The 144,179-nt window shown below is 39.9% G+C and overlaps 2 protein-coding genes and 1 long non-coding RNA gene across 7 annotated transcripts; 2 read left to right on the top strand and 1 right to left on the bottom strand.

Annotated features, from left to right (window-relative positions):
- The first annotated feature begins 21,391 nt into the window (after nucleotides 1–21,391).
- RIPK2 (receptor interacting serine/threonine kinase 2) lies at nucleotides 21,392–61,613 on the top strand. 2 transcript variants are annotated; one of them, XM_027561603.1, is made up of 11 exons: nucleotides 21,392–21,822; nucleotides 33,886–34,039; nucleotides 38,004–38,159; nucleotides 43,663–43,816; nucleotides 45,126–45,179; nucleotides 45,977–46,138; nucleotides 51,693–51,778; nucleotides 55,433–55,522; nucleotides 56,559–56,652; nucleotides 59,155–59,310; nucleotides 59,866–61,613. In XM_027561603.1, exons 1-11 carry the CDS (start codon nucleotides 21,650–21,652, stop codon nucleotides 60,207–60,209), a joined length of 1,623 nt encoding a protein of 540 aa, XP_027417404.1. In that variant the 5' UTR covers nucleotides 21,392–21,649; the 3' UTR covers nucleotides 60,210–61,613. The 2 variants fall into 2 exon arrangements, with proteins under 2 accessions (XP_027417404.1, XP_027417407.1); XM_027561606.1 differs by lacking the exon at nucleotides 55,433–55,522.
- Nucleotides 61,614–73,730: 12,117 nt separating this feature from the next.
- On the bottom strand, nucleotides 73,731–86,932 carry LOC113904440. Of its 2 annotated transcripts, XR_003514513.1 has the most exons (4): nucleotides 86,032–86,932; nucleotides 83,761–83,904; nucleotides 78,197–78,418; nucleotides 73,731–73,856 (listed from the first exon to the last, which is right to left on the bottom strand). It is a non-coding gene; the product is annotated as an uncharacterized LOC113904440 (long non-coding RNA). The 2 variants fall into 2 exon arrangements; XR_003514512.1 differs by lacking the exon at nucleotides 86,032–86,932 and having other exon boundaries at nucleotides 83,761–84,222.
- Nucleotides 86,933–113,475: 26,543 nt separating this feature from the next.
- OSGIN2 (oxidative stress induced growth inhibitor family member 2) lies at nucleotides 113,476–142,870 on the top strand. Of its 3 annotated transcripts, none has more exons than XM_027561600.1 (6): nucleotides 113,476–113,586; nucleotides 124,335–124,489; nucleotides 132,959–133,095; nucleotides 133,657–133,848; nucleotides 136,026–136,117; nucleotides 140,983–142,870. In XM_027561600.1, the coding sequence occupies exons 1-6, from the start codon at nucleotides 113,543–113,545 to the stop codon at nucleotides 142,013–142,015; spliced, it is 1,653 nt and encodes a 550-aa protein (XP_027417401.1). In that variant the 5' UTR covers nucleotides 113,476–113,542; the 3' UTR covers nucleotides 142,016–142,870. The 3 variants fall into 3 exon arrangements, with proteins under 3 accessions (XP_027417401.1, XP_027417402.1, XP_027417403.1); XM_027561601.1 differs by lacking the exon at nucleotides 113,476–113,586 and adding an exon at nucleotides 113,730–113,825; XM_027561602.1 differs by lacking the exon at nucleotides 113,476–113,586 and adding an exon at nucleotides 120,457–120,487.
- The last annotated feature ends 1,309 nt before the right edge of the window (nucleotides 142,871–144,179 follow it).

Raw genomic sequence — 144,179 nt, 5'->3', positions numbered from 1 at the left:
ATGCTTATATTTTCTTTATATAACTTACTGTCATCTGAAATTATATTGTGCCTTTCAAGTATTTTATTTTCTGCCTTGACTGAGGGCAAGCACATAATCTTGTTCATGACTGTATTATACAGCTTTGAAAAGGGCCTAAGTGTTTGTTGACGGAATGGATTAATGACATTTTCACATTGATGTTCTAATTCACACAGACCTAGGCTGAAATTCTAGGTCTGTGTGAATTAGCAATTTCCATCTCCAGATTTGTAGTGGAAATGTGTTTTCTTTCTCCCCAGCACATTTTGGAGAACCTTCCATCCCTAATCACAATCCAAGTGGCCCAGGAGACTGGACTCATGTTCCAGCTCCCAGGCGGCAACAATTACCCATCAGAGAACCCAATTACCTTGGCCTTGATGGTTTGTCCATGGATTGACATGGAATCTAAATTAAGTCAGTTCAGACTCATTCCCAGGGCTTTTTCTGGAACTACCCGGTACATATACTCTCTGGGATCTCTTGCGATTAAAATAAGCTTGGAGCCACCAGCAACACTTTGTGTTACTGCACGGAAGCAGCTACCAGAAAATAAATCCCACGCGGAGGGAAATCCACGAGATGCGGAAAAAGAGACAAATTTCTGATGACGTGGTTTGAATCCCTGGATTTAATGATGCTCACAGCTTTCCAAGAATGTGAGACAATCAAAACCTCTGTTTAAGATAATTTGAGCTGGATTTCTCTCACTTGCAATAGAGAGAGTCCTCACTGGTGAAAGTTGTGAGAATTTGGGAGAGTCTCAATTTCATTATTGGAAAAGCAGGGATAATAACACATATGGGTGCTGGAGAAAAATCAGTAACCGTTTAAATTATAAAAATTAAAATAAAATACTTCACACAGAGTAGATACTTAGGAAATGGTAAAAAGTGGCACCTGAATTGTTTATAAAAATATACTAGCAAGAGCAATAGCAGCAGAGTTCACAGTCTGTGGGACATAATTGCTAGCATTCAGAATAAGCAATAGAAAGACATTTTAATGTCAGATCTGTCCATAAGAGAGAGGTCTTATGTGAGGCAAATTTGGACACAAAATGTAAAACAACAGAAGAGAGAAAATAGATTCAAGACAGATATGGACAGGAGGGGAAAATAAAACAGTAAAGCAAAGTAGGTCAGCAAGTTCGGGACACGAGTTGATAAGAGATGATAGAGAAGTGAGGTTTTAAATACTAGAGACAAAAAATACATATACAGATGGGTAGGGACAGCTGAGATGGTATTGTCATCATATGCACTCATCCTATCACAGAGGCGCTGAGCTGATTCACTACAACAAAAGACACATCTTTGAAATGTCAGAAACTTTGCCTAATGTAGTATATCTAGAATCAATTTACCCCCATCAATCAAAGCTAGATACAGACATCCTCTTGAAATATGTACTGTTTTCTTTCTCAAGCAAAAAACAAAGCTTTAAACAATCTTCCTCACTCTGAAAGAGAAAATGAATATCTGTACATGACTTGAGAAGAGATAGTCCTGGAACCAGCTGGATCAAGCAGTGTGCAATCCTCTACACTATTTAACATCAAAAGGGCAGCTGGTCACAGTGTCTGTAATTCTTTAATCAACCAATCATTGAGCATTACTGTATCAAGCAATTATGCAAGCAGTTCCCAGTGAGAAGACTAATGTATTTCCCTATCAGGGTTCAAAGTTAAATAAATATAAATGTATATATGAGCAAAAAGAAGAAATGTCACTCAGTTGTGTCTGACTCTTTGTGACCCCATGAACTACACAGTCCATGGAATTCTCCAGGCCACAATACTGGAGTGAGTAGCCATTCCCTTCTCCAGGGTATCTTCCCCACCCAGGGGTTGAACTCAGGTCTCCCACATTTCAGGCCAATTCTTTACCAGATGAGCCACCAGGGAAGTCCATATATGAGCAAATATGATTCATTTATCAACAAGCATTGTCTGACGTGGAGAAGGAAATGGCAACCCACTCCAGTATTCTTGCCTAGAGAATCCTCTGGACAGAGGAGCCTGGTGGGCTGCTGTCCGTAGGGTCGCACAGAGTCGGACACGACTGAAGCAACTTAGCAGCAGCAGCAGCATTGTCTGATGAGTAATTTGAGAAGAAATATCAGAGAAGACTAACAACAGCAACTTAAGAGAGACTTCACAAAACTTTGTGCCAAAGAAATATAGAGAGTTTTCCAGTGAATCCAGATTAAAGTCAAAACCTCACTCATCCTCTAAAATCTAATCCAAATGTCACTTCCTCTAAGAGGCCTTTTTGGTACCATTACCTTCCCTTAAAAGAGCTGATTCCTTTTTCAACCATGTTTTATCCATAACCCTGTTAGGACATTCTTCACTATAAAGTACTCTTTCTTTACTTTTGTTTTCCCATTCACCTCCATTAACTCAGTCCCAAAAGTGTGACCTCCTTAAAAGCACATGCTTGTAGACCTAGAACTTAATACAAAACCAGGCAGGTGGTTAACCAGGCACCAGGCAGGTGAACAATAAGAGAATGACAACTGAATGAATGAGCACGGCAAACCTGAACTGCTTTACATTGTTACTCAAAGGAATCTGTTTTGGCTAAACCTTGTCATTATCCTGACAGCTGCCCATGAATTAAGATCCCATGAGTTTAAAACGATGAGTGAATTGATTGTTTTAGCATTTGCTAATCTCAAAATTTCTAATAACTTAGAAAATACCATCATCTAGGAGCTTCAAAGATATTTACTCCTTATTACTTACACATACAAGCTAATTCATGGATGAATGAATGAAAAATATTCTTGTGTCTTTATCATCTCTTCATATCTTTAGTGGAAGTTAATTTCAGACCTGTATGCTTAGCTGAAGATAGCAAAGCTATTCTACTGCTATAATATTGAAGAAGTCACTCCTAAAATGCAAGTTCACTGTCTGTTAATATTCTCAGCATTTTCCTGTTCTCCATTGTTACCTCACTGAGTCAACCAAGGGGTCAGAGTGTTTTCCAAAATATGAAATGCTATTAAGATTCATCTGAAGGAATAACCTAAGAGCTCTAAGTTCATTACAATATTATAAAAGCAATTCCTGTGATATTGCATATACTGAGAATTCAGAGTCAAATGTTACAGACAACTTAAAGGGAAAATGTGACCCAAGGTTAACATGCAGAATTGTTAATGTGGAATAATGAGTGGTTAAGAGCACACACTTAAAGCTAGTGTGTCTGAGCTTGAATCCACCACTTATAGCTATGGAATTTAAACAAGTTACTTCATCCCTCTAAATATCTTTATCATCTATTAAATGAGAATACCAATAATAATGCCTACCTACAGATTAGATATTCCACGTGAAATAAAACTTTCAGTACATTTTTAGCTATTACTATTATTATTATTATTGCCCTATGATTATGAAGATATTTTAGGCCACAGGCTTAACTGAGTCTTTCTAAAGCTTCCTGACATATACAGTGAAATAACGATTATACCTCTTTCCCACAATAAGGCAAAGTGGTTGTCTGAGGAGGCTTTACAAGTATCTGAGAAAAGAAGAAAAGTGAAAGGGGAAAAAGGGAAAGATATGCCCAGCTGAATTCACCAATGTTCTAGAGAATAGCAAGGAGAGATAAGAAAGCATTGCATTATTCTTAAGTGAACAGTACAAAGAAATAGAGGAAAACAACAGAATGGGAAAGACCAGAGATCTCTTCAAGAAAATTGGAAATGTCAAGGGAACATTTTATGCAAGGATGGGCACAATAAAAGAGAAAAGGTAAGGACCTAACAGAAATAGAAGATATTTAGAAGAGGTGGCAAGGATACACAGAACTATACAAAAAGAGATCTCAATGACCTGGATAACCATGGTGGTATAGTCACATAGCAAGAGCCAGACATCTTGGAGTGTGAAGTTAAATGGGCCTTAGGAAGCATTACTATGATTTGTTCATAGTGGAGGTGATGAATTCCAACTGAGCTATTTCAAATCCTAAAAGATAATGCTGTTAAAGTGCTACACTCAATATCAGGAAATTAGGAAAAATCAGCAGTGGTCACAAGACTGGAAAAGGTCAGTTTTCATTCCAGTCCCAAAGAAGGGCAATGTCCAAGAATGTTCAAACTAACATACTGTTGAGCAATTTCACATGCTAGCAAGGTAATGCTTAAAATCCTTCAAGCTAGGATTCAGCAGCATGTGAACCAAGAACTTCCGATGTATAAGCTGGATTTAGGAAAGAAAGAGGAACTAGAGATCAAACGGCCAACATTCATTGGACCATGGAGAATGCAAGAGAATTATATATATATACACACACATACTTCTGCTTCATCGACTATGCTAAAGTCTTTGGCTGTGTGGATCACAACAAACTCTAGAAAATTATTAAAAGTTATGGGACTATCAGACTACTTGTCTCCTGAGAAACCTGTATGCAAGTCAAGAAGCAATAGTCCTGGACATGGAACAACATACTGGTTCAGAATTGGGAAAGGAGTATGTCAAGGCTGTATATTGTCACCCTGCTTATTTAACTTATATGCAGAGTACATCATGTGAAATGCCAGCTGGATGAAGCATAAGCTGGGATCAAGACTGCTGGGAGAAATAACAACCTCAGATATGCAGATGATACCACTCTAATGGCAGAAAGGGAAAAGGAACTAAAGAGCCTCTTGATGAGGGTGAAAGAGAAGAATGAAAAAGCTGGCTTAAAGCTTAGCATTAAAAAGATAAGATCATGGCATCTGATCCCATCACTTCATGACACATAGTAGAGGGGAAAGTGGAAACAGTGACAGATTTTATTTTCTTGAGCTCCAAAATCACTGTGAATGGTGACTGCAGCGATAATATTAAAAGATGCTTGCTTCTTGGAAGAAAAGCTATGACCAACCTAGACAGCATATTAAAAAGCAAAGATATCACTTTGTCAACAAAGGTATGGATAGTCAAAGCTATGTTTTTTCCAATAGTCATATGCGGATATGAGAGTTGGAACATTGAGAAGGCTGAGTGTCAAAGAATTGAGGTTTTCAAATTGTGGTGCTGGAGAAAACTCTTGAGAGTCTCTTGGACAGCAAAGAGATTAAACAAGGCAATCCTAAAGGAAATCTACCCTAAATATTCACTGCAGCTGAAGCTCCAATACTTTGGCCACCTGATGCAAAGAGCAAATTCATTGGAAAAGACCCTGATGCTGGGAAAGATTGAAGGCAGAAGGAGAAGGGGACGACAGAGGATGAAATGGATGAATAGCATCACTGACTCAATGGACATGAGTTTGAACAAAATCCAGGAGATAGCGAAGGACAGGGAAGCCTGCCATGCTCTAGTTCATGGGCATGCAAAGAGTCAGACACTGCTTAGTGACTGAACAGCAAACAGCAACTCCTTCACACTCAGCAAACTCCACACTAATAAAGTAGACATATAACTCCTGAGTCAATAAGAATAAATGATTTAGAATTGGATAATATTAACCTTTGAAAGGACACTGCCATCTATACAGAGAAGGAAAAAAAGAGGTTTTCCAGAAGGCTGGAGAACCATCTGGTAAATTGTTCTTCACCACAGAAATGCAGAACACAACACTGAGTGATGCTCAGTCCAAACATTGCCCTAAAACTTACTTCCTGATTTATTTATTTTAATTGGAGGACAATAGCTTTACAATACAGTGTAGATTTCTGCTGTAGAACAAAGCAAATCAATCCAAACTATATATATATATATATATATATATACCTCCCTTCTGAGTCTCCCTCCCACTCACAACCATCCCGCCCTTCTAGATCATCACAGAACAGCAGGCTGGACTCTCTCTGGTATAGAGCAGCTCCCCACTAGTTATCTATTTTACACATGGTGGTGTTTATATGGGGCTGCCCTGCTGGCTCAGCAGTAAAGATCCACCTACCATTGCAGGAGACACAGTTTTCATCCATGGGTCGAGAAGATCCTCTGGAGAAGGAATGGCAATCCACTTCAGTATTCTTACCTGGGAAATCCCATGGACAGAGAGATATGTCTGACTTTTTGTGACCCTATGGACAGCAGCATCCCAGGCCTCCCTGTCCTTCACCATCTCCTGGAGTTTGCCAAGTTCATGTCCACTGAATTGGAGATGCTACACAAACATATCATCTTCTGCCACCCTCTTCTCCTCCTGCCCTCAATCTTTCCCAGCATCAGGGTCTTTTCCAATGAGTCGGCTCTTCGCATCAGGTGGTCCAAGTATTGAAACTTCAGCTTTAGCATCATTCCTTTCAATGAGTATTCAGGGTTGATTTCCTTTAGGATTGATTGGTTTGATCTCCTAGCTGTCCATGAGACTCTCAAGAGTCTTCTCCAGCACAACAACTTGAAAGCATCAATTCTTCAGCATTCAGCCTTCTTTACGGTCCAACTCTCACATCCATACATGACTACTGGAAAAACCATAACTTAGACTATATGGGCCTTTGCTGGCAAAGTGATATCTTTGCTTTTTAATACACTGTCTGTTTTTTCATAGCCTTCCTTCCAAGAAGCAAGACTCTGCTAATTTCATGGCTGCAGTCACTATTCACAATGATTTTGGAACCCAAGAAGAAAAAATCTGCCACTGCTTCCATGTTTTCCCCTTCTATTTGCCATGAAGTAATGGGATCAGATGTCATCATCTTAGCTTTTTTAATGTTGAGGTTTAAACCAGCTTTTTCACTCTCCTCCTTAACACTCATCGCAAGGTTCTTTAGTTCCTCTTCACTTTCTGCCATTAGAGTAGTATCATCTGCATATCTGAGGTTGTTGATATTTCTCCCGGCAGTCTTGATTCCAGCTTATGATTCATCTGGTTGGGCATTTCGCATGGTGTACTCTGCATATAAGTTAAATAAGCAGGGTGACAATATGCATACAGCTTTGTCATACTCCTTTCCCACTTTTGAACCAGTCAGTTGTTCCATGTAAGGTTCTAACAGTCTACAGCTGAGGACAACTTAGCAACTAAACAATAACTGGTGACCCAATGGTAAAGAATCTGCCTGCCAGTGCAGGAGACACAAGAGACGTTAATTCCACCCCTGAATCAGGAAGATCCCCTGGGTAAGAAACGGCAACTCACTCCCGTACTCTCACCTGGACAGAGGAGCCAGGCAGGCTACAGTCCATGGGGTCACAAAGAGTCAGACGTGAGTGCGTATGTGTTAATGCTACTTTCTCAGTTCTTCCTGTGCTCTCCTTGCCCCACTGTGTCCACAAGTTAGTTCTCAGGGTCTGTGTCACCATTCCTCCTCTGCAAATAGGTGCATGAATACCATTTTCCTATATTCCATATATATCTGTTAGTATATGATATTTGTTTTGCTCTTTTTGACTTACTTCACTCTGTATAACAAATTCTAGGTTCATACACCTCATTACAAATGACTCAAGTTCGTTCCTTTTATGGCTGGGTAATATTCCATTGTATATATGTACCACAACTTCTTTACCAGTTTATCTATCGATGGGCATCTAGGTTTGCTTCCATGTCCTGGCTATTATAAACAGTGCTGCAATGAACATTGCGGTACATGTGTCTTTTTGAATTGTGATTTTCTCAGAGTATGTGACAAGTAGTGGGGATTGATGAGTCATATTGCAGTTTTATTTCTAGTTTTTAAAGGAATCTCCACACAGTTCTCCATAGTGGCTGTATAAATGTATATTCCCACTAACAGTGCAAGAGTGTTCCATTTTCTCCATATCCTCTCCATCCTCTGTATTTGTAGGTATTTGTCGATGGCCATTCTGATTGGTGCGAGGTGACACCTCACTGCGGTTCTGATTTTCATTTCTCTATTAATGAGTGATGTTGAAAATCTTTTCATGTGTTTATTGGCCATCCGAGTGTCTTCTTTGGATAAATTTCTGTTTTAGGTCTTCTGCCCACTTTTTGTTTGGGTTGTTTATTTTTCTGGTATTGAGCTACATGAGCTACTTGTATATTTTGGAGATTAATTCTTTGTCCATTGTTTCCTTTGCTATTATTTTCTCCCATTCTGAAGGTTGTCTTCTCACCTTCCTTATAGTTTCCTTCACTGTGCAAAAGCTATCAGCAGATGAATGGATAAAGAACATACTTTGATACATACACACAATGGAATATTACTCAGCTATAAAAAGGAATATATTTGAGTCAGTTCTAATGAGGTGGATGAACCCAGAGCTTATTATACATAGTGAAATAAGTCAGAAAGAGAAAGACAAATATCGTACATTAACACATGCATATGGAATCTATAAAGATAGTCCAGATGATCCTACATGCAGGGCAGCAAAAGAGACCCAGACATAAAGAACAGACTTTGAACCCTGGTGGGAGAAGGAGAGGGTGGGACAATTTGAAAGAGGAGCATTGAAATGTAATCATTACCTTATGTAAAGTAGGTGACCAGTGAAAGTTTGATATATGACACAGGGCACCCAAAACCAGTGCTCTGCAATAATCTGGAGGGATGGGGTGGGGAGGGAGGTGGGAGGGGGGTTCAGGATGGAGGGGACACATGTGTGCCTATGACTGATTCATACTGATGTATGGCAAAAACCATCACAATATTGTGAAGTAATTATCCTTCAATTAAATAATTTTTTAAAAAAGAAAACAATTCCTTAATCATATGGTGACTTTATTAAAACCATAGTGTCTAGCTCTTGTAAACAATTTAGAAGTATCCATGAAGATTACATAAATAAACACAAGTTACAACAGGCAGAGGAGAGATAATAAATCAAATCTGACTAGCATAGCTAGATCCTAAAAGCCAGTTTGGTTACTCTTCACATTTTGCCAATTTCCATGTGTGAGATAACATGCTACATTGTGTGAATTTAAGTGTTACATTTAATTACTTGATCTGCCTGTCTTATGTTAGTCAGTGGAGAAATATTTATTGCACTCCCCAGATGAGTAAGTTCAGAAACCATGTTTGCAGGAAACCATCCAAGGGTGGAATAAATGCTAAGCCTCTAAAAATTCCTCTCTCTTCTCTTAAAACTCCTGGAAGGCAGGAAATAACTTGTGTTTTTCTGTATGTGCCCTGTCCAGTGTTCACCCTCAAATGACATTAAACTAGAATAAATAAAACCTTAGAATAGAGCTATCCTCCAAAATGAAAATTAATTAATATGTCGCAGTTCATAGGGCACTTCTTTTATGAGTGAGGAAAGCTAGTTTCAGTAAGGATACGCGTTGCAGGTACTGAAATACGGAACCTGACTCTTAAAACGCTTTATTGTACAGAGTGTAGTTAGGCAGATCCAGACTTCGTTTGCCACTCAACTGCTCTTTTGCAGCATGCAGACCCACCAATTGTCCTGAAAGATGTGATTTTCATTCTTGGATATTGCAGCCCTCTACAAAATGTACCAAAAAGTCTCTGAAAGCAACTAAAGTGATTCTTTCCTTTGAACTGACTTTCAGATCATCCTTTCCCATAAATTTTTGCCAGTCATTCACAGTCTACAAAATAATAGTGATTCAATTCCTCATTCACTAACTCTCTGGTAACTTCCATATTTCAGCATGAATATAACTGAATCTTTTTACGGTATTTTTGTTAAATATTTGTATGTAAAGTCATATGTACACTCTGCTATCTCTCCAGTGATAGCTTCTTAATGACTGAAGTATTTCAGGCATTTAATTCAGTGTTATGCACAGTGTGAGTACTCACCAAATATATACAATGCCTTTATTCTAATAAGCTACCTGTTGAGCCACAAGGGAAGCAATAAGTTCATCACCTCATCACAAAGCAAATATAAAGAAAGCTGCAAATTTATGATATTTGGCTTTGACTTTTATAAGTCCTAGTTATATTGTAACTCTAGGATACTGTATCATGGACCTCATTAACAAGGGTTCCCTGATGTAATAAACCTGAAATAAACTATCTGGTTTACTCCCAGTTCTATCACTTGTTACTTTTAATACTTGAGGCTAGTCAATCTACTCTGAGACTCAGTTTTCCCATCTTTGAAATGGAAATTGTTGGGGAGAACACTTACCACCATCCACTCATTCCAGATATTCTCTTCCAGGAGGAATTCTTTCCTTGGAATAATATACCCAGCCAATGGCTGCACCATCCATGCCCCCTCTCTCATCAGGCCTGTCCTCCTTTTAGGAGAAAAGGAGTATTTTACCTGACTGATAACATAGTAGCTCATCCTTTTTTCTTCCCTTTCTCTTTGGAATCTTCCTGCCTTCGTATTATTTATTCAGTTCAGTTCAGTTCAGTTTAGTCGCTCAGTCGTGTCGTACTCTTTGCGACCTCATGAGTCGCAGCACACCAAGCCTCTCTGTCCATCACCAACTCCCGTAGTTCACTCAGACTCACATCCATCAAGTCAGTGATGCCATCCAGCCATCTCATCCTCTGTCATCCCCTTCTCCTCCTGCCCCCAATCCCTCCCAGCATCAGAGTCTTTTCCAATGAGTCAACTCTTTGCATGAGGTGGCCAAAGTACTGGAGTTTCAGCTTTAGCATCGTTCCTTCCAAAGAAATCCCAGGGCTGATCTCCTTCAGAATGGACTGGTTGGATCTCCTTGCAGTCCAAGGGACTCTCAAGAGTCTTCTCCAACACCACAGTTCAAAAGCATCAGTTCTCCAGTGCTCAGCCTTCTTCCCCCATCAAATATCTATAGGGAAAATATTACAACACAAGCTTGTCTTATGATATTATATTTGGTAGAACATAAAACATTTTTATGTGTGAGGAGTTAGTATTTGATTTTAATAATTCTATCATTTATTTCATAGTAAGTTTTTAAAGGAAGATTGATTTACTCATTCAATCAGATGCTAAATCTACTAAAGAATAAACTTAAGTGAATATTTGCAACTATGCTGGAAATAAAACATCTTCCATCCAACAGATTCAGTTATACATGGTTTATTTAGTAATAATTTAAACTTCTAAATAGCTGAAAGAAAATGCTGGATACAGTCTAAGAGTTTAGAGATCCAGTTTAGATTCAGAGAGTGATCCGAATATTGGCTGCAAAGGTTTTTAAAAGTCTGGCACTGTCATAACTTTACCTCTGTGAACTCTAACGATTTTTAAACATGATCTTGTAACTCTGAAAAAACAAAAACTTGAAATGAGCACACCAGATAACTCCGCATGCTTTTCAGCCAAGAACTGTAGTCTTCTGCTGGCCATAAGATCCTTCCACAGCCTAAAGTAACAATAGGTAGATTATCATGACTTTCATTCATTGTCCTAAGTAATGCTGAACAACACAGATACAGCCCACGTTTTCATAGAGATCACATTTGAAACAAGAGCATGGCTACACAGTTAAGCCATTTTCAGTAATGCATAAGCCAACCTTGACAATCATCTTATAAAGTTGATAATTCTCACTTAAACTAAAATTGTTGTTTTAGTTGCTAAGTCATCTCTGACTCTTGCAACTCCGTGGACTGTAGCCCACCAAGCCTTCTCTTCATGGGATTTCCCAGACAAGAATTCTGCAGTGGGTTGCTATTTCCTTCTCCAGGGGATATTCCTGACCTAAAGTCGAACCCATATCTCCTGCATTGGCAGGCGGATTCTTTACCATCAGGCCAACTGGGAAGCCCAAACTAAAATTGGCAAGATTCAAACACTGTATTTTCTAAATAAAGTAATTTTTGAAAGAAAAGTAATATTTATTGGGTATAATCTTATTGCACATTATCCTATTTAATTCTCCTAAAACACTTAAGAAAAAATATTGTTTTCACTCTTTAATATATGAAAGAAATGAGACTCACTGAGATTACAAAATACGAAAGAGGTCATACACATTGGTTAATGAAGAAGGAAACATTTCACTCCATTAGATATCAAAGCCTCATATATTTCTGCTAGAATTAGATAAGTTAGTGCCAATTATACCCCATGGACTTTCCAGGTGTCTCAGTGGTAAAGAATCCATCATCTCAATGCAGAAGCTGCAAGAGATGCTGGTTTGATCTCTGAGTTGGGAAGATTCCCTAGAGGAGGAAATGGCAACCCTCTCCAGTACTCTTGTTGCTGGATAATCCATGAACAGAGGATCCTGGCGGGCTACATTCCATGGAGGTGCAAAGAGCTGGACATGACTGAGCACACACACACACACACACACACACACACACACACTCTAGGGTTCAAATTCCTAAAGAGAGACTTTCTACAGCATTTGCCTTAATCTGGTCATATCCCAATTCTAAGTTGCTATTCCAATAAGAAAGATTTCTAAGGATAAAAATGATGTATATAAAGACTTTAGTCATAACTTTTGTAGATAGCAATGTAGAGCTTATTTGTGGGTCCCAGTCTATGTACAAAGAGCCTGTGTGTCCCAGTTTATGTACAAAGAGCCATTCACACCATAGACAGTCAATAAGTGCCAAATTAAAATGTTAATACATAAAAAATAAAGCAAATTATAGCCAACAGGATTGGTTCCATAAGGTTTAAATCCTTCCTAACAGATACCATTATCAAAGAGACATATCAACACTTTAAGATTACTAGACTGAACTTCTTTAAAACATATCCTTGCTCACATATAACATAACTCTTCATATAAAAGTGTGCTGAAAGTGTTAGTCAATCAGTAATGTCTGACTCTTTGCAGCCCCCTGGACTGTAGCCTGCCAGGCTTCATATCCAAGGAATTCTCCAGGCAAATACACTAAATATACAAATTCTCCAGGCCATTTCCTATCCCAGGAGATCTTCCCAACCCAGGTATCAAACCCGGGAATCTGCATCGCAGGCACATTCTTTACCTTCTGAGTTACCAGGAAGCCCTAAAATTGTGTTGAGTGGGGCCAATTCAGTCATGCTCCATCTCTCAGTACTCTATATGTGAGAACAGTTGAACTGATTCAGAATACAGCAATATAATTTCTTATGTTCAGTTGCTGGCTGGCTCTGCTTCTTAATAGCTGTGGGACTTGACACAAGTAATAAACGTCTCTGTGCCTTGATTTCTACATCTGCAAAGTGAGAATGACAATGGTATCTACTCTATAGTGTTGCTGTATTAAATTAATTACTCTATGGAAATTGCTTACCTGACACATAGCGAGCATTATATGTGTTAGCTGTTATTGCTGTTGCTATATTGTTGCTGCCATTTTAGAAATTCAGTACCTCGTGTCCATAACCCCATAATCCACAAAGGGCTTGAAAGATGAGATTATGGCCAGCCAGAATCTCTTCCTCAGGAGTTCTGTGTTGTGAAACAGAATCAACACCATAGACGTGTCCCTACAGAAGTCAGAAGAGCTGAGATGCAGGTAGTGAGGGCTCCAGGCTGGGCAATAACTGCTCTATGAACCTGTCAATGTCCTCTAGTCAAAGACCATCAGCAGCACATCCGCAGTTCTATGAACTGGATTTACTGACTCACTGCAAGCAGGAGTTCTGTAACACTAGGAATCACAGGACATTTCAGTAAGATATTAGAAATAATTTGTTATAGGATTTGGGCTTATTTTAGGTGATTTTGAGGAGCATTCAAGAAAAACAGGTATCTTCCCTATGTTGGATACCATCTGGAAGAGGAGTGATTCTCTGATTGGATATCTTAATTTGTATCTAGACAATGAAAACAATGAGATCAAGTTAAAGCTAAAATTGTTAAAGAAGCAGTAGGTACTCACTATTAGCCAAGAAAGGGAGATGTTTGTTCATTTTTGTGGTTTGAACAATGCTTTTACCTCTGTTCAAACGTGATCATGAAGTGGTCTTATTTTGTCTTGCTCTACAGTGGCAAAGGAGCCTTGTCTGAGGTTGGTGTTCTATGAAAGTTATTTATATTGAACAGGAGAATGCCACAGATTCACTGAGAATGCCAAGCCAGCTCCCAGCTAATAGCGGCTGCTTTGCTCTTTCTCAGACTAGGTAAGAATGTTTTGCTTTAAGGGCAAAACTTGTAAAGTATTATTATATTATTTACATAGATTGACAGGTTTATAATTTATAGGTCTTTTATGTTCGTTGTATAACTTGAGTCTCTGAGAACAATTCTGGGAGAGAGGTAAGCCGTAGGGCCTCCACATTGTGTAACACTAGGGGGCCCATTTACACTTTTTTCACACTGGCACCTCCCCAGCGGGAATAGTGTCCCCTGGAGTTGTACAACAGGGTTTCCCTGGCAGGGCAGACATTTCTATTCCTTTTTACAACTGGGAAAATTAAGAAACTTCCTGCGTGTTCCTTAGTTCTCAATAAACTTTAGAGTTCTCTCTGGAAACCTGTTCAGCTGCTGCTGCTGGATCCCTGCTTCAGTCATAGTTTCTGGATCCCTCTCTGGATCCCTGCTTCAGTCATAGTTTCTGATTACACAAGCCTGTGCTCTTATGACCTAGACTATACTGGCTACTACAATAAGAAAGGTTCTGCCTTCTTCCATAATTTTGTTTGTGTCTGCCCAAAAAAAGGACACTAAAAAGGGTACTAAATTTACAATCTCTTTCATACAGTCACTGCCTAAAGCAAAAAAAAAAAAAAGTGTGTGTGTGTGTGTGTGTGTGTGTGCATTGTCTAAAAAATATACCTTAGTATATTTTGCATACAAGATAAGAGTGACAGATGGAGAAAATGATTTTGAGTTCTGAAGTCATTTTGGAAAACAAAATATCCTGCTAAATTCAGAGGCTAAAAATTTTAAATGCAGACAGAGCTACTAGTAACATGGCTTTCCACTCTTGGAAACCTGCCAAGTAAAATGTCCAAAGCAAATGGAATTTCCCATGAAGTATCCATTAATAGTTAGTTTTGGTCCATCATTGTCTTTTTATAGCTGGGAAATTCCCTCTTGCTACTAAATTCCTCTCCTGGGACATCACATAATGTGAAACTGAAAATGGAATACTCTAGCAGTTCCCGGAAAGAATGTGAGCTTTAATTCAAATAGATTTGTGCAGAAATCATGTCCCTGTAATTTAAAACTCTGTTGACTTTGGGGAGTTGCTTTACCTCTCTTCATTAAATTACCATCCATGCTTCTTTCGCCTAGTATCCAAGTGTGCTCTGGACTTCACTATCATATGCTGGACTTCCCTATCAGAACATGTATCACACTCTACTGTAATTGTATGCTCAGGTTCTATCTCCCTTAGAATACTAAAAGTATTTTAAGGATAGAGATCACATGTCTTTGGTTATCCTTGTAGCACCTACATTATGGCACATAATATTTGCTAAATTTGTCTGTTGCCTTAAGGAGTTGGATTAGAGATCTGAAGAATCAAGGAAAGCTTACCTCTCATTTACACGTGTGCTTGCTCAGTTGCTCAGTTGTGTCCAACTCTTTGTGACCATGCGGACTGTAGCCCACCAGGCTCCTCTGTTCATGGGATTCTCCAGGCAAGGATACTGGAGTGGGTTGCAATGCCCTTCTCCAGGGGATCTTCCTGGCCTAGGGATAGAACCCAGGTCTCCTGCATTGCTGGCAGATTCTTTCCTGCTGAGCCCCCAGGGAAGCCCAACTCATTTACATACCTTTCTTATAATTCTTGTGATTCTGTTATGGTAGTCCCAGGAAACTAATACATCGAAGTTCAACTTTTTAACACCTTCTATTTGGAGCTGATAATCGACTCACAGGAAATTGCAAAAATAATACAGAGAGGTCCCTCATATCCTTCACCCAGTTTCCCTCAATGGTTACCAGATGCATTTAGACCAAACAATAGAAAAAAAAATAGAATATGAAATGTTTTTAAATCTTTTATTTGTACTTTTAATAAGTGGTTTATTTTTCCACTTTTCTGTCTTGTTTCTAATTTAAGAGACTATGAGAGATTTCAAGCATATCACTTCGAGCAACTATGTCCCCAAAATAGCACATACAGCATAAATAATTTTTATTCTCAGTAAATGGAAAAATGTGTCTTAATATGATTTTACAGAATTCTGAATAGATGAATTCAACATATACATATCATGCTTCTTTTTAACCTAATTTCCATAAATATTCTCATTTTTTGTTTCTCATTTAGTTGATATAGTTTAGCATCAGTATTCTTTAGGTTTTCTGCCTTTAGCCATTCTTTATGGCCATTAATTAAACACTATACCCTCCACAAAGACTCATTTGAAAAGACCCTGACGCTGAGAAATACTGAAGGCAAAAGGAGAGGGGGACGGCAGAGGATGAGATGGTTAGACAGCATCACCAACTCAATGGACATGAATTTGAGCAAACTCTGGGAGCCAGTGAAGGACAGAAAAGCCTGGTGTGCTGCAGTCCATGGTGTCGCAAAGAGTCAGACATGACGGAGCACATACACACACAAACACACACATACACCCAAGAGACATGATATATATATATGTATGTCCACATATATTATTTATTTCGTATTTAAATCTATTAACTTTTTATTGAAGTGTAACCATACATATATATATGAAAAGTGCACATTGTATAACCTCAAAGAATTTTCACAACTGAGCATACCCATGTAACTGGCACCAAGAGTCTAGGTCCTAGATCAAGAAATAATATTTCTATCACCCCAAAATCCTCATCATGTCCCTTCTAGTCACTATGGCCACCCTACAAGAGTAGCTATTATCCTGATTTCTGAAAGCATAGGCTATTTTGTTTATTTTTGTACTTAACAGAAATTGACTCATAAAATGTATACTTTTCTGTGTTCAGCTTTTTTCATCTGATATTATATTTGTGATTCATCAATATTGTAGCCTATTCAATACCATTGCTGTTTCATATTCCATTATGTTAAATGTGCCACAAATTATCTACCCATTCTACTGGTTATGGATATTTGGGTAATTTCCAGTTTGAAGCTATTATAAATAGCATTACTGTGAGGATTCTAGTATAAGCTGTGATTAATCACTCAGACGTGTCTGACTCTTTGCGACCCCATGAACTATAGCTCGGCAGGCTCCTCTGTCCTTGTAGGTTTTCCAAGCAAGAGTACTGAAGTGGATTGCCATGCCCTCCTCCAGGAATCTACCCAACCCAGGGATCAAACGCAGGTCTCCTGCATTACAGGCGCACAGATTCTTTACTGTCTGAGCCAGCAGGGAATATCAGTATACCTAGACAATAGAATGGGAAAGAGTAGAGATCTCAAGAAAATTAGAGATTACAAGGGAACATTTCATGCAAAGATGGGCTCAAAAAAGGACAGAAGTGGTGTGGACTGAACAGAGCAGAATATATTAAGAAGAGGTGGCAAGAATACACAGAAGAACTATACAAAAAAGATTTTAGTGATCTGGATAACTATGATGTTGTGATCACTCACCTGGAGAAGACATCCTGGAGTGAGAAGTCAAGTGGGCCTTAGGAAGCATCATTATGAACAAAACTAGTGCAGGTGATGGAATTCCAACTGAGCTATTTCAAATCCTGAAAAATGATGTTGTTAAAGTGCTGCACTCAATATGTTAGCATATATGGAAAACTCAGCAGTGGCCACAGGCCTGGTAAAAATCAGTTTTCATTGAATGCCAAAGAAGGGCAATGCCAAAGAATGTTTAAACTACTGCACGTGCACGCGTGCCAAGTCATTTCAGTCGTGTCCGACTCTTTGCCACCCCATGAACTATAGCCCACCAGGCTCCTCTGTCCATGGGATTCTCCTGGCAAGGGTTGCCATTTCCTTCTCAAGCTACTGCACAATTGCAGTCATTTTACATGCTAGTAAAGTAATCAAAATTCTTCAAACTAGGCTTCAACAGTATGCAAACCAAGAACTTCCAAAGTTCCAAGAACTTCCAAGCTGGATTTAGAAAAGGCAGAGGAACTAAGTCAAATTGCCAATATCTGTTGGATCATAGAAAAATCTAGAGAATTCCAGAAAGACATATATTTCTGCTTCATTGACTGCGCTAAAGCTTTTGACGGAGCAGACCAAAGCAAACTGTGGAAAATTCTTAAAGAAGTGGGAATACCAGATGACCAGACCTGCCTCCTGAGAAACTTGTATTCAGGTCAAGAAGAAATAGAACCAGACATGGAACAAAAGACTAGTTCAAAATTGGGAAAGGAGTACATCAAGGTTGTATATTGTCACCATGCTTATTTAACTTACATGGAGAGTACATCATGCGAAATGCGAGGCTGGATGAAGCACAAGCTGGAATCAAGATTGCAGAGAGAAATATCAATAACCTCAGATACGCAGACGACACCACCCTTATGGCAGAAAGCAAAGAAGAATTAAAGAGACTCTTGATGAGATAAAAGAGGAGAGTTAAAAAGTTGGCTTAAAACTCAACATTCAAAAAACAAAGATCATTGCATCCAGTCCCATCACTTCACAGCAAACAGACGGGGGAAAAGTGGAAACAGTGACAGACTATTTTCTTAGGCTCCAAAATCACTACAGATGGTAATTGCAGCCATAAAATTAAAAGACACTTGTTCCTTGGAAGCAAAGCGATGACAAACCTAGACAGCATATTAAGAAACAGAGACATTACTTTGCCAACAAAGGTCCATATAGTCTATCATCAAAGCTATGGTTTTTCTAGTAGTCACATATGGCTGTAAGAGCTGGACAATAACAAAGACAGAGAGTCGAAGAATTGATGCCTTCAAACTTGGTGCTAGAGAAGACTCTTGAGAATCCCTTGGACAGCAAGGAGATCAAACAAGTCAATCCTAAAGGAAATCAACCCTGAATATTCAATGGAAGCACTGATGCTGAAGCTGAAACTCCAATACTTTGGCCACCTGATGCGAAGAGCCAACTCATTGGAAAAGTCCCTGATGCTGGGAAAGATTGAAGGCAGGGGAAGAAGGGGATGACAGAGGAAGAGACGGTTGGATGGCATCACTGACTCAACGGACATGAGTTTGAGCAAACTCCAAAGAGATGGTGAAGGACAGAAAGCCTGGCTTGTGGCAGTCCATGGGGTCGCAAAGAGTCGGGACACAACTGAGTGACTGAACAACATACCTAGACAAGGAATTACTGAGGATGCGCATATCTGTAATTTTAATAGATTCTGCCACAGGGTTTGAATAGTTGGTTATACCAAATGGCACTCTTATCAGCAATGTACAAGAGTTCCAATTGCTACAGAACCTCATCCACACTTGGTATATTCTGTCTTTTTCATTTCAGTTATTCTTGTATTTGTGTAGTGTTATTTCATTGTGGTTTTAACTTGTAGTTCTCTAATAACTAAAGATATAGAATACCTTTTCACATTCATTTGCTATTTACTGTTTAGATATCTCCTCTTGTGAAGTATCTATGTCCACTCCTTAATTTCCTATTGGATTATTGGAGCTTTTAAATTTAAAAATTTTTGAACCACGTGACTATAATACTATTTTTTAATTTAAAAGAAATGCAATTAAAATATAAATTTTATAGACTTCTATGCTGCATGTTCTCTCCTTCTTAGAGATTTATAATATACTAGTATTTCAGAAGCTCTAAAAAGTCTTAAACTTTTCAACCACAGAACAGTTTGGAGAAATGCTGCTTCCATTCTTATATAATCTTTAGTTTCATGGAATTAATAATTTTTTTTCGCTTTCCTATAGTTTTAAATCTCCTGCTCAAATTTTATCACATATTTCTTTAGATCTATCAAACATCTAGCTATATAACTACACACAAATACTCAAAATTAATCATCTAAATAAATAATTTTTATCAGTCTTTCTTCTTGGAATCTGCCATCTCCTTGCTCCAGTGAAAGCAATTGCTCTCTGATCCGGCCACATATCTTTCACCTGGCATTTCCCTTCACATCCTTCTGGTCCTGTTTTCTGGGCCCCATGTCTTTCTTGTTTTGCTGTCATGTTCTATTGCAGTACATCCTCTAGTAGTTTTCTTTTTTAAAAAAGTATATAGATGGAAAATAAATGTTTTTGCATCCTTTATGTATGTGAAATGTTTTTATTCTGCTCTTATACTTTATGAATAGTTTGACTACAGAATTCTAGATTGGAAGCTATTGTAATACAAAATTTGAAATTTCACTGCAGTGTTTTAGCATAAAAGCATGATCACTGAGAAATCAGATGCCATTCTAATACCCACCCGTTTGTTCTTGTTTCTTCCCTCTGAATTCTTAGAATCTTCTATTTGCTTTTAGTGTCTTGATCTTTTTAATGATGTACTTTAATATAGGTCTTTCTTATTCACTGTGCTGTGTATGTGTGTGTGCGTGCGCACGCGCTCAGCTGTGTTGGACTCTTTGTGACCCCATGGACTGTAGCCTGCCAGGCTCCTCAGTCCATGGGGTTTCCCAGGCAAGAATACTCCAGTGGGCTGCCATTTCCTCCTCCTCTTCCCACCCCAGGCATCAAACCGGCGTCTCTCGAGTCTCCTGCATTGGCAGGTGGATTCTTTACCACTGCGGCCACCTTAGCTGGTAGACCCTTTCAATATGAAGACCTTTGACCTTTGATCCTGGCAAAAATTCTTGAGTTATTATTTTGATAATTTCCTCCCTACTTTTTGTTCTCTTTCTCTAGAGCTCTTAGTTTGTAAACTGAATGAATGAATGAATACGAAAAGTTTTCTAAGCACTTTTTGTAGCAAAAAGCTTATTTAGAAATAAACCACAGATTATCAGACCATAGCTTTAAAGCTAAGCAATTTAAGTTACCAGATTTCAAAACAATCTTTATTACAGCTTCCATTAATTGAAAAATGTAGCATTGCTACTCACATTTCCGGCAATAAAGAAATAAAGGAAGAGTTGAATTTCCCTAGGCAGAAATCCCTGATTCAACTCAAGCATTTCCTATTAATTACGTTTTAGAACTCATTAAATGCCTAGCACGAACTTGCTATTGTGTACAATGTCTGCACCACACGTTGCGAAACAGCCATTTCAGGTGTAGACAGGTGTTTAAGGTAAAAAAAAGACGAAAAGATGCTTCCATCGTTTTTCAGTTGGCATTAAATACTGCGTTCTTCCCAGATCTATGAGAAAGAAACGTTTGCAGTCTTACCTGAAATCAGAGAGAAGGAATCTCTCAAGGCTATTTTTCAATCTCTGGCTGTAATTATGGGCGTCAGGAGAAAACATAGGTGAGGGGAAGAAAACTATGTTGCTAGTAGACGGGACCAGAGGAGAGTCTTCCAGGCGGGAGGGCCTGCGGACCAAGTGTGAGGCGGCTGAGGGGAAATTTCCTCATAGGAAACCCTTCCAAACCCTGGCTGGTGGAGGGCGCGGAGAGAAGACGCACTGAGCGCCCCGGGCTCCTTTCCCACTCTCTGGCCGTCGCCCGCGCCGCGCCGGCCTGGGACACGCGGTCGGAACTCCCGGCGGCGGCGACCTCGGGCGGACGCGCGGGAAAGCCCCCGGCTCGGCGTCCGCCCGCTGACGTCGCTGGAGCGTCTGTGGAGGCGGAGCTCCGAGCGGCCGGCTGCCGCGCCCTGGAGGGCCGGGTCGGCGAGAGGAAGCCCGTCTCCGGAGCGCCCCGTCTCCTCGGCCTTAACCTGTCTCCAGAGAGAGTTCGCCCGGGCCCTGGATAAGGAGCGTGGCCGCGGGCCGCCTGGGGGATGAACGGCCTCGCGACCTAGTGTGCGGCCCCGCGCCGGGCGGAGCTGCGGCCGCGGCGGGCACTTCCGGGAGCGGCCGGCGGCCGGAGGGCCGGCGCGGCCCGCCGCCATGAGCGCGGAGCCCGTCTACAGCGCCTTGCCCGCCATCCCGTACCACAAGCTCGCCGACCTGCGATACCTGAGCCGCGGCGCGTCCGGCACCGTGTCGTCCGCCCGCCACGCCGACTGGCGCGTTCAGGTGGCCGTGAAGCACCTGCACATCCACAGCCCGCTGCTCGACAGGTAGGGCCGCGGTCCTGCCCCTCTCACTGGCTCTCACCCCGGGCACCTGGGCTCCGGAGCCCCGACGGCGGTGACCGCTTCCCCTCGAAGCGGCCCTTCGAGGCTTAGGCTCACCTGGGGGAAAGGCCGGCTTCTCTGGAGATGCCACAGTCTCGCTTCTTGTCACTGCTTTGTTATTTTTTTCCTAGGCTTCCTTTCTCCAGACACCAGAGCCAACAATCACAGCCCAACTCTAAACGTCCTCTCTACTGAAATTCAGTTGTGTTGACTTCGTTTTTTTCTTTTGAAGTCTAACTCTAGGGTCGCATCGCCCAATGGGTAGCGTTTAGCCACACATAGCTGTTGAGTGCTGAAAATATGGCTGTCTGAACTGAAATGTGTTCTTAGTGGGAAATACACGTTCGATTTCTAGCACTTACTATCAAAACTTGTAATATCTCATGTATAATTTTATATGATACGCTTAGATGGTATCTTTTGATATGTTGTGATAAATATATTGGTAAAGTTCACTTTGCATATTTCTTTCTACCTTTTTTTTTTAAGTGGCTACATGAAAATTTCAAATTGTATATGTGGGTCACGTGTTTTTATTGACCAGCACTGCTGTAGAATCTGGGACGTTTTGCTTTGGGCTTTTTGTTGTGGTTTTGGTTTACTACGTGTAGTCAGAGAAGTTTAGACATCAAACTCAACTCAATTTAGTTTCTCCTCACTCTCACGGGAAAGGAAGTCTGTCTCTGGAGGAAACTTGTGTAATTTTTACTAACAATAAACTGGAATCAGAAGACTGTTAAATGACAAAACTTTTGAATGCCTCTCCCATTGAACAATTTTAGTGCACTATCTAGATTTCATGGGAGGGCTAGCATTAGTTTCTGTTTCCAGAAAAACCTTTCAACTATGTGTATTGGTCAGTGTGTTTAGTCAGTGCGTTTTCCTTCCGGTAGAAATCTAACTAGGCTCTGCATTCAATTCTTAGCAAGTTAACACCCATGATTGCAAACATTCTCCTCTCCCACCTCCCCCAATGAAAGTGAAAGTTGCTCAGTCCTGTCTGACTCTTTTCTACCCCCATGGACTATGCAGTCCATGGGATTCTCCAGGGCAGAATACTGGAGTGGGTAGCCGTTCCTTTCTCCCCGGTATCTTCCCAACCCAGGAATCGAACCCAGGTCTTCCCCCTATATCATGTAAGTGAAAATACATCATGCTAGATGCCTGATTTATGGCAGAAAGTGAAGAGGAACTAAAAAGCCTCTTGATGAAAGTGAAAGTGGAGAGTGAAAAAGTTGGTTTAAAGCTCAACATTCAGAAAACAAGATCATGGCATCTGGTCCCATCACTTCATGGGAAATAGATGGGCAAACAGTGGAAACAGTGTCAGACTTTCTTTTTTGGGGCTCCAAAATCACTGCAGATGGTGACTGCAGCCATGAAATTAAAAGACGCTTACTCCTTGGAAGAAAAGTTATGACCAACCTAGATAGCATATTGAAAAGCAGAGACGTTACTTTACCAACAAAGGTCCGTCTAGTCAAGGCTATGGTTTTTCCTGTGGTCGTGTATGGATGTGAGAGTTGGACTGTGAAGAAGGCTGAGCGCCAAAGAATTGATGCTTTTGAACTGTGGTGTTGGAGAAGACTCTTGAGAGTCCCTTGGACTGCAAGGAGATCCAACCAGTCCATTCTGAAGGAGATCAGCCCTGGGATTTCTTTGGAAGGAATGATGCTAAAGCTGAAACTCCAGTACTTCGGCCACCTCATGCGAAGAGTTGACTCATTGGAAAAGACTCTTGATGCTGGGAGGGATTGGGGGCAAGAGGAGAAGGGGACGACAGAGGATGAGATGGCTGGATGGCATCACTGGCTGGATGGCATCACTGACTCGATGGACGTGAGTCTGAGTGAACTCCGGGAGTTGGTGATGGGGAGGGAGGCCTAGTGTGCTGCGATTCACAGGGTCGCAAAGAGTCGGACACGACTGAGCGACTGAACTGAACTGAACTGAGATGCCTGATTAGTTGTCAGTATCCAACAGCAGTTAAATTCCTCAGTTTCAGCCCTGCTAATGCTACTGACTTTCATCTGCCTGTGGTTTCTTTTCGTTCTCTTGCTATCAGGCTTGGATGGGCAAGGTCCCACAGTAAGTTTGAGATACCTCTAGGGATTGCTTCCATTTTTTGTGTACCATAATTCAGATTGAGTGATACACAGGGTATGTTTACCCTAGGTCTTGAATTCTGTGTAGCAAGTATGGGGCAATTACATATATATGTATGTGTATGTAGTCAACTTTGAAGGGTGGTAATTGACTAGAGAGGGTGGATGTATTTGAGAATCAACTTAAAATATATGGAAATCGAGCAGTTACGGACTCATTAGGTATTTTAAAGCAGATTGATCCTCCCATTTTGGATGCTGCTTCTCAAGATTTTAATTTATCTAAGTTTTGTGCCATTTGGAGCCAAGAAATGAAGCGGGAGTTCACTTTCCATGTTCATTAACAATTTTCATAATCCAAAATTCCTACCAAATTGGGTAGGAAATTAATTCTGCCTTCAAAGAAGCCTTAAGGACCAACACAACACTCTGGCATTACTGCACCGTGTATTTCCTCCTGCTCGTTACCTAGAATGTTAACATTATCTGTGTTTATGACATCTCAGCATAGCACTGGATATGCAGTTGACTCAAAGGATGGCTGTGTCCTCACTTATGAAGTAGGAATAACAAATACATGTACTTCTTGGGCTCTCGTGTGGATAATGTTTGCATTGTTCTTTGAGAGGAAAGAAAAATAAGTTTATGTGCTATTACATTTTCTTATTTTAGTGATTGATGAGTCATTCTCTATAACCTGACTTCTGCCCAATGAATGGACCTTCCCCAGCAATCTCCCAGCTCCTATGAGTACATGAGTTTGACTGGTTGTTCAAACACCTTGTGTAAACAATTTAACTGTTTTGTGACTGAAAATTTATTTTTTGCCAATATGTCTATAGAAGCTGTGTTTTACGTTTCTGGGTTTTTGTTTTGTTTTGTTTTTTAATATATTGGGTTGGCCAACAAGTTCATTCATATTTTCTGCAAGATGGCATGGAAAAACCCAAATGAACTTTTTGGCCAACTCAATAAAAACCTATTTTTAAATTGTTGTAGCTTATTCTGTTTTCCCACTCTCTCCTTCTTTTCAAAATATAACTTCAGGAATTTTCTTTCTCTGATTAAGCAGTAATAGGAAAAAACAAAGGTGTTAGAACCCACAATTGCAATTCAAATCTGACTCCAAACCTGCCACTTATTATTAACATGACCATTAGAAAATTATTCATTTATCTAAGCCCAGTGTGGCAACCCACTCCAGTACTCTTGTCTGGAGAATCCTAGGGACGGGGGAGCCTGGTGGGGTCGCACAGAGCCGGACACGACTGAAGCGACTTAGCAGCAGCAGCAGCAGTGCTCTCATAGGGATAATAAAACCAACTTTGGTAAAGTGACATAGTAGGATCACAAGAGAAGGGAGAATGCCTCATACTCCTAATGGGAGGAGGAATTAGTATGTTAAGTATCACCAAGATTTCCCCTAGCATGCCCTCTCTATAATTCTCAGGGTATCTAGGAACCTTCAGGTCAATCCTGGGTTTTCCCTGCAAAGGTGCTACTCTGTAACTGTCTTGTTGATCTACCTTTCTTAAGGCAAACACACACCTCTTTCAATTTAGGGAACAAATTTAATTAAAGCTGGTCTCACAGACCGGTATAATTGGTTGTCTCACAGTTGGGGTACTAAGTGTCTAAAGAACAGGAAGGATAGAGGCTCTTGATGTATTTTTGTAACTCTTGAATTTAGAAACATGTAAATATATTACCTGTTCAAAACATGGATGGCTAAGATATTTTTTCTTTATTTTGTTTATTGTTTGTTTTTAAAAGGAAGCCTCATAGTCTGGTCTGGAATGTGTTTTTCAGCAGCCATTCGTCAAGATCTTGGGTGGTTTAAACAAAAGCATCCAGAAAAATTTTACATTATATGCAAGATGACAGTTATATGAATTTCTTTTAAATAAGCTTTTTAATGGAAGCATAACATGTGTATCAGTTCAGTTCAGTTCAGTCGCTCAGTCGTGTCCGACTCATTGCATGTGTATAGAAAAACACAAATATAATTGTTCAGCATGACATCACAAAGTAAAGATAACTACAGTCACCACCCACATAAATAACTATATCACTTCTTAGTCATTACTCGTCATCCTTCCCAAGGGTGAATACTATCCTGAATTCTAAAACCAAAGATTAGGCTTGATAGTGGTTAACCTTTACATAAATTGAATACATAATGTATCTTTAATTTCTGGCTTCTCTTATCTAACATTGTAAGATTTATCCATGTTGTTACCTGGAGCAGGTAACCTTCATTTTCATTGCTATAAAGTATTCAGTATTCTACTTTATAACACATTTATTTATCCATTCTGTTGTTGATAGAGATGTTTCCATTCTTTGGCTATTAGGATGAGAGCTTCTATGAACATTGTTGTGTATGTCTTTTGATGTACACACGTACGCTTTTGCATTGTATTCTCTTACTATGCCTAGTAAGAGAATTTGAGGAATTTTTTGGTCCCTGAAGCCTCAGTCTTAGTGGTTTTGGAGGTTTTAGTACTTAAGGGAGGTATGTTTCCTAGGAAACATGGTTTCAGTGAATTAGAAGTGGACATGGCTTGCTGGCAAGATTTTTTTCCTGTCATTAACCAATGTGGGTGGGGGAAACATTATTGACAGAGGAGAAAGATTCCTTTTAAGAGGGGGAACTTGGATTGCTGTTGTACAGTGGAGTAAGTCCCTGGAGATGGAAATGGCAACCCTCTCCAGTATTCTTGCCAAGAAAATCCCATGGATAGAGGAGCTGGTTGGATGAGCCACAGTCCATGGGGTCACAAAAGAGTCTGACACAACTGAGTGACTAAATGACAGTCATCAGTTCAGTTCAGTTCAGTCGCTCAGTTTTGTCCAACTCTTTGCGATCCCATGAATCGCAGCACCCCAGGCCTCCCTGCCCATCACCAACTCCCTGAGTTCACTCAGACTCACGTCCATCGAGTCAGTGATGCCATCCAGCCATCTCATCCTCTGTCGTCCCCTTCTCCTCTTGCCCCCAATCCCTCCCAGCATTAGCATCTTTTCCAGTGAGTCAGCTCTTCGCATGAGGTGGCCAAAGTACTGGAGTTTCAGCTTTGGTATCATTCCTTCCAAAGAAATCCCAGGGCTGATCTCCTTCAGAATGGACTGGTTGGATCTCCGTGCAGTCCAAGGGACTCTCAAGAGTCTTCTCCAACACCACAGTTCAAAAGCATCAATTCTTTGGCACTCAGCCTTCTTCACAGTCCAACTCTCACATCCATCATGACCACTGGAAAAACCATAGCCTTGACTAGACAGACCTTTGTTGGCAAAGTAATGTCTCTGCTTTTCAATATGCTATCTAGGTTGGTCATAACTTTCCTTCCAAGGAGTAAGCGTCTTTTAATTTCATGGCTGCAGTCACCATCTGCAGTGATTTTGGAGCCCAAAAAAGAAAGTCTGACACTGTTTCCACTGTTTGCCCATCTATTTCCCATGAAATGATGGGACCAGATGCCATGATCTTCGTTTTCTGAATGTTTAGTTTTAAGCCAACTTTTTCACTCTCCACTTTCACTTTCATCAAGAGGCTTTTTAGTTCCTCTTCACTTTCTGCCATAAGGGTGGTGTCATTTGCATATCTGAGGTTATTGATATTTCTCCCGGCAATCTTGATTCCAGCTTGTGCTTCTTCCAGTCCAGTGTTTCTCATAATGTACTCTGCATAGAAGTTAAATAAGCAGGATGACAATATACAGCCTTGATGTACTCCTTTTCCTATTTGGAGCCAGTCTGTTGTTCCATGTCCAGTTCTGACTGTTGCTTCCTGACCTGCATACAAATTTCTCAAGAGGCAGGTCAGGTGGTCTGGTATTCCCATCTCTTTCAGAATTTTCCACAGTTTATTGTGATCCACACAGTCAAAGGCTTTGGCATAGTCAATAAAGCAGAAATAGATGTTTTTCTGGTACTCTCTTGCTTTTTCGATGATCCACCAGATGTTGGCAATTTGATCTCTGGTTCCTCTGCCTTTTCTAAAACCAGTTTGAACAACTGGAAGTTCATGGTTCACATATTGCTGAAGCCTGGCTTGGAGAATTTTGAGCATTACTTTACTAGCATGTGAGATGAGTGCAATTGTGTGGTAGTTTGAGCATTCTTTGGTATTGCCTTTCTTTGGGATTAGAATAAAAACTGATCTTTTCCAGTCCTGTGGCTACTGTTGAGTTTTCCAAATTTGCTGGCATATTGAGTGCAGTACTTTCACAGCATCATCTTTCAGGATTTGAAGTAGCTCAACTGGAATTCCATCACCTCCACTAGCCAAATAGCTTCTACTAGAGAGTGAAAGTGAAAGTCGCTCAGTCGTGTCCGATTCTTTGCAACCCCATGGTCTCTACAGTATATGGAATTCTCCAGGCCAGAATACTAGAGTGGGTAGCCTTTAGTGCAGTATGTTATACTTCCTTAATAAGGTATATTATACTCCCTTAATCAATAAAGTCAGTCAGTCATCACAGCCTGGGCATTCTATTCAGCTAATGTTTTTCTTCCCATTTCCACTGCAACCTTTATAGCTTCAGACCGTCATTGCTTCACATTTTTTGTAGTTTTGCTTTTTTTTTTTTTTTTAATTTTATTTTTAAACTTTACAATATTGTATTGGTTTTGCCAAATATCGAAATGAATCCTCAACAGGTATACATGTGTTCCCCATCCTGAACCCTCCTCCCTCCCCATACCATCCCTCTGGGTCGTCCCAGTGCACCAGCCCCAAGCATCCAGTATCGTGCATCGAACCTGGACTGGCAACTCGTTTCATACATGATAGTATACATGTTTCAATGCCATTCTCCCAAATCTTCCCACCCTCTCCCTCTCCCACAAAGTCCATAAGACTGATCTATACATCAGTGTCTCTTTTGCTGTCTCGTATATAGGGTTATTGTTACCATCTTTCTAAATTCCATATATATGTGTTAGTATACTGTATTGGTGTTTTTCTTTCTGGCTTACTTCACTCTATATAATAGGCTCCAGTTTCATCCACCTCATTAGAACTGATTCAAATGAATTCTTTTTAATGGCTGAGTAATACTCCATTGTGTATATGTACCATAGCTTTCTTATCCATTCATCTGCTGATGGACATCTAGGTTGCTTCCATGTCCTGGCTATTATAAACAGTGCTGCAGTGAACATTGGGGTACACGTGTCTCCTTCCCTTCTGATTTCCTTAGTGTGTATGCCCAGCAGTGGGATTGCTGGATCATAAGGCAGTTCTATTTCCAGTTTTTTAAGGAATCTCCACACTGTTCTCCATAGTGGCTGTACTAGTTTGCATTCCCACCAACAGTGTAAGAGGGTTCCCTTTTCTCCATACCCTCTCCAGCATTTATTGCTTGTAGACTTTTGGATCGCAGCCATTCTGACTGGCGTGAAATGGTACCTCATAGCGGTTTTGATTTGCATTTCTCTGATAATGAGTGATGTTGAGCATCTTTTCATGTGTTTGTTAGCCATCTGTATGTCTTCTTTGGAGAAATGTCTATTTAGTTCTTTGGCCCATTTTTTGATTGGGTCATTTGTTTTTCTGGAGTTGAGCTTTAGGAGTTGCTTGTATATTTTTGAGATTAGTTGTTTGTCAGTTTCTTCATTTGCTATTATTTTCTCCCATTCTGAAGGCTGTCTTTTCACCTTGCTAATAGTTTCCTTTGTTGTGCAGAAGCTTTTAAGTTTAATTAGGTCCCATTTGTTTATTTTTGCTTTTATTTCCAATATTCTGGGAGGTTTTATTGGAGTAATAGTTGCTTTACAATGTTGTATTTCTTCTGTACTACAGACTGAATCATCTATATATGTATATGTGTGTGTGTATGTGTATATATGTATATATATATATATATATATATATATGTATGTATGTATGTCTCCCTTCTTTTTTGGATTTCCTTCCCATTTAGGTTACCACAGAGCACTGAGTAGAGTTCCCTAAAGTATACAGTAGGTTCTCGTTAGTTATCTACTTTACCCATAGTATCAATAGTGTATATATGTCAGTCCTTATCTTCTAGTTCATTCCACCACCCCCTTTCCCGCCTTGGTGTCCAATGTTTGTTGTCTGTGTCTCCATTTCTGTTTTGCAAATAAAATCATCTATACTATTATTCTAGAATCCACATATATGCGTTAAAATATGCTATTTGTTTTTTTCTTTCTGACTTTTAACTTCACTCTGTAGGATAGTCTCTAGGTCCATCCACATCTCTGCAAATGATCCAATTTAGTTCTTTTTTATGGCTGAGTAACAATGTTCCATTGTACATATGTACCACATCTTCCTTATCCATTCATCTGTAGATGGATATCTGGGTTGCTTCCATGTTCTGGCTCTTGTAAATAGTGCTGCTGTGAACATTGGGGTGCATTTATCTTTTGGAATTATAGCCTTTCTCTGGGTATATGCCCAGTAGTAGGATTCCTGGGTCATACAGTAGTTCTATTTTTAATTTTTGAAGGAATCTCCATAGTGTTCTTCATAGGGCTTTATCAGTTTATATTCCCATCAACAGTTCAAGAGTTCCCATTCTCCACACCCTCTCCAGCATTTATTGTTCGTAGATTTTTTTTTTTAATGATGGTCATTCTGATGGGTGTGAATGATATCTCATTACAGTTTTGATTTTCACATCTCTAATAATTAATGATGCTGAGCATCTTTTCAGGTGTTTGTTGGCCCTGTGTATGCCTTCTTTGGAGAAGTGTCTATTTAGGTCTTCCACCCATTTTTTGATTGGGTTTTTGTGTTTTGGTTTTTTTTTTACTTGAACTGTTTGTATGTTTTGGAGGTTAATTCCTTGACAGTTACTTCATTTGCCAGTATTTTTTCCCATTCTGAGGGAGAAAATATTGGCAGATATTTCCTTGTTTGTCTTGTTTATGGTGTCCTTTGCTGTGCAAAAACTTTTAAGTTCAATTGTGGCTCAGCAGTAAAGAATTCACCTCCAATACAGGAGATGTGGGTTTGATCCCTGGGTCGAGAAGATCCCCTGGAGGAGGAAATGGCAACCCACTCCACTATTCTAGCCAGGAAAATCCCATGGACAGAGGAGCCTGGTGGGTTGCAGTCCATAGGGTGGCAAAGAAACAGACACGACTGAGCGAATGAGCTCATGTGCACATAATAAGCACAGATCCCATTTGTTAATTTTGGTTTTTATTGACATTACTCTAGGAGGTGGGTCAGCAAAGATCCTACTATGATTTATGTCAAAGAATGTTATGCCTATATTTTCCTCCAAGAATTTTTCAGTGTCTGGCCTTCATTCAGGTCTTTAATTCATTTTGAGTTTATTTTTGTGTATGGCATTAGAGTTCTAATTTCATTCTTTCACAAGTAGCCGTCCAGTTTTCCCAGCACTACGTATTGAAGAGGATGTCTTCATTGTATATTCTTGCCTCTTTAGTCATAAATTAGTTGACTGTATATGCACTGATTTGTTTTGGGGCTTTCTATCCTATTCCATTGGTCTGTATTTCCATTTTTGTACCAGTACCATACTGTCTCGATGACAGTAGCTTTGTAGTATAATCTGAGGTCAGAGAGCCTGATTTCTCCAGCTCCCATTTTTCTTTCTCAAGGTTGTTTTGGGATATTTAGGATCTTTTGTATTTTCTACGAATTGTAAAATTTTCTGTTCTAGTTCAATGAAAAATGCCATTGATAATTTGATAAGGATTACATTGAATCTGTAGATTGCTCTGGGTAGTATAGTCATTTTCACAATATTGATGCTTCCAATCTAAGAATCTCTCCATATGTTTGTATCTTTGATGTCTCCTGAATGTCTTTCAGTTTTCTGTGTACAGATCTTTTGCTTCCTTAGGTAGGTTTATATCTAGGTATTTTATACTTTGTGTTGCAATAGTAAATGGGATTGTTTCCTTAATTTCTCTTTCTGATCTTTCTTTGTTAGTGTATCAGAATGCAAGAAATTTCTGTTTTAATTTTGTATCCTGCAACTTTAGTAAATTCACTGATGAGCTCTAGTAGTTTTCTGGTGGCATCTTTAGGATTTTCTATGTAAAGTATCATTGTCATCTGCAAACAGTGACAGTTTTACATCTTCTTTTCCAATTTGGATTCCTTTTATTTCTTTTCCTTTTCTGATTGCTGTGGCTAGGACTTCTGAAACTATGCTGAATAATAATGTTGAGAGTGGACACCCTTGTCTTGTTCCTGATCTGAGGGGAAATTCTTTTAGGTTTTTCACCGTTGAGAATATTTGCTGTAGGTTGTCATATATGGCCTTTATAATGTTGAGGTAGGTTCCCTCTATGCTCACTTTCTGGAGAGTTTATATCATAAATGGGTGTTGAATTTTGTCCAAAGTTTTTTCTGCATCTATTGAGATGATCATGTGATTTTTATTCAGTTTGTTAATATGGTTTGTCATATTCACTGATTTGCATATATTGAAGAATCCTCGCATCCCAGGGATAGATCCCACTTGATCATGGTGTATGAAGCTTTCAGTGTGTTGTTGTATTTGATTTGCTAATATTTGGTTGAGGATTTTTGCGTCTGTGTTCATCAGTAATATGGGCAAGAATACTGGAGTGTGTTGCCATTTCTTCCTCCAGGGGATCTTCCTGACCCAGGGTTTGAACTGAGTCTCTTTTGTCTCCTGCATTGGCAGGCAGGTTGTTTACTGCTAGCGCCACCTGGGAAGCCCACTAGTCATTGGAAATGTACCAGTCAAGATCACGATGAGTATGTATGTTTCTTAAAAAGGTTTCTGGACAGCTTGAGATCACAGACTGTATTTTTTTATCTAATTTTTTATTTACTTGACATGTACACACTGCTTTATTTATCTTCGGGTGGGCTAGGTCTTTGTTGCTGCACATGGACTTTCTCTATTTGCAGAGAGTGGGGGCTACTCTAGTTGTGGCACGTGGGCTTCTCATTGCGGTGGCCTCTCTCGTGGAGCACAGACTCTAGGTGCCCTGGCGTAAGTAGTCGTGGCCCAGGGGCTCGTTAGTTGTGTCTGCAGGGCCCTGGAGCATGCAGGCTTCAGTAGTTGGGGTGAGTGGACTCAGTCATTGTGGCCCATGGGCTTAGTTGCTCCATGGCGTGTGAAATTGTCCCAGACCAGGGAGTGAATGCATGTCCCCGGCCTTGGCAGGCAGATTCTTATCCACTGCACCACCAGGGAACTCACCAAACTATGTTTTGGGGTTTTTTTTTTTTAACTTAATTGTCTCCATAAGGCTGAGCACTGTGGTTTATTCATAATGAAAGTTCAACACTTATTTCTTTTATGAATGAATAAGGAAATAAATCTGGAATCCAGAGTTAGCCCAGGAATGTTATAAGCATTTATCTCTTCTCAGTGTTCTTTTCCTGAGTTCCAGCCTATAATTTCTGAGTAGTATTGACCCTTATGCGACTATTATCATCTAGTCATTAAAATCTACAACATTTAAGTGTTTTAATATTCAGGATATTTAGAAAATTTTTACATGATATGCAACCGTAAAATTTAATGTAACAGTCTAATAAAATTTTATCATTTTAATACAACAGAAACTTATGTAATTGGTTCAAGCACCTATCGTTTTAATACAAATAGACTTTATAAACAAACATTGTGTTCTTTGCCTTTCCTAGGAAAAGTACAGTTTTGATCTATGTGTAGCACTTCTTTCTGTCAGTGGTTTATATGTTATTTTGGTCTCTAAACAGACCTATGGAATATGTAAGGTAGAGATTATCCCTCCTTTAAATATGAAGAAACTAAGAAAAGTTGCCTAATTTACATGAGATCAAAAGCTAATGAATGAATGGAAAAATCCAGAATTAATTAATATTATGGGCATGATAATTGTGTATTTTTCATTATTTTGAAATAATTATGCTTTTTTTTTTCTTTAGTGAAAGAAATGATGTCTTAAGAGAAGCTGAAATTTTACACAAAGCTCGATTTAGTTACATTCTTCCAATTTTGGGAATTTGCAATGAGCCTGAATTTTTAGGAATAGTTACCGAATACATGCCAAATGGATCATTAAATGAGCTCCTACATAGGGTAAGTACTATACATTTTCAGTGGCTAGAATTCTGTTAGTTAACCTATACAGTGCTTTGGTTTTACATGTGAGCCAAAATAAGAATAATGACAAACAGTTGCAGTGGTAAAATTTCACCATTTCTGGCTTCTTTTGTGTTGTTAAAAATACTGTGCAGCCAGACCCTGCATTCTAGTCACCTCGATTATGCTGCTTAGGTTCCTGAGGCTTACACTGAATTCCAGTATCCACAGGTATATATATGTGGGAGAGGAGCGGGAGAGAAAAAAGACAGACTCTGTACACTGTACAGTTTATTGTTGGCTTAAGCCAGCTTTTATTTTATGTTAAAGATAATTTAGTATTCTAATTAAATGTTAGTAGTATCAATTCACAAAGTTCTGAATTAATAGACCAAATTATCTATCTCTGAGTATCAAATACCTGAGTTTTTCCAATAATAGGCAATGGCATGAGCCGTATTACCTTTTGCTCAAGGTACCAATTACTCTGTCTTTAACTATGAAAACCATTAGTAAACAACTTTGAGGGGGCGAGGTCCTCATTCTCAAAATGTGTGTATTCATCTACTGTTGTTTGCTTGACCTTATTAAGATTATCTCTAGCCCACAGGTTCCCTCAAGAGATATTTTTAAATACCTGGGTCTGTTTTGTTAAGGTTGCTTTAGTTAAAACTGAGTAGTAACATAATCTGTAAAATCCAGTCACTGAACACTCCTAAATTCTGGTGCATCACAATGTTCTATAAGCAAATGAGGGAGCGTGGGTGCCCCTATCACCACTCATGGAGTGACTTCCTCTTTATTTTAGGATGCAACACATTGTCTGTGACGGCACAATCGAAAACAAGGGCAGAGTAAAGAGACTAGTGTCAGTGAGTAAGATTTGTGTAACCAACATAGCAATTAAGATACAAAACACAATTTCCTTTTTTTGACTGAATGTAAGCATAGACACTAATGTTTTCCTCTCATACCCCAGCACCCCAGTAGATACTGTGGTACCCAAATTTGGAGCCCATTAGAAATTCTAGAGCCTCCTAAGGGGCATTGCTAATTTCTGGAAGGAATCATAAAATACAGGTTGAGCACTCATCTACCTTCTTCCCCAATGATTATCTACTTTTTCTGAGTATGTTCCTCTTCCTGGGAAGCTGTAATAATGTTTAAGTTAGGAAAACATTTAAGAAAATTCAGATGACTATTACTTGTAAGTACCAGGAAATAAAGGCATTACATTTGTAATGTTTCTATATTATACATGGAATGCAAGAGTAGGAAGTCAAGAGATACCCAGAATAACAGGCAAGGTTGGCCTTGGAATACAAAATGAAGCAAGGCAAAGGCTAAGAGAGTTTTGTCAAAAGAACATGCTGGTCATAGCAAACAGCCTTTTCCAACAACCCAAGAGATGACTCTACACATGGACATTACCAGATGGTCGATATCAAAAAAAGATTATGTTCTTTGCAGCCAACGATGGAGAAGCTCTATACAGTTAGCCAAACAAGACCTGGAACTGACTGTGGCACGGATCACGAGCTCCTTATTGCAAGATTCAGACTTAAATTGAAGCAAGTAGGGAAAACCACTAGGCTATTCAGATATAACCTAAATCAGATCCCTTATGTTTATACAGTGGAGGTGATGAACAGATTCAAGGGATTAGGTCTGGTAGACAGAGTGCCTGAAGAACTATAAATAGAGGTTCATTACATTGTACAGGAGGCAATAACAAAACCATCTCAAAAAGGATGCAGGAAGGCAAAGTGGTTGTCCAAGGAGGCTTTACAAAAAGCTGAGGAAAGAAGAGAAATGAAAGGCAAGGAAGAAAGAGAAAGATACCCAACTGAATGTAGAGTTCCAGAGAAGAGCAAGGAGAGATAAGAAGGCCTTCTTAAATGAACAATAGAATGGGAAAGACTAGAAATCTCTTCAAGAAAATTGGAAATATCAAGGGAAACATTTCATGCAAGGATGGGCACAATAAAGGACAGAAATGGCAAGGAGCTAACAGAAGCAGAAGAGATTAAGAAGAGGTAGCCAGAGTATACAGAAGAACTACACAAAAAAAGGTCTTAATGACCTGGATAACCATGGTCACTCACCTAGAGCCAGACATCTTGGAGTGTGAAGTCAAGTGGGCCTTAAGAAGCATTACTGTGAACAAACCTAGTGGAGGTGATGGAATACCAGCTGAGCTATTTAGAATCCTAAAAGATGATGCTGTTAAAGTGCTGCACTCAATATGTCAGCAAATTTGGAAAATGCATAGTGTCCACAAGACTGGAAGACATCAGTTTTCATTCCAGTGTCAAAGACGGGCAATGCCAAAGAATGTTCAAACTACCATACGGTTGTGCTCATTTCACATGCTAGCAAGGATATGCTGAAAATCCTTCAAGCTAGGTTTTAGCAGTACATGAACCAAGAGCTTATAAATGCGCAAGCTGTATTTAGTAAAGGAAGAAGAACCAGAGATCAAATTACCAACATTCATTGGATCATGCAGAAAGCAAGGGAATTCCAGAAAAACATATTCTGTTTCATTGACTATGCTAAAGCCTTTCAGTGTGTGGATCACAACAAACTGGAAAATTCATAAAGAGATGGGAGTCATCAGACCACCTTACCTGTTTCCTGAGAAACCCGCATGTGGGTCAAGAGGCAACATTTGGAACCAATCATGGAATAACTGACTGGTTCCAAATTGGGAAAGGAGTACAACAAAGCTGTATATTGTCACCCTGCTTATTTAACTTCTATGCAAAGTACATCATGTGAAGTGCTAAGCTGGATAAATCACAAGCTGGAATCAAGATTGCTGGGAGAAAAATCAACAACGTCAGACGTACAGATGATATCACCCTAATGGCAGAAAGTGAAGAGGAACTAAAGAGCCTCTTGATGAGGGTTGAAAAGGTGAGTGAAAAAGCTGGCTTGGAACTCACTATTGTAAAAACTAAGATCATGGCATCCGGTCCAATCACTTCATAGCAAATACAAGGGGAAAAAGTAGAAGCAGTGATGAATTTTATTTTCTTGGATTCCAAAACTCACTGTGGACTGTAACTGCAACCATGAAATTGAAAGACACTTACTCCTTGGAAGGAAGGCTATGACAAACTTAGCGTATTAAAAAGCAGAGACATCACTTTGCTACAAAGGTCCATGTAATCAAAGCTATAGTTTTTCCAGTAGTCACATAGGGATGTGAGAGTTGAACTATAAGAAGGGTGGATGCCGAAGAATTGATGCTTTTGAACTGTGGTGCTGGAGAAGACTCTTGAGAGCCCTTTGGACAGCAAGAAGATCAATTCAGTAAATCCTAAAAAGAAATCAACCCTGAATACTCATTGCAAGAACCAATGCTGAAGCTGAAGCTCAAATACTTTGACCATCTTATGGGAAGAGCCGACTCGTAGGCAAAGACCCTGATACTGGGAAAGATTGAAGGCAAAAAAAGGGGGTGGCAGAAAATGAGATGATTAGATAGTATCAACAACTCAATGGCCATGAATTTGAGCACAAACTCCAGGAGACAGTAGAAAACAGAGGCACCTGGCATGCTGCAGTCCATGGGATCACAAGTAGTGGGATGTGACTTAGCAACTGAACAACCTAGAATGAGAAGATATGTCGAGTATAAATGTATGTGTCTGGGTATTATATAGATAAAAATAAACTACTCAACTGAAGAGAGACCCCATACCATGTAGTGCATTGCCAGTAAATACTAAAAGGAAATATTAGTACTGTAAAGTCATTATTTTCTCTATAAGGAAAATAAGATCCAAGGATGTTAAAGAATGTCAGATAGATACTATGTAATAAAATAAGTATATTTTGCCCTATACTTAGTTATACTAGATATTTAGTTTATACTATTCTCATGGAATATTTCATTTTCAAAGTGGAAATAAATTTGGCCACTAATTTTGGTTTTATTTATTTTCATATAAAGAAAATCGAATATCCTGATGTTCCTTGGCCATTGAGATTTCGTATTCTGCATGAAATTGCTCTAGGTGTAAATTACCTGCACAATATGAATCCTCCTCTACTTCATCATGACCTGAAGACTCAAAACATCTTATTGGATAATGAATTTCATGTTAAGGTAATTACTGTTTTTCAAAAAAGCTTATCTGCATCCTTGTGTTTAATAGTTTTAAAGACTTCTTAGTTAATTTTTCTACCTTGCCAATTTAATGTCTCTGCCTTTTCCATGGCCCCTAATTCAGTGCCACTTCTTCCTGCTGCAGTGGGTTAGTTATTCCTAGACTACAGATATTCATAAAAGTATGGTTCAGATACAAAGTCATTATATTCTTAATTTAAATTGTTAAGTATACCTTTATTTACTTTTTATTTTGAAATTATTAGAGATTCTTAGGTGGTTGCAGAGTAAAGAAGTCTCATGTACCCTTCACGCAGTTTCTACCAGTGGTTACGTCACATATAACTATAGTACCATTTCAAAGCCAGGAATTTGACATTGGTACAGTACACATATGTAGTTTGTAGTTCTGTTTCACTTTATCTTGTGTAAATTTCTGTGGCTATGATAGCAGTCAAGATACAGCACTATTCTATCACAACAAAGATACCACTTATACTATCCCTGTATAGTCATGTTCACCTTCCCTCCATCGTCCCTAACCGCTGTCAACCAGTAATCTGTTTTTCTTTTCTATAATTTTGTTGTTTTGACAATGGACTCATACAATGTATGATATTTTGAGATTGGCTTTGTTCATTTAGCATAAGGCCTTTGAGATCCATTTGAGTCTTTGCTTGTGTCAAGAATTGTTTTCTTTTTCGTTGGTGAATAATATTCCATGGTGTGGGTGTACTAGAGTTGTTTAACCATAGTTACTTTTAGCCTTTGGCAGTTAAAATAAAACTCCATTGAATAGTCCTGTACAACTTTTTGAACAAACGTAAGTTTTTATTCCTCTGAGATAAATGCCCAGGAGTTTAACTGTGTGGTCATATGGTAAAGTATGTTTAGGTCTTTAAGAAGCTGCCTGTTTTCTACAGTAGCTGCACCATTGTACATTTCACCAGCAGCGTATGAAAGACCCAGCTTTTCTGCACCCTCACCAGCATTTGGTTTTATCACCGTTTTTTATTCTGGTATTCTAATGGATGTATAGTGATATATACCATGATCTTAATTTTCACTTTCCAATGATGTTGAATAGTGTTATTTATTTATTTGCCATCTCTATATCCTTTTCAGTGATGTGTGTCTTCAGATCTTAAGACCATTTTCTACTTGGACTCTTTGCTTTTTTACTATTGAGTTTTAAAAGTTCTGTGTATTTTTAGATGTAAGTCCTTCATCAGATACATACTGATAGTTGGGAGACCTTTTCTGCCAGTCCAAGGTTTGTTCTTTTCATACTTTTCAGCAAGGTCTTTCACAGAGCAAAAGTTTTAATTTTTTTCTTTTATGATCATGCTTTTGCTGTCATGACCTTTTTCTTCTGTAGTCCAAGGATTTTTAATTTTGTCTTCTAGCTTAGTGTCATCCTTAAATTTAATTAGCTACTTTTTGTGTCTTCAAGTCATGATTACCTATTAACCATTACAGTGCTCAAATCAGAGCTACACAACATGGTGCTAAAAACCTCCCTTCAGGTCAAGTTCAGGCCTTTTATTAATTAGGACTTTTGGAGAATAAGCATTCATTTTGTTTGGCATACTCCTAAAAGAACTGTTAGCCCATGTTTCTCCTTTTTTTTTCATACAAATGTTACAAAAGTCCTTCTTTGACTGCTTTCCCAAGTGTCCTTGTTACCAGGTCCAACTTTATACTCCTTACCATGCAACAGAGCCAATAAATCAACAAATGAGGTGTTGGGGCAAGGAACAGCAACCTTACTTGGAAAGCCAGTAGACCAAGAAGATGGTGGATTAGTGTCCCAAAGAACCAGCACATCCAAGATAGAATTCAGGCTTTTGCTTTTATACTAAAAGGCGAGAGGGTGTGGATGGTGGTGGCAAGGTTCTTGGACCTTTTGGGTTTGCAGCTGTCCTTAGGGGTCAGGTCATGATGTTCGTACAGACCTTCAACAAAACAAATACTATTTATTCTCTGTTCTGCACTGTGGAGGTATTTGCTAGTGTTCTAACTAAACCTGAAATATATGTAAAATGAACTGAGACTTGTACTATATAAATTTTTCAACCTCCTTGGACCTTATTTCCTTCATCTCAGTCCAGAAACCATTCTTGATAGAGAAGACCCAAGCAAAGTAATAGGTGATGACGATCCCTACTTTCTCTTTTTCATTGATGAGTAGGGTATTTATTTGACATGAATAGAATTTAAAATAGTTTGGCTTTGTGTGTTTTTTTAATTTTTGTTATTTTTAGAACATTCAAAACTGTGACCTTTCTAATACAGTTCTTATAAATTAGTGACACTCTTTTATATGTGTCCTGTGTGTCTCTACTTGTTATTTTGTAAATGTCCCTTAAAAGTAAGAGTTTCAGTGACTCATAAATAATTAAGTTATCCTTTCTACCTGTCTTCTTGAAAGGGCCATTTAAATGAAATACAAAACAAAATCTCTTGAAGTACTTAATGAGAGTAAATGGAACCTCACACCTTGTTAGTTTTTTTTTTTTAAGTAAATTTTCTCACTGTAATGTTAATCAGAAACATATTAATAGTATCTAAAATAAAAATCTTTACCACTAGTTAAGATCAATCTACTTCTACTTTAAAAAGAATACGTCCAACCTGATGGTCTGCTGGGCAGCATCTGTTAGTGCACCTTAAATACAAATGAGCCCGTGACAGGCTTGTCTGAAGTAAACATTTATATGCACCGTGTCTGGTTTCTCTCCTGTTGTCAGTCCAGTGTGGAAACCAGAATGCTTGGAAGTTCTTCCTCATAGCTTCTTACTGATGATAACTTCATAGTTTTAAAGAGACAGACATTATTATGTAAATGAAAATAGCTATTCTGGTAGGGTGGTAGGATTAGGGATGATTTTTATGAGCAAAGTGTTTTAATCTCTGATTTTAAAATTTTTCTTAATTGAAGTATAGTTGATTTACAGTATTATGTTAGTTTTAGTTATACAGCAAAGTGATTCAATTTTATGTTTTTCAGATTATTTTCCTTTATAGGTTATTATAAGATACTGAATATAGTTTTCTGTGCTATACAATAAATTCTTGGTGCATTATCATCTGTTTTTAACTAAACAGATCCTTTACCTTTAAAATGTGTGTTAAGATCTTGTGTAGAAATAAAAAGTTCCTATTCTCTGTCTTCATTGTTGAATGCCAAATATTTCCGGATCCTCAAGAAACCATAGAACTTGCATCCCTCTCATATTCTTCACTTTTTCTCTTCTCTGGAAGATCCAGATTTAATGAATCATGTCTTTTGTATATGGTGTTTGTGACAGAGAAGGGGAAGAAATGTAGTTCCATGTGAACACCAAACTAAATTGACTGATAAAGGGAGTTCTGATTAATTTTTCTAGATAAGGTTTCAAAACACAAATGTGAAGTAAACGGAGCACATAAGCAAACTAAGAATACATTTTCTGCAGCACTGTACTCATACCAGTGCTTAGCCCAGTAGCTTGCAGTTTATGGTTTAGGTGTAAGAACCTGTTGCTGTTCAGTCGCTAATTTGTGTTGGACTCTCTGCGACCCCATGGACTGTAGCACGCCAGGCCTCTCTGTCCTCCACTAACTGCCAGAGTTTGCTCAAATTCATGGCCACTGAGTAGGCCATGCTATCTATTTCCTTCTCCTTTGGCCTTCAGTCTTTCCCAACATCAAAGTCTTTTCCAGTGAGTCAGCTCTTCGCATCTTCAGCCTCAGCATCAGTCCTTCCAGTGAATATTGAGGGTTGAGTTCTTTTAGGATTGATTGATTTGACTTCCTTGCAATCCAAGGGACTCTCAAGTGTCTTCTCCAGCACCACAATTCGAAAACATCAATTCTTTGGCACTCAGCCTTCTTTGCCTTCTCATAGTAATGCTTATTATCCTAGCCAATGTGTAACTGGAGCACTGTTTTTGCTTTTAGAGGATGAGTGAGAGGAATAAGAGTTTGTAGTGGCAAGTAAGAGTAACTGGGATACAGTTGCGCAGAGTTTAGATTAAAGTTTAAAGACCCTTAGATTAAAGACCCTCAAACTGCATTCTGTGTTGTTGGTATTGTATGAATAAGAGCAAGCTTTAGAGGTTTATTCTTGTGTATAAAACATTAATAATACTAACACACATGGTTCACCCATTATGTGTCAAATACGGTCCTGAGTGGAGCTTCCCTGGTGGCTCAGTGGTAAAGAATCTGCCTCTAATGCAGAAGACTTGGGTTTACTCCCTGGGTTGGGAAGATCCCCTGGAGAAGAAAATGGTAACCCACTCCAGTATTCTTGCTGGGAAGTCCCCTGGACAGAGGAGCCTGGCGGGCTGCAGTCCATGGGGTTGTAAAAGAGTTGGACGACTTCGTGACTAAATAACATCTTGCATTGCCTTCAGAAATCAGTCCAGTTTAGCTCTTCATGTCGTGGCACCATTTTTTCTCCTGGTCTTTTCTAATTTTTTTCTTAAGTTTACCCTTTCATTATGGTAATATATGAAAGATTTGTATAGTCTTCCGTCCCTTTTTGGAGTGGGGCTATAATTTTTTAATCTCAAATTCATCTAAACACTAAAGAAATTATTTCTTCTGTTAAAGCTTGTAAGTATCTTAAGAGTTAAACGATTGAAACACAAATGGTATGGTGGATGGAGCTCATTCCACTCTGTCAACTCCTAAATGGCACAGTGTAAGGTCTAAGTAATTTAAATTAAATGTCTTCAAAGCTTTCCTTATACTTTTTTGTTCATTAAATATTGTTTCTGTTCTTACATTTTTGTCTCCCTTTTTAAAAATATTACAACATTTTAGATAGTCACAAAATATTGTGTAGTATCTGCACAAAATTTTCAAGTGAAGTAAACTACAAAGGACATGTCAGAAGTACAGAATGTCTGTCACTGACAATTCTTTAGGTACCACTTGGCATGGACATAACTATGTTATATTGCTAACTACACTATTGTCAACAGATATTCTTTTAGTGGTAAGCAAAACTCATATAATAATGAGTTATACTTTAATGGAATTTTACTTATTTCAAAATATGAAAGTACTGTTTTAAGCACATATAAAGAAGAACATGTACACAGTGATGGTCATATCAGACGTGAGTAGTTCATCAGTCTTGTGAGGTATAGGTAAATTCTGAAAGCATATGATATAAAGCTACTTGTCACAAAAAGTAAAGTGGATATACTCATTCTGTTCTTTTATTCTAAATGCAAAAAATACTCCTGTTTAATTTTTGAAATCTTAGTTTCTTTTAAAACTTGTGATATTATTCTGAACTCTCAGTCAGTTTGTGTTGCTTCTAAGGATGTTGCGGGGGGGGGTTCAGCACTATGGAATCCAATTTGTTAAGAGACTGGTGGAATATATAGAAATAAAATACTAATATATATGTGTATATATAGTATTTATTCTGGTCTCATATCTAAACACAGTAAATATAAAGAAAGGCAAACAATTCCTGGATTTAAATTACTCTTTTCCCTTCCAGATTGCAGATTTCGGTTTATCAAAATGGCGCATGATGTCCCTCTCACAATCACGAAGTAGTAAGTCTGCACCTGAAGGAGGGACAATTGTCTATATGCCACCTGAAAACTATGAACCCGGACAGAAAGCAAGGGCTTCTGTCAAGCATGATATATAGGTACAGTATGTTACTTTTGCTCAGAGTTAACTTTGCCTAAAGTGAAGTGACTCTTGAGAGTCCCTTGGTCTGCAAGGAGATCCAACCAGTCCATTCTGAAGGAGATCAGCCCTGGGTGTTCTTTGGAAGGAATGATGCTAAAGCTGAAACTCCAGTACTTTGGCCACCTCATGCAAAGAGTTGACTCATTGGAAAAGACTCTGATGTTGGGAGGGATTGGGGGCAGGAGGAGAAGGGGATGACAGAGGATGAGATGGCTGGATGGCATCACTGACTTGATGGACATGAGTCTCAGTGAACTCCGGGAGTTGGTGATGGACAGGGAGGCCTGGCGTGCTGCGATTTATGGGGTCGCAAAGAGTTGGACACGACTGAGCAACTGAACTGAACTGAAAGTGAAGTGAACTCGCTCAGTCGTGTCCGACTCTTTGTGACCCTGTGGACCATAGCCCACCAGGCTCCTCTGTCCATGGGATTTTCCAGGCAAGAGTACTGGAGTGGGGTGCCATTTCCTTCTCCACAAGATTAATCAATCAGAGTTTTGAAGCTACAGTTTTTTTTTTTTTTTTTTTGAAGCTACAGTTTAAAAGTATGATTCTTATGCTTCTCTCATAGGTGTAGTGAAAATAAATTAGAGACAGTGGTTAATATTTTTTCAAACTAAAAATACCTTGCTTTAAGGAATTCCCTGGCACCTTAGTGATTAAGATTCCAGGCTTTTGCTGCCATGAACCAGGTTTAATCCCTGGTCGGGAAACGGATCTCGCAAGTTGTGCAGAGCAGCCAAAAAATAAAAATAAAAACATATAAAAATAAAGGTGCCTCGCTTTAAGCTACTTTTACATTCTATTAATTTGTAATATTCAAGGGCTTTTATCATATGTGACCTTGAGAGAGGGAGGGAAAAGTGTGAATAACATTTAACTTTACCAAAAGAGACAGTACTCACACCAGAAAAAAGTCAGTAGAATAGGGCTACATGAGACAGTCTTTTTTATTACTCTTTATTTTGTGTGAATGATAGAATCATGTAATTAAAGGACATAGTATTAATGAATCATCCACAAGTTATCCTTGCCTATTACTTTGTTTTTATTGTACCAATTTCCTAATTTTTCAAATTGAATTATTTTCCTTTCAAAGTAAAACTGTATACAAATATTCAGCATCTTGGTTCTATATAGCGATTCTTTAAGCAGCATTTCACTACATTATTATTTTCAAAAATGGTATCTCAACTGTCAGCTTTTTAAATCGGTACTATGTAGTTTATTATGCATAGTTACTATATGTATATTTTATCTTAAACAGCTATGCAATTATTATATGGGAAGTCTTATCCAGAAAACAGCCTTTTGAAGGTAAGTGTACTTTGACTTCCTTGTTATGACATCATGTTGGTAAATCACATTCAGAGCTATCTAAATAAAGATCACCTATTTTAAATCTGTCTACCATTCATTTTGTGGAAAGCACACTTGAATCCCGTGTATATTGGAAAATACTGAATTAAGGATCAGAAAAATATAGATTTGTTCTGATAATAATTAATTCCATTATTAAGCCACTGAATCTCTTAAGTCCTCATTTTTTTCATCTGCAAAATAAGAATTTTGAATTCTTATTTCTAAGGTTCATTCCAACTATAAAATTCTTTATATGAAAATTTAATTAGTGCTCCTTTAAAGACCAGCAGACATTGAAGAATAATTTTCACGTTTTCTGATAATGTTGTCTATTTCTTTGAGGTTCGTTTAGGTCAGTTTGCTGTGTAACAACTTCAAAATCTCAGTAGCTAACAAACTAAACACTTATTTCTTATTCACACTAGATGATTAGTTGCTGTGACTCTTCTCGGCTCTGCTAGTTCTACTCAGCTCTGCTGAGCTCTGCTTTGCTCTGCTGTCTTCATATTCCATTGGCCAAATCAAATCACGTGGCCAAGCCCAGAATTAAAGAGGTGAAGCTATAAACTCCTCCTGTAAGTCTGGGAATAGCTGGGATATAAATATTCCTTTGACAGAAAGGGAGGTAATGAATTATACCTAAGGTTTTTAAGATTCTCTGATTTTCATCTGGTTGAGTTTAGAATGTAATTAATATGTTAGATCATAATATATTTCTAATGAATGAAATATATTTTCATTTGTTTTGACAGACGTCACCAATCCTTTGCAGATTATGTATAGTGTGTCACAAGGACATCGACCTGACACTAATGAAGAAAGTTTGCCATTTGATATACCTCATCGAGCACTTATGATCTCTCTAATAGAAAGTGGGTGGGCGCAAAATCCAGATGAAAGACCGTCTTTCTTAAGTAAGTGTACAGTTTTAATCTGGACCTTTTGAATTGCAAAAATAGCGAATATGCTGTAAATAAAGTATTCCTTGAACAGTCACACAAGTTAGATGATAAAGTCAAAAGTTCGTTATTTTTTTTTTTGATTCAGTTGTTATATGAGATGATGAGATTGAAGTGGTAAGGAGAGACTGTTGGCTATCATAAAAAGATTAGAAGATTATTCCAAATACAAGTTTTCAGAGAAAGAACATGATAAATTTAAGTTTAGGAGCTATTTGTTGCTGTGTAAAAAAATTGATTGGAGAAGGGCAAGAGTAGAATCTCTAGACCAATCCTGGAAATCAAAAAATCAGATAGAATTAAAATATATTTCAGAGGTAGAATGGATCATCACCTAAATGTAAACATAGAAGAAAATCTTCATGACCTCGGATTGAGCCAAGAGCTCTTATATATAACATCAAAAACAAGATCTATTAAAAATTTTTGATAACTGATTTTCAAAAAAATTGAAAAATTTGCACTTCAAAAGATGCTACAGAAAATTAAAAGACAAGCTGTAGACTGGGAATCTTCTTTCCAGCTAGAAAAAAAAATGAAATATATTTTGCATTCAAAACTTATGTCTAGTGCTTATCTGCATTGTACTTAAAAAAAATCAAAATATGCTGTAATAATGGATTAGCATTTTCTCTCTTATTTCCAAGCACCATTTAATAGGAGATATATATATATCTCCTTTGTCCCCGGTGCCATTTTCAAACTGTAATTTTTTCTCCATTTCCTAAAGATTCTAGCTCTTCTGAAGATCATGCCATTAGTCAAAACTTACTTTAGTTCTCTCCAGCAAGAATACTGGAGTGGGTAACGATTCCCTTCTCCAGGGGATCTTCCCCACCCAGGGATCAAACCCTGGTCTCCTGCATTGCAGGATGATTCTTTGGGTCAGGAAGATCCCCTGGAGAAGGGAATGGCTACCCACTCCCGTATTCTGGCCTTCAGAATTCCATGGACACAGGAGCCTGGTGGGCTACATGGGGTGGAGTCCATGGGGTCGCAAAGACACTCTGGACACAGTTGAGCAACTAATAGTTTTTTCTCTTCTCTAATACTAAGACTAAGACTAATACTCACTTAACTTCTCTACAGACTTCCTAGCTTTTCCCTATTGTTCATCGAAAACACTGGCTTTTGGCTTAATGACTTCTACGTCCTGCATTGGTCAGTGCTGCTGAATATTTGAGAGGAATGTTCTGCAGATCTCTGGAGTTCTCTCTATGTGTTCTCCTCTTTCCTACAGTGTCCCATGAACTCTGTCTGCTGTGCTGTGGTCTACCCTAACTCCAAGCCCGGTGTCTTCAGCTTGAGGTTCCACCAGGCCTCACCTTTATTTGCCTATCCCTGTAGTATAGCTGGAAACTCTCAAGGCAGGATGCTTGGGCAGTCAGGCTGTGGTAGGGCTCACCTCAGTCACTCAGAGATCACTGTCCCTTTTTGTTGCCTGATACCTAGTGTCTTAATAACCACTGTTTCATGCATTTTGTCTGACTGTTAGGTATTTAAGACAGGAGAATGCATTGGTCGTTGTTGCTTCATCTTGTCCAGAAATGGAATTCATTGGTTTTTCTTTAATAGCTAAAACTGAACTCTAAACACTACTAGCATTCTGTTATGTTTTCAAATACATTCTCATAGATCACCTATTCTTAAGTGGTGGTACAGGGACCCCTGAAGGTGGGTTGGTCCCTGAGACTTATAAAGGATTCACAAAATCAAAACTTTTTCAAACTAATAAATATTAAGGTATTATTTTCCCTTTTCACTCTCATCCTCTGGAAAAATAGTTTCCGGAGACTAAATGAGGTGTAATGATATCATTGGGATAATGTACTGTATTTTCATATACTCTGATGTTTTAAAATGTTCTCAGTTTTAATTTCTAATATAGTAAATGTCAATAGATATGATCAACATACACAAAAGCTCTTTGGGATAATTTTGAAGTTCTGAGACCCAAAAGTTTGAACATTACTGTCCTAGATGGTCATCTTGAACTAGTGCAGGAGATGCATAAGTCCCATACTTTATGTTCCCAAAGTGGAGATGAAATCCCATTTCAATCTCCAAGAAGAGAAGCATGGGAGGAACATTTCCAGCTTCTGTCTGCCCCTCAACAGTCCTGCTCATCCTTTAATTTTGGAGAAAAACTAACCATACTTAGCTAATCCATTCTCAATTTTCTCCTACTTTTGGAAGCAAGCTTGTCTAAAAGATGCATACATTTTTCTGCTTCTCCATATGGAAGCAGGTGAGGCCTGTAGCTGAGTGAGTAAAACTCAGTTGAAGGGGCAAAATATTACTAGTAAGCCTATATGCTACAGATCTGAAAAGGGACATAATTCCATTTAGTTTTATCTGTAATAAAGGTGATATTTTGATCAACATCTGTCATAATTTTGTAGTTTTTCTTAATAGATTCTGAACTCAGAGAAGACAGAGGTAATCCATATTGTACCTTATCTTCCCTTCTTAAGTTTCCTACACCCCATGTTCCATGTTTCTTTTGAGCACTGAGGAAATAGAAACCATGAGAGAGAACTCCCTCATAGTTCTACCACCAGATCCATCAACTTAGTTGTACTTGACCTGTCTTACTGCTTCTCTCTTTTACAGTGGAAAGAAAAGTGTTCTTATACAACTCTCAGCAGTGTTTCTTTGTCTCTGGATGCCATTTTCTTCCTCTGCAGCATTCTGTTCCTTAACATTCTCTCTCCGCTCTTGCATTGCCAGTCTCTACCTGTGTACTGGATCCTTCCTTTGTCATACAGATCTATTATACTATTAGATCCTATCTTTATATAAGACAAAAATTCTTGACCCCACATCATCCTTCAGATCAGATCAGTCGCTTAGTCATGTCCGACTCTTTGTGACCCCATTAATCGCAGCACGCCAGGCTTCCCTGTCCATCACCATCTCCTGGAGTTCACTCAAACTCAAGTCCATCGAGTCAGTGATGCCATCCAGCCATCTCATCTGTCGTCTCCTTTTCCTCCTGCTCCCAATCTCTCCCAGCATCAGAGTCTTTTCCAGTGAGTCAACTCTTCGCATGAGGTGGCCAAAGTACTGGAGTTTCAGCTTTAACATCAATCCTTCCAAAGAACACCCAGGGCTGATCTCCTTTAGAATGGACTGGTTGGATCTCCTTACAGTCCAAGGGACTCTCAAGAGTCTTCTCCAGCACCACAGTTCAAAAGCATCAATTATTTGACACTCAGCTTTCTTCACAGTCCAATTCTCACATCCATACATAACCACTGGAAAAACCATAGCCTTGACTAGACAGAACTTTGTTGGCAAAGTAATGTCTCTGCTTTTCAATATGCTATCTAGGTTGGTCATAACTTTTCTTCCAAGGAGTAAGCATCTTTTAAATGGCTGCAGTCACCATCTGCAGTGATTTTGGAGCCCCAAAAATAAAGTCTGATACTATTTCCCCATCTATTTCCCATGAAGTGATGGGACCAGATGCCATGAGGTTTGTTTTCTGAATGTTGAGCTTTAAGCCAACTTTTCCACTCTCCTCTTTCACTCTCATCAAGAGGCTTTTTAGTTCCTCTTCACCTTCTGCCGTAAGGGTGGTGTCATCTGCATATCTGAGGTTATTGATATTTCTCCCGGCAATCTTGATTCCAGCTGGGCTTCTTCCAGCCCAGCGTTTCTCATGATGTAGTCTGCATAGAAGTTAAATAAGCAGGGTGACAATATACAGCCTTGACATACTCCTTTTTGGAACCAGTCTGTTGTTCCATGTCCAGTTCTAACTGTTGCTTCCTGACCTGCATATAGGTTTCTCAAGAGGCAGGTCAGGTGGTCTGGTATCATTTTTCCACTTGCATTTGGATCTAAACACTTGGTAAGAATTGCCCATACTTGTTGTCTCTACTTCTTCCCTTCTAATTTATTTATTAACAGACGTACAACAGTCTTCTGTTTCATATTGCCACTAAAGCTGTGTTTGTTCAAGTTACCGAGGAAAGCAGTGTTGAAATACTGATTATCTCACTTAGCCTCTCAGTAGAAGAGTTTTGGCTGACTCTTTCCCTCCTTGAAACTTTCCCCCTGATAGCTTCAAAGGCACAAGAGACTATGCGTCCCTCCCTGTTATCATCTCTTCCTCTCTTTTTTTCTTCCTCTGCTCAGTTTCTAACTGTTGAAAATGGCTTAGAGCTAAATATGGCTTCTTTACTGTTTTCCACCTGCACTTTCTCCCTAGACGATCCAGGCCAAACCATGGCTTTTGTACCATCTCTACCTTCTTGATGCCCAGTTTTATTTCTGGAGCCCTGACCTCTCCCTTGAGCAGCTTGTCTATGTATTACTGTAGTAATAGCAGAATTATGACTTGTTTCTCCTTGTTGGCTATTATTAATCATACTTCTATGACTGTTCATATGCACGTGTGTATGTGAACATATGTTTTCATTTCTCTGACCTATGAGTGCAGTTGGTTGTGTGGTAAATTTATCCTTCATTTTAAAGAAATCGCCAAGCTGTTTTCCAAAGCGGCTGCACTGTGATACGTTCCTACCAGCAATGTGTGAGGTTTTCCTTTTCTCTGCATCATTGTCAGTACTTGTTATTTTGTCTTTTTAATTATAGCTGTTTTAGTGAGTATGGAATGATACCTCACTGTAGTTTTAATTTGCATCTCCTAATGTCTAATGGTGTTTAAGCATATTTTCATGTGCTTTTTAGCTATTTGTGTGTCTCCTTTGCTGAAATTCAATCCTTTTCTCATTTTTAAATTGGGTTATTTGTCTTAAGTTGTTAGAGTTCTTTTTATATTCTAGATATAAGTTCTTTACCAGATCCATGATAGGTAAAAATGTTCTCCTAGTCTGGGGCTTGTCTTTTCATTTTTCTTAATTGCACTGTTTTTCTTAATGCATCATTTTTCTTAATGTAAGTGTTTCAACTTTTTTGAAGTCCAGTTATCAAAGATATTTTATGGATCCTATTTCTGATACCATATCCTGGGAATTATTTGCCTAACTCAAGGCAATGAAGATTTCTTATATTTACATTTAGGTGCATAGTCTGTGTATGCATGCTAAGTCACTTCAGTTATGTCCCACTCTTTGCAACCCCATGGTATGTAGCCCACCAGGCTCCTCTGTCCATGGTGCATAGTCCATTTCAAGTTAATTCTATGTATGTTGTGAGGTAAGAGTCTAAAATCTGTTTTCGTGTGGGTATCCAACATTTGTTGAAAAGACTGTCCTTTCCTCGTTGAATTATCTTAGCAACTTTGTCAAAAAATAATTGACCATACTTGCAAAGGCTTATTTTTAGACTCTAAATTATATTCCATTGATCTGTCTTTATTTAGATATATCTATCTTTATGCCTATAATAAGCATTCTTATTTTGGCAGTAAACATTCTAATGATTTTGAATGTCATCAGTTTGGGAAAAAATTGACTTAAGGCCTTATCACTTAATATTAGCATTTATGTTTTTCATTTTAATGGTTATAAGCAACCTGAACTCTTTTTTTCTTATTTAGAATGTTTAATAGAACTTGAACCAGTTTTGAGAACATTTGAAGAGATAACTTTTCTTGAAGCTGTTATTCAGCTAAAGAAAACAAAGGTAAATTGTCATATGAAATGTTAGAAATTTAAAACTTTAAATTGTGGAGACTTGTAGTTTAATTCTTTTTTCTTTTTTCCTTTAGTTTTATACCTTCCACAGATATAGGCTACAGTACTGAGGCAGTAGAATTTATTAGAGAGTATGAATGCAGTCTTAAATCTGTCACCAAAGAACTTCTCCATTTTATTCAAACAGCCACCTCCAGATTTCCAAGACATTTTCAGACCTCCCATATATCAAATGTAAATTTGAAATGTGCAATGAGTGCCTGAATTGTGTATAATTTTACCCTAAATTACCACAGTTGTTGTTGTTTAATCTATGTTTATTTCCCAAAAGTTTTGATACATACAGAGTAAAAGATGCCTGGATGATTGTGCTTATCTTTTTTCAGGTTTCTTGGGTTTTTCAGAGGTTTATTGCCAAATTAAGCTATAGAATTTTTATTAATAATTGAGACCAAAATGTGAATGTTTTATTGCTTATTTGTGTATTTATTTTGTTTTCCCACTCAGACACTCCATGTTGCATGGACCAAAGCAGCAGTTGATATGAATTACCTAGAATGGTTGTCTCATTTACTCATTCTGGCTCTTGTAAATCAGAAGAACAACTGAAGGGACCTATTACTGCAGGGTTTTCTTGCTGTTATTAAAAATTGTTTAAAAAGCAACTACAGTCATTTAGGGACAAAGTCAGCTTAGTTTAACACTTGCTGGGTTTCACGAAATAGCATTTGGGATATGATAATAAAAACTGTCATTTATTAGCTGAATTCTTGGGCTGTGACAGGCATAATCTACCATTGATTTATCACTAAATGACATTGCTTGCCTCTTGCAGTTTGTGGATCTGTTAACTTTATTTTGGTTTAAAAGGGAAGTGCATAAAGGATAACCATAAAATTTTGGTTTAAAGGGAAGTATATAAAGGAAACAATTGCCCTCACTCAAACTTAAAAAAATGTTGGCAATATCAGTGCCTGAATGTTTTGAGGAACTGTGTTTTAATATTTTGATAAATTTTCATTTACTTCCCTGGTTCTGAGTAGGTAGTCTTTTCCAGAACATTCCAGTCTCTCCACTTCTCAGTAGAAACAAACTTCTGATAATATTTCTTTTTGCTTTGTCTTTTCAGTTCCCTTTTCTCTCCTTACAACTTGCTGCTCTTCTGCCAAGCAAAGATGGATAGAAGGATCTGTTTTCTTGTACCTTTCCTACAACCTTGATTATAAGAAACTGAACTGGAAGAGAAGCAGTTCAGTTCCTTTTTTTATCCCCAGCCAACTTAAATACTAGGATCTATATTTAAAACTGTTAATTTTGGGGAGAAATTTTTGCTTCTTAAAGTAATTTAAAGTATGTATTTTCAAATACATGAATATCATATAATAATAACATTACTGTCTTTAGTCAGTGTTTTTAAGTTGCAGTATTATTTTCACTCAGAGTTGTTTTAGTTACATTTTTATTTTTTTGGAATCTTTGTATCAATTCTGTAAAACTCTTAGGGAAAGAATATCATCTCCATTTCATAGACGAAATAACTGAGGTATAAGGAAGTAAGTCACATAACACTACACAGCTAGCTAATGGCAGGGCCAAGAATGGAATACAAATTTAATAAGATAATAAGATTTTTCACAAAGAAATTCCTGAAAATAAAGATCACCATTTGGGGTAGTTGTTTTGTTTGAATTCCACACATTTTTTTCATTTTTTCTTTGAAACTGGCTCCTATAATACGTGTTTTCATGGATAGCATCTGTTATATCTTCAATAGTAAAAACTGAATCAAAGTTTTTTCTTCATATTTCATTGTATTTCTTTCTAGGGTCTGACTCATAAATTATTTGAATTAACTGATGAGTTATGAAAAATGGTGTTTGTAATTAATGATAATGCATAATCAGAAATATTTTAATAAATTTAAAAGCACAGAAAAGATTTATATAACAGAAATGGATCTAAAGATGAATTTAAAAGGTTCATATAAAAATCTGTTTAACAAATTTTCATTGGACTGCTGTGTGCAAAATACTGTCAGATAGATTATGTACACAGATGAATAGTAATTTTTTTTCTCTTAAAAGTTCTTAGACATGTTACAGAGCAGACAGTTGTTAAGTGTGAATAATGAAGTGTTGGGTATGGATCCCACCAATTTCTAAAGTTCTGTAGAGCAGCTGATATTATGTTGGTTTGAGGAAGAAAACCAGACTGATGAGTTTGTTTTTAAATCACTCAATAGTGATGGCAGTTAATCCAAACCTGGCTTAAAGAGACAGGAGTGAATCACTAAATGATTTTAGTACAAAGGCATAGCATTTAAATAAATCATCTATTTAGTAATGGATATCATATATTGAATGCTTAGAAAGTAATCTTAGGGCCTCTGCATATATTACTTCTAATCCTTGTTGCAGTAATCCACAAAAATAGATACTCTTATCTCCAGTTTACAGATAAGGAAACTAAGATTAAGTCTCATGCCCCAAATCAGACAGGGTTCCTGCATTCTGATCAGATCTGCTTGGCCCCCATCATTCTGTTAGGTCACTCTGCCTCCTTTACTTAGTCCAGCCCTCAACTTCTTATCATTAAAATAGAAATAATAATATTACTTAGAATCATGGTGCCTAAAATATAGTAAATGCTTAATAATTATGGATAGATAGAGGTACACACAAATTAAAATATATAAAGTACTTAGTTTGAACTAGGTACTTTATTATCTCAATCTTTGGAATGACCCTGCATGTAAATATCATTCCATTTTAAAAGATGAATTTGTTCAAGGTAACCAGTTAATATGAGACAGAATTCAAAGCATATATCTCTAAAGTTATTTCCCCTATTCTACGCTATCTCTACCTTTAAGTTAGGTATTATATTCTCAACTGATTGAGCTTTTCTTTCCATTGATTTTGCATAACTATATAAAATTATGTTAAGTAGATTGTATTTTACTCATATAACTTTCTGCTGCTGCTGCTGCTAAGTCGCTTCAGTCGTGTCCGACTCTGTGGGACCCCATAGACGGCAGCCCACCAGGCTCCCCCGTCCCTGGGATTCTCCAGGCGAGAACACTGGAGTGGGTTGCCATTTCCTTCCCCAGCGCATGAAAGTGGAAAGTGAAAAGTGAAAGTGAAGTTGCTCAGTCGTGTCCGACCCCTAGCAACCCCATGGACTGCAGCCCACCAGGCTCCTCCGTCCATGGGACTTTCCAGACGAGTACTGGGGTGGGGTGCCATTGCCTTCTCCGCATATAACTTTGTAATCACCTCTAATTCTTTTTTTTTTTAATATAAATTTATTTATTTTAATTGGAGGCTAATTACTTTACAATATTGTATTGGTTTTGCCATACATCAACATGAATCCACCATGGGTGTACATGTGTTCCCCATCCTGAACCCCCCTCCCACCTCCCTCACCATACCATCCCTCTGGGTCATCCCAGTGCACCAGCCCTGAGCATCCTGTATCATGCTTCGAACCTGGACTGGCGATTCGTTTCACATATGATATTATCCATGTTTCAGTGCCATTCTCCCAAATCATCCCACTCTCACCCTCCCCCACAGAGTCCAAAAGACTGTTCTATACATCACCTCTAATTCAAACACATGTATGTATGTATGTATTTCAGTTACAGAATGCATCAAGAACTGTTCACTTAAGTGACAAGAAGAAAAGGGAGTTATCTCCGAACATACCTGTAAATTCTGGTCCACGGGAGGTAAAAAAAAAAAAAATTATGCTAATTAAACTCAAAATGTGAGAAGAATATGAAAAATCATTTAGTCTGTCTTGCTCTTTTATAGATGGGAAGCTCAAGTCCAGGGAGGTTTTAAGATTTTAAGATGGCCATCTCCAGTTTGGTTCATCTCATCAAATCACAGTCCTCGCTTCTTTCTGGGGCATTGAATTCTGTCCCTGTCATCATTTTATGTGAAGACTGGTGTCCCAGGGCAGTACATAGGCAAATCACTGATACACTTTGGCCACTATAAGCTGCACTACCTGCCTTGTTCTTAACTTCTTACAATGACTGGATAAAGGAAAATGCTATTTATGTGGCTATTCAAATAGATTTCTTTGGTAGCATTTATTCAGAATTATTTCATATTAATCATTTCTTTTAGCAACATATAAAATATGTTCTCTTTACAGATTCAGAAATGTAATAATACCTTCAAAATGAACCATAAAACACAGTGTGTAGTCTTTACATATGCTGTCTCTTGGATCTTTGAGCCCATACATGCACGTTTTTAGATAGGTGTACAGAAAGAACCTGAGAACCAGATTATTTAAATGCCTTGTCAAAGGTTAGGCAGTAATTCCATGACACAGCTGGGATTGGAGCTAAGTTCAGTATTACTTCTTCCATGAATTTCTGCTCCTCCATGTTGAAGGAACCTGAGGCTTGAGAATAGGCATTTGATCTGAATCAATATTAGGTAGTCAGAGCTACAGATGTTAAGTTTTTCATCAGCTGGACAGTCTGTGAGATTATGTACAAAATATTGAAAAAATAATGATTTCTAGTGTATTTAACTATTGCCCCACTCACCCAATTGACCTGATAAATCAAGTTCACCTTGCTTTTTGTTATTTCATATATGTGTTTAATTTTGTAAAGTATAATTTGTGTTAGTCTTGATTCTTTGTTTATAATAAGCCAAAAGCAAGACCTGTTTAGAAATTAAAGCTGTATAACTTTTTAAATAATTTTGCATTAACATAAACAATTTATCTTCTATTTATTTTAGGAGTCATGTGGATCCTCTCAGCTCCATAAAACTAGTGGTTCTCCTGGAACCTCAAGGTCCCTGTCAGCTCCTCAAGACAAGGACTTTTTATCTGGTGTGTATATTTTTCAGCCAGTTATTACTTACAAGTTTTCAATTTTCTTTCAAGATTATATTCTTGCAGGTAGTCATGGTTCGTATGGAACGTGTCTTTCGTTTGCATTCATAACTTATTTTTTAAAAGTGACAGTCTAAAGATGTGAAAATAGTAATGGGATGTTAAACAAATACATTTAAGTATAAAAAGCATTCTGTTAGACACTAAGGAAAGATATTTTTAAAAATATCTTGTAAGAAAGAAGAAAAATATTTCTAAGTCACCATGCTGCTGCTAAGTCGCTTCAGTCGTGTCCGACTCTATGCAACCCCATAGATGGCAGCCCACCAGGCTCCTCCGTCCCTGGGATTCTCCAGGCAACAACACTGGAGTGGGTTGCCATTTCCTTCTCCAATGCATGAAAGTGAAAGTGAAGTCGCTCAGTTGTGTCCAACTCCTAGGGACCCCATGGACTACAGCCCACCAGGCTCCTCCGTCCATGGGATTTTCCAGGCAAGAGTACTGGAGTGGGTTGCCATTGCCTTCTCCACTAAGTCACCACAGTATTAGATAAAAAGTAATATACTGTACGAGATATAGGGATGTAGAGCTATGGTAGTATAGTGGAAAAGTAAATTTTTACAAAGTACTTTCACAACAACCTTGTGAGGGAGATATTCCTCATTTTACAGATTCTTAAGATCAAGACTGCTGGATCACATAGTTAGTAACTGGCAAATCCAAGATTTGAACCCAGGTCTTTTTGATAAATATTTTCATGTCACTCTACTACACCATGTTGTCATCATGAAGAAATTATTTCTGGCTGAAAGTTGGACCTATAGTTATAAAGGATGGGCATTCCAGGCAAAAGGAACTACATAGAGGCAAAGAAGCAAGAAAACCCAGAGAACAGTGAGTAGTTGGGTCTAGCTGGCGAAGACGGTGAATGGAAAGGTCATCAAAGATGAGGAGGGTGGAGTCATCAGGATGAATTCTAATACTAGGCTAAGCCATTTGGACTCATTTGCTTGGGTAGGAAGCAACTATTGCAAATTTTTGAGCAAGGGTGTGTGTGACATGATAAACTTTTTTGCTTTAGAAAGATTCATCCTGGCTGGAATATATAGGATATTTTGGAAGGGAAAGGAGATTCAAGGTGGGGAGCCCAGTTAGGAGACTACTGCTGCTGCTAAGTCGCTTCAGTCGTGTCCAACTCTGTGCAACCCCATAGGCTCTGTGCAGCCCACTAGGCTCCCCCGTCCCTGGGATTCTCCAGGCAAGAACACTGGACTGGGTTGCTATTTCCTTCTTCAGTGCATGAAAGTGAAAAGTGAAAGGGAAGTCGCTCAGTTGTGTCTGACTCTTAGCGCCCCAGTGGACTGCAGCCTACCAGGCTCCTCCGTCCATGGGATTTTCCAGGCAAGAGTACTGGAGTGGGATGCCATTGCCTTCTCCGGGTTAGGAGACTATTGGTCTATTAATGTACTCCATGAGAAATTATGAAACCTGCTCCAGAGGATACGAAGCGGAGAATGGTGTGAGAAATGTTACAGAGGACACACTGATAGGACTACAACTTTTCACTTGTAGGAGGGAATAGAGAAAAAAAGATGAAGATAAAGCTTTGAACAAGTTTAGTTGGAAGAACATTGGTGATATTAACAGAAATAGGAGTTGAAATGGGTTTTAGAGCTAAGATGAATAATTTTTTTTAACTTTTTACAATTTGAGGTGCTTAGCATATATGAGGGTTATATCCTGTTGAAAATGTAAGACTTAAGGTTCAGTGAAGACAGAAAATTCAATTTCATGGATTTGGGAAGGGAGGTGACCATTGAGACGTTGATGTTTAATAAGAATGCCAAAGGAAACTGTGGAAAGACATATAAATTCACAGGACACATTTGAAGTGCAGAAGGGGGAAGATGACACAGAAGAAAAAATATGATATAAAGAAGTAAAATTCTATGATTTATAATTTATATAGGACAGACAAGCACAGACAGAAATATGGTTTAATAACCCAGTGTACGAGATAGCAAAAGAGACACTGATGTATAGAACAGTCTTATGGACTCTGTGGGAGAGGGAGAGGGTGGGAAGATTTGGGAGAATGGCATTGAAACATGTAAAATATCATGTATGAAACGAGATGCCAGTCCAAGTTCGATGCACGATACTGGATGCTTGGGGCTAGTGCACTGGGACGACCCAGAGGGATGGTATGGGGAGGGAGGAGGGTTCAGGATGGGGAACACATGTATACCTGTGGTGGATTCATTTTGATATTTGGCAAAAGTAATACAATTATGTAAAGTTTAAAAATAAAATTAAATTTAAAAAAATTCATCATAAACCTTTTTGATCTAAACACTATTTTCTTGTGAGTTAGGTTTATGAATGAGCTTATACAATGAAAATTAAAAGTCATTAAATACCACCCTCTGTGTGATCCAGATGTTCATATTTTAGCTAATAGGAATATTCTACCCCTAATGGAGATGTTGTGTTTTATAGCAAAAACTCAAGATTTCTCTGCGCTCCATCAATGTTCAGTGAATCACAGTCGGAACAGTGACTTCTGTGTGGATTGTCAGGTAGCGTTCTGTGACCACAGGACTGCCCCATGCTCTTTAGCAATAGTGAATCCTCTCTCAGCTGAGGGAAACTCAGGTAAATATGTGCTGTGAAATGCTTTGTAAATGATGCCATTTACCTCACAACTGTATATTCAGTAGATATGCTATTTAATGTTTTATGTTCTTCAGTATGGTATATACATACTGTGAGTAGGAAAGCACTGCCAATCCCTGAAGAGTGTTAACATGTAAACACAGGCCTAAGTGGTATTCCATGAACATCTGTCTAGGGAAGGAGTGCTCAGAGAAGGTGTGACTTAATATGTCACTAAAGTAAATACATTTTTATTTATCAAATATTCAAGTATCCTTTATGTTTAAAAAAAAAATATGAAAAAAAGTGACATTTGCCTCCACGATTTACAGAGAGTAAAAATGCAGTGCATTTTCTTGGAGGGGAAGGGAAGAGATAACCCAAATATCTGAATTTTTCCTGAAAATTAATAGCATCCTTCAAAATAGTGCTGTTCCATATTAGCTTAATTACAGAAAAATTAGATTTTATGTCTTATTATTTTGTTTTTCATCTGATTTTACTCATAACTGTGTATCTGTCCCCACTTCTTTACCTGTCATTGCTTTTCTGCAGGGCGATTTCAGCCTGGTATAGCCCAACAGTGGATCCAGAGTAAAAGGGAAGACATTGTGAGCCAGATGACTGAAGCCTGCCTTAACCAATCTCTAGACGCCCTCCTGTCCAGAGATTTGATAATGAAGGAGGACTATGAACTCATTAGTACCAAACCTACAAGGACCTCAAAAGTCAGACAGTTATTGGATACCACTGACATTCAAGGAGAAGAATTTGCCAGAGTTATAGTACAAAAGTTGAAAGATAATAAGCAAATGGGTCTTCAGCCTTACCCAGAAATACTTGTGCTTTCTCAATCACCATCTTTAAATTTCTTTCACAATAAAAGCCATAAAAAATAACTCTTTCCAAGAAAAGAAGTCAGTGTATAAGAGTATTTTATATTTCTTTTGCCTGATAATGTTGTTTTTATGAGATTCATATGAGTATTTAAAACTTCAATGCAGTTTCTTCTTCAGATAAATATTAGTCTCCTTCCATGATATTATAGTATTTTTTAAATTAAAACCATAGAAAGTTTGTATTTTGCTGCATAGTTCAATTTTTGTCTTCTTTGGTTAATTAAAACTTTTTTCAATTAATAATTATATGTTTATTATACAAAGCAATGTTTTCAGGTTCCACATGTTTCTCGTGGAAACCATTTTCACATATGCTTTCTTTGTGGATTATTTATTACTTGTTTGAGATGCTTGGCTTTTTGAGGTGTACCCCTTAGACTTAAATCAGGGGTAGTATAGCATTCCTACCCTACAGTCTCAGGTTCCAGTCCTCTTCAGAGTTGTTCATTAAGCTCTGTTATCCACATTACACATTTAAATGTTATTTATTGACCTCCTTAAAATGTTTCAAAGATAAAGGAGTACAGCATATAAAGAAAAAAAATCCTTCAACATGTGTTTGTACTCCTGTTTCTAGCCTGAACTGTCAACCAAGGTAACAACCAAAATTAACAGATTAATATGTATCATTCTATCGCTTTCTTCCTACTTATATTTAAAATATATGCTCTTTTGGGGAAGGATTGTTTCTTAATATTATCGTTGTTATAACACATCATACTTCAACCTGATTTTTGCACTTAGTACATCATGTGAAGCCTTCCAGATCACATTCAAGCTTAATTCATAAGTTTTGATTGCTGTATAATATTATTAGAGCTATTTTTTTTCATTTTCTTGTTCAAACCAATGGTATATATAGTGTGAGTTTTTTGTTTTTTGTTTTTGGTTAATGGGTTATGTCACTAAGGTGAAAACTAATAAGAAATAATAGCCCTTTTCTGAAGAGGTGTATTAGCAATGTCAGCAAAAAGTGTGATATAAGATAAATTTGAAAGGACAAACTTTGAAGTTGGGCTATACAGTATGACCCACAGTTTGAAAAAAAAGAGTAAAATCAATAGATGTCACTGAGGCAATTAAATGTTTTATTAAAATAGATATTTTAGTCTCCATTTTGGAGTTGGGCCTCTGGTGCCTCTTCACTGTCTCTGAGAAATATGGCCATTACTAGGGAAAGGTGGAAACCTAGTATATGAGTTATCTTTTATTATATTTTATTTTTAAAGTGTTTGGATAAAGACTTAATTTGGGAAATGAGGGAGAAAATTATTTGGAGGTTTTCCCCTTTATACAGTTGTTGTTGTTTTTTTTTTTTTAATTGGATCTTGACGGTTTCAGATTAACTTTTATATCAGTTTAATGATGTGGTACCTGGATTGATAAAGTGAACTTTGCCCTGGTTTTTTGTTTTTTGTTTTTCATTTTCTGCCCAGATCTAAAAACTCGAGGTTTCCAGTCTGTATGCATATGACTGCGTGCACATCAACCACTTTCTTCCCTAGCTTACATATGCACAGCACAGATGCAGCCGTCCGTTTCAGCTCTGCAGCCTTCTTCTGCATAATAACAACGTATTGACAAAGATGGTGATGACGAGGATCAAGACGAATCTACAATGAGCTCTTAGCCCCTGATAGAATCGTTGCAGTCTCAGCAGCCAGTTTCCATTACACTAATACCTGATAATGCAGTGATGTTTAGGGGAAGGTGCCACAGAGTATTCTGAGTCTGACCTGTCAGTATAGCACAGGGCCTGGCAGAGACACTGAAGATCTCCTTAATGAATGTCACTGGAATGAAAGCTGAGAAGAGAGAAGGAAGAGGTTTCCTTGAAATCACACTTCCCAAGATGTAATTCGAATACAGCTGGTAGTGGATGAGATTGTTTTAGGTAGTATGTAGACAGGCAGCACTAAATTAACATTTTGTCACATAGGAAGTTCTTTTTAATCAAGTCTTCTAATTAAGTAAAGGAGAACATTAAAGTTGTGCTATCATCCTTTATCCTCTTTATCATCCTTTATTAAAAAGAAACGACTTCAGGAACAGTGTTTAGCAGGAATTTTGTAACTTTTTGAATTGTATTTCATTTGAAGATGACCTACATATGTGTCACCATTTTTCTATTTATAATGTATACTATGTAAAGTGTTTTATAATATTCAAAAGCAATTTGAAGTACTAAATTATAGGTAGTATATGTGAATGTGAACAATAGAATAAAATGACACTGATTCAGTCACTCTAAGGAGGGACCTAAAATTTTATAATAATATATTTTTTAACTAGGTAGTAATAGGTAATGCTTATGCATTCTTTGCACTATATGTTAAGGCAGTGCTACCCAGAAGATTGGTCCACAGAGCAGCTGCATGAAAATCAGCCAGAACTTGTGAGATGTACAAACTCATGGTCCCTAACTCACTCAGATCTTTCCAATCACTCAGACTCAATCTCTGATGTTTGAGACCTTTTGTTTTAAGAAACAGAAGGGGATCAAGATGGCAGAGTAGAGAGGTATGCAACTCACCTCCTACCACAAATATTAATACATAAAAAATACATCTACATGTGAAGCAATCCTTGCAGAAGACCTACTGAAAGTCTGCAGGAAATCTCATACAACCTAGGCTACAACTGAGACCCCCAGATAACCAGGTAAGATAAAGGGGAGAGGAATCTGGACAGGATCTACTGCCCTGGGAGAGAACTGGGGAAAATGTTTCCTCATTCTGGGAACTTCCCTTCACTGGTGGGGAGGTCTGCCAGGACAGAGGAGCTTCAGAGCAAGTGCAGAAGCTGCCCTATACACCGAAGGATGAAAAGAGCCCAGCACTGTCGGTCTTTGATGCGTCTCCACACTTCCCCGCCCCAGAGGCACACCTGTTGGCGTGCCCAGCTACTCGGCTCTGAGACCTGGGCTTCGGCAGACAGACCAGGGGAGGGAACTCTCAGCCAGCCTGAGGGCCCGGGGTGTGCACGGGGCCATGTGGGTCTGCTACAGGAGCCACGCTGTCGACAGAAGGCAGGGCCGGGGTGTGGGTCCACCGGAACAGCGCCATTATCAGCTTGCTCACGGTGGGGTAGGGTGCCAGGTGCAGCAAGTTTTGCAGACTTTATGGGTGTGAACACCTGGAGGCGGGGCTGGTCCAAATTACTAGCATTCCCAAGCTGGGCACAGGAACCAGCTTCTGCAGGTTTTCATGCCAGTGGCTTTGTGAGGACACACGCAGGCCTAAGGGACCTCCAAGCCAATGACGGCACCCCACCCCCCGCCATGGAAGCGGGCACAGACGACAGGCCAGCAATGGTGGTCTTTGTTGGCATGCACACCCAATGGCAGGTGGCATCACAGAACCGCATTTACTAGCAAAACAGCTTTTGGGGAGAAAATGCAGTCGCTTCTTTCCCAGAGAGAGCCCTCCCGTCCCGTCCATCTCACAGCTCAGCTTAAAACTGCTTGAAACTTCTACAACAACTGGGCAAAAGATCCTGCCCCCAGCAGGTGGTGACAACCACGAAGAAGAGCTCCTGCCCAACATTCATTGCAAGCACCGGTCACCATGACCCTGGCCATACCCCCGAACAAGGGAACAAGGGCCAGTGCACCCTGAGGAATATGTGGCAAGCATCCACACTGAAAACAGCGCTTGCACCAAAAGTCGGCACATACAGTCTACACAGGGTCAACAACAACAACAAAAAAGCCTTTCCTCACAGGGGATTGAAACACAAAGTTAGGAAGTCAAGAGATGCCCAGAGTAACAGGCAAGTTTGGCCTCGGAGAACAAACTGAAGCTGGGCAAAGGCTAAAGGAATTTGTCAAGAGAATACGCTGGTCATAGCAAACACTCTTTCCCAACAATACAAGAGATAACTGTACAAGTGGACGTCACCAGATGGTCAATACCGAAATCAGACTGATTATGTTCTTTGTAGCCAAAGATGGAGAAGCTCTATACAGCCACTGAAAACAAGACCGGGAGCTGACTGTGGCTCATACCACTCAAGAAGGCAAAGTAGTTGTCTGAGGAGGCCTTACAAATAGTGGAGAAAAGAAGAGAAGCGAAAGGCAAGGGACAAAGGGAAAGATATGATCAACTGAATACAGAGTTCCAGAGAGTAACCAGGAAAGATAAGAAAGTCTTCGTAAGTGAACAGTCCAAAGAAATAGAGGAAAACTATAGAATGAGAAAGAACAGTGATCTCGTCAAGAAAATTGGAGATACCAAGGGAGTATTTCATGGAAATATGGGCACAATAAAGGACAGAAATGGCAAGGATCTAAGAGAAGCAGAAGAAATTAAGAAGTGGAAAGAATACACAGAAGAACTGTACAAAAAAGCTCTTAATGACCAGATAACCACGATAGTGTGATCACTCACCTAGAGCCAGACATCCTGGAATGTGAAGTCAAGTGGACCTTATGAACAAAGCTAGTGGAGGTGATGGAATTCCAGCAGAAAAGGAAATTTTCTGATTTCCTTTAGGATTGACTGGTTTGATTTCCTTGCAGTCCAAGGGACTCTCAAGAGTCTTCTCCAACACCACAGTTCAAAAGCATCAGTTCTTCAGTGCTCAGCCTTCTTTATGGTCCAACTCTCACATCCATACATGACTTCTGGAAAAACCATAGCTTTGACTAGACAGACTTTTGTCAGTAAAGTAATGTCTCTGCTTTTTAATACACTGGCTAGATTTGTTAAAGCTTTTCTTCCAAGGAGCAAGCGTCTATTTGCCATGACGTGATGGGACTGGATACCATGCCTGTGACTTTTACATCTAAACAAACTCAAGCTTAATGACCACAACAGGGAAAAATAATAAATAACTTCTATATGCCTATTCATAGGGCTTAGTTGTTGTTCAGTCACTAAATTATGTCCATCTCTTTGTGACCCCATGGACTGCAGCACTCCAGGCTCCTCTGTCCTTCATTGTCTCCTGGAATTTGCTCCAATTCATGGCCATTGAGTCAGTGATGCTATTTAACTATCTCATCCTCTGTCCCCCCAGCTTCTTCTTTTGGCTTCAGCCTTTCCCAGCATCAGGATCTTTTCCAATGAGTAGGATCTTTGCATCAGGTGGCCAAAGAATTGCAGCTTCACCTTCAGCATAAGTCCTTTCAACAAATATTCAGGATCGAGTTCCTTTAGGATTGACTGGTTGGATCTTCTTACAGTCCAAGAAACTCTCAAGAGTCTTCTCCAACACCACAGTTCAAAGGCATCAATTCTTTGGCTCTCAGCCTTCTTTATGGTTCGATCCATACATGAGTACTGAAAACACCGCGTGCATGCTTGCTAAGTCACTTCAGTTGTATCCAACTCCTTGCAACCTCATGGACTGTGGCCCCCTAGGCTCTTCTGTCCATGGGATTCTCCAGGCAAAGATCCTGGAGTGGGTTGCCATTTCCTCCTCCAGCAGATCTTCCTGACCCAGGGATCAAACCTGTGTCTCTTATGTCTCTGCCATAGCTTTGACTATACGGAACTTAGTTGACAAAATGATGTCTCTGCTTTTTAATACATTGTCTAGGTTTGTCATAGCTTTCCTTCCAAGGAGCAAGTGTCTTTTAATTTCATGGCTGCAGTCACCATCCCCAGTGATTCTGGAGCTTAAGAAAATAAAATCTGTCACTGCTTCCAATTTTTCCCCTTCTATTTGCCATGAAGTGACAGAAATGGATGCCATGATTCTAGTTTTCATAGGATTAATCATTTATTATTTTGCTATCTACTGTTAGTCTTATTTTGAATGTCAATATTAAATATAGGGAAGTAAGAGATAAACCTTACATTCAGAGTGAAAATATGACACTTACATGTATTTCAAATGATAAACCATAGTTTATTACTTAAAATAAGAAAATAGTTTAATGTTTTTTAAGGGCAGGTAGTTGTCTTGAATATGGCTCAGGAATGTGTTCTCTTCATTGTTCTTCCTTTAAAGATAATCTTAAATATTTATAAAAGGTGATAACCTGATTCTTTCTGCTTCCAAACAGAAGGGAGAAAATTATGCCATATAAGATGGGAGATGGAAGAAGTTTTGTACAATAAGGCTTCTATGATAATTGATTTTTTTTCCCCAAAGGTAAATAATGAAATTTTTTCCTTGGAATTTTTAATAAGAGGTCTGCCATATCTTAAAGTATGCTGGGGAAAACCTCTATTGAGGGACTTCCCTGGTAGTCCAGTGGCTAGGACTCTGAGCTCCCAGTGCACAGGGCCCAGGTTCGATCCCTGGTCAGGGAGCTAGACCCCACATGCTACAACTAAGACCCAGAGCAGCCAAATAAATAAATAAAATTAAAAAAAAAAAAAAAGAAAACCTCTATTGAAATGCCTCTGGGAGTCATACTTAGCAATATTTAGAGTAAATATTTCCCCAAATTGTGTTTCATTATTCTGATTTCCAATGTTTTGTTTCCCTGTATATGCTGTAGCTCCAATAACAAAATAACGTTCAGTTACTGTGCTAGTGTTACCTGAAGAATTTGGATGGTGAACAAGAGGAAAAGAGAGGAAAAATCTAAGTACAACTCATTGGATGTTTACAATCGTCATTTTCTAAAATGACTTGAACTTGTCTGTAACCTAGTTTCTTTATCAGTTTCTTTATATGTGTGTATATATATTTATATACTGTGAATACCCTTTCTCTGCTGGAGAGGGCTTATTTTACTGGTGGAATTTTAAAAATACTTGACTACATAGTTATACTTCTTTTTCTTTATTTTTCCACAAAAATTCACCCAATATCTATAATTTGGGCAGGAGGGTATCCTATATCAAGGGCATATATTTATGATCTTAGTTCATTAACAAAAAGTTAAGTTGCATTACGATCATAAAAGTGAATAGTGAATGAAACTACAGCCCTAAACTCTTAAGTAGTTATTGCTCTTATTAGCTCACAGTAAACCAACATCAGTTTCTTCTGCTAATGTTTTCTCAATACTAACAATAATTACGTTGTGCCATTGGTCTTTCACTTCACTGATCTAGTCATGATTTATAGTAACTGTGACCCTTTTCCACTTAGGTTACCTATTTCAATAGAGCCTGTTTCTGTACAGACAGTAGGAAATGAAGAATTTGCATGTATATATGTAGGCAGAAAGAGAAAGATGAGGAAATAAAAGCCTTTCAGGAAAGTGGAAATTTTTATGAAAATCCCTAGGGCATTTAAAAAAAATATTGTAAACGACCATTGTGAATCATCCAACTTCAATGTTAGCTGTTTTTCAAGAAATATTTTAAGATAAGGGTCCTGAACATTTAGAGAGAATCAAATGACACATGCTTTATCATTTTTCCTCACTCCTCTGAGTAAACCAAGAGTATTTCAAGGCTACTGCTCTTCAGTTAGGCTTCACGCCCACGGCATTATGAGTCAGAGGAAGGAGCACTATAACTGGAGTTTGGATTCTAGCCCTGACTTGGTCCAGCAGCGTGACCTTGGACATGTCCCTAATTCATATACTTTATTTAACTCTCTGAAGTTGCCTAAAATTTCTACCACTAGGCATTACAGAATATTGCATTTAACATGAATTCATAAGTCCAAAATTATCATCTAGAAGGAAAAGGAAAAAAAATTGCCTGCTCTGGGCTCTCGTGTATCGTTTGGGTTGCCTTATTGGATGAGAAATTGAAATATCAGTAACATCAGATATGCAGATGACACCATCCTAATGGCAGAAAGCAAAGAGGAACTAAAGAGCCTCTTGATGAAGGTGAAAGAGGACAGTGAAAAAGCTGGCTTAAAACTCAACATTCAAAAAACAAAAATCACGGCCTCTGATCCCATCACTTCATGGCAAATAAATGGGGAAAGAGAGGAAACAGTGAGAGACTTTATTTTCTTGGGCTCCAAAATCAGTGTAAATGATGACTGCAGCCATGAAATTAAAAGACACTTGCTCCTTAGAAGAAAAGCCATGATTAACCTAGACAGTGTATTAAAAAGCCGAGACATTATTTTGTCAACAAAGGTTTGTCTCGTCAAAGCAATGGTTTTTCCAGTAGTCAGGTATGGATGTGAGAGTCAGACTACAAAGAAAGCTGAGCGTGGAAGAATTGATGCTTTTGAACCGTGGTGTTGGAGAAGACTCTTGAGAGTCCCTTGGACAGCACGGAGATCAAACCAGTCAATCCTAAACGAAATCAGTCTCGAATGTTCACTGGAAGGACTGATACTGAAGCTGAAACTCCAATATTTTGGCCACCTGGTGTGAAGAGCTGACTCATTGGAAAAAGATCCTGAATGGGAAAGATTGAAGGCAAGAGGAGAAGGGGACGACAGAGGATGAGGTGGTTGGATGGCATCACTGACTCGATGGACGTGAGTTTGAGTAAGCACCAGGAGTTGGTGATGGACAGGGAGGCCTGGTGTGCTGCAGTCCATGGGGTCTCAAAGAGTTAGACACGACTGAGCAACTAAACAACAACAAATTGGGTGAGAAAGCATACAAAGCTCCACTGTGAGGTGTGAAAACAAAGACACAGTTGATTGAGGTTGAGTGTATCAATGAAAGGAGAAATGACACAGTTTATCCTGGTGTTCCGTGCTTGCCTCTTTACCCCAAGGCCAGAGTTGACAGAAAACTGGGAGCAACATGACTTGAGGACAGGTGACTGAGGGATGGAAAAGAACAATTGTTCAAAAGTGCCACCAAGAAACTAGGAGAAAGACGCTGCCCTGATACTACCAGTAATGTTCTGGAGTGAGTATTGCATAGGTTGCATAGGAAAAAAAGGAAGGTTAAATATGAAAGTACGGAAAACATAAGAATTATACCTTTATTTTTTTTTTTTTTCTCTAATTTTATTTTATTTTTTAAACTTTACATAATTGTATTAGTTTTGCCAAATATCAAAATGAATCCGCCACAGGTATACATGTGCTCCCCACATTGACATTGTGGAAAAAGTGCAGATGTCTGCAAAATAAGCTCACTGTAGGTAAGCATATCATTTGAGGTTAAATGATTTTAAACTTTTAAAATCTGGCTTAGGCAAAAGTGCCATTAACATTTAAATTTTGTAGAAATGGCATTATGTTTTTGAAAGTTTCATTTGTTTCTCAAGATGTATACCAATGGCGTTTAAATTTGGGAATTTCTGTGTCATTCAAATGTGTACTTCTGCAGTTGTGAAAAGTATCGATTTTACAATCTGCGGGTTGTACTTGCTAGATAAATCTTAAACTGCATGTTTTTAAAATCAGTGTTGCATTGCAGACAGATTCTTTCCCATCTGAGCCACCAGGGAAGCCCCAAGAATACTGGAGTGGGTAGCCTATCCCTTCTCCAGGGGAACTTCCCAACCAAGGAATCAACCCGGGGTTTCCGGCATTGCAGGCAGATGCTTTACCAGCTGAGCTACCAGGAAAGCCCCTGCTGATGGCTGTTCAACAGCTAATTGTGATTTTCGTGCTCTCACAGGAGGAGATGAGCACACAACCTTCTACTCCACTATCTTGAACCAGAAGTCTATTTCATTCTGTTTTTAATGGCTGAGTAAGATTCCATTTTATATATATACACCATTTCTTTATCCATTAATCTGTCAGTGGACATTTATGTTGTCCCCATGTCTTGGCTACTGTAAACAGTGCTGCAATGAACATTGGGGTGCATGTATATTTTCCGGCCATGTATTTTTCTGGCTATATGCCCAGGACTGGGATTGCAGGGTCATGTGGTAGCTCTATTTTTGGTTGAAGGAACCTCTGTACTGTTTTCCAGAGTGGCTGTACCAGTTTCCATGCCCATCAACAGTGCAGGAGGGTTCCCTTCTCTCCACACCCTCTCCAGCATTTGTTGTTTGTGGACTTTTTGATGATAGCCATTCTGACCGGTGTGAGGTGATATCTCATTGTAGTTATAATTTGCATTTCTCTAATAACTAGTGGTTTTGAGCATATTTTCATGTGCCTATTGGCCATCTTGTTTGTCCTCTTTAGAGAAATATCTATTCAGATCTTCTGCTCAATTTTTGAGTGGGTTGTTTGTTTTGATGCTATTATGTGTCATAAGCTGTTTGTAAATTTTGGAGTCTAATCCCTTATCAGTCACATCATTTGCAAATGTTTTCCCCCTATCTGTAGGTTGTCTTTTTGTTTTGTTTATTGTTTCCTTTGCTGTGCAAAAGCTTTTGACTTTAAGGGGGTCTCATTGTTTTTGTGTGTGTTTTTTTGTTTGTTTGTTTGTTTTATTTCCATTATTCTGGGAGATGGATTATAAAAGATGTTGCTGTGATTGGTTTTTCCAGGTGTGTTTTCTTTCCTTCCTATTTTCTTCTCTTCTCTTTTGATAACTATCTTTAGAGCTGTGTTTGGTTTGCTGTGTGTGTGTGTGAGGGTATCTATTGTGGATTTTTGGTTTGCAGTTACCATGAGGTTTTGATATAGTAGTATATAAGCAAGATTGTATTATAATTTGTTGGTCTCAATTTCAAATAATTTCTAATAACCTGCAGTTTCTAATACTCTCCTTTTCTAATGATTTCTGGTTTTGATACCATATTTGTGTGGGTGATTTTCTACATTTACTGTATCTTTGCCTTTCCCATTCATGATTTCTTCATCCAGTTGTGCCTTTTCTTTTCTACTTAGATAAATTCCCTTAGCATTTTTTGTAAAGCTTTAGTTTTTGTAAAAGTCTGGTTTAGTGGTGCTGAATTCTCTTAGCTTTTGTTTATCTGTAAAACCTTTGATTTTTCCATTGAATCTGAATGACAGCCTTGATGGGCAATGTTTATTATAGATTTTCCCTTTAACCACTTTAAATATATTGTGTCACTCCCTTTAGGCCTGCAGAGTTTTGCTGAAAAAGCAACTGATAATCTTATGGGGATTCCCTCGTTTGCTATTTGTTGCTTTTCCCTGTTGGTCTTAATATTTTTATTTTGACTCTAATTTTTGTCAATGTGATTAATATGTGTCTGGGCACATTCCTCTGTGGATTTACCCTGCAGGGAACTCTGTGCACTTTCTGAACTTGAGTGAGCATTTCCATGCTCATTTTGGCAAGTTACTGGCGATTATCTCTTCAAATATTAATGGTTTCCTGGGTCCTTTCTCTTTTCCTTCTGAGACACCTATAATGTGGATGTTGGTACATTTAACGTTGTCCCAGAGGTCTCATAACTGTCCTTATTTCTTTTCATTCTTTCTCTTTACCCTGTTCTGCAATAGTGATTTCCACCATTCTGTCTTCCTGCTCACCTTGGTTCTTCTGCCTCAGTTATTCTGCTACTGATTCCTTCTAGTGTGTTTCTTATTTATTGTATTGTTCATCTCTGTTGTTCTTTAAATCTTTTAGTTCTTGTTAAACAGTTTTTGTATCTTCTTGGTCCATGTTTCCATTTGTTTCCTGAGACCTTATATCATCTTTATTATCATTACTCTGAGTTCATTTCCAGGGAGACTGCCTATCTCCACTTCACTTAGGTTTTCTTCAGGGGTTTTATCTTTTTCTTCATCTGGAATGTATTTCTCTATTATCTCTCTTTGTCTAACTTTCTGGGTTTGCGGTCTCCATTTCTAAGGCTGTAGGCTTACGGCTCTTGCTCTGGTGTCTGTCTCCTGGTGGGTTAGGCTGCTCTAGGGGCTTTTGCAGGCTTCCTGGTGGGAGAGACTGATGCCTGCCCGCTGGTGGGTGGAGCTAGGTGTGTCCCTCTGTGGGTATGGCCATGTCAGTGGGTGTGTGGAGAGGGAGCTGTGCACTCAGGGTGACTTTGGACAGCCTGTTGCTGAGAGGTGGGTCTGTGTTCCCACTCTGTTGGTTGTCTGCCTGAGGCAGCCCAGCACTGGAGGCTGTAGGCTCCTGGGTAGGGTCAGACCTCAGTGCCAAAATGGTGGCCTCTGAGAGAGCTCACGCTGATGGATATTCCCCGGAGCCTCTACCACTTCTGTCCTCACCCCCACACTGAGCAGCAGCTGACCCTGCCTCCCCAGGAGACCCTCCACAACCCACAAATATGTCTGGCCCAGATTCCTGTGGAGTCACTGCTTTGCCTGGGTCCCAGTGCACGTGAAACCTCCTGGGCACTCTCCAAGAGTGGAGTCTCTCTTCCCCTAGTCCTTGCAGCTCCTGCACTCGAGCCCCGCTGGCCTTTGAAGCCGAAAGCTCCGGCGCCTCCTCCTCTCAACGTCAGACCCCCAGGCTTGAGAGCCTGCCATGGGACTCAGCACTCAGTCTTAGAGAGAAACTCTATAATATAGTATTTTCCAGTTTGTGGGTTGCCCACCCAGCAGGTATAGGATTTGAGTATATCACAAAACTTCCCCTCCTACCATCTCGTTGCGGCTTCTTCATCATCTGTGGATGTAGAATATTTCTTTGGTAGGTTCCAGTGTTTTATGTCACTGACTGTTCAGCAGGCACTCGTGATTTCAGTGTTTTGGTTGGAGGAGGTAAGCCTCCATCATTCTCCTCTACCATCTGGTCTCCTGTCGGCACATTTTAAATGAATGAGTCAAAGTGACAGAGTATTTCTGCCATTTGTTAAGAAATCACCTTTATTTTCAAGCTAAGGACAGTCTCAGAACATTTTTTAACCCTTCCAGAGTTTTGGTTGCTTTTGTTCCCTTTCCAGTTGAGTTCCTTTTGAATAATCTGCAAGTAATTCTCACACGGCAAAAATAATGTTCTGAGTTAAGTTTCATTTAAAACATGACATTTTGGCTATATCAAAAGCATTTTGCCTTTTCAAAAGGATTTCCATTTGTGATGAATTAAAAAAAAAAGGGGGGAGTCAGCAAAGGGGACTGTGATGGGCCTGAAAGGCAAAAGGAAAATCAAGAGAGTGTACTACTGATGAAGCCAAGGACAGGGTTTCAAGGAGTAGAGAGAGTAGTTATAGACAGCAAAGAACCGAGAAGGAGGTCACTTGCAGCCCATTCTCACCAGACTACTTCACCTCCCTCTCTCATCTCTTCTTCTGGGCCTGAAAATACAGTCCGCTCTCCCCTAGCTACCAGTCCCCTCTTTCCTTTCAAAGGAGTGTTATCAAAATAGAAAGGAACTGAACTGCAATAGCATACACGACAGACACGGGGTACACGGTGAAGCCTCTTGGTCTAGATGACTCATTCTTGTCAGTAGAACAGAGTTATTACGACACAAGTCAGAGGTGACGGGTGGGACCCAGCGCCTCAGCAGGGGAGTTATTGCATACATGATATTTTATCAGCAAATGCTTCAGAATTTATTATTCACACTGCCTGTATTTTGTCACCAGTGATTTACTCCTACTTCTTACTTCCTGGCCTTTAGTTTCTCCTTCTACCTTTACTGCCCTTGAGCTGCTAAGATGGTACAAGGAGTCGTTTCAAGCCCTCAGACTTTAAAAGAACAGGTACACAAGACGGCGGCAGAGGTAAAAATCAAGAACGAGTTTAGAGTCATGGCCGGGCCTCTGTGACCAATGCCAGGAGTGCCAAAGCTTGAAATGAGTTTATCCCTGAGAAAAAATTAAAAGTCAGAGATAATAAGGACAAAGGCAATTCCTTATTATTAGTGGTGATGGTGTAATATTTAATAGGCAGGGGGGAAATGTAGAACTATACAACTTCGGTCTGGCCGCCTTCTTTCTAATCAATAAGAAGATCTTCGGTGAAAAGTTCCAACACCTGAAAAGATAAAACAAGCACATATAAGAGAGAACTGAAGTTCATTTGAATAGGTGAGGAGTATTAAGACCATTTAGCTATTTTCAGTGTCCCCATGAAATACTTTCCAGGGCACTAAAAGGAATTGTCAGTGTCAGCAAAGGACCGCTGGCAATCTTTGAAAACCTACAGAGAATGGGAGAGATGCAAGATACATGGATACACGCGCGCCCTAATTTAAGAACGAAGAAATCGATGTCTTCTAGAAACACGTTGGGAGAGGTTGCTGTGATTCCCAGTAGCACTCTCTGCTGGTCACCAAAGAAGGAAATCAGGGCTTCCCACCAGAGCTGGTTGAATACATGCATTTACCTCTGTTCCCAAAACCGATAGAAATATTTTTAAAAGGGTAAATATTTAGAAAAATTTTTAGAAAATTCAGAAGGGAGTTATGGACAGTCAACCCAAATAATGAGAAATTTCTGGGATATACTGATGCCAAAATACAATGGAATAAGCAATCCGCAAGTCCTGACTCATGAAAAAGAACTTCAAAAATACAAGCTGTCCCAGCAGAATTCTGCAAAAGCCTTGTAATCAAAATAAGCAGAAGCTGGCAAGAAGAAGAGAGTCCTGGCCAGGGGCCAGGTAGCTAGCAAAGGCAGAGCTCTGTTGCCTTAGGCTGAATTGTGAGATTTTTTTTTTTACGCAAGAGGCTTTCAAAATGGACAACATATCCAGAGAATCAGGACTCTGTCACCGGCAAAAGAGAGCTTCATATCCTTGAGACAAGCCATATCCACATCTTAAATGAAAGCCCACCTTCCTGCCACACGTCCCCACTTAAGTCAAAGCTGATTTAATCCAAACTTGAGCTTCCAGTCAAGCCAATAAGAATTCTTACTCACCAGCTACAAAGTTAGGGTTTTGTCTACAAATACGATAAAACAACCAAGAAAATGGAAATAAAAGGACCAAACTCAGTGAATACATCTAACCCCAGAGGATGCACAATATAGGAACATAGAATAAAATGCTAAAATAAGCATGTTAGTATCTCCAGAGAGATTCTAGGGGGTTCTGAACCTTTTAAAAAATGAAATATGGATGACTACTAAACACGTGAGAAAGTTATTTAAGATTATCCAAATTAGAATGAGATCTATAAAAAGGGGAAAAGGGAAGCAGTGATCACTCCAAACCAGCATGAACTGACAAAGCATAAGTCACTCTTCAGTTAGCTCACTTCCTTTTCTGAGAGGTCATCAGACTGCCGGGACTGGGGAACGCTGGCAGCGCACCTGTCTGGAGTCTAGCAAGCTACTAAACACAATTTTTCTGGACTCAATACCCTGAAAACAAATTATATCCTACCTCTCCTTGTTGATGAGGAGGGCATGGCAACCGACTCTGATATTCCTCCCTGGAGAATCCCATGGACAGAGGAGCCTGGCGGGCACAGTCCATGGGGTCACAGAGTCGGACACGACTGAAGCAACTTAGCACGCATGCATGCATCCTTGTTGGTAGCTGCTGCTGCTAAGTCACTTCATTCGTGTCCGACTCTGTGCGACCCCATAGACAGCAGCCCACCAGGCTCCTCCGTCCATGGGATTTTCCAGGCAAGAGTACTGGAGTGGGGTGCCATTGCCTTCTCTGCTTGTTGATAGAGGAGCAAGCTAATAGAAGTCTGTGTTCACCTACTATGAAAGTGAAAGTGAAGTCGCTCAGTCGTGTTCGACTCTTTGCAACCCCATAGACTGTAGCCTACCAGGCTCCTCTGTCCATGGGATTTTCCAGGCAATAGTACTGGAGTGGACTGCCATTTCCTTCTCCAGGGGATCTTCCCAACCCAGGGCTTGAACCCGGATCTCCCACATTGCAGACAGACGCTTTACCGTCTGAGCCGCCAGGAAGTCCACACCTACTATGGACATCTCTAATTATTTTTTTCCTCTAGATTATAAACTTCTTGAGAGAAGGAACCATTTTTCTGTATTATATTCAATCTATCCCAATTGCCTAGAGTGAAAAATGGCAGATTCTCAATAAATGTGTATTGAGTGATAATTAAGTTTAATGGTAACTAACACAAAACTTAAGTGTAAAATTATGCATCAGATGAAAGGGGAATACTAGCTTCTCAGTTCGTTGGGGAACTGAAGGAAAGTTACACGGCTCAAAATAGCCTGGAGTTAAAACTCCCTTCCTGTCCTCCCCACCACTCTATGCAAAACAGAGAACCCTCTCACCTAGGGGAAAAAAATGGACTTTAAGGCTGATAACACCCAGTTCCCAGCTGGTCCAGCCTCTGGCCGGTCTCCAGAATTCCTTGCACCAGGCGTTTAAGAGGTAACTACTGGGAACAAACTCAGAGAAGAACAGGCCCCCTAAGACAGCAGATTTCCACATATATACCTATATATACTCACTCTTTTCTTGGGTTAGTGCGGCAGCTCACTAATCTGATTGCTGCCCCTTCTCGCCTCATTAAAGGTGATCTGTTCCTATAAAGTGCTAGTCTGGTTCTTTTTCCAAACCTCACCTTCTCTAACTCCCTTACCTTACAGGAACAATACGGGGGTCTTAGCTAATTACCTACTTAGTGTTGTTGACATTGTGACATGATTGACCGGAAAGCTAAGAAAGGGCTATCGTAATGAACAAATAGTGAGGAAGAAAGGGGAGCTGTGGCAGATTGCATTTTCCAAAGATGACTGTAACAACAGCTCTAATCCCACAAGCTCTTTTCAGTGTGACTTTGACTTTGGACGCTCCTCCCACTGAGGAATAGGATCTGCGTTCCCTCCCCTTGAAACTGAGTTAGTTTGTACTATGGCAGCAATGCCATCTTGTGACTTCATAGACTAGGTCATAAAAGGCAATACAGTTTCTGCCTGGCTCTCTCCGGACACTAGCTCTTGAAACCCAAGATGCTACATGGACAGTTCCGATGAGGCCTCAGTTAACAGCCAGAATAAACTGCCAAATGAGTTAACAAGCTTACAGATTAGTTCAGCCTTAAAAATCTTCCCAGCTAAGGTCCCAAACTTTGTGGAGAATACACAAACCTTCTGTGCCTTTTCCAAATCCTTGACCCACAGAATCTGTGTGCATAACAAAGTGGTTTCCTATGCCACTAGATTTGGGGTGGGTTTTCATACAGCTATCAGTAACTGGAAAAATAAGAAAACGGATATGCAAGTTGTAATATATTTACTCAGTGGAACATTATGCTGCCACAATAAGAAGCTTCCCTATTGAAATAGAAAAAACGTTTATTATTATTTAATTACTCATTCAAGAAACACTTAGCCCCTGCTACATGCTAGGGGCAGTTCTGAGAATATAACACTGAACAAAACAAGGTCCCCACTCAACGTTTCCTGCTTGGCCTGTGTCACCAGTCCTCAGCTCTCTTAGCTTTAACCTCTGATGATATGCCCAGAATTCTATCTCCAGTTTTGAATTCTACCTTGAGCTGCAGTCCTGTATATTTAAATGCTTACCTGCTCTCTTCACCTGAACATCCCACAGGCATTCCAAACTGCTGGTTAATACCCACACATTCCCAGCCAGCAACCTGGGAATCACTGGCGATTTCTCTTCCTCTGTCTCTCTTCCTCAGCACCTCCCTCCTTTTGACAACTCCACCTCCACAATCGCAGAGCGCGCCGCGCTTACTCCTGTGCCATCTGGACGCCTCCCTTTTTCCAGCCCATCACCATTGCCTGACTCATATCACCATCATTCCTTCCCTGGGCTCTTTGGTGTTCCCACCACCACTGCCTCAAGTTGACCCTGTACAATACCGTTGTGTGTTTTTTCATAATTTACAAATATTATTATGATATCTCCTCATTGAAAATCACTAATGCTCTTTAGAATAAAGTCCAAGATTCTCATCATTGACAAAAAAATGGGCGGAAGTTGCATAACAATGTGCATAGTATATTTCTACTTGCATGAAATTACATATATAGAGAGAAAGAGTATAGAAAGATGCCCAGTAAAGGATCAACAGTTGTAACCTCAGATTGAGAAGACTTTCAAGTGATTTTTGCTTGTTTTACTTTTATATATTATCATACACTATTTAAATCCTTTTCAAAAATAAAATTTTCACTTTTGAAGAAACAATAAAACATTAAAAATACTAAATAGACTTCACTATCTCCTCTTGGCCTAGTCAGCTTTGCCATTTCTCCTCTTATTCTCCTAGTCCTTACTGTAGCCCCTGCCTCGTATTATACAGATTATTTGCATTCTCTCAGCAAACTATGCTCTTTCAAGCATTCAAACATCCAGCGTCCTCTGCCTGGAGGGTGCTTCCCTCTGTTCTTTGCTTGGCCCCTACTCACCCATCAAGGCTCGGCATCAACTCTTACAGAGGCTTCTCATAACCACCTCTTTCTCCAAGCTCCTTTCGCAACATGTACTTCCACTTGAGACAACTGCGTCATGCCTTTCCGTTGGCTTCCATCTTCGCAGTGAATCCTACACACCAGCAATCCCCAGAACCCACCGCAATGCTGGTACACGGCATTCAATGTCACGTCTTCCTCCTTTCCATCAGGGAAGCACTGTTGAGGAGGAAAACAGGGCCAAGTCAACACTGTGATATCCCACTCCCTGGATTCAAATTTCCAGTTCTGTCGCTTGCCAGCTGTGGAACCCTAGAAAGGCTACTTCTCCTTTCCGTCCCTCAGCTGCCGTATCTCCAAAGTGAAAATATTACTAACTACATCATAGAGTTGCTGTGAAGATTACGTCAAGTGGAAACAAGCTCCACATAGTGTAAGCATTTAATAAACGGCTGTTATTACTACTTTTGTCCTTCATTGACTGATAAGCTCCTTGAGAGCAGGGTTGTCTCTATTATAACTGTATCCCCAGAGTCCAGCATATAATCAGTGTTCAATTAGTGTTTGGTGAGTATCTATGTTATCTTGTGTATTCTTGAATTTTCTGAAGAATATTTTCCTTTTATTTAATATCTCATTCAAGATTACTTTCTCCCTGAAATCAGTCCTCTATTAAAAGCAGCAGGAGAGAGAGTGTGCAGTGTTGGAGGAAGGCAGTGAGACAGCACCCAGACAATCACTCCCCGGCCTCCAGCGCTGAGGACAGCTGACCACGCCCTTTCCTGTCTGTCCTTCAAAATGTACTCCGTTTCCACATTTTCTGGTGTGCGTATCATATTTTTCAGACTTAAGACATGTCTTTCTCCATTCCTATGTCTTTCCTCCTCTGCCCATACTCCACATCCTTGAAAATCAATTTTTAAAAAAAAATCATACAAGAAGGTGCAGAGAAATCTAATCCAGCCCAGATTTTGAACCAAGACCTTACTTAGACAATTCAAAGTAAATAATCACTCATACAGAGACCCAGTGAAAGACCTCTAGTAAGTGGCTCACTGATTGGAAAAGAGGAAGCTAAGTACGCTCCTCAAGTTCTCAGTCATGATCACTTAAAGCACATTTGAAGAACAATTCCTGTGAATTTGCTGGAAGTATGAAATGAAATGACAAATGTGGAAGGGCTTTTAAAAAGTTCAGTTCAGTTCAGTTTAGTTGCGCAGTCACGTCCGACTCTTTGCGACCCCATGCACCGCAGCACGCCAGGCCTCCCTGCCCATCACCAACTCCCGGAGTTCACTCAGACTCACGTCCATCGAGTCAGTGATGCCATCCAGCCATCTCATCCTCTGTCGTCCCCTTCTCCTCCTGCCCCCAATCCCTCCCAGCATCAGGGTCTTTTCCAATGAGTCAACTCTTTGCATGAGGTGGCCAAAGTATTGGAGTTTCAGCTTCAGCATCATTCCTTCCAATGAACACCCAGGGCTGATCTCTTTTAGGATGGACTGGTTGGATCTCCTTGCAGTCCAAGGGATTCTCAAGAGTCTTCTCAATACACCACGGTTCAAAAGCATCAATTCTTCAGCACTCAGCTTTCTTCACAGTCCAACTCTCACATCCATACATGACCACTGGAAAAACCATAGCCTTGACTAGACAGACCTTTGTTGGCAAAGTAATGTCTCTGCTTTTGAATATGCTATCTAGGTTGGTCATAACTTTCCTTCCAAGGAGTGTCTTTTAATTTCACTGCAATCACCATCTGCAGTGATTTTGAAGCCCCCAAAAATAAAGTCTGACACTGTGTCCACTGTTTCCCTATCTATTTCCCATGAAGTGATGGGACCAGGTGCCAAGTAGACATACAGATGACCAAAAGGCACGTATAAAAAAGCTCAACAGTGCTCGTTATTAGAGAAATGCAAATCAAAACTACCGTGAGATATCATTTTATGCCAGTCAGAATGGCCAATATCAAAAAATCTACAAATAACAAATCCTGGAGAGTGTGTGGAGAAAAGGGAATCCTCCTACACTATTTGTGAGAATGCAAATTGATACAGCCACTGTGGAGAACAGTACAGACCTTCCTTCAAAACCTAAACACAGAACCACCATATGACTCAGCAATCCCACTACTTGGCATGTACCCCAAGAAAACCATAATTGAAAAAGACACATGTATGCCAGTGTTCATTACAGCACTATTCACAATAGCCAGGAAACGGAAGCAACCTAGATGTCCACTGACAGATGAATGAATAAAGAAGATGTGGTCCATATATACAAGAGCATATTACTCACCACTAAAGAGAATTAAACAGGGTCACTTAGAGAGTCATGGATGGACCTAGAGTCTGTCATACAGAGTGAAGTGAAATCAGAAAGAGAAAAACAAACATTATACATTAACATGTGTATATGGAATCTAGAAAAATCGTACACACGGACCTATTTCCAAGGCAGAAACAGAGATGCAGACATAGAGAGCAGACACGTTGACGTGGAGAGGAGGGGAAGGGTGTGACAGGCCGGAAGATTGGGGTGGACACATATACACTGCCATGTGTGGGAGATGATGGCCCGTGGGAAGCTGATAAAAGGCACAGGAAGCTCAGGTTGGTGCTCTGTGATGACCTAGACGGGCAAGAAGCGATGGGGTAGGAGGCAGGTCCAAGCAGAAGGGGATATCTGTGTGCACACGACTGATTCATTTCCTTGTACAGCAGAAACTAACACAGCAAAGTAAAGCAATTATATTCCAGTAAAAATAATACATATATAAATAAAACTGACACTTTGCTGTATAGCTGAAACTAACACAATATTGTGAATCAACACATTTCAATAAAATTTGTAAAATAAAAAAATAAGTAAGTTAACAGGCATAAGTCATGATGTTAAATTTTGAAGATAAATTCTCTTTTTAGTGTCTTCAGTCATGTTAATAAAAATTGGTGATTTTGTAATCTTAATTTTAAATGCTCAATTTCCCTAAATTAAACACTAGGAAAATATTTAAAATAAGTTTCTTATGTCATAGAAGTGTCAGGGCCTATAACTTGGCAAAATCAGAGACTTGGGAAACATTCTGACACTAACCAGGCAACCTCTGGTGAGCAGTAAACCCAGTATTCTTTTCCCACGACAAGAGAAACCAGGATGGTGAGAAAGTTAACATACTTTTGCTCCCATTCAAGGGCAAGACCTTAAGTGTGTTCTTCCTAAGATGCCCCAAACCTTGCATAAGCCAGTGTATTCTTAAGTTATTTACTGAAGAATTCATACGGTGTACTTTATACTCGACAATAATTTCCCTGATCAAAATGTCCACTACGGAAGTGGAGTTTGAGCTAATCCTTAAGGATAGTAAAAGGAGTGGCTGCTGTGCATGCCAGCCAAGGAAGGAAGGAAGGAAGAATTGAAGGAAGGGAGAAAGGAAGGCTGGAGGTAGAAAAGGGAGGAGAAAAGGAGATAGAAAAGGTTGTGCTAAACATAGTGAATAAACCAGGTTAGAAACAGTGAAGAATTTATATTTGAAGTAGTAGAGTGTTCAGTTCAATTCAATTCAGTTGCTCAGTTGTGTCTGACTCTTTGAGACCCCATGAACCACAGCACGCCAGGCCTCCCGGTCCATCACCAACTCCTGGAGTCCACCCAAACTCATGTCCATTGAGTCGGTGATGCCATCCAACCATCTCATCCTCTGTCATCCCCTTCTCCTCCTGCCCTCAATCTTTCCCAGCATCAGGATCTTTTCAAATGAGTCAGGTCTTCGCATCAGGTGGCCAAAGTATTGGAGTTTCAGCTTCAACATCAGTCCCTCCAATGAACACCGAGGAATGATCTCCTTTAGGATGGACTGGTTGGATCTCCTTGCAGTCCAAGGGACTCTCAAGAGTCTTCTCCAACAGCACAGTTCAAAAGCATCAATTCTTCGGCGCTCAGCTTTCTTCACAGTCCAACTCTCACATCTATATGTGACCACTGGAAAAACCATAGCCTTGACTAGATGGACCTTTGTTGGCAAAGTAATGTCTCTGCTTTTGAATATGCTATCTAGGTTGGTCATAACTTTCCTTCCAAGGAGTAAGCGTCTTTTAATTTCATGGCTGCAGTCACCATCTGCAGTGATTTTGGAGCCCAGAAACATAAAGTCTGACACTGTTTCCACTGTTTCCCCATCTATTTGCCATGAAGTGATGGGACCAGATGCCATGATCTTCTGAATGTTGAGCTTTAAGCCAACTTTTTCATTCTCCTCTTTGACTTTCATCAAGAGGCTTTTTAGTTCCTCTTCACTTTCTGCCAGAAAGAATGAAGGGATGGAGCCAAAGCAAAAACAATACCCAGCTGTGGATGTGACTGGTGATAGAAGCAAGGTCCGATGCTGTAAAGAGCAATATTGCATAGGAACCTGGAATGTTTGAATCAAGGCAAATTGGAAGTGGTCAAACAGGAGATGGCAAGAGTGAACGTCGACATTCTAGGAATCAGCGAACTGAAATGGACTGGAATGGGTGAATTCAACTCAGATGACCATTATATCTACTACTGTGGGCAGGAGTCCCTCGGAAGAAATGGAGTAGCCATCATGGTCAACAAAAGAGTCTGAAATGCAGTACTTGGATACAATCTCAAAAACGACAGAATGATCTCTGTTCGTTTCCAAGGCAAACCATTCAATATCACAGTAATCCAAGTCTATGCCCCAACCAGTAATGCTGAAGAAGCTGAAGTTGAATGGTTCTATGAAGACCTACAAGACCTTTTAGAACTAACACCCAAAACAGATGTCCTTTTCATTATAGGGGACTGGAATGTAAAAGTAGGAAGTCAAGAAACACCTGGAGTAACAGGCAAATTTGGCCTTGGAATATGGAATGAATCAGGGCAGAGGCTAATAGAGTTTTGCCAAGAGAACGCACTGGTCATAGCAAACACCCTCTTCCAACAACACAAGAGAAGACTCTACACATGGACATCACCAGATGGTCAACACCGAAATGAGACTGATTATATTCTTTGCAGCCAAAGATGGAGAAGCTCTATACAGTCAGCAAAAACAAGACTAGGAGCTGACTGTGGCTCAGACCACGAACTCCTTATTGCCAAATTCAGACTTAAATTGAAGAAAGTAGGGGAAACCACTAGACCATTCAGGTATGACCTAAATCAAATCCCTCATGATTATACAGTGGAAGTGAGAAATAGAGTTAGGGGACTAATCTGATAGACAGAGTAGTGTGTTAAGTTTGTAAAAATATGTCTCAGGTAGATTGCTGAGAAATTTCAGCACATGACAAAGAATACGGACTCCACTGAGCTCAGAAAGATAAAGTAGGGAAAAACTTGGCTTCTGTTATTGAGGAGACCCTGCCAAATCTCATTCTTCAAATAGAAAAGTACTATTTTCTATTTGGAGAAGCCTAGTGATGAAAGACATACTTAAATAACCAGCCCAGGACCCGGTCCTGCCATTCTCATAAGAGAGCAGATCATATGGCTTTGCCATATGCCAAGGGATCCTTTAGTCATTTGAAGCAGACACTGTTATTGTTTACCGTCATTCTGCAGACGAAGTTCGCTAGCTTGCTCAAGGTCACCCAGCTCTCAAGAGTCAGAGGCAGGTCCTGAACTTCAGCAGTGTGGTTCCAGGTCCCAAGCTCCAATTACTGGACTGTGCCTCCTCTTTCAGGCCTGAAGAACTTTAAGAAGAGAAGTAACAGGATGAGATTGGGGCTGTTGAAATGTCATTCTGGTGGTAGGGTAGGGGAGGGATTGCAGATACCTGTGTCCAATAAATGCTTCTGTTCTAATAACTATTTTGGTTTCAATTTTTCTTACACTTAATTAATACAAAGTAGGATGGTAGTTGATTTGTGAGATGAGTTGCTTTGGTCTGGAAAAGCAGAACTCACAACCAGTAGCAAAGTCTCTTTGGACTTCTAAAAACAAAAAGGCATAATCTTAATGTTTCATCAGTAGGACACACTCTCATGTGGTTTCACTTTTCCAGTAGTGGTAGCAGTCATCCCCCTGTATCCTCACGCCCCAGTATCCTCACCCCCCTGTATCCTCACCCCCTGTATTCTCACCCCCCTGTATCCTCATCCCCTGTATCCTCATCCCCCTGTATCCTCACGCCCCAGTATCCTCAAACCCCTGTATCCTCACCCCCCTGTATTCTCACCCCCTGTATCCTCATCCCCCTGTATCCTCAACCCCATGTATCTTCATCCCTCTGTCCTCACCCCCTGTCTTCTCACCCCCCTGTATCCTCACACCCCTGTATCCTCAACCCCCTGTATCCTCAACCCCATGTATCTTCATCCCCCTGTCCTCACCCCCTGTCTTCTCATCCCCCTGTATCCTCATCCCCCTGTATCCTCATCCCCATGTATCCTCACCCCCCTGTATCCTCACCCCCCTGCATCCTCAACCCCCTGTATCCTCAACCCCCTGTATCCTCACCCCCCTGTATCCTCACCCCCCTGTATCCTCACCCTCCTGTATCCTCACCCCCCTGTATCCTCATCCCCCTGTATCCTCACCCCTCTGTATCCTCACCCCCCTGTATCCTCATCCCCCTGTATCCCCACCCCCCTGTATCCTCACCCCCCTGTATCCTCATCCCCCTGTATCCTCAACCCCCTGTATCCTCACCCCCCTGTATCCTCACCCCCCTGTATCCTCATCCCCCTGTATCCTCAAACCCCTGTATCCTCATCCCCTTGTATCCTCACCCCCCTGTATCCTCATCCCCTTGTATCCTCACCCCCCTGTATCCTCACCCCCCTGTATCCTCAACCCCCTGTATCCTCACCCCCCTGTATCCTCATCCCCCTGTATCCTCAACCCCCTGTATCCTCACCCCTCTGTATCCTCACCCCCCTGTATCCTCATCCCCCTGTATCCTCACCCCCCTGTATCCTCATCCCCCTGTGTCTTCAACCCCCTGTATCCTCACGCCCCTGTATCCTCACCCCCCTGTATCCTCATCCCCCTGTATCCTCAACCCCCTGTATCCTCATCCCCTTGTATCCTCACCCCCCTGTATCCTCATCCCCTTGTATCCTCACCCCCCTGTATCCTCACGCCCCAGTATCCTCAACCCCCTGTATCCTCACCCCTCTGTATCCTCATCCCCCTGTATCCTCAACCCCCTGTATCCTCACCCCCCTGTATCCTCACCCCCCTGTATCCTCATCCCCCTGTATCCTCATCCCCCTGTATCCTCAACCCCCTGTATCCTCACCCCCCTGTATCCTCATCCCCCTGTATCCTCATCCCCCTGTATCCTCAACCCCCTGTATCCTCAACACCCTGTATCCTCATCCCCCTGTATCCTCATCCCCCTGTATCCTCACCCCACTGAATCCTCAACCCCCTGTATCCTCATCCCCCTGTATCCTCATCCCCCTGTATCCTCATCCCCCTGTATCCTCAACCCCCTGTATCCTCATCCCCCTGTATCCTCATCCCCCTGTATCCTCAACCCCCTGTATCCTCATCCCCCTGTATCCTCAACCCCCTGTATCCTCAACCCCCTGTATCCTCATCCCCCTGTATCCTCATCCCCCTGTATCCTCACCCCACTGAATCCTCACCCCCCTGTATCCTCAACCCCCTGTATCCTCATCCCCCTGTATCCTCATCCCCCTGTATCCTCAACCCCCTGTATCCTCATCCCCCTGTATCCTCAACCCCCTGTATCCTCACCCCCCTGTATCCTCACCCCACTGAATCCTCATCCCCCTGTATCCTCAACCCCCTGTATCCTCATCCCCCTGTATTCTCATGCCCCTGTATCCGTGGAGCAACCCTCATCTTACCTTCTGCAAGCAGGCTGAAGAAGGAAGGAAGGAAGGTATGAGCTTCATGATGAGTACTGTACTGGAACAGAGCTGGGTGTGTGTGTGTGTGTGTGTGTGTGTGTGTGTGTGTGTGTGTGTGTGTGTTGTGTGGAGGGGGCCCTTACAGAAACAAACTGAGCTGGAATATTTTCTTTTTCACACTATGCTATACTCAACATGAAACATTCTCAGTTTTTACAATTATAATTAATTGTTTTTTAATGATCTTTTAAAATTATAGTTTTACTAAATGTTTTCTTAGTAAGCTTTCTGATTCAAAATATTGGTTGTGTAAATTAAGTGGAATGGAAAGCAACTGAATTAATGAAATTAAAAATTATTGAATCGAATTGCAAAATAAGTACAAGTGTCACAGTTCTCAAATGTGTCTATTTTATTGTCACTAGAGGGAGCTCAGCGCTTGTATTCTAAGAGTCCAGCGTCTGGGCAATCGCATCACACAGGCCCCATTGCACTGTTTGTTTCCAAATGAAGCAACACCATTAACTTTCCAAGAAAATGAAATTGACTGAAAGCATTAATTCTCATGCTTTTCACTGTAATGGGGCAGGTATAAATACCTTCATCTCCGTAAGGCCGCTGTCAAAATAACACACACGCTTTTTTGAAAGCACCTCTGAAATGGCTCATGCTCTTTGCAGTGGTACAAAATGGAATGCATGAGTGGAGACTCGAATGTGATGCTTGAAATATGCTTCACTCAGTCTCAGGAGGGGAGTCTATTCAGGGTGATCAGCACAATTATCTCAGGAACAGAATCTGGACCTCAAATGGTACTCCACCCTTGTTCCGTCGCTCAGTCGCGTCTGACTCTTTGTGACCCCATGGACTGCAACATGCCAGGCTTCCCTGTCCTTCACCATCTTCTGGAGTTTGCTCAAACTCGTGTCCATTGAATTGATGAGGCTATCCAACTATCTCACGCTCTGCACCTCCCTCTCCTCCTGCCTCAACCTTTCCCAGCATCAGTCTTTCCCAATGAGTCAGTGCTTTGCATCAGGTGGCCAAAGTATTGGAGCTTCAGCTTCAGCTTCAGTCTTTCCAATGAATACTCAGGGTTGGTTTCCTTTAGAATTGACTGGTTGGATCTCTTTGCAGTCCAAGGGACTCTCAAGAGTCTTCTTCAGCACCACAGTTTGAAAGCATCAATTCTTTAGTGCTCAGCCTTCTTTATAGTCCAATTCTCACATCCATAAATATGACTACTAGAAAAACAATAGCTTTGATTATACAGACATTTGTCAGCAAAGTGCTGTCTCTGCTTTTTAATACACTGTCTAGGTTTGTCATAGCTTTTCTTCCAAGGAGCAAACATTTTTTAATTTCATGGCTGCAGTCACCATCGGCAGTGATTTTGGAGCCCAAGAAAATAAAAGTCTGTATTATTATTATATGGAACTGCTCATAAGTACACCTCTTGTGATGGATACATTTTTTAAAAACCAAATGATACCTTTATTTTATTGCCACTATTTATGGCTCAAACTGGCAGCTACATTCCATGCGGGTGCAAAGAGTTGAACGACTTAGCAACTAAACAACGACAACAAAAGACAAATCTAGGCCTCATAAACATAACTTACTCAAATGAGCTTTGTAAATAAGAATGAAGAGGATATTTTTGCCAAAATCTTGGCTCCAATGCCAAATAGAAATATGAGAGGGAGTTTGGAGAAAATAGAAAAGATTAGCTTTATTAATTTTGTCAGGCAAAAGGGAAACACAACAGGCTAGGGCCTCAAGAACTGTGCCCCTGCTTCTCAGAAATAGGGAGAGGTTTTATATCCTCTTGAAGGTCTCACACTTTTTTCTTTTTCAAAGCTTCAAAACAAACACCGCGGGCATCATGCAACTCAGCGATTGGGTCTGGTGTCCCTGAAGTTTTCTGCCCATGACCTTCTTTCTGAAATGCACAGTGTTACAAGAGAGCATAGGAGAAGAATGCCAGATACGGAGGATAATCTACATGGACTCAGACAGCAGTTAGCTTTATGAAGGACAAGTCCAGTGACACGTGTTTGTTAGTAGAAACAGCTAAAGAATAACCAAGATTGTTTACCTCTTGTAGGCTATCTCCACCTATCTCCCACTTTAATATTAATATCACACATTTTTTTTCACAAGCCAGAAACAGTCTTTTGCTGTTATTGTTCTCATGGAAGGCATTGAATCTGAACATGGATACTACATGCTCCAGAGCTACTTCCTCTTCCCCTGCCCCGTGCCCCTCCCACCAAGACTATTTATACACAGCCAGAACATTACAAGCTTGTTCATAGTTTTGTTAAAAGGCACTCTTTATCATTCTTCTCTTGTTACAAAAATTAGGAAAAAAATGTTTCTAGAAAAATTAGAAAAGTCAGTCATGCCAAATGAAGAAAATTACTGCTCAGAAATAATCTATTTTTCTATGTTAACATATATTCATTATTAAATCTTTTGCCAAAATAAAATAGGGTATCATTCATTTTGTTTACTAAACCTTTTTATTCATGGAACCAACTAATAATTCATCTACATCAACACTGTAGAAGTTGAATCGCATTCCACTGGGTGTTTGTACTGTATTTAAATAATTCACTACCGTTGGACATTTTAGGTAGTTCTTGTATTTTGGCTATTAGATAAATTCCTAAAAAATTCTTGCAGATTCACTTTTTGGAATACATTTGCATTTTTTCTTTCTTATTTCTTTTTGATTGCTTATTTTTTTTTAGAAATTAAGACCTTTTAATCTTTTCAAAAATTATTTCAAAAATAAAATATATTCTTTTACGCCCTTGATAACTTTTTATAGAACGTTGTCCAAGTACATCATCACCCCCATCGATCTCAAATTCAAGAAATTCACTTCTCTCTGAACATGTTTCCTGAAAAGCTCCCCCTTCCTCCCAGAGTCATTTTTCTCTAGGCAGTTTCCTGAGCCCTTGATCTAGATTAGGCCTCTTTTATAATGTCTCCATTACACCTTTCATTTGTCCTTCAGGGTATTTTTCATTATTTTAATCATATAGTTCACTTTATGATGATTTGTTTAACTCTGCTGACCTGTTCAAATTGCAAGGGCAGGAATCCTGACTGTTAATTCACCACTGGGTCTACAGTAACTAACACAGTGCCTAGCAAAACAACACACACTCAAAATACATCTTGAATAAACCAAAAAATTATAGGTTTTAAGTGATTGTGAAGTAACAAGTCCACCATATCAAGTGGGCAAGAAATGCGACTTATTTTTCTATATTCTGTGTCCCTATTCTACAGGGTTGGCGGAAAACTTAAGTTCAGTCAGGCTGAGGGGTTTCTACGTCTTGCCTCTCTCACTGCCTGTTGGGTCCTAGTTACTGGATCCTATAAAGGAGCAAAGCATTGAAGATGAGATCAGATCTGTATGATCTGGACACACGTGTTACCTACCCACTGTTCCTTACTGCACGGTCTCTTTAGGTCTGCCCCTCTTCCTAGCTTCTACAACATGTCTGGAACACATGAACCTTCTCACAAGGCTGCCTACACAAAGGTCTGTATCCACAAGTCGAGACATTCAGCCATTTCTTTCTGGGCCTTATCACTTTCACAGACAATGCAAAAATAGTGGATGCCTTCTGCACAGCTGACCCATGGTCCTCTTTTTCTCTCTCTTCCTCTGTCAGCCCGTGAAGTTTATTCCATGGGCCCATCAACCTTTTTTGCTTCCCTAACTAAAAACTTGATAGGAAAATGGGCACAATTTATGAGAACAGTTATGAGGACATGCACATAAAAGTAAATACAAATACTTCCTAAATATATGAAACAATGTTAAATTTCTCTCACCTAAAGGAAAAAAGCAAATAAAAATTATGAGATACCATCTTTAACTTATCAAGATGAACTCTGCCATTCTTCTCTTATGCAGAATATATTCCTGGGAGTGAGGAGGAGACATAGATTGACCCTACACTAGGGTAAAGGTTGTCTGAAAATTCTTAGTCTCCAGTTCCAGTTCCTCCTAGACCAAATGCCACACATGTAAGTTGATAAAAGAAATGTTCACATAACTGAGATAGAGGGAGGTTATTCTGGCTTAACTTGAATTTTATGCTAACTAAAATAGCCTGTTTTATGGCCTATCAAACATACATTGTACGGTGTCCAGGTTAAACATAAAGATTAAACCTCTGTCTTCCTGGGACGCCAGTGCTAGTACTCCGTTGACGATAAGACTCCCTTCCCAGGCACCAAGGCCATACTGACTTACTGTGAATGTGCTGGCCTATTTTTTGTTTTTGTTTTTTGAGACCTTGAAGAAATGCAGTCCTGACTAGTTTAATGTTCTTTGTCCTGACGAGATCTAATACCGTGTTGGAAACCGTGTTTCTCTGAGAGCAGTTTCTCAGAGTATCTGGGACCAGACTTCTGCGCTAGTCTCCGCGCACGTGTGCGTGCCCACAGGCTCCTCTGTCCATGGGATTCTCCAGGCAAGAATCCCGGAGTGAGTTGCCATGCCCTCCTCCAGGGGATCTTCCTGATCTAGGATTGAACCCGTGTCTTCTGTGTCTCCTGCACTACAGGTAGATTCTTTACCTCTGAGCCCCTGGTGAAGCAGGCTAGTCTTCAGTTTGGCTCAAATAACTCTTCTATTCTTATTATTGATTGCTGATTGTTGACGAAGTAAAGAGACCTTCAGACAACTCTGCCTTTATAACCATATGTGCTGTGCTGTGCTGTGCTTAGTTGCTGAGTTATGTCCAACTATTTGCAACTCCATGGACAGTAGCCCGCCAGGCTCCTCTGTCCATGAGGATTCTCCAGGCAAGCACACTGGAGTGGGTTGTCATGCCCTCCTCCAGGGGATCTTCCCAACCTAGGAATTGACCCGGGGTCTCCTGCTTTGCAAGTGGATTCTTTACCAGCTGAGCTACCAGGGAAACCCTTACAGCCATATATCTTACAGCAAATATATGGGAAATTCCAGGCAAGAACTATCCAGCTGACCTCATCAACCCCAGAAGAATGAAAAATAATAATAAATGGTTGTTTTAAGTCACTAATTTTGGAGTGGTCTGATACACAGATAGCTAGAATACACCTCTTGAGAGTGTTACACTCTCAATATTTGATATTTATCAAAATGTTAATCAATACATGCCATCACCTAGAAACTTCATACATTAATATTTATCCTAAAGATGTATTAGAACATATACAAAGTAACATTGTAACAAGCTATGCATTGCATCTTTGTTTGCAACAGTTAAAAAACTAGAAACAATCTAAATGTTTCTAGAAACAAGAAACAGGTTAAATACTTTCTGATACACTGAAACAATGGATTACACTACTAAAAAGAAAAAGGAATCACATTACATACTACTACAGAATCCTATAGAATAATCCCCAAGTTATCACCAAGTTAACTTCACAGCAAGGTGAAGGACAATGTGCTTAATATGCTATCCTTTTTATGATAAAAATAATACACACATGTATATATATATACACACACACACATGTATATGTTCATATGTATATATTTGTAAATGCATAAAATATCTCTAAAAGGATACAGAAAAAATGGGTAACAAAACAAAACAAAAAAAAAACCATAAAAAAAAAAATGGGTAACAATTGCCCCTGCAAAGGGCACTTGGACACCTTCAGGACAAGAGGTGAGAGAAAGACTTGATTTTCACTGTGAACCTTTTCAATTCTGTACCATGACCATGTATATATTACCTAGTCAAATAACTTTTTAATAGTATCTTTATGATCAAACCACACTAGTACAATATTCTCAATTTAAAAATGAGACAACAGTTCAGAAAATTGATGTGATTTGTTTACACAAGAAAAGTTAGCCAGTGTCAGGACCAGGTCTTGAAATGGTGCTTCTCATGGAGCTCTTTTTTGGACAAAACCCTTTGAGTTTATCCCTTTTTAGTATGCCTGTTCTCTGTCAGCATCTCCAAGAAGTAAATTTTTTTCCCCCAGTTTCAGCCTGTTTCTACTTCTAGACTAAGTCCTTCAGGACTAAACATATGTGTGTTGCATTTGTTTCCTCTTGAACAGATTACAACAAATTTAGTGTCTTGAAACAACACAAATTTATTATCTTAGCGTTCTGGAGGCTAGATGTCCAAGTGGGTCTTGAGGGTTTTGGCGAGGCTGCATTCCTTCTGGAGGCTCCCGGGGAGAATCCATTCCCTTGTGTTTTCCAGCTGCGAGATAGGGTCTGTCGTTGCCCACGGCCTTCTGTCTCCATTTCCAAAGCACATTTCTCCAAGTTCTGCTTCTACTGTGCCATCTCCTCTTTCTGCTTTTGACCCTCTATGTCTCCCTCTTTTAAGAACCTTTATGATTACAGACATGGCTAACACACTTATAGTTCCCAAAGGGGAAAGGTGGGTGGCGGGCGGGATAAATCAGGAGTTTGGGGTTAACATATACACACTGCTGTATATAAAATAGATAACCAACAAGGACCTACTGTAGAGCATGGGGAACTATACTCAATATTGTGACATGACTCTGTCTGGGGCATTTCTTAATCAAGAGTACTGGAGTGGGTTGCCATTTCCTTCTCCAGGGGATCTTCCTGACCCAGGGATTGAACCCGCGTTTCCTGTACTGCAGGCAGATTCTTTACCGCTAAGCCACAGGGGAAGCCCAAAAGACAAGTTGTATGTATTAATCAAAAAAAAAAAAAGAAAAGAAAAATCCTTGTAAATACATTAGCCCTACCTGGATGGTTCAGAATCATTTTTTCCATCTCACTATCCTTAACTTAATCATATCTGTTTCCCATGAACTGTAGCCTGCCAGGCTCCTCTATCCATGGAATTCTCCAGGCCAGAATACTGGGGTGGGAAGCTGTTCCTCCCTCCAGGGGATCTTCCCAAACCAAGGATCAAACCCAGGTCTCCTGCATTGTAGGCAGATTCTTTACCGTCTGAGCCACCAGGGAAGCCCAATCATATCCATAAAGCCCTTTTACAATGTAAAATAACAGTCACAGGTTCTATGGACTTAGGACATGAGTTTCCTTGGGAGGTCATTGTTCATCCCATCATTTTAGCTCTAAATTTGAAGTCTGTGTCCTAAACTGTCTTTATTTCTTCATCTATAAAACAGGAATAAAGGCACTACCTATTTTATATGGTTGTTGTGCAGATTATATCAATTATATATTTAAAAAGCAAGGAAATCCGCCTGACACATCGTAAGCTCTGGAAATATGTTATACATAACATCTTTTGAGCTTTCCTGGTGGCTCAGGTGGTAAAGTGTTAGTCGTAAAGAGTAGAACACGACTGAGCGACTAACACTTCAATTCAGGTGGTAAAGAATCCGTCCGCAGTGCAGAAAACCTGGGTTCGATCCCTGGGTCTGGAAGATCCCCTGGAGAAGGAAATGGCAACCCACTGCAATGATCTTGTCTGGAGAATCCCATGGACAGAGGAGCCTAGTGGGAGAGTTAACTTAGGCAGGTGGATAAGGAGTCCAAGCCCAGGGTCCCTTTAAGGAGGAGGTAAACATTCTTTTTCGCACTCTTTTGCCTTAGACAATTAAGCCTCGTAGGCAGCATTATCTCTTGCTCAAGGACATGCCTTTTTTTGAGCTTTGGACAAATGTCATAGGAGAAGGCCTGGAAAGTAAAACTTCCACTGCCTTAAGCTCTGGGTTCCTTTTGGCTAATCTCATGCTGATGTCACCCCAGGATGTATGTTACAGGAAAGGATCTGGGTAAAATTCTCACAGCCTTGAGGTAATTGTTTTTATCTATTGTCAGCAGCTAGTTGAGAAGTATGGAAGATCCCGCTTAAACTAGCGAGGCGCGTACTCTCCTGCCTCATTCTGATGTCTACGTCAGAAGCTTTTTCTATCACTTTCACTTTAAATAAAATCTACACAAAGCTCTGAGTGTCCGAGACTGTCTTTGGTGCCAGACTTAAAGCTTCTCCTTTGGAGACCATGAATCCGGTGACACCGTTCAGTTCATCGTAAGTTCTCAATGGTGAGCTACAGTCCATGGGGTTGCACAGAGTCAGACATGACTGAGTGACTTTCACTAACATCTTTTATGTATGACTTGCGGTTGGTACTGTTGAGTCAGTGAACTCTAGTTGTCTGGTAATGTTCGAGCTTTTCATCAAGAGGCTAATGATCTCTTATGTCTTCCTTTAGATCTCTGCTGAAGATACAGAAGAAAGGCCTTTATTTTAGCAAACTCCAACAAACTCACTTTCAGGGGAAAAACAATAACAACACAACACATTCAGCAGATGAATGAAATTAATTTAGGATACGAGTTGACATTTTATGCAGTCGTCTTCACTTGTGCCTCTGCAAGTCCATAACCTCCACAGTATTTGCTGAGAATTTGAGGGAAGTTTGCTGCATACAAGGCCCCGTGCAACAAGGATACCAAAGGGTGGCAATAGAAGGTGATCCTGGCTTTTTACACCTGAGGTAAGTGAGCCTTAAGGAGACCAACTTACAAAACGCCACACAGCCAGAACTGGAGTTCAGGATATGGCTCCGGAGATGAACTACAAACCGGGGGGAAAAAAGGAAAAGTAATACATTGTGCTATACAATATTAAATGTGCTAAATGAATAGTTAGGACTGCAAGTGCTCGGGGATTTTAAATGGGGAGAACTCTTGTAAAATGGGTTCACCAGAAAAGGTATAATTCAAGGAATGTGTAAATTTTGGATGGAAAGAGAGGAACTGGAGAGGGAACAGGTAATTTTGAGCATAAGCAAAGACACAGACCCGTCCTGCAGAAAGTTGGCACTGAGCATTTATTTGTACTGCGGAGCAAGCGGCTCCTCACGTAAGTAAGCCTGAATAGCAGGACGGGTGCTGTGGGGGGCAGCTCTGGGGGGTGGGCAGGCCTTTGCTTCCCCTTCCACAGAGCAGGGTCAAGGGCACGATGCTGCTCCACTAGCCGAGCCACTCCTGACAGAGGAGGAGCAAGCCAAGCAGCTGTGGCTAAAACAGACCGTTTGAGAAGAAGGTAGAGACAGAGCTCTCTTTCTCAGAAAGCCTGAGGCAACATGGGAGTCTGCTTCCTGATATTACAAATGTAGATATCTGCAGCACTGAGGTCAGCATGAAAACCGAGTCTCGGAAGTTTAACGAAAGTAACGTTTGGGAGATATCTGTGGAAAATGCTACAATTCTTGGACATTTCAAATGTTCCAAGCCCCACGCTGTCACTCGTTTTACATCCTTTTAATAACCTTTTAATAACTTTACATACTTTTAATAACCCTCTGAGATAGACATTATTATGCCCATTTTACAAAACGATAAGCCAGGGAAAAAAAGCCAAGAATTTAGTGCCAATCATCTCCATAGCTGCGCTGAGCCCCACACATCTTCCACCTAGAACATCCTCTCACTACTTAAAGCTACATCCCAGCAAAATGATCCCTGAGAGCTCAGCTGGTAAAGAATCCGCCTGCAATGCAGGAGACCGTGGTTCGATTCCTGGGTCAGGAAGATCTGCTGGAGAACGGATAGGCTACCCACTCCAGTGTTCCTGGGCTTCCATTGTGGCTCAGCTGGTAAAGAATCCGCCTGAAATGTGGGAGGCCTGGGTCTGATCCCTGGTTTGGGAAGATCCCCTGGAGAAGGAAAAGGTTACCCACTCCAGTATTCTGGCCTAATTCCTGTACAGTCCATAGGGGTCGCAGAGTTGAACCTGACTGAGTAACTTTCACTTCACCAGCAAAATGAATCAATTTCTTTTCCAGTTTCTGGTTGTGTTTCTTGAAAAATACTGTAAGGTATTTCTGTAAACTGACTAGAAGTCCCAGAAAAAGCAGAAATGTAATGATGATAATTTGCTAAGTCATCTCTATGCTGAGTGCTCTCAGAACCATAAAACTGAACCCTTTTACACCTACTTGTGAGCAGTTAGCAGAGTCGGGAGATAGGGGACAGCCTTTTATTTCCTATTTCCATCTTTCAATTAGAGAAGGCTCAAAGCAGTCAGTGCTCCAAGACACAAAGTCACAGGAAGTGGTAAAGCCCAGTAAGTCAGATAAGATTTTGGTAGACTGCAGAGGAAATAGCAGAAAAGACAGTCTTATTTTCAGGAAGAAATAGCTGTGCACCAGCGTCCTCGTGAGTTCTGTCACATCTGAGAGGGCCCGGACTATCTAGGCCATCAGCTTATTGACCACTGCCTTATGATACTTAGTGAAATGAATGCTTTCTCTATGAATAAATGTATTTAACTGAATCAATCAAATTCTTTTCTTTCTCCACCCTAAGCAGAAATTCCCCAACTTTATAGCTTCATGGCATCCTCAGCAGTCAGTACTTTCTCACAGTGCCCTAGACCTCAAGGGTTAATTACACGCATGCATGGGCTCCGTCGCTCAGTCGTGTTCAACTCTGCGACCCAGGGACTGTAGCCCACCAGGCTCCTCTGTCCATGGGATTTCCCAGGCAGGAATACTGGAGGGGGTTGTCACTTCCTTCTCCAGGTTAGTTAAGTAGTTAGGGCCAAACACTTTGATAATATTTATGTTTTATCAATGTAGTAGCCATTTGAAAAAAAAAAATGATACACATAAATAGAAAAAAATACCACTTTGCTCTGAAAAGGTCCCCAACTACTTATTAATGGTACAAATGTGCTGGTTGGGCACCACACACAACTTCTCAAACCTTAGAACCAGATTTTATACCACTTTCCTTGTTATTATGTAACAGAAAGAAACGTAGCATGTTCTAATGCTGAAATTGTGAACCATCTCAAACTAGAAATTTGCAAAGGTGTCACTGTGGTCCCCTTGAAAAATTAAAATATTCCACGAACCCTTGTGAGTTTGAGAACACTGAAGAACACAGTTTGGAAACTAAGCTATGGCAATTGTACTCTCAGAAAAGGAAGTCAGGTGGAATGCCTCCAGTTTCTAAGTATTTACTCTGGAGAGACCTGTTCTGACTGAGACTAGAAAAGGAAGTTGGATCCAAGTGCTAAAATCCACCTGTGCTAATCTCTTGACCTGCTAATTCATTGTTTCCCAGAATCATCTCTGCCAACCTCTCAGAAGAGAACCACTACCCCTTACCACTGTCTATTCTTAACATGACTAGTTTTGAAATGTAGTTTGTGGCTCCCATTAGGAAAAGTAATGAAATTTTTCATTCAAGTAACCCCTTTCGTATAAGACACAACTTGATGTTATGGAAAGAGAATTAGATTTACAGATAATTGAATTGGGGCCCTGTTTCCACCACATACTAAGTAATCTTGTGCAGATTTTCAAATTTTAGTTCTGAATGCAATAACTTAATAATAACTGTATAACACATTTGAATAAAGCAAAGTTTCTCAAACTCAATTGGCATAAGAATCCCCTGAGGGCCATCATTAAGATACAGATCTCTGGGCTCCACCCTCAGGTTCTAATAAAACTGGTCTGGGAGAGAGCCCAAGAAGCTGTCTTTTTTAACAAGCACAGCACCCAATGTGATATAAATTCAGGTAGATGACAAGTTGAGAAATATTAGTGTATTGCTGATCCTGTCAAGGCCATGGTTTTTCCAGTGGTCATGTATGGATGTGAGAGTTGGACTGTGAAGAAAGCTGAGCACCGAAGAATGGATGCTTTTGAACTGTGGTGTTGGAGAAGACTCTTGAGAGTCCCTTGGACTGCAAGGAGATCCAACCAGTCCATCTTAAAGGAGATCAGTCCTGGGTGTTCATTGGAGGGACTGATGTTGAAGCTGAAACTCCAACGCTTTGGCCACCTGATGCGAAGAGCTGACTCATTGGAAAAGACCCTGATGCTGGGAAAGATTGAGAACAGGAGAAGGGGACGACAGAGGATGAGATGGTTGGATGGCATCACCGACTCAATGGACATGGGTTTGGGTGAACTCCAGGAGTTGGTGATGGACAGGGAGGCCTGACGTGCTGCAGTTTACGGGGTCGCAGAGAGTCGGACACAACTGAACGACTGAACTGAACTGGTTCTGTTCACAGCACCAGTCGTCTTGCTGTGTCTCGCTGTGCACCCTGTTCATTGAACCCAGGGTAGACAAGGTTCAAGCAGTGAAGCTGGAAGAAAACTCAAGGGGCCGTAAGAACTGCAGATGCATGTATTCTCTCCTGGCTGGCGCCTCAGTTGTAGCAGCAGATAGCAAAACCTACCACAACACAACCTCTCTCCTGGCTGATGCAGCAGCCACAGCATACACGCTGTATTCTCTCTCCTGGCTGACCCAACGGACACAGCCATGACTCAGCAGTAATGCTGCCACTTTGCAGGTGGAGCTCAATCAATCAGCAGGGCTTCCCTGATAGCTCTTTCTCCTGCAATGCAGGAGACCCCGGTTCGATTCCTGGGTCAGGAAGATCCCCTGGAGAAGGGATAGGCTACCCACTCCAGCATTCCTGGGCTTCCGTTGTAGCTCAGCTGGTTAAGAATCCGCCTGCAATGCGGGAGGCCTGGGTTGGATCCCTGGGTTGGAAAGAGCCCCTGGAGAATGAAAGGCTACCCACTCCAGTATTCTGGCCTGGCGAATTCCGTGGACTGTATGGGGTCACAAAGAGTCGGACACGACTAAGCGACTTTCACGTTCATATCAGCACAGCATAAATTAGTGACCAAGCCAAGTACCTCGTGAGGTGCATGCGCAGTGCAGTAAGTGATCTCAGCCATTACACGGTCATTATTGACAAAACATGGGACGAGAGAGCCTGAACAAGCCATCTTGGCTAATTTGCTGTCTCCCTCACAATTAAAAGATACATCTTTAAACACTTGCAGATGATGTAACAATTTCATCCAGGTAGTATTGCTTTCATTTTATAGATGAGGAAACTGAGACTTTAAAAAGACGAGAGTGGCATCCCACCCAGGTCTTCTCTACAGGTAAATCTGTAATGATCAGAGGGGTTGGATTTACCTCACACATAAAATATGTATATGTTCATGTAGCTCACTAAACTGTATATTCCTTGAGCACAGTATGTCTTCATCATTTTTATATCTCTGGTACTTGACAAAGCAGCTCAATAAATGTTTAATTTAAAAAAAAAACTAATTTTTGAATTTGTTGTATAGAAATACCTAATATTTCAAACAAGGCATACTTTGAATCATGTTTAGTTTTTCCCAAATCAAAAGTCCTGAAAAAAAAAAAAAAAAACCCTCAAGCGACAGTTTTCACAAAATATAAATCTTTCTTTGTTTCCTAATGACTGAGCTAAAAGTAACTTTCTCACAGTTGGGGAAGGATCACGAGGTCAGCCAGTTCCACCCTGCGGCAGAATGCCCACTTGCTGCTTGTTCAGGGAACTGATGATGCCAGCAATCCTTTGTCTTCGGTATAATCAGACTCTGAAGCGCGTTCAGGCCTCTCGGTTCAGGCTGCCAATAGTGGCCGCATCGCTCCCAGAAACGGACCTCGGTTCTGCTGACTCAGAAAGTCAGCTCCCAGCGGCAGCCAGGCCCCTATTCAGATGGCATTGGTTTCTCAACCTTTTTTTTTTTTTTTTTGAAGGGGTTGGGTGGTAGTCATGTTACCCTTTTGTTACAGAAGGGGATTAATGTGAACGCTGAAGCCAATGGCAGTGGACACCTAAAATAAGATTTTAAAACCATTTTGCAAAACCAAGCTATTTTATGTTCCCTTTTATAAAATATTGTCTACTGAGAATGATTTGACTTGGGTAAGGTATAGCTTTAAGTGCTTTATTTGATAAACTGACAGACAACAGAGTGATTTTTGAAAATCCTTATGACTCAAAACATAGATTATTCAGCAGCAGATTATCCATGGCTATTCTTTTCATTCTATTGTTAGCAGGGAACATTTAGGAAAATCTTGTATTCCTATCAAAGCTAAACATGAGTTAAAATGGAAAGAAATTTAGTGTGGGAGTTTGTATAATGACAGTATTTATTATGAAGAAAACTGCATAATGTGATTTTATTTCCATGATACAAGCTATCACAAATCTCACACCTGAGACTCAATATAAAATGTTAATTATCAAGGGTTATACTTTCATATATTTAAAGGGAGCACTACATACTGAATCATAGAATAAGCCAAGCCTCTGTCCACCTGATTCTAGAGTCAAGGCAATGTCCTGACCATCATATTTACAAGTGTCTTTGACTTCACAATATCTGCAACTGCAGTAGCACACACAGAGTGACCTCAGGCACTTTCTTGTCAAAAGCACTTTGGAAACTTTTATTTTACACATAAGGCATGTTTCTCTTTTGTAATACAGCACCCTGTGAACATTCAAAGCCCAGGAAGGACGATACTTTGAGTGGTACTTCTGGAACAGAGGTGAACTAACAAAGGAATATCAACTTACTGTAAATATTACGATTCATAATCCCTTACGATTATACAGTGGAAGTGACAAATAGAGTCAAGGGATTAGATCTGATAGACAGAGTGCCTGAAAAACTATGGATGCAGGTTTGTAACACTGTACAGAAGGCAGTGATCAAAACCACCCCAAAGAAAAAGAAATGCAAAAAGGCAAAATGGTTGTCTGAGGAAGCCTTACAAATAACTGAGAAAAGAAGAGAAGCAAAAGGCAAAGGAGAAAAGGAAAGATAGACCCATATGAATGCAGAGTTCCAAAGAATAGCAAGGAGAGATAAGTAAGTCTTCCTAAGTGACCAATGCAAAGAAATAGAGGAAAACAACAGAATGGGAAAGACTAGAGATCTCTTCAAGAAAATTAGATACCAAGGGAACATTTCATGCAAAGATGGGCACAATAAAGGACAGAAATGGTAAGGACCTAAGAGAAGCAGAGGATATCAAGAAGAGGTGGCAAGAATACACAGAAGAACTATACAAAAAAGAATGACCCAGATAACCACAATGGTGTGATCACTCACATAGAGCCAGACATCCTGGAATGTGAAGTCAGGTGGGCCTTAGGAAGCATCACTAGAAACAAACATAGTGGAGGTGATGGAATTCCAGTTGAGCTATTTCAAATCCTAAAAGATGATGCTGTGAAAGTGCTGCAGTCAATATGCCAGCAAATTTGGAAAACTCAGCAGTGGCTACAGGACTGAAAAAGGTCAGTTTTCATTCCAGTCCCAAAGAAGGGAATGCCAAAGAATGTCCAAACTACTGCACAATTACACTCATTTTACACGCTAGCAAAGTAATGCTCAAAATTCTCCAAGCTAGGCTTCAACAGTACAAGAACCAAGAACTCCCAGATGTTCAAGTTGGATTTAGAAAAGGCAGAGGAACCAGAGATTAAATTGCCAATATCCGCTGGTTCATCGAAAAAGCGAGAGAATTCCAGAGAGACATCTATTCCTGCTTCATTGACTGTGCTAAAGCCTTTGACCATGTGAATCACAACAAACTGTGGAAAATTCTTTGAGAGACAGGAATACCAGACCGCCTTACCTGACTCCTGCGAAACCTGTTTGCAGGTCAAGAAACAACAGTTAGAACCGGATATGGAACAATGACTGGTTCCAAATGGGGAAAGGAGTCTGTCAAGGCTGTATATTGTCACCCTGAGTATTTAACTTACATAAAGAGTACATCATGCAGAATGCTGGGTTGGAAGAAGGACAAACTGGAATCAAGATTGCCAGGAGAAATATTAATAATCTCAGGTATGATACCACCCTAATGGCAGAAAGCAAAGAGAAACTAAAGACCCTCTTGATGAAGCTGAAAGAGGAGAGTGAAAAAGCTGGCTTAAAACTCAACAGTCAAAAAATGAAGATCATGGCACCCAGTCCCATCACTTCATGGAAAATGGGTGGAAAAACAATGGAAACAGTGACAGACTTTATTTTCTTGGGCTCCAAAAAAATCACTGTCTTGATTAAAACCAAGTCTTGTTTTAATCACACAGATGTCTATTTTATTTATGCCATTTTAAGTAACCATCCAAAGATTTTTATTCATTTGTGGTAACTCCTTAAATTTTTTTTTTTACCTCATTGAAATAATAGCTAGACTCTCTTTCTCTAAAGGTTTTTTGTTGATATTCTTAATTGTTCTTATTAGCATCTGTAAGGTCGCCTGAGCCGAAGGCCACAATGAAGCTTCCTAAACTGGTTTTTTTCCTTCTAAAAATAAGTTCCTAGGGTAGTTTGACTTTTGTTTTGCAAGTACCAACAATACAATTGTTTGCAACAAGAGCACTTTAGACTTAATAATTTGTTAGTTCCTCTAATTCTAAAAGGATCCATCATTTGGCTAACAATAAATTATATCTCAACAGAGATGCAATCCATTAAGAATAAAAAAAAAAAAAAAAAAAGACCTCTTCTAGGCCTAATAGGAACAAACACACAATAGAAGAACTGAGGAAGATCAGATAGAACATTTATGTCTGAAAGACACAGGGAAATCTGAGCTTCCCCCTAGAAGGCCTTGTTTAAGGTTTTACCAAGATGGCTTTTAATTTTTATGCAGGAAAGAACATGGCAAATACATGGGGAAACAGTAGAAATGGTGACAGACTTTACTTGCTTGGGCTCCAAAATCACTGCAGATGTTGTCTGTGGCTATGAAATTAAAAACGCTTGCTCCTTGGAAGAAAAGCTATGACCAACCTAGACAGCATATTAAAAAGCAGAGACATCTCTTTACCAACAAAAGTCCGTCTAGCCAAGGCTATGGTTTTTCCAGTAGTCGTGTATGGATGTGAGATTGGACCATAAAGAAAGCTGAGCACCGAAGAATTGATGCGTTTGAACTGTGGTGTTGGAGAAGACTCTTGAGAGTCCCTTGGACATAAAGGAGATCCAACCATTCAATCCTAAAGGAAATTAACCTGGAATATTTATTGATAGGACTGATGCTGAAGCTGAAGCTCCAATACTTTGGCCACCTGATGCGAAGAACTGACTCATTGGAAAAGACCCTGATGCTGGGAAAGATTGAAGGTGGGAGAAGAAGTGGATGACAGAAGATGAAATGGTTGGATGACATCACCAACTCAATGGACATGAGTTTGAGCGCACTCAGGAAGATGGTGAAGGACAGGGAAGCCTGGCATGCTGCAGTCCATGGGGTTGCAAAGCGTCACACAGGACTGAACGACTGAATAACAACGAGGATGTTAGAAATCCTCTTTGTTTCCAAAGAATGAGAAAATCATGTGCTACCCCAAAACTGTAGTGGCTGTCAGTGTAAATGTTAGCAGATTTCCCTTTGCCAACTGGCAGGCTCTTGTTAGTGCTATTAATTTGGTCTGTTGGGCAAAAGAGATGTTAGGTAAGGGATTACTCCCCAGGATTTATACTGGAAAAACAACAGCATAACCAGCCTGGTACTTTTCATGAAGTCCTTGCAAATATGAACCATAAGTGAATAATATGAAATCAGGATTATCAATAGGGCTTTCTCAGAGATCAATCCTGGGAGGTAAAAAAAAATTGTCAGTTAAAACAACATAATCATATATATATTTTTTCATCATTGACATCTGATTCTTCCAATAGCAAGGTAGCTGGATTAAGCTTGCTGCATCTGTGTCAAGTTACATTTGGCAAGAGCAAGATAATCTCATGGGAAGTTAATCAACTTGCTGCATAATGTTGTGTATGATAAGAGTTTAGTAATGTGAAGAGCAAAGACAGTAAGAGGGTGACTCATGAGTATTTCTTCTCTGGTTTAACACAGCCTAGCTGTTGCTGTGACAGCTTGGAAACAAGAGGGTGGTGCTCGCAACCGAATCTAGCTGTTGGCTCTAATGTTCTAGGTCAGCAGTAACCACCATGTTGCTGGGTAAGTGCTCCTAATGCAATCCCTTTTTGCTCAAGAACAGAGAGGGAAAAGGGTCGATCATAATTTGGGGCCTTGGTCAAAAATTCTTTTAAAGTCTCCTTGCCTTCAGAATGCTCTACTTACCAGCAAAGAGGTTCAGATTGGTCTCGTTCAAGTAGATTATACAATGGCTGAGCAATTTAAAAAAAAATTGGGGATCCATTTCCTGCAGTAACCTGCAAGTCCTAAAAACACCCTTAATTGTCTTTTTGTCTTCAGGGCAGGGAAGACTAGAAGGCCTTTCAACTCTATCCACATCAATTAACAGTTCTTTTTTAGAGATGCTACGTCCTAAATATTTTACTCTAGTCTTATGGTATTGCAGGTTTTCTTTGAACACTTTATGTCCCTTTACCGCTTGCTTTTGGAGTAAATACAGAATGTCTTGCTGGCTGTTTAACAAAGAGTTTGAACACAGAGGTAAATTATCTACATATTGTATCAACACTGACTTATGAGGAAAGTCTAGTCATCTAGATCAGCTTTTAATATCTGAGAGAAGTAAGTGGGGCTCTCAGCATAGCCCTGTGGCATTGCAGTCCATGTATATTGTTATTCCTTCCAAGAGAAGTAAAAAAGACAGGGGTCATCAGGATGTACAGGAATACTAACAAAAGCACTGCAGAGATCTATCTGAAAAGAAGTCACTCTTTTTTGGAATATAGGACAGTAAAGTGTGAAGGCTTGGCACTATAGAATCCTGAGGGATAATAATAGCATTGATAGATCTCAGTGAAGTCAAGTTGCTCAGTCATTCTGACTCTTTGCAACCCCATGGACTATACAGTCAATGGAATTCTCCTGGCTAGAATGCTGGAATGGGTAGCCATTCCTTTTTTCAGGGGATCTTCCCAACCCAGGGATCAAACCCAGGTCTCCCACATTGCAGGCGGATTCTTTACCACCTGAGCCACCAGGGAAGACCAAGACTACTGGAGTGGGTAGCCTATCCCTTCTCCAGCGGATTTTCCCAACCTAAGAATTGAACTAGGATCTCCTGAATTGCAGGCGATTCTTGATTAACTGAGCTAGATCTCAAGTCCTGTACAAATCTTCAATGCTTGCCATTTGGTGTTTTAACTAGCAAAACGGAAGTGTTACAAGGGCTGGTGCAAAGCACAAGAAGCCCCTTCTCAATGTAAGCTGACGTTAAAGGTTTTATTCCTTCTACAGCCTCCTGCCTTAATGGATACCGACGAATACTGGGCATGGGCTTACAGTAATTTGAATAGGGGATGTGGAATGTATTCATCCAATGTCAGTAGAAGCAAGTGCTCATAATTCTTTAGGTATTAAGCCTGTCAAGTTGTCTTGTTCAGTGCCATCCTCATCATGAGTCACAAACATTATATGATGAAGGAAGTCTGCTTGATCCTTTAGATCTAGAAACATCTCTCCCTTAGGAATCAAAGAAATATGGGCTTCATAAGCTTCCAATAGGTCTTTACCTATGGGGGAAACAGGAGCATTTTCTACTAGGAGAAAGGAGTATCTTCTTTTAAGTTCACCTAAGTACAATTCTAAAGGTAATGATTAAATAACCTTAATAGGCACATTAGAAACCCCTACCATCGCCAAGGTATTACTCTGAGGAAGAGAGCCTTTAATTTTGGTAGTGGCTCAGACGGTAAAAGCATCTGCCTACAATGCGGGAGACCGAGATATCTGGGTGGGGAAGATCCCTGGAGAAGGAAATGGCAACCCACTCTAGTACTCTTGCCTGGAAAATCCCATGGACAGAGGAGCCTGATAGGCTACAGTCCACGGGGTTGCAAAGAGTTGGACATGACTGAGTGACTTCACTTCACTTCAAAACTGAAGAGGCGGCCCCTATGTATTATGGCTTTCATTGCTTCTCCTTGTATAATCATTTCTACTTCTCCCAAGGTGTTAAGAGAGAAGGGGAAAGACTCTTTAGGTTCCCTGGGAGTAGCCCTATTCTTGTTTAACTCGAAACTCCTATCTAAAATCGAGTTTGCTTCTAGGCTTCTTTTTAACTCACAGTTCATTTTCTGATATGCTGGGTTTCTGCAGTAAAAACAAACTTCTTGTTTTGCTCTCAGTTGAGAAATAAATGGGGGTTGGTTGACCTTGGATTGATCGTAGGTACTTAACTGGCACAGTTGAAGGTTCATGATTTTTGCAAATAACCCATTTTCTTTCTTTTTAATGGTTTTGGAAAGTTGGTCAGCCAGTGTAACAAGGGTATTGGTATGTAATGTAGACCAACCTAGATAGTGTCTTTTGATCAGAGTGGCTAAATTCTTATCCAAACCATCTAAAAAGGTGGAGTTGAGCAAAAGATCAATTTTATGGTTAGAGAATGACTCAGGTGTCAAGCCAGAACATTGCTTAAAAGTTTTTTTCAAATCTCTCCTAACAGTCTGGAATTGATTCAGCTGGCTTTTGCTTACATTGTTGAAATCTTTGTCCAGTCTACAGTTTTAGAGAAAAGTTCTGGGATAAGATCAAGTAATTTCTGAGCTAATTCCTTACATTCATTTCAAGCCTCTGGATTATGTGATTCAAAGTCCATTAAGGGGTGTTTCCAACCTGCTTTCTCCACCCATTCCCTTGGTTTGCTTTCAAAAACGAATAGCTATATTAGTTGGTATAGATCTGAAAACCTGGGCTCATAGGTCCGGATGGTTAATTCAAATTTCTTATCCCAATGGATCCTGACTGGATCAGGAAAGTCTTTAGCTAAGGCTCTAAATTCTCTTCTGGTCCAGGCTGTATAGGTGATCCCCAAAGATGGCTTACCTCTCCCTGTAATAGGTGTCTCCTTAAAGGGAGCTATAAGTACTCCTGATTTTTTACTCTCCTTTTCTGAGGTAAGGGGAGCAGCAGGAGGCTGAGAGGAGGAAGCACCTGGACCAGGGAGCTCAGATAGATGAGGGCATAGGAGGAGCAGAAGACGGGGTCAGGGTTTGTGGCCTTTTTAGCTCTGATATAGTTTCAAGCAATTTCTTGTTGGTTTCCTGCAGAGAAATTACTCTATCGTTTCCTCTTTTAGAAGATTCTAGATACCAATCAAAGTAAGCATTCCGTTTCCTCTGTCTGATCTTATGGTTGGCCTTTTCTAACTGTGCATGCAAAAATAGCAATTGTAGAATATCAAAGAACCCCAATTTGGCTCACTTTAGATTGAAATTTCCTTTAGTATAATTTTCCCAATGAACTCAGTACTTGTAAGGATGAACTCCCTACGTATTGTATATGAGTCTGGCTGGGGTGTCAGTCGAAGGTTGACTTTCTGACAACTTTCATTTCTGTCTTTGAGAGATTTTATTTCCCATTTTAAGTTGAATTCGTTAGGGATATAATTCGCTAGTGAAATTGTGTGGTGGGCCTGTGTACTGCTGGTGAGTTTACCTCCTCTAGGCGTCACCCCAGAGACATTTCACTTTGTCTTACACGTCATGGACTCTCCCTCTGGCCGTCTAAGACCACCATGGGTACTCAGATCGCTGAATGGCCAGTTCTTATCTGCAGCCCTCAGATGAGAAAGTAGTTTAATTAATGAGTGGGTTTCCATGTGGGACCACTGCATGGTATGAAGACCTGGCCTCCACCACTCCCATGAATTTCTCAGTCACCAGGGAAAGCCCTAACCAGCTGGGAGCAAAGCTCTCATGTAATATCTTCACTTTTATCCCAACAAATTCTATGAAGGCAGCCAAACTGAGGAAAAGTGTCAGATCAGCCTCTTACCTAAGCACTTCAGGCAAGACTACTCAGGTCTCCTACAACTGAGAAAACTCTGATATTTTTCAACCAGCCCCACCCCACAGTATCTTCCAATTGAGCGAGTATTCCTTGGCTGAGCCATACCCAGTATCTTTCAACTGGTTGGGTATTCCTCAGTATCTTTCAGGCAAGCTCCACCCACTATACAGACCCTGGGTAGGTATACCCCAGGACACTTCAACTGCCCCCCTCAGTATCTTCCAACTGGAAGGGGGGCAGATAACTTGCTCTACCACCAAATAAAACTCAGGATCTTTAACCAGAAGAGGAGATCGAAGAACTAGGAGACTTACCCAAATTCACCTGGACTCCCTGAGGAGGTGGATGGGCTCAAGGGGCCACTGCTGGTATTAAGGCTCTGGTTCCTCGTAGAGTTCAGGCAAAGGAAGGAGGGAAGCCTGCTCTGGGTCCCTTCATGGTATTCATAACTCAACTTAAAAAATTGCACAGTGTAAGAGTTGTGAGCTAAGTTTTATTTGGGGCAAATTAAGATGGTAGCCCAGGAAACAGCACCACAGATAGCTCTAAGAAACTGTTCCAAAGAGGGAGGGAGGAAAGATAGTATATCTTTAGGACATAGGATATAGGATAAAGAGGAAGTACATGTAAATAAGCACACTTTTTTTGTTTTAAAAGTTTCTGCTGATCTCGTGAAGTTTTGCTGGTCATGAGAAACAGTCGTCACTATGAAGGATTTTAGTGCTTTTCTAGATATGAAGAGATACAAGAACTGAGCTCATAAAACCAGTTCTTGAGAATACCTAACTCTCTGAAGACCTGTCTTGCCAGTTTCCAGAAGCACAGATTGCCTCATTTCTACTCTCCACCCTGAGTTCCTTCAGGGGGTGTTGGAGGTCAGCAGCTTCAGTGGTGCATAATTTAATCCTTATAGAGGTAGTTGGCAAGCACCCATGGTAAGTGTCAATTTGTGGTTCCCAATTTGTGATTGACAATCTTATTTGACATCTAGTAAACCTCGGTATTTTTTCTGAACCATGGTGTTGGAGAAGACTCTTGAGAGTCCCTTGGACTGCAAGGAGATCCAATCAGTCCATTCTAAAGGAGATCAGCCCTGGGATTTCTTTGGAAGGAATGATGCTAAAGCTGAAACTCCAGTACTTTGGCCACCTCATGTGAAGAGTAGACTCATTGGAAAAGACTCTGATGCTGGGAGGGATTGGGGGCAGGAGGAGAAGGGGACGACAGAGGATGAGATGGCTGGATGGCGTCACTGACTCGATGGACACGAGTCTGAGTGAACTCTGGGAGTTGGTGATGGACAGGGAGGCCTGGCGTGCTGCGATTCATGGGGTCGCAAAGAGTCAGACACGGCTGAGGGACTGATCTGATCTGAAAGAGTTGGACACGACTGAGCGACCGAACTGAACTGAACTGAAACCTCGGTATGGGGCTTCCCTAGTGGCTCAGTAATCTTAAGCATTTGCAGATTCATGTCTCCCTTTAGCTCTGAACTTTTTATGTTTCCTTCAATCATTTTTTTCTGTTTATTCTAAAAACTTCTGATGTTGTAAACCTCAGTTAATTCTGTATGAATTATCTTTTCTGACATATTTTGTCTCTGACTACTGTTCGGTACTGTTGGATAAGCCTTTAACTAAGTGGAAGGAGGACTTTCCAGGTGGCACAGTGGTGAAGAACCTGCCTGCCAATACAGGTTCCATCCTTGTGTCAGGAAGATCCTCTGGAGAAGGAAATGGCAACCCACTCCAGTATTTTTGCCTGGGAAATCCTATGGACAGAGCAGCCTGGCGGGTTACTCTATGGGGTTGTTAAAGAGTCAGACACAACTTACCAACAACAGCCCCAAGGATACAAGAAGGGTAGAAGGGGAAATCCTGTCTCCTTAACAGTGAACTGCTCTTACAATGTGATTTTGGGTACTTTTCTCATAATTCTACCTATGTGTCTTCAGCTTTCCTATGATTCTGCAATATCCTGTAAAAAGTCTTCTCATTCTTAAGAGATTAAGAGGTAGAATGAATTTCATGAGTTCTATTCTCTATAACTGAATGTGACTGCTACAATAATCACAAAAATAAATTGTATTTTTAGCAAGCAGCCTTCTTGGTAAAGAATTTTCTAATCCCCTGAATTCAAACTGCAGGAACAAACACCATCCTAAGTCCTCAGTATCAGTAAGTCCCCAATTTTCTGTGTATTCAGGGAAGCGTTTTTTTTTTTAAACTGCCATCTAGATAGAGAATGGTGAAAGTCGATCAGTTGTGTCTGACTCTGTATAGTCCATGGAATTCTCCAGGCCAGAATACTGGAGGGGGTAGCCTTTCCCTTCTCCAGGGGATCTTCCCAACCCAGGGATTGAAGCCAGGTCTCCCATATTGCAGGCAGATTCTTTACCAGCTGAGCCACAAGAGAAGCCCAGGTAGAGAATGGAGTTGATGAAAATCCAAACTGACAGTTAAACAGAGGTATTCTCTGTACTAAAAAGTATCACTGGGCTTAAGGATAAAGACATCTGAAAGGCATCTGAACTTCCCCGAGTTTCTGTAAAGGAGGGAACTGTGTAGAATATGTTCTAGACCCCTCTGAGTGTTACACTACCAAGCATATGATATGATCCATTGACAGGAAAGCTATGACAAGCCTAGACAGCGTATTAAAAAGCAGAGACATCACTGTGACAACAAAGGGCTGTATAGTCAAAGCTATGGTTTCTCTACTAGTCGCATATGGATGTGAAAGCTGGACCATAAGGAAGGCTAAGTGCTAAGGAATTGATACTTTTGAATTGTGTTGCTGGAGAAGACTCTTGAGAGTCCCCTGGATTGCAGGAAGATCAAGCCAGTCAATCCTAAGAGAAATAAAGCCTGAATATTCATTGGAAGGACTGATGTTGAAGCTGAAGCTCCAATATTTTGGCCACCTGATGCAAAGAGCTGACTCACTGGAAAAGACCCTGATGCTTGGACACATTGAAGGCAGGAGGAGAAGAGGGCGACAGGATGAGATGGTTGGATGGCATCACCGACTCAATGGACATGAGTCTTGGCAAACTCTGAGAGATAGTGAAGGACAGGGAAGATTTGTGTCCTGCAGTCCATGGGGTTGCAAAGAGTCGGACACAACTTAGTGACTGAACAACAACGGGCAGGTTTATGTAGTATATGAAATGCAACAGTTTATTTTGAATAATTTCTATTCAATTTTTTTGTTTGCTTCTAGAAAATGTAAAAACATACTATCTTTGTCAGTCAAAACAAACATGTCAAACATACTATCTCTGTAACAAAATGCCATACTGTGGGTGGCTGAAACAAGACATTTATTTTCTGGCAGTTCTGGAGGCCAAAGGTCTGAGATCAAGAAGCCTACTGATTCGGTTCCTGCTGAGAGCTCTCTTGCCGGCTTGCCCCCCTCTCCTGTGTCCTCCTCTGGCAGAACAAGAGTTCCTCTTCTTCTAAGGTACAAACCCATCCGGATTAGGGTTCCACACTCATGACCTCATTTAACCTCAATTACCTCTTTACAGGCCCTATTTCCAGATACATAACATTAGGGCAAATACGTCCTGGAATTTTGATTTTAGAAAATGTGAAAGTATTTTTTATAATAATGAAAAAGAACATTTCCTCAGTGATTAACACATGCCAGGCCCTATGGGAAGTGCCTTATAAGTATTTGTGAATTTAGTTCTTACAACCAATGAACCAAGTATTATCTCATTTTAGAGATGCGGAACCAAAGCCCAGATACGCTGAGGAACTTGCCCAAGATCACACTGCCAGCACAGCGAAGATTCCAGTACACACAGTCCTTTTAACTATTACACTGTAATCTAACCCATGTTGTTGTTTAGTGACTAAATTGTACCCAACTCTTTGCAAACCCATGGACAATAGCTTGCTAGGCTCCTCTGTCCTTGGGATTTTTCCAGGCAAGGATACCGAAGCGGGCTGCCATTTTCTTCTCCAGGGGCTCTTCCTGACCCAGGGATCAAACATGCTTCTCCTGCTTGGCAGGCAGATTCCATAACTTAATGTATAAAATACTGGTATATTATATACCAATAAGGAGGGTTTAGCAAGCCCAGAAGGTACCGCTGACTGGAATGGATGCCGGTGTGAGATGAGTTCCACCCTAAATGTGTGACTACACCTGCTGAAGGAGGCTGAGAGACTACTCCGCAGATACGGGAGTTTTGGATCACATACTAATTTATACTCTCACCAGCAGTATCTGAGTCTGTTGCCCCACAACCTCATCAAACCAGAATTTTATATTTAAATAGTACCTCACCTACAATTTCAAAAACACAAAAACTCTGATGTGCCTTATTTGCTATAAGAAAAATCCTCTATGTAATTATTGTGACCTGGTTTAATCATTAGCTCTTATCAAGTGTAAACCATGATAGCAAGTTACCAAGGTTTAAATACAAGCCTGATTAAGGCTAAAATTTGATATGCCCACTTTATTATTTCACCTGAAGATACTGCAAGAAAACTCAAAAGGCATAAAGAAAAGAAAAAAAGTATACAAAAGTACTCATAAACCTTCATATTTCAACTCTCAGGATTGGCATAGCTTTTACAAATTTAGTTCTTTAAAAGGGTAATGTGACTGTCAACAGAAAAGTTATGCTTAACTTTCTGAAACACTAAAGTAAAAATAAACAGTAAAATGAATATATATATATGAATATTATCTTAGATTATATAATCCTGGAGGGAGGCTGAGTCCTAAAATTTCCTTTTAAGCGCCACAGACTCTAAAATACCTGCTAAGTCCGGGTTTGTTCATGACGACATTCAGCAAAAATTGAGAACTTAAAAGTATTTAAAAACAGAAGCTTCTGCATCCAAGATTTTAACTGCAAAAATATTCAGCACTTTTTGGAAGGAGTGATCCAATGACGTCTCCCAGATAACAGTATATGCAATCAAGCACTTTGCCCGGGTTTCGTCCCGTGTTCGTTTCTTCAAAATACCGAATACGGGGCACTCATTACTCGGTACCTCTCTTAACCATTTCCTGCATTATAATCACTCGGAGGGACTGAAATAAAACACACCGAGTCCCTGAATCTGCGGCAGGGCCGAGCAACCATATTTTTTAGCAGCATCACCACTTACTTATTAAGGAAGGGGGACCTCGGCGGGGACGCCCGACGCCCCCCACCAGAACCGGGGGCTGGGGACCCGGGCCCTCTCCGTTCGCCAAGCTCTCCCAGGCGACCGTGAGGCCGGGTCCAGAGCGGAAAGCGGGCGCGCAGCAGCTCCGGGTGGCTGGCCCCGGGCCCGGCGCGAGGAAAGCGCTTAAAAAAATAAACGGTTTTCATGGAGCGGGAGTCGCGGTGTCCCCGGGCGCCCTCGGCGAGAGGACGGCGCGGCCTGACTGCAGACGCCGGGGCGCGCCGGCCGCAGAGGCCGCGAGGTCCGCCGGCGCTTCCCGCGGACCGGCCGGCCGCCGGGGCGAGCAGCGCCCACTCTTCCCCGGTAACTGGCCCCGGGCCCAGCCGGCCAGAAGCCAGAAGGCCGGCCGCGGTGCCCGGACCTCGGCGCAGCCCCAGCCGCCCCAGCGCGTCGTCAGGCCCGGCCCCCGACCGGCCCCGGGCGCGGCTGCGCCAATCGCGGGCCTCGGCCTCCGCCGCACCTGCAAGGAGGAGCACGCCGGCCTCCGCCGCCGTCGCCGCGCGCCCGCCCCCGCGTCCCGCCCCCACAGCGGCGCACGGAGACCTCGGCCACCCGCGGCCCGGAGCGGAAGCGGCTCCCCTGAGGCGGGCCCCGGGCCGCCGCCGCCGCCGCCGCCGCCTCAGAGCCCGGCCGCCGCCGCCGCGACCACGGCGAAGCGCGGGGCGCCCCGAGGACCCCCGCGACCCGGCGGGCGCCCCGACCGGGCCATCCCGCCGCGGGAGGCGGTCGCGCTCGGGCGCCTGGGGCGCCGCCACCGATGCCCGTGTGGTGCTGCCGCTGCTCCCTGGCCGCTCATTTCAGGTGACTTCCCGGGCGGGGGCGGGTGGGCTGCGCCCGGCCGGGCCGCGCGGGCGGGGACTCGGGGACGACGCTGAGGGGGATGCCGAGGCCGCCCCGCTCGGCCGCGTTCCCGCCTCGGCTCCTCGGGCCCGTCCGGCGTCCGCTCCTCCTCGCCCTGGGCCGTGCGCGTGACGGCGCGGCCCCCAGCCTCTGCGAACCGAGACTTAACGAGAGAGCGAAGTTTCAGTGAAGGCTCTGAGGTACCCCCGCCCCGACATCTTAAACATTTTTTTTTTTTAAACTGTAAAAACATTCTGATAACCTAGGTTACTGGGTTGAAGGGAGGCAGGGACTTATGTTTAAAATGTGATGCTCTAGGTATACAAATAGGTTTCTGACTTTTAAGATGTTAGTCCTTGTTAAGTCACGTATATCATAGAAATTTAACACCCGCATCTTAAACTTTTTTTTTTCTGTTAAAAAAAAAACCTGATAACCTAAGTTACTGGGTTGAAGGGAGGCAGGGAGTTAATGTTTAAAATGTGATGCTCTAGGTACAAATAGGTTTCTGACTTTTAAGATGTTAGTCCATGTAAGTCAGGCATATCGTAGAAATTTGAAACATGTGAAACGATTCTTGACCTACATTATGGGGACCGTTTTTAGGGTTGATACAGATGATACGTTTTAAAATGAAAGTGAATGCACGAGGTCTAGCCCAATTGGCTAACGTCTCATTCAGTTATAGAAAGACCTAAAACAACTGGAAACTAGTTTTAACCTTGTCCTGAAGCCAAGTTAAACTTAACGAAGACTTTCATAAAATGCTTTGCTTTATATATACGCAAATGTGCTAGGATGATGATAAGCAAAACTTCTTTTGTAAAATATGAGATTCTGATCGAGTTAATTGGGGTGCATATATAGACTTTAGATGGATCATGAACTTGAATGTATAGAATGGTACCAGGCATTTTCACTCAACTTTAACCAAAATCTATGTTCTTCAATTGTGAACATAAGCAGTAAGCCACAGTAGTATTTGTGACTTGGTCATCAGTAGAAATCACAGATGTTTTCATGCCACACTGGTTGTTGCAGATACCTAGAAATACTGTTTATTTCTTCAAGATTACACTAGTTATTTTGCGTCACTATACTGGTTATTTAATATAGTGGAGGAGTACATAAAGACGTATTCCAAGTTTACTTTTTAGCTTCCTTGTAAATCCTATTATATGTTTAATAATAATATTCAAAGAAGAGATCCAGAGGCTTCACCAAATTGCAAAAGTTGGGTGTTAGGCACAGAGAAAACTCAGAATTCCTGTTGTAATAGCTCAGTAATCCAGATTTGCCCTCCATCTCAGTGAATTTTGTAGGAGTCTCTAAATTCTGGATATTAGAAATTATTTTATGTAATAAACTGCTGAATTTTAAATGCTAGGCAGATTTGTTACCTACCTGACAGTGATTTGAGAGTATCAGGTACCCTTTGGAGAATTCTAGAAAACAAGTTCTCCTAGTGAAAACTTCTTAGACTGAAGCCCTTGAGAAAATAATATGCCCTTTAGAAGGTACTGTCCGAAAACTTTTTGACACCTTTTAATACAGTTGAATTCTAAGGACATGGCGTGGGATTCATGGCCATTCAACTAACTCTAGGTAGTGGATATCATATGCTTACCTCTTTGTACAGAAATTTGGAGGAGGAGATGAAAACAAGGTATTTGCTGTAGTTTGATCTTGAGAGAGAAAAGAAAACAAGCCTGCTAGCCAAAGGATAAAAATTGTGGTTGATAAACCATATTTTCATTGCATAAACAGCTCTTATATAAAATTTTTAACAGAAAATATTTAATATTTAAAACATTTCCTTAGGAAAAGGTTTATAATTTACTAATATTATTTTTTGCGGGGAGCAATTTCATTAGGAATGCATTTTAAAACCAATTGTGATAATGTCTACATTTTGGATCTTGTCTTTTATCTGAAAGGATAAGGACTGTGAGAAAGTTGTCTCCTAACTTTCAGAGGAAGAAAACTTAACTGTTCTGGAAGATAAAGAGTAGCTTCGTTTGTGACTTTAGGACATTGTTTTGGGCTTCCCTAGTGGTTCAGATGGTAAAGATTCTGCCTGCAATGCAGGAGACGCTGGGTTCGATCCCTGGTTGGGAAAGATCCCCTTGAAAAAGGAATGGCTGCCCACTCTAGTATTTTTGCCTGGAGAATTCCCTGAACAGAGGAGCTTGGTGAGCTACAGTCTGTGGGGCTGCAAAGAGTTGGACACAACTGAGGGACTAACACTTAGCAGTTTTTCTTATAGTAGTATCAATTTGGTAACAGTCTAAGCTTATGCTTCCAAAGTTTAAACTCAGGTAGTAAAACGTTTCATTGTAGTTTGAATGATCATTTAGAAAAGTATTGCTAGATGTGAGAAAAGTCTTTTGTTCAGTTCAGTCCAGTTCAGTCGCTCAGTCGTGTCCGACTCTTTGCGACCCCATGAATCCCAGCACGCCAGGCCTCCCTGTCCATTACCAACTCCCGGAGTTCACTCAGACTCACGTCCATCGAGTCAGTGACGCCATCCAGCCATCTAATCCTCTGTCGTCCCCATCTCCTCCTGCCCCCAATCCCTCCCAGCATCAGAGTCTTTTCCAATGAGTCAACTCTGCGTGAGGTGGACAAAGTACTGGAGTTTCAGCTTTAGCATCATTCCTTCCAAAGAAATCCCAGGGCTGATCTCCTTTAGAATGGACTGATTGGATCTCCTTGCAGTCCAAGGAACTCTCGAGAGTCTTCTCCAACACTACAGTTCAAAAGCATCAATTCTTCAGTGCTTAGCTTTCTTTCTTCACAGTCCAACTCTTACATCCATACATGACCACAGGAAAAACCATAGCCTTGACTAGACGGACCTTTGTTGGCAAAGTAATGTCTCTGCTTTTGAATATGCTATCTAGGTTGGTCATAACTTTCCTTCCAAGGAGTAAGAGTCTTTGAATTTCATGGCTGCAGTCACCATCTGCAATGATTTTGGAGCCCCCCAAAATAAAGTCAGCCACTGTTTCCACTGTTTCCCCATCTATTTGCCATGAAGTGATGGGACTGGATGCCATGATCTTCGTTTTCTGAATGTTGAGCTTTAAGCCAACTTTTTTACTCTCCACTTCCATTTTCATCAAGAGGCTCTTTAGTTCCTCTTCACTTTCTGCCATAAGGGTGGTATCATCTACATATCTGAAGTTATTGATATTTCTCCTGGCAATCTTGATTCCAGCTTGTGTTTCTTCCAGTCCAACGTTTCTCATGATGTACTCTGCATATAAGTTACCTGTGCCATCCTTTTAATTTGTTTTGAGACTTTGGATCATAATGTTTGAAAAACAAAACATGGAAGGCATGTAAAATCATCTTAAATTTCAAATAGTCGTCTAACTTGATGCCTAACAATAGGGTAACTTTTTGCATATGGCTTTTTGCATATGGATAAAGTGCTGTTCTTTAGTGTTTCCTAAAATTTAATTATATTTTCTAATTTATTGCCCCGAATAAAGGAAAAGTAGATATTTTTATTACTCAAAATAAGTATTTGTTTTAAACAGAACAAACATTCAGCAAATTGGATATCTAAAGTGGAAATTTTCACTGTTCTTAGACCATGATGTGGTATGCATATACTATAAAATATGTTCAGAAATACTAAATTTATAATTTAGATTTTGAGTTTTTTACAAAGAATACTTACTAATAGGCCTTTGTTTCACTGCTGCTTTATGTAAATTCAGTGAACCCTATTTTCATTTCATCTCTTGATTCAGTTTTTCATGCCTGTGTTAAACCAGTATTTATCAAGTACCATGAAAGTTTATTACAAATAGTTTATACCAATATTATGGATTAGGTACACAAAGGTTAAACTTATGACCAATGGTAGAAAATCAGAACAAATCACCTGTACTCAGTGGAGAATTAAGAGAAGTTAAGACTTTGGATCCACATACTCTACTTGAGTCTTGAGAGAGGCTAGTATCAAATTGCTTGAGGCCCACACACAGACATACACATAAAACCTGCTAGACCTAATAAATGAATTCAGTGATATTACAGAATCCAAGATCAACATACAATAATCTGTTATATTTCTATATACTAACAGTGAACAATCTGACAGTGAAATTAACAAAACAATCCAGTTTATACTAGCATCAAAGAGATTGAAGTATTTGGAAATTAGCAGAAGAAATGTGAAACTTGTACACTGAAAGTTAGAAAACATCCCTGAGAAGAATGAAAGGCTTAAATAAATGATAAGGAATCCCATGTTCAGGGGTTGAAAAGCTTAGTGTTCTTCAGTTGGCAATATTCCTTGAATTTCTATACAAATTCAATGTAATCCTATAAAAATCCTAGCTACCTTTTTTTTTTTTCTTCCTGGAAATTGATGGAAAGACTCTAAAGCTCACATGGAGTTGCAGGGAACCCAGAATAGCCAAGACATTCTTGAGAAAAGAACAAAGTTGAAGGATTCACACTTCCTAATTTCACAAGTTACTACAAAGAAACAATAATCAAGAGAGCATGATGCACGCGTAAAGGTAAACATAGATCAGTAGGATAGAACTGAGTCCAGAAATAATGCCCTTCACTTGTGGTAAATTGACTTCTGTGGGATCCCAAGACAAATGGAAATAACAGTGTTTCAACAAATAGTGCCACGAATGAATATCCACAAACAGAACAATGAAATGGACTGCTGCCTCATACCATGTAAAAAAAATGAACTTAAATAGATGAAAGATATAAATTTAAAAACCAAAACTATAAAGCTCATAGAGGAGAACAGATTTGTGATTTTAGATTAGGCAGAGCTTTCTTAGATATGACACCAAAAGTACAGCAACAACAAAAAAATAGACTTGATCAAAAATTAAAACTTGTGATTCAGAAGACAATATAAAGAAAGTGAAAAGACAACTCACGAAATGGGAGAAAATATTAACAAATCATATGTCCAGGATATATAAATAGTAGTGAAAACTCAGCAGTAAAAACAACAGCCCAGTTGGACAGTGGGCAACTAATTTGAATTACTCTCTGAAGAAGAAATACAAATGGCCAATATGCACATGAAAAGATGGTTAACATTAGTAGTCACTGAGAAATGGTAATCAGAACTGCAGTGAGATGCTACTTTACAGCTGCTAAGGTAGCTAAAATACAAAACACAAAAAATCACTTGCTGGTGAGGATGTGGAGACGTTGGAACCTGCATATCACTGGTGGGAGTATAAGATGGTACACACTTGGGAATCACTTTGCCGATTCTTCAAGATGTTAAACCTAGGGGCCAGCCATTGCGTGCACTTCTAAGAACATACCTGAGAGAAATAACATACGTTCATGTAAAGGTTTATACACAAATGTTCATAGAATATTTGTAATAGCTAAAAAGAGAAAATCATCCAGATACTCATCAGCTCATGAATGAATAAACAAAACGTGTTGTATCTAAACAGTGGAATATTATTTAGGCCTAGAAAGGAATGAAGTACCAGTACATCCAAAACATGGGTGAACCTTGCGGTCATGCTAAGTGGAAGAACTCAGATGTCAAAGGCCACGTAATGGATGACGGGTCCCATTTATTTGAAATTTCCGGCGTAGGCACGTGCGGTAAGACAGTAGATTAGTGGCTGCCAGTGGCTGCGGGGGGGGAAGAGTGAAGACAGAGCGCTAATGAGTGCAGTGTCTGCTTCTGGGATGGTAAAATTTCTCTGGAGTTATTGGTAATGATTGCAAAACCTTGTGACTATACTTAGAACCCTGAATTGTACACTTTAAAAGAGGGAATTTTGGACTTTCCTGGTGGTCCATTGGTTAAGAACGTGCATTTACTACAGAGGGCATAAGTTCGAACCCTGTTAGGGAACTACAATCCACATGCTGTATAACTTTGCAAAAAAAATAAATAAAAGGGTGAAATTTGTGATGTTTGTGAATTATATCTCATTAAAGGTCTTAAAAGTATTTCCCAGTTCCCCCTATTTCAGTTCATTTCAGTCGCTCAGTTGTATCTGACTCTTTGCAACCCCATGGACTTCAGCAAACCAAACTAACCTGTCCTTCACTATCTCCTGGAGTTTGTTCAAATTCATGTCCATTGAGTTGATGATGTCATCCAACCATCTCATCCTTTTTCACCTCCTTTTCCCCCTGCCCTCAATCTTGCCCAGCATCAGGGTCTTCCAGTGAGTCAGCTCTTGACAGCAGGTGGCCAAAGTATTGGAGTTTCAGCTTTAGCATCAGTCCATCCAATGAATATTCAGGGTTCATTTCCTTTAGATTGATTGGTTTGATCTTCCTGCTTGATCCCCTTGATCAGGGGACTCTCAAAAGTCTTCTCCAGCACCACAATTCAAAAGCATCAGTTCTTTGGTGCTCAGCCTTTTTTATGGTCCAACTTTTACATCTGTACATGACTACTGGAAAAACCACAGTTTTGATTATACAGACCTTTGTGGGCAAAATGATGTTTCTGCTTTTTAACATGCTGTCTCGGTTTGTTACAGCCTTTCTTCCAAGTAACAAACGTCTTTGAATTTCATGGCTGCAGTCACCGTCCGCAGTGATCTTGGAACCTACGAAAATAAATCCTGTCAGTGTTTCCATTTTTTCCTCATCTATTTGCCATGAAATGGTGAGACCAGGTGCCCTGATCTTCATTTTTTGAATGTTGAGTTTTAAGCCAGCTTTTTCACTCTCCTCTTTCACCTTCATCAAGATGCTCTTAAGTTCCTCTTCAATTCTGCCATTGTGGTGATATCATCTGCATATTTGAAGTTATTGATATTTCTCCCGGCACTCCTCATTCCAGCTTGTGATTCATCCAGCCCAGCATTTCACAAGATGTGCTCTGCATGTAAGTTAAATAAGCAGGATGACAATAGACAGCCTTGAAGTACTCCTTTCCCTATTTTGAACTAGTTTGTTGTCCTATGTCCAGTTCTAACTGTTGCTTCTTGACCTGCATACAGATTTCTCAGGAGGCAGGTAAGGTGGTTTGGTATTCCCATTTCTTTAAAAATTTTCCAGTTTGTTATGACCACAGTCAAAGGTTTTAGCACAATGAAACAGAAGTAGATGTTCTGAAATACACTTGCTTTTTCTATGATCCATTGGTTGTTGGCAATTTGATCTCTGGTTCCTCTGCCTTTTCTAAATCCAGCTTGTACATCTGAAAGTTCTCGGTTCACATACTGTTGAAGCCTAACTTGAAGGATTTTCAGCATTACCTTTCTAACGTGAAATGAGTGCAATTGTGCAATAGTTTGAACATTCTTTGGCATTGTCCTTCTTTGCGATTGGAATGAAAACTGACCATTTCCAATCCTGTGGCCACTGCTGAATTTTCCAAGTTTGCTGACATTTTGAGTGCAGCACTTTAACAGCATCATCTTTTAGGATTTTAAATAGCTCAGCAGGATTTCCATCACCTCCACTAGCTTTGTTTGTAGTAATGCTTCCTAAAGCCCAGTTGACTTCCCACTCCAGGATGTCTGGCTCTAGGCGAGTGACTACACTACCGTGCTTGTCGTGGTCACTAAGACCTTTTTTGTTTAGTTCTTCTGTGTATTCCTGCCGCCTCTTCTTAATATCTTCTGCTTCTGTCAGGCCCATACCATTTCTGTCCTTTATTGTTCCTATCTTTGCATGAAATGTTCCCTTGTTATCCCTAATTTTCTTGAAGAGATCTCTAGTCTTGCCCATTCTATTGTTTTCCTCTATTTCTTTGCATTGTTCCCTTAAGAAGGCTTTCTTATCTCTTTTATTCTTTGAAACTGTGCATTCAGATTGGTATATCTTTTCTTTGATCCCTCATATTGTATGTAATTATTTTATATTGTTAATCATGTTCCCATTTTGTCTTGCAACTCTTTTATGTTTTGTCTCCCTATTGGTTGTGAAAACTGATCAGTATCTTTTACTATTTTGATTATGTAACTGTTACTCACTTAATAACATTGTATCATGATTGGTCAACAGAAAGTTGATAGAATTCTGTATCATCAAACCTACTATTTAATGGAAAAGCCTGTAATCACTTTTTAAAATCCAAATGCATATCAGAATTATCTTGGAATATTTTGAAAAATACAAATGCCCAGATATTGCTTTTTTTCTCCAAAGCCCCAGATATGTTTCTGATAAGTAGCTTTGTTTAAAAATTACTGGACTACATGATGATTTTTTACTTTTATCTAGTTTGCTTCACTTCTTGTATTTCATTCAGTTCTCCCATGATTTCATTTAGTTTGTTTTCCAGTTTTGCCATTCCATCTTTTTTTTTTAATGTTCTTTCTCAAACGTTTATCAAGCATAGTAGAAAATCTTTTAAATAGTATGTAATATATATATTTTTAAAAAACATGAATTTTTGCCTAACTGAAAAATTTATGATGTTTTGATTCCACTTGTTTGACGTAGTGTGAATAGAATGCTAGAGTTCTAATTTTAAAGAAATAGATATGCAAAAAGCCCCAAAGGTTAACTGTATAGCACAGGGAGCTATAGTGAATATCTTGTAACAACCTATAATAGAAAATAATCTCAAAAATAATCTATGTGTATATGTAAACTGAATGACTCTGCACCAGAAACATTGTAAGTCAAGAATACTTCAATAAAGTATATAAGTATATATATTAAGAAAAAAGAGGCATCCAAAGGAAGCTGAGGAACCTGTCCTTGACACACATTTAGGAGAAGTATGAGGGACAAGCCCAAGTATAATGCATTCATGTTGAGTTCAGTCGTCAAGCAAGAAGTTGTCAAGCAGAAGGCAAGACAGCTAGTACATCTGGATCTGATCAATGATAAGAGATGAAATGATCTGAAAGGGATGATTGATCTTAAGTTGTTTCTTCCAGGGGCAGCCTTGCAGTGTGAGGAGTAGCCATATTAAATGAAATCTGTTCTGGCAATAATGCGCCAATGTATTGATAGGGAAGTCCAATTATTGGGGGAAGGAAAGCTGTTAGTGTATCCTGGGGGAACTCTGCCCTTTCCAAGGGTAGTTTGGGAAATTGGAGGGTTATAGGAAGGAAAAGGCAATGGCACCCCACTCCAGTACTCTTGTCTGGAAAATCCAATGGACGAAGGAGCCTGGTGGGCTGCAGTCCATGGGGTCGCTAAGAGTCGGACACGACTGAGCGACTTCACTTTTACTTTTCACTTTCCTGCATTGGAGAAGGAAATGGCAACCCACTTCAGTGTTCTTGCCTGGAGAATCCCAGGGACGGGGGAGCCTGGTGGGCTGCTGTCTATGGGGTCACACAGAGTCGGACATGACTGAAGTGGCTTAGCAGCAGCAGCAGGAAGGAGAAATTATTGCTCTCTGCCTAATTCTTTCCATTTGTCTTCCTCCCCTAGGATCAGTGAGTCTTGTGAAATAACTGATCGATTCCCATGTTTGTCATTTGGGGAATAGCAATAACCACACTCACCCACTAGTCAGTACTCAGGTTAACTTTCAGATAATTGGCCTGTTTCTAACTCAGGAATTCTATTTTGAAGTAATCTCGGATAATGCAGAAAATTAACTGTGCTCAAAGGATGCTCCATTTATTGCATGAACGTGTCAGAATGCCAAAACTAGTTTCTTGGGAGGCAGTTGGGAAAGAAGGTAGATTGGAAATCAACATTAAGATCTTTGCACTTTTCAGTATCTCTGAGAATAAGATGTATAAACCTTATTGTTTAGCCAAAACACACAATTTGTAATATATAAGTTCAGTAACTTTTCCTTATAATACTGTATGTAGCTATCTTGTTCCACATGAAAAGTGGAAGTGTTAGTTGTTCAGTCATGTCCAACTCTTTGTGACCCCTTGGACTATAGCCCGCCAGGCTCCTCTATCCATGGAATTATCCAGACAAGAATACTAGAGTGGATTGCCATTCCCTTTTCCAGGGTATTTTCCCAACCCAGGGATCAAACCTGGGTCTCCCGCATTGAAGGTAGATTCTTTACTGTCTGAGCTACCAGGAAAGCCTACGTATATATATATATACTGCCTCTAATGCACACAAGTTTTTATTAATGAGGAAGGAAAAAAAAAGTGAAGGAGACACTTTCCAGTCCTAGGAGATGTCAGAGAATTGTAAAAATGCCTAATACAGTCCTGTGTCTTTGGTCATTAAAAATAGCTTCTTATTTAAAACTTGCCTTCAAGTCATTAAAGAGACAGCAGCTAAAGTCAGCCCTCCATATCCACAGGTTCTACATCCATGGGTTCAACCAACTACAGATGGGAAATATTTGAGAAAGAAAAAGTTCAAAAAGCAAAATTTGAATTTCCTGCATGAAGACAACTGCATACATAGCATTTATATTGTATTAGGTGATAGTTAATCTAGAGACAGCTTGGATTCTGTGGGCGGGTGGAGGTAGATTATATGCAAAAATATGCCATTTTATAAAAGGGACTTAAGGATCCATGGATTTTGGTGTTTGGGGGCTGGGTTCTGGAACCAACCCCCACTGGATAGCAAGGGACCACTGTATTTAGGATTTCTGAGAAAGTGGTGTACATTGAAATGTAGCTAAGCTAATTTGAAAGCATTAATAAAAAGGATTTCCTTTTCTCCTTTTATGGAACTGTTGAATATTTTGTGGCCTAAATAAAAAGTGAATAGAGACAGATTTTTATAAAGGCTATATTGACTATATATCTGTTGTTTTTTGTTCCATGTTTTTCTTTTAAAAGAAACTACAGTGACACTGAAACTGAAGGAGAGATTTTAAATTCATTAGTGCAATATTTTGGTGATAATTTGGGGCAAAACGTTAAAGCTATGCCATTAGTTGAAGAAACTTCTTTACTTGAAGATTCATCAGTGACTTTGCCTGTGGTAGTAATAGGTAAGTTTTATTGCCTTTTATCTCTTAAAATTACAGTTATGATCCTTACTACCTTTATAAATGTATGGTTATATGTAGCACAAATCCATAGGATTGTATTGAAAAGTATTCTTAGGTTGCCTGATGACCAATAACCAAGTCTTTGGAAAGAGGAATTGGTTTATCTGACATTAGATTCTGTATTAGAGTGAAACAGTTTTTCATTGAAGGGCTGAGATTGCTCTATTATTTTAAAACATCAGTAGTCTATCAGTTATGTTGCTTATATGACAGTGTCATGGTCACGATGATAATCAGTGTTATTAGAACCCTGTACAGAGGATTCCTATGTACATTATTGAATTGTGCCTTAGAATCCTATAGCACACTGATGTTGTAAAGTATGGACAGACAGGGAAACTCAGTAGTTGAGTAACGTGTGTACGTTGGTAGTCAGTACTCAGTAGAACATTATAGTACTCTACAGTTATGTTTATAATATTTTAACCACCTATTACTATTATATATCCATCCACCTCAATAGATAGGTATATAAGATATTAAAAGTTAAGCTATTAATAAAACCTGATTACTTCAGAATTATATAATTTTATGGTTTTGTTTTATTGCCTGTATTTAATTACCTGTTATGTATTAGGTTCACCAAAAAGTTCAATCAGGTTTTTCCAGAAGATGAGGCAAAAAACCTGAACAAAATTTTTGGCAAACCCAGTGTGTATGTTGTATGTTTAGTCACTCAGTCATCTGTAACTCTTTGCAACCCCATGGACTATAGCGCACCAGGCTCCTCTCTGTCCATGGGATTCTCCAGGCAAGAAGACTGGAGTGGGTTGCCATTTCCTTCTCCAGGGGCTCTTTCTGACCCACAAATCAAACCCACGTCTCCTGCATTGCAGGCACTCATTAATGTGGACAAGTACTCCGGTGTGAAGCCAAGCTAAAGGAAGGAGTTATGGGACGTAATGAACCTTGATGGCATACAACTTCCTTAGTTTCTTTGATGGCCTGTTTCAAAGTTAATGCAGAGGAAACTTCTGCCCTCTGACTGGCATTTGGACATCTCTCCCTAGGAGACAAAATAAATGAAAGAAAGAGGGGAGGAAGGGAGTTCTGTACTAGATTCTCCTGTAAGGGAGCCGATAGAGCATCTGCAGCAGTCCCGTGCCAGAAACCAAACCCCGTGCTCCACTTCCCATGCATGTCCACCTGGTTTTCTATTCTGGATATCTTGCAGTAGGTAAAGGAAGCCTGTCTTCTTCTTCTGGTTAGGCCATAGCAGGGTTACAAAAGGAAAAACTGTCCTCTGTACCTACTCACCTACCTCACGTTCCCCCAAAACAATTTGTTCCTGTTTGGCCTTAGCAAGCCAAAGAGTGGCTTAACCTTATGTATATAGGGCCATTGTTGCTGGCACTAGCACCATAATGGGCTAATGTCCTAGTTACTTTATGTAATTGGTTTTCTATTGTGAACACATTACCACAAACCTGGTGGCTTTTATAACATAAATGTGTTATCTACTGTTCTATAGAATGGAAGTCCAACACTGGTCTCACTGGACTAAAATCAAGGTATCAGCTGGGCTGCATTCCTTTTGGAGGCTCTAGGGTAGATAGAATGTTTCCTTGCTTTTCTAGCCTCTAGTTTCTAGAGGCTACAGGTATTCCTTTGGCTCCTGAACCACTTCTACATCTTCAAAGCTAGCAGTGCTGTTTTTCTTTTAACCTTTCATAGTTAGATTCCTCCTCAACACAGGTGGGAAAGGGTCACTGTTTCTAAGGACTTGTGTGATTAGTTTGGGCACACTTGGATAATCCAGGGTACTCTACCCCAGCTCATGGTCCTTACTTTAATCACATTTACAAAGTCCTTTTTCTTTGTAACATAACATACTCAGGTTCTTGGTGTTAAGAATGGAAAGTCTTTGGGACTTGGGGTGCATTCTGCTTGTGTGTGTATTTCTCTGTGAAGTGCTTGTTTGTATTCTTTTTGTGTAGTCTTTCGCGTGTTACTTCTTTTTGGTTCTTTGTCTCAGATACTCAGTTCAGTTCAGTTGTTCAGTTGTGTCTGACTCTCTGCAACCCCATGGACCACAGCACGCCAGGCCTCCCTGTCGATCACCAACTCCTGGAGTTTACTCAAACTCAGGTCCATCGAGTCAGTGATGCCGTCCAACTATCTCATCCTCTGTCATTCCCTTCTCCTTCCCACCTTCAATCTTTCCCAGCATCAGGGTCTTTTCAGATGAGTCAGTTCTTTGCATTAGGTGGCCAAAGTTATTGGAGCTTCAGCTTCAGGATCAGTCCTTTCAATGAATATTCAGGGTAGATTTCCTTTAGGATTGACTGGTTTGATCTCCTTGCAGTCCAAGGGACTCTCTAGAGTCTTTTCCAACACCACGGTTTGAAAGCATCAATTCTTTGGCATTCAGCCTTCTATATGGTCCAACCCTCACATCCATACATGACTACTGGAAAAACCATAACTATGACTATATAGGCCTTTGTTGGCAAAATGATGTCTTTGCTTTTTAATATGCTCTCTATGTTGGTCATAGCTTTTCTTTCAAGGAGCAGCCATCTTTTCATTTCATGACCGCAGTCAACTTCCACAGTGATTTTGGAGCCCAAGAAAATAAATCCATAACTGTTTCCATTTTATCCCCCAGTTTCTTTGCCATGAAGTGATGGGACCAGATGCCATGATCTTAGTTTTTTGAATGTTGAATTTTAAGCCAGGTTTTTACTCTCCTCTTTCACCTTCATCAGGAGGCTCTTTAGTTCCTCTTCGCTTTCTGCCATTAGTGGTGTCATCTGCATATCTGAGGTTATTAATAATTTCTCCCAGCAGTATCGATTGCCACTTGAACTTCATCCTGCCTGGTGTTTTCGCATGATGTATTCTCTATGTAAGTTAAATAAGCAGCATGACAATAGACAGCCTTGATGTACTCCTTTCCCAATTTGGAAGCAGTCCTTTTCTCCATGTCTGGTTCTGACTATTGCTTCTTCACCTACATACAGGTTTCACAGGAGGCAGATTAGGTGATCTGGTATTCCCATTTCTTTAAGGATTTTCCACAGTTTGTTGTGATCCACACAGTCAGAGGCTTTAGTATAATCAAGAAAAGAAGTAGGTGTTTTTTTCTGGAATTTCCTTGCTTTTTTATGATCCAATGGGTGTTGGCAGTTTGATCTCTTTCCTCTGCCTTTTCTAAATCCAGCTTGTATATCAGAAGTTCTCCATTCACATACTGTTTAAGCCTAGCTTAAAGAATTTTGAGCATTACCTTGCTAGCATGTGAAATGAGTACAATTTTGTGGTAATTTGAACGTTATCTGGCATTCCTCTTCTTTGGGATTGGAATGAAACTGACCTTTTCCAATCCTGTGGCCACTGCTGAGTTTTCCAAATTTGCTGGCATATTGAGTGCAACACTTCAACAGCATCATCTTTTAGGATTTGAAGTAGCTCAGCTGGAATTCTATCACCTCCACTCGCTTTGTTTGTAGTAATGCTTCCTAAAGCCCACTTGTCTTCCCATTCCAGGATGTCTGGCTCTAGGTGAGTGATCACACCATTGTGGTTATCTGGGTCGTGAAGATCTTTTTTGTACAGTTCTTCTGTGTATTCTTCCTACCTCTTAATATCTTCTACTTCTGTTAGGTCTGTACCATTTCTGTCTTTTTTTGTCCCCATCTTTACATGAAATGTTCCCTTGGTATCTCATTTTTTTGAAGAGATCTCTAGTCTTTCACATTCTATTGTTTCCCTCTATTTCTTGGCACTGATCACTGAGGAAGGCTTTCTTATCTCTCCTTGCTGTTCTTTGGAACTCTGCTTTCAGATGGGTATATCTTCCCTTTTCTCCCTTGCCTTTTGGTTCTCTTTGTTTCTCAGCTGTGTGTAAGGCCTCCTCAGACAACCGTTTTGCCTTTTTGCATCTCTCTTTCTTGGGGATGGTTTGCTCAACACCTCCTATACAACATTATAAACCTCTCTCCATAGTTCTTCAGGCACTCTGTCTATCAAATTTAATCCATTAAATCTATTTGTCATTTCCACTGTATAATCATAAGGGATTTGATTTAGGTCATACCTGTTCTTTGGAAGGACTGATCCTAAAGCTGAAACTCCAGTACTTTGGCCACCTCATGCGAAGAGCTGACTCACTGGAAAAGACTCTGATGCTGGGAGGGACTGGGGGCAGGAGAAGGGGACGACAGAGGATGAGATGGCTGGATGGCATCACTGACTCGATGGACGTGAGTTTGAGTGAACTCCAGGAGTTGGTGATGGATAGGGAGGCCTGGCGTGCTGTGATTCATGGGGTCGCAAAGAGTCGGACACGACCGAGCGACTGAACTGAACTGAACTGAATGGCCTAGTGGTTTTCCCTACTTTCTTCAATTTAAGTCTGAATTTGGCAATAAGGAGTTCAGGATCTGAGCCATAGTCAGCTCCACAGTTTTTGCTGACTGTATAGAGCTTCTCCATCTTTGGCTGCAAAGAGTATAATCAGTCTGATTTCGATACTGACTCTGGTGATGTCCACGTGTATAGTTGTCTCTTATGTTGTTGGAAGACAAATGCTTTATCACATATATGCTTTATAAATATTTTCTCCCAGTCTGTGGCCTGTCTTTTCATTGTCTCAGTGACTTGGCAGAGCAGAAATTTTAAACTTTAATGAAGTACTGCATATCAGTTTTTTCTTTCATAGATCTTGCTTTTGGTCTTAAACATCTAAAAACTCATTACCAAAACCAAGGTCACCTAAATTTTCTCCTATGTCATCTTCCGAAAGTTTTATAATTTAGTGTTCTATATTAGGTCTCACGTCCAACAACATAGGAGATGAGTACATCACCAGAAGGTCAATACCAAAATCAGATTGATTATATTCTTTGTAGCTGAAGATGGAGAAGCTCTATGCTGTTATGTCACTTCAGTCGTGTCCGACTCTGTGCGACCCCATAGATGGCAGCCCACCAGGCTCCCCCGTCCCTGGGATTCTCCAGGCAAGAACACTGGAGTGGGTTGCCATTTCCTTCTCCAGTGCATGAAAGTGAAACGTGAAAGTGAAGTTGCTCAGTCGTGTCGGACTCTTCGCAACCCCATGGACTGCAGCCCACCAGGCTCCTCTGCCCATGGGATTTTCCAGGCAAGAGTACTGGAGTGGGGTGCCATTGCCTTCTCCGAGAAGCTCTATACCGTCAGCAAAAACAAGACTGGGAGTTGACTGTGGTTCAGATCATATACTCCTTATTGCAAAATTCAGACTTAATTTGAAGAACGTAGGGAAAACCATTTAGGCCATTCAGGTATGACCTAAATCAAACCAGTCAATCCTAAAGGAAATCAATGCTGAATATTCATTGGAAGGACTGATGCTGAAGCTGAAGCTTTAATACTTTGGCCACCTGATGCGAAGAGCTGACTTACTAGAAAAGACTTCGATGCTGGGAAGGATTGATGGCAAGAGGAGAAGGGGATGACAGAGAATGAGATGGTTGGATGGTATTACCCACTTAATGGACATGAATTTGAGCAAGCTCTGAGAATTGATGGACAGAGAGGCCTCGTGTGCTGCGGTTCGTGGGGTCATAAAGAGTCAGACACGACTGAGCGACTGAGGTGACTGACTGATGGTATCATTCAACCTTACTGTAAGCTTGTTACTTCCAGGAGTTTTTTGGTGAATTCTTTTGGACTTTCTGCATAATTACAGCATTTACAAACAAAGACAGTTTTGTTTCTTCCTTCCCAATCTGTGTATCTTTAATTTCCTTTTCTGGTCTTAATGCATTAGCTAGGATTTCCTTTCTGGTATGTATTGAATAGGAATGATGAGAAAAGACATGCTTGCCTTGATCTTTTAGGGGAAAAAAAACCCTAAATTCTCACCATTAAGTATGATGTTAGCTATTGGATTTTTGTTGATACTCATGAACAAGTTCCCCTTTGTTGCTCGTTGAAAGTTTTTACATGAATAGGTATTCAGTTCAGTTCAGTCGCTCAGTCATGTCTGACTCTTTGCAACCCCATTAACGGCAGCACACCAGGCCTCCCTGTCCATCACCAACTCCTGGAGTTCACCCACATTCATGTCCATCGAGTCAATGATGCCATCCAACCATCTCATCCTCTGTCGTCCCCTTCGCCTCCTGCCCTCAATCTTTCCCAGCATCAGGGTCTTTTCAAATGAGTCAGCTCTTCGCATCAGGTGGCCAAAGTATTGGAGTTTCAACTTCAACATCAGACCTTCCAATGAACACCCAGGACTGATCTCCTTTAGGATGGACTGGTTGGATCTCCTTGCAGTCCAAGGGACTCTCAAGAGTCTTCTCTAACACCACGGTTCAAAAACATCAATTCTTCGGTTCTCAGCTTTCTTTATAGTCCAACTCTCATATCCATACATGACTACTGAAAAAACCATAGCCTTGACTAGACAGCCCTTTGTTGGCAAAGTAATGTCTCTGCTTTTCAATATGCTGTCTAGGTTGGTCATAACTTTCCTTCCAAGGAGTAAGCGTCTTTTAATTTCACGGCTGCAATCACCATTTGCAGTGATTTTGGAGCCCAGAAAAATAAAGTCTGACACTGTTTCCACTGTTTCCTCATCTATTTCCCATGAAGTGATGGGACTGGATGCCATGATCTTAGTTTTCTGAATGTTGAGCTTTAAGCCAACTTTTTCACTCTCCTCTTTCACTTTCATCAAGAGGCTCTTTAGTTCTTCACATTCTGCCATAAGGGTGGTGTCCTCTGCATATCTGAGGTTATTGATATTTCTCCTGGCAATCTTGATTCCAGCTTGTGCTTCTTCCAGCCCAGCGTTTCTCATGATGTATGTACTCTGCATGTAAGTTAAATAAGCAGGGTGACAATATACAGCCTTGACATACTCCTTTTCCTATTTGGAACCAGTCTATTGTTCCCATGTCCAGTTCTAGCTGTTGCTTCCTGACCTGCGTACAGGTTTCTCAAGAGGCAGGTCAGGTGGTCTGGTATTCCCGTCTCTTTCAGAATTTTCCACAGTTTATTGTGGTCCACACAGTCAAAGGCTTTGGCATAGTCAATAAAGCAGAAATAGATGTTTTTCTGGAACTCTACTGCTTTTTCGATGATCCAGCAGATGTTGGCAATTTGATTTGGTCCCTCTGCCTCTTCTAAAACCAGCTTGAACATCTGGAAGTTCACGATTCATGTATTGCTGAAGCCTGGTTTGCAGAATTTTAAGCATTACTTTACTAGCGTGTGAGATGAGTGCAGTTGTGCAGTAATTTGAGCATAGGTATTGGATTTTGTCAAATGCATTTTCTGTTCTGTTGGTATTATGATTTTACTTTTTTAGTTTTGTCTTTCATTTCTTTCAAGGAAATTAGCTCTTTTCCTCAGTATTTGTAATTTTAAAAGTTTTGTGAAGTAAAATTGTTTGTATTTTCCTTTCTTTTGAGGTTTGTGTCACACCTAAAGGCTTCCTACTAGAGCGTTATATGTAGAAGGATTGCTCTCTTTTCTGTTACCATGATTTTACTTTTCATATTTACATCTTTGACTTTATTTTATTTGGGGCAAAATATTAGTCAAGGATCAGAATTTTCTCTGATGGCTAAAAGTTGTCCCAGGTGGATTAAATTTTTGGTAGATGGAGATAATAGAAAAGTGGCAATCCAGACTAAAGGAACTATAGAAATCAAAGTAGTTTAACAGGGTTCGACAAAAAAAGCTGGTTTCCAGTTTTGTTTTAGGTAAAGGAGATACAAATACAGGAGGGAGGTTGTTAGGTGGGGCTTAGAAGATGGTTGAGAGCAAAATGTGGAGAGCTCTTGATAATCAGAAACAGACAGTGACAGGCTTTAGGACAGGTTGGTTAATACAGTGAAGACTGTGTTATAGAAAGTCATTTGAATGTAAAATGTGAAATGATTTGGAGTAGATGACTCTTGAACAAGAAGAGATTTTTTGTCTTCTGAGTGAGAGTATATTAATGAGAATAGCTATAACAGCTGAATGGATAAAGGTGACAGAAGAGGTTTAGAACTATAATTAACTCAGGATTTTGCTAGTAAGTATAATACTTTGAGGAGGAATGAGGTTTAAAGGAGAGGGCACCAAAAATGGAGGAAGTCATGAATTTGATTTTGAACACGGTTATTAGTCGTTCAGTCAGGTGGAGTGAAAAAGTGGCATATGGAAATATGGGATATATTTTGATAGTAAGAGGTCAGCCTAGAAGTCTGATTTTGAGGTTAGCAGCGTAGCGAGTTGAAGTTTTGAGTAGGTGAGATCCCCTGAAGAAAACAGGAGAGAAAGTAAAAGTCTTCTCTTGCAAATACTTGGTTTTAAGAATTTAGGGAAGGAAGAATTGATGGAGGAGAAACGCCATCTGTGAAATGGAAAAGCCAAAGAACGTGAGTGTTAAGATTAATGATACACCCCTCTCCCCTTTTTTAAAAATAGGAAATGGACCCTCAGGAATCTGCCTTTCTTACATGCTGTCAGGCTACAGACCGTATTTATCATCAGAAGCAATTCATCCAAATACAATCTTACATAGTAAATTAGAGGAAGCAAGACATCTTTCCATTGTTGATCAGGTATTATTTTTTACATGTCAGTCCTTTTCAATTTTTTATACTGAGACAAGATTAATTTTCTGCTACATGAGCATTGTATTTCTTAACTGAAAACCTTTCCTTTTAAATAACACTTTCTAACATTTTAATTTTAGATTTGTAAGTATATCTTGCTGAGTTAACTTCCATTTATTTTCCTGAATTAATTAGAGCAGAATTTCCCAAATTACACCCTGATGGAGTTTTTAATAGGTGCTTTATGCTCAGGTAAGTTTTGGAAATGCTGCTTTTTATTATTAAAGTGTTAGGGTAGATATATTAAGGCATACTGCCATATTAAAGCCATCTTCAAATTTTGTAGTAAAACGATCTGATTAGCTTTTTGAAACAAACCATTTCCCATGTTTATTTGACCTGAGAATCTATTAAGATCTCTAAGGAACATCAGTGTTTTGTTGCATGCTGTCTGTAAAATGCTGGATTGGAGTAATGGTTTTCACTATTACGTTAGCTGGAGTTTGTTTGTTTTTTCCAAACTCTGCCTTTTTTCTTTATGTCTTTTTTTTTTTTTAACTTATTTAGGACTTAGAATATTTGTCAGAGGGCCTTGAGGGCCGATCATCCAATCCAGTTGCAGTACTTTTCGACACACTTCTTCATCCAGATGCTGACTTTGGGTATGATTATCCATCCGTTTTGCATTGGAAATTAGAACAGCATCATTATATCCCTCACTTAGTTCTTGGTAAAGGTCCACCTGGTGGAGCTTGGCACGTGAGTATATCTTTCTTAGCATTTTAGTGAGTGTGAGTTATTTTGTATGACGTCTTGATAAGACCGTTTTGATTCTTAAACATGATATAATGTTATATATGATGATTACCAAATCTTTATCTGAGAATTTTAATGTGTTCAGTTAAATCCAAGTTAATTGCTAGTAGAAATTAAGCCAAATTTGATTACTGGTAGTGTCTTAGAATAAGTGTTTCTCTAAGAATTATATAGAGAATATTTAAGAATGTTGGGCATAGTAAAAAAATGTTTGTTTACTTATTGTAGAGTTTACAAAATCTCACACAATATTTCATACTACTACCTGTTATTTCCCTACATTTTCAAGAGCTTCAATGAAAAAATGTATTGTAAAAGAAAAAAATTGTATTTGTCTGCTTGGGTTGCTAAAACAAAAATACCGTAGAGTGAGTGGCTTAAAAACACACTCACATTTTGAAGGTTGGAAGATCCAGGACCGTGGTGCCAGATGACTCAGTCTGTGGTGAGGGCTCCTCTTCGTGCCCTCACCAAAGAGAGGGTAAACTCTTCTTGTAAAGTCACTGATCCTGTTTTCAGGGCATCAGTCCCATGACCTCATCTAGCCCTAATTAACTTACAAAAGCCCCATCTCTAAATACTGTCACATGTGGGGTTAGGGTTTCAGCAAATGGATTTGGGGGGATGATACAATTCAGTCTATAGCAGAAGTTAAACCACAAAACTGACCAACACAAAGAGCCAGCCTGTTTCATTGGCAGGCAGCAACTAATAATTGTTTTTTACTCCTGTGTTCTCAGAAGTTAGTATAGTGTCTAGCATATGGTAAGTACTCATTTGTTGTACAAATGTTAAATAATATTTGCTGTTATGAAATACAGACTTCATGGGAATTTTAACATTTAATATCAACTCTTGAGTATAAATTTCAGTTGGATGTTCCTGTGTTAGTGCAATGTTATATGACTGAAGGTTTACATTTATCAAACAACTGTTTTGGAACATTTGTAGATGAAATATATCACGAACTTTTTTAAATCTTAATTACCTTTATGGTAATGGATCATAGCTATCAAAATATCTATGCCTTTTAGCTCACATGTTTATGTTTGCTTTGTTAATAAGTAGCATTCTTAACAAAACTGCATTTATTGAAACAGCCATGAAACAGTTTTTAAGTTTTAGGCTACCTTCTATAAATTCCCGAGTTTTTATTTTACTTGTTTGTTTTCTCCTTAGAAAAATGTGCTGCAGGCAATAATTCATGTTTTCTTTTCTCCCACTTACATATCAGAAAGTTAAAGTATGGATAAGCCTTGATTACTAGAAACGTATTTGAATCAGTGGTAACGTGAAATATACCTGAAACTTGGTTCTGATCCTAGTATCAGGCCAGCCTGCTTCAAAGCAGTGGCAGCCTTATGCATTGTCTTCCTGTGGTGGTTTTGTACTATCACAAATAGTAAGACTGTAAGCCACAGTGCATAGTAATTGCTCTATAAATGTTAGCCTGTAGTAATAATAATGACTCCCATTCCCAATACTGGGCTTTATAGAAACAGGGAAAGAAGGATTCAGATTAGGAGAAAAAAAAAAAAAAACACAACTTAAAAGAGTTGGTTGAAAGAGATCATTGAGGTCATTGGGAGAGATGGTTTTGGCCTTTGGGCTTTTCTTGCTTTGTGCTGAGCAAAATAGAAATAAGTAGGGCAAGCGTGAAGGGGCCCACTTCCTTAAAGGCAGCTTTGGCTTCAGCAGTGAGTCTGTTCTTAATCAGAACCACTTGCTTATTTCCCTGGTTTCTTAAAGTGTTAGGAATTAACTTTTTCCCTTTTGTTTAAAGTGTGAAAATAACTGATTTGCTCCTCTGACACTGTATTCTGCATCTAATTATGTTTTATAGGCCAAAGCTATCACCATTGTGTAGGCATCGGGTAATGTTGTAAATCTGATTTATAAATGTATAACTGTATGAAAGGAGTATACACACTACCAAATGTTGAAAGTATTTGAAAGTTAATTGGAATAAATTTCAAGAGGTAATTTACAGACCATTTAGGACTTCTTTGAGCTCTCCTTATCCAGACTTAGAGTAAATGAGATGGGTTTGGTTTAAAAAAAAAAAAAAGACCATGTTACTGATAAAATGTGTTTTTTCTTACACATTTTTATTCAAATAGAATATGGAAGGCTCAATGTTGACAATCAGCTTTGGAAATTGGATGGAGCTACCTGGACTTAAATTTAAAGACTGGGTATCTAGCAAACGAAGGTAAAGATCAAACTATTAAAATTTTGATATACAATGGGAAAGAGTCTGTCAGCAAATTTCAAAATAGTTGTGACCCTGTCTTAGATGAATAATATTGATGTTTGTATCTTTCAAATAAAACCTCCTCATCGTAGTGGTTATGAGCTAGTTCTATTTAGAGATTTTATAACACGAAGTACACAGAGGTATGGACTTGCTGCAGATTGTTACCACAATTTATCTCACTCTACTGTTAAACCACTCTCTGTTTAGTTATTTTCTTGTCCACCTACATATCCTTTACTTGTTTACTTATTTTTAAGAATGGGTTTGTATAACTTATTTTTATAAGTGGATATGTATATCTTCATGTATACATATCTCTTGTGTACATTCCTAAAGTATGCATATACTTATTTTTATAAATGGATCACTTCATCTAGTGCATATCTCAGATACCTAAAGTATTTGACTTTTCCGAGTAGAAGAGTATATATAATGAATAATTTAAAAAGGCAAAAGACTTATACAATCTGAAGGAAAACCAGAGTATACATAATGAATAATTTAGAATGATGGAATAAAATAGATTCTATGATGTGGTCATCTACTTGGCTATAGAGGTAAATATTTAATAAGAATAGTAAAGTATGAGAATAGAAATTATGAAAATCTCAACTTGAAAGAATACAAGTTTATTTTGTATTTATTTTGGAGAAAGAATTCAAAGTTGAAAGAAAGAAATTATGAAAAGCCTTATCATTTTCAAGTCATTTTCATTCCTACAGATAGGAATTACCAATACAGAGAATCTACTCTGACCGCTCAGAGAAACAATAAATTAAAACAGGAAGTTACACAAAACCTTTGAAATAGGGCTGTAATGTTCAAATGCTTGACTTCCTGCTAGATAAAAACCATGTTAATCTACAGTAGTTTTCCTTAATTTGAGAAGATTTAAGGAGAGTAAATTTAAACCAGCATGGGTAATTGAAATTAAACCTTTCAGATATTACTTTGGGATTTTTTTTTTAACAGAAGTTTTATTGTATAAGTTTGAAATGTAAAATTGCAAAATCAGGCAAATTGTATAAATTCTTGATTTTCATAAAAAAGTGAAATTGCTCAACTTATTTTCCCCTTTATGATGCAGGTAAACAAGGAAAAGCTTTAAGATTTGTGTACCAGAAGTGTTCATCCTTCCAAGTTGAGCATGTTGTGTTTAAGTAACATATGAAAATGACTCTTGTGATAAATATTAGCTTTAGTTCCTGCTCTTGCATAGTGTTGAGAAGAGTGTTAGACCTCTCGAGATTGACTGCAGAGTTTGAATTCTGATTCTGTAACTTTTAATGTTATGACACTGGTCAAATAACTTAAAATAGCTGTCATTTCATTAGCTATCAATTTCCTAGTTTGCAAAATTGAGGTAGTAATAATTATAATTATTACATAGGATTTCTATAAAAATTGAGAGTTAATAAATTCTAAATCTTAATTACTATAGTTATTAAACTTCTCACTTATTCCAGTTACAAGTTACACTGAATTGTGTGAAATGAATTGGTGGGTTTTGTTTTGTTTTTTTGGCCCCACTACATGGCTTGTGGGATCTTAGGTTTCCAACCAGGGATTGAACTCAAGCTCTTGGCAGGGGAAGTGCAGAGTCCTAACCACTGGACTACCAGGGAATTCCCTAATTTGGTGTTTTTTCTGCTACTTACCTCCAATTGGGGCACTGTTTAAGGATACTAATGCCCATTGCTTTACAGTTCAAGTGGAAAATAAAAGATGTATTAATGTGCTTTTTTTTTTCCCATAAGAGCAGATTATATTTATAGATCTCCTTATGAGTAGGAAGGATGTCAAAGAATTTCAGTTAAAGTGGAGTCGCGCAGTCGTGTCCGACTCTTTGCGACCCCATGGACTGTAGCCCACCAGGCTCCTCCATCCATGGAATTTTCTAGGCAAGAGTACTGGAATGGGTTCCCATTTCCTTCTCCAGGGGATTTTCCCAACCCAGGGATCAAACTGGGACTCCCACATTGCGGGCAGACGCTTTACCATCTAAGCCACCATGGAATCCCAGAATTTCAGTAGAGCTATTCAGAACCCTAAAGGATGATGCCATCAAGGTGTAGCATTCAATATGTCAGCAAATCTCAAAGACCCAGCAGTGACCACAGGCTGGAAAAGGTCAATCCTCATTGCAGTTCCCAAGAAGGGTAGTACTAAAGAATGTGCCACCCATTGGACAGTTGCACTCATCTCTCATGCTAGTAAGTTCAGTTCAGTTCAGTCGCTCAGTCATGTCCGACTCTTTGTGACCCCATAGATCGCAGCACGCCAGGTCTCCGTGTCCATCACCAACTCCCAGAGTTTCCTCAAACTCATGTCCATTCAACCATCTCATCCTCTGTCATCCCCTTCTCCCCCTGCACTCAGTCTTTGCCAGCATCAGGGTCTTTTCAAATGAGTCAGCTCTTCGCATCAGGTGGCCAAAGTATCGGAGTTTCAGCTTCAGCATCAGACCTTCCAATGAATATTCAGGACTGATTTCCTTTAGGATGGACTGGTTGGATCTCCTTGCAGTCCAAGGGACTCTCAAGAGTCTTCTCCAACACCACAGTTCAAAAGCATCAATTCTTTGGCACTCAGCTTTCTTTACAGTCCAGCTTTCACATCCATACATGACTACTGGAAAAACCATAGCCTTGACTTGACTTACTTGCTAGTAAGGTCACACTTAAAATCTTGCATGCTGGGCTTCACCATTATGTGAACCAAGAACATCCAGATGTCCAAGCTGGGTTTAGAAAAAGAAGAACCAGAGATCGAATTGCCAACATTCACTGGATCATTAAAAAAAGCAATGAAATTGCAGAAAAACATCTACTTCTGTTTTATCCACTACATTAAAGTCTTTGACTGTGTGGATCATAACAAACTGAGGAAAGCTCTTAAAGAGATGGGAATACCTGACTATCTTACCTGTCTCCTGAGAAACCTGTATGGGGTCAAGAAGCAACAGTTAGAATCCTGCATCAAACATCTAACTGGTTCACGATTGAGCACTGAGCACATCATGAGAGATGCCGGGCTGGATGAGTCACAAGCTAGAATCAAGATAGGCAGGAGAAACATCAGCAACCTCGGATATGCAGATGATAGCACTTTAATGGCACAAAGTGAAGAGGAACTAAAGAGCCTCTTGATGAGGGTGAAGGAGGAGTGAAGAAGCCAGCTTAAAACTAAATATTATGAAAACCAAGATCATGGCATCCAGCCCCATCACTTCAGAAGGGGAAAAGGTGGAAGTAGTGACAGATTTCCTCTTCTTGGGCTCTAAAATCACTGAGCATGGTGACTGCAGCCATGAAATCAGAAGACGATTGCTTCTTGGCAGGAAAGCTATGGCAAACCTAGATGATGTGTTGAAAACCAGAGACATTACTCTGCCAACAAAGGTCCGTATAGTCAAGGCTCTGATCTTCCCAGTGGTCACGTGTGGTTATGAGAGCTAGACCACAAAGAAAGGCAGAATGCCAAAGAATTGATGCTTTCAAACTGTGGTGCTGGAGAAGACTCCTGAGTGTCTCTAGGACAGCATGGAGATCAAACCAGTCAATCTTAAGGGAAATCAACCCTGAATACTCATTGGAAGGACTGATGCTGAAGCTGAATCTCCAGTATTTTGGTCATCTGATGCAAACAGCTGAATCTTTGGAAAAGTCCCTGATGCTGGGAAAGATTGAGGGCACAAGGAGAAGGGCGTCAGAGGATGAGATGGCTTGATGGCATCACCGATGCAAAGGACATGAACTTGGGCAAGCTCGGAGATGATGAGGGACGGGGATGCCTGGCGTGCTGCAGTCCATGGTGTCGCAAAGAACTGGACACAGCTGGGTGAATGAAGAATAAATGAGTAGGAAAATACAGAGAGAAATGTTATCTGTTTAAATGTAGGATGATTTTGTTCGGCCAAAGACAGATCTGAATTATTTTTGGTCATTATGAAAATGAAAAGCAACTTATTAAAAATTGTGTCTAGATATTATCTTTAAGAATTATATATATTACAGCCAGACCTGTAATATCTCGATGGTTATAATCTAATTCAGTCTACAGTTGTATAGAATACAGACTGATAGTATAACTGTAGGCTGAATTATTTAGATTACAATTGTGAGATAGAGTAAAACAGTAATTTTCAGTAAGCCACATTTTAATCCATTTATTTAGTAGAAGTTTATTGACAAAGACAGCTAATCTGAACAGATACTTAGACAAGACATTGGGGAAACAAAGATGCTTTAAATACAGTTTCTACCCTCATGGGACTTACTCCATTGATAAAAATAATTTATTAGCATTTAAAAAATTTATTTTTGGTGGCACTGGGTTGTCTTTGCTGCATGCAGGCTTTCTCCAGTGCCGTGAGCAAGGGGGCTGCTCTGAGTTGCAGCGCGTCAGCTCCTCGTTGTGGTGCCTTCTCTTGCTGCAGAGCACAGGCTTCAGTAGTTGTAACACGTGGGCTCCGTAGCTGTGGTTCATGGGCTCTAGAGCGTGGTCTCAGCACTTGGGGCACACGGTCTCAGTTGCTCCATGGCATGTGGAATCTTCTGGACCAGGGATCAAACCTGCGTCCCCTGCATCAGCAGGCAGATTCCTATCCACTGGACCACCAGGGACAGCCCCTAATTTATTAGCGTTTTTAGAGAAAAGGAAAGGCTTTCTTTCTTTGTGAAGTGTTAGGGTAAGAGTTAGTTTTAGCTTAGACAGTCCAGAGGAATAAAAAGATAAAATAGTGGACTAGATGGAGAAGTAGTAATCATGGAAACTAAAAGTATTATCCTCATGGAATGTTCTTCCTTTTCTTTTCATAGGAACCTAAAAGGGGATCGAGTTATGCCAGAGGAAATAGCTCGCTACTATAAACACTATGTCAAAGTCATGGGTCTTCAGAAGAATTTCAGAGAGAATACTTACATTACCTCGGTATCAAGACTCTACAGAGATCAAGTTGATAATGATGGTCAAGGCCGAAATATCTCAACACAGCATTTACAGATAGAGAAGTCAAAATTCGCCAAGAGAAACTGGGAAATCAGGGGTTATCAGCGAGTAGGAAATGGTTCTCATATTCCCTTCTGTCTCTTTGCTGAAAATGTAGCTCTGGCAACTGGAACATTAGACTCTCCTGGCCGTCTGGAAATCGAAGGGGAAGATTTTCCTTTTGTGTTTCATTCAATGCCTGAATTTGGAGCTGCTGTAAGCAAAGGAAAGTTGCGTGGCAAAGTGGATCCAGTGTTAATTGTAGGTTCTGGGCTTACCGCAGCTGATGCAGTACTGTGTGCTTACAACAATAATGTCCCTGTGATTCATGTGTTTCGCAGACGAGTAACTGATCCAGACTTAATTTTCAAGCAGCTTCCCAAAAAGCTTTACCCAGAATACCATAAAGTCTATCATATGATGTGTACTCAGTCATATTCTTTAGACTCAGATCTTTTATCTGCTTATACTAGTTTTCCTGAGCACCATGTGCTTGCCTTTAAGTCGGACATGAAATGCATTCTTCAGAGTATCTCTGGATTGAAGAAAATATTTAGGCTCTCTGCAGCAGTAGTGTTGATAGGTTCTCATCCCAATCTGTCTTTTCTGAAGGAGCAAGGGTGTTACCTGGGCCATAACTCAAGCCTGCCAATCACATGTAAGGGTAATCCTGTGGAAATAGATGCATATACCTATGAGTGTGTTAAAGAAGCCAACCTTTTTGCATTGGGTCCATTGGTTGGAGACAATTTTGTTCGATTTTTAAAGGGAGGGGCACTGGGTGTTACACGCTGTTTAGCTATAAGACAGAAGAAAAAAAAGCATTTATTCGTTGAAAGAGGAGGAGGAGATGGCATAGTGTAGAGCAGGTTTACAAGTAATTTATATGGACACTTTACCATTAAAGATTTTTAATAGAGATATTACAGTGTACTGGCTTGAATTTTCTGAACTTGAATTAACTAGGAGAGCCTCAAGCGATAATAACTATTTTTTAAAGTTAACTAGAATTTTTGTCCTGATTACATTGTAATGTATCAAAGGTGTCAATTGTCAGACAAATAGAAGCACTGCCAATCTGATATACTTTAAGTTCTCACTTAACTGAAACATTCTTTTCTTCTAAGACTTACTTTTTTGTGATCACTGTTGATTATTTATGTTTGATTCCCAAAATATAACAGCATTGAATCTATAAAGCTGCAGTCATTAAATGGCCAGAGCTTCCCCTCACTTTATATATTGAGTTACTGTGCTGTTCAAGGATGGTTCAGAGACAGCATCAGCTCCACTTGTGGCTTGTTAGAAAGGTAGCCTCTCAGGCCGCATAGCAGACTCACTGAATCAGAAATTGCATCTTAATGAGATCCTCAAATATGTATGCTTATTAAAGTTTGATACACACTGGTCTAACAGAAAATGGGATATAAATGTATATATGCTGAGGGTGGGTGGAAATAGAGGGGATAATCAACTCAGGTTTTATTTATTTTGAAATTATCAATTGTATGTCTAATTTATTGACAAATATGATGGGATTTTTTTTATTGTTGAAACCTTGACAGGCAATTCATATTCTCAGCTTCTAATAAACCATTTAATAATGCTGGCATATATTCAGGAACCTACCAAGGTAGTTTCTGGAGCTATATTCTCTAGTTAACTAGCATAACCCTTAAACGAATTTGCATTTCAATAAATTTTGAATGGAACTACTTATTTCTGTGTGAACACTGAGTTAATTTCTGTCACTGAAACTTAAAGATGTTTGGGTGTAAGTACTTTTAATATTGCAGTACTTTTTGAGTATTACCAGAATTATTTTTATCAGAATTATTAAAGGTTAAAATATAGAAGGTAAAAATCTGCCTTTCCTATTCTCAAATGGTTACTTTGAAATTCTTTGTTGGAGATGACATAGCATTTAATCCTATGGTTATTTATTGAAGTATGTGTTCTGTCTTGGTTTATACCTAGGTGTGCTTAATGTCTGTATTTTCATACAAATCTCCAAACATTTTGTGTTAGACAAAGAAGTGTTACAAAGTTCTCTGTGGCAAATTGAATTTCCCGGTCTTTCTCTCTCTTTTTTCTTTTTGGTTAAATTTATTTCACCTGGAATGTGTTTATTCAAAGTCTATTTCTATTTTTTTGGTATAATGGACTAGAAGTCAGGATTTATCTGTCCGTGTGCTTATAGATTTATTTAAGAATTTATTAAAAAGTATTAATTCACCTTAAAATATTGTTTGGAATAGACATCTACAACTAGTTGTTTTGGATGAATTCTTATTCTCTTGATAATGTCATGTCTGATGAGCTTGATTTTGGAATTGATGTACCAGTCTTTATCATCATAACCTTTTCAAATTAATTTCACACCTATTGATATGGTGTGACATCCTTTGGTACACTTGATGGAGCACTTTCTTGTTTGTTCTTTTGAACTCTGAAGGAGTTGATGGGATGCTTTTCTTGGTGTTGCTTCTAAATTGAAAATGAGTTTGTTATGAAGATGGTTTCTTGTTGTTGAGTTGCCAAGTTGTGCCAACTCTTTTTCGACCACATGGACTGTAGCCTGCCAGACTCCTCTGGTAGGAGGAGTACCTTTTACCCATTCAATAGCATTTTTACAATTAAAACATTCACCAAAAAAAGAACGACTTCAGGGAAAATAAAACTTCAGCAGGGCCCTAATAAACCTGGTTAATAATTCCATTTTTAGTAACCTCCCATTTCTAAGTTCTCCCTCAGACCTAGCTGCCCTGTGTTGGGAGTAGCATCAAAGTGTTTTCGCTGTTGTAATATATACTCTTGATCAATTTCTGTCCCATTATTTTAAATCTGTCATTATCCATCAGTACCAACTACTTATTCAGGGAGGGAGGAAAGCACTAAATATTTTGACTAGTCATACTGTGATAAGGGCATCTCCTTCATCCCTCAAAAGTCTAGCTCTTGAAAGAATGATTAAAAAGCAGAATCTCTTTGGAGTTTTGGAAGTAATACAATAAAAATAAGATTTAGT

This window comes from Bos indicus x Bos taurus, chromosome 14, assembly GCF_003369695.1.
Source record: "Bos indicus x Bos taurus breed Angus x Brahman F1 hybrid chromosome 14, Bos_hybrid_MaternalHap_v2.0, whole genome shotgun sequence".
Classification (NCBI taxonomy): Eukaryota; Metazoa; Chordata; class Mammalia; order Artiodactyla; family Bovidae; genus Bos; species Bos indicus x Bos taurus.
The sequence above is the reverse complement of the archived record's forward strand: the minus strand, read 5'-3'. Positions and strand labels throughout refer to the sequence as shown.

Coding starts and splice junctions, on each gene's coding strand:
- RIPK2 (XM_027561603.1), top strand. CDS start 21,650: ATGAGCGCGGAGCCCGTCTACAGCGCCTTGCCCGCCATCCCGTACCAC. Junction 51,779..55,432: donor TTCAGCTAAAGAAAACAAAG/GTAAATTGTCAT, acceptor TATGTATTTCAG/TTACAGAATGCATCAAGAAC. Junction 55,523..56,558: donor TAAATTCTGGTCCACGGGAG/GTAAAAAAAAAA, acceptor TATTTATTTTAG/GAGTCATGTGGATCCTCTCA.
- OSGIN2 (XM_027561600.1), top strand. CDS start 113,543: ATGCCCGTGTGGTGCTGCCGCTGCTCCCTGGCCGCTCATTTCAG. Junction 113,587..124,334: donor TCCCTGGCCGCTCATTTCAG/GTGACTTCCCGG, acceptor TTCTTTTAAAAG/AAACTACAGTGACACTGAAA. Junction 124,490..132,958: donor TTTGCCTGTGGTAGTAATAG/GTAAGTTTTATT, acceptor TTTTAAAAATAG/GAAATGGACCCTCAGGAATC.